The sequence below is a fragment of the Oncorhynchus keta genome, chromosome 5, assembly GCF_023373465.1.
Source record: "Oncorhynchus keta strain PuntledgeMale-10-30-2019 chromosome 5, Oket_V2, whole genome shotgun sequence".
Lineage (NCBI taxonomy): Eukaryota > Metazoa > Chordata > Actinopteri > Salmoniformes > Salmonidae > Oncorhynchus > Oncorhynchus keta.
The window spans coordinates 15582416-15726594 of NC_068425.1; the positions used below are offsets into that span (position 1 = coordinate 15582416).

At 44.3% G+C, this 144179-nt stretch overlaps 2 protein-coding genes across 3 annotated transcripts; one reads left to right on the forward strand and one right to left on the reverse strand.

Moving 5' to 3' along the window:
• Positions 1–16306: 16306 nt before the first annotated feature.
• LOC118384163 (collagen alpha-1(XI) chain) lies at positions 16307–111072 on the reverse strand. Of its 2 annotated transcripts, XM_052518825.1 has the most exons (64): positions 110771–111072; positions 94196–94363; positions 91114–91327; positions 90407–90569; positions 81968–82090; positions 79469–80008; positions 78357–78476; positions 78094–78213; positions 77864–77917; positions 77611–77652; positions 76797–76859; positions 73615–73689; positions 72715–72798; positions 72543–72599; positions 72263–72316; positions 71143–71196; positions 70826–70879; positions 69754–69807; positions 69526–69579; positions 53443–53487; positions 49034–49087; positions 48898–48942; positions 48557–48610; positions 48224–48268; positions 47210–47263; positions 46686–46730; positions 46160–46213; positions 45320–45364; positions 45025–45078; positions 44654–44761; positions 44304–44357; positions 43916–43969; positions 43374–43418; positions 41940–41993; positions 41603–41647; positions 41282–41335; positions 39826–39879; positions 39399–39452; positions 39160–39267; positions 38021–38110; positions 37618–37671; positions 37282–37389; positions 36892–36999; positions 36444–36497; positions 34727–34780; positions 34532–34639; positions 34342–34395; positions 32522–32575; positions 30914–31021; positions 27642–27749; positions 27416–27469; positions 27245–27298; positions 26930–26983; positions 26609–26662; positions 26359–26466; positions 26036–26089; positions 25643–25858; positions 25495–25530; positions 24990–25043; positions 24445–24763; positions 22517–22629; positions 22001–22069; positions 19131–19364; positions 16307–18523 (listed from the first exon to the last, which is right to left on the reverse strand). In XM_052518825.1, exons 1-64 carry the CDS (start codon positions 110853–110855, stop codon positions 18377–18379), a joined length of 5769 nt encoding a protein of 1922 aa, XP_052374785.1. In that variant the 5' UTR covers positions 110856–111072; the 3' UTR covers positions 16307–18376. The 2 variants fall into 2 exon arrangements, with proteins under 2 accessions (XP_052374785.1, XP_052374786.1); XM_052518826.1 differs by lacking the exon at positions 79469–80008 and having other exon boundaries at positions 110771–111071.
• Positions 111073–131231: 20159 nt separating this feature from the next.
• rdh8a (retinol dehydrogenase 8a) lies at positions 131232–140919 on the forward strand. Its single transcript, XM_052518827.1, has 6 exons — positions 131232–131645; positions 135655–135816; positions 138910–139089; positions 139231–139324; positions 139511–139694; positions 139981–140919. Exons 1-6 carry the CDS (start codon positions 131540–131542, stop codon positions 140206–140208), a joined length of 954 nt encoding a protein of 317 aa, XP_052374787.1. The 5' UTR covers positions 131232–131539; the 3' UTR covers positions 140209–140919.
• Positions 140920–144179: the final 3260 nt, after the last annotated feature.

Sequence of the window (144179 nt, forward strand, 5' to 3'; positions counted from 1 at the left end):
CAGACACATGGAGAAATGAGGAGAGACACAGACTGGCAGACACAGAGAGATGGATTGCCAAACAGTCCATCATCTCAAGTTCAAACATCACACACACACACACACACACACACACACACACACACACACACACACACACACACACACACACACACACACACACACACACACACACACACACACACACACACACACACACACACACACACACACACACACACACACACACACACACACACACACACACACACACACACACACACACAATTTCTTGTAGATTATGCAGAGCTGGGAGATGCTCCCTGCGTTGTGCTCTGTAGCCTGTGTTTGTGTTTAATTGGATGAAAAGATGATGCATAATGCAGTAGGAGAGAAACATGTAGGAACCAAAGTCCATGTCGCCCACGGCAACAGAAACCAGCAGCTATTTGTTGTTGACATTTTTCTCCCCTGTTTTTTTTCTGCTCCATTGAAACAGCAGTAGCTTCATGGTTTGTCATGTATCTGAAGCTTTTTCTTCTCCCAGCTCAGGGCAGAGTTCCTGCGCATGACAGTGTGTTTCTCACGTGTGTGTGTGTGTGTGTGTGTGTGTGTGTGTGTGTGTGTGTGTGTGTGTGTGTGTGTGTGTGTGTGTGTGTGTGTGTGTGTGTGTGTGTGTGTGTGTGTGTGTGTGTGTGTGTGTGTGTGTGTGTGTGTATGATAAGGGTTAAGGAGCTGGTCCATATAATGTATGTCACCCACACACACACAGCCCATACATAGGTAAGAACATGAACCATTAGAGCACACAGTACCAAGAACACTGAGTTCCTGCTTCTAACGTACTCCGTCTCTCAGGATTCTCCCTCTCTCAGCCATTTGGACTGAAACCCTCTAGCAGCAGCTGCCTTTCAGGTTGGTTCCTCCCAGCATGTCTCCTCTTCTCATTCTCTCATTCTACACTGCAGTTCCATGCACCGTGCCGGTTACATTGCAGGGGGCCTATAGAGAGAGAGCGGAGAGGGGAGGGAGTAGAGAGAGGGAGCGACAGACTGGGAGGATAAGGAATGTTTTTTACATAATGAAGCAGATAGAAGCGATTACAGCAGCTTAGCTGCGGAGCAGTGAACTGCTGCACATTCAGCCTCATTATGAAGTTAAATACTCCAAACTGTCACTGACGGCTTACTTACGCTCCTCGCGGAACAATCGATTAACAGCTTTACATCGCCACCAACCACAAACCTGCTCCTAAACACACAGACATTACTGAATAAGAAGAGAACACACTGCCTTTGCTCCATCTACCCCTCTCCAGTCCTGGAGCTAAAATGCTGGTGATTAAAGTAACAACATGTCCCTCCTCTCCAGCCCTGGAGCTAAAACGCTGGTGATTACAGTAACAAAATGTCCCTCCTCTCCAGCCCTGGAGCTAAAACGCTGGTGATTACAGTAACAAAATGTCCCTCCTCTCCAGCCCTGGAGCTAAAACGCTGGTGATTACAGTAACAAAATGTCCATCCTCTCCAGCCCTGGAGCTAAAACACTGGTGATTACAGTAACAACATGTCCCTCCTCTCCGGCCCTGGAACTAAAACGCTGGTGATTACAGTAACAAAATGTCCCTCCTCTCCAGCCCTGGAGCTAATACGCTGGTGATTACAGTAACAAAATGTCCCCTCTCTCCAGCCCTGGAGCTAAAACGCTGGTGATTACAGTAACAAAATGTCCTCTCCAGTCCTGGAGCTAAAACGTTGGTGATTACAGTAACAAAATGTCCCTCCTCTCCAGCCCTGGAGCTACAACACTGGTGATTACAGTAACAAAATGTCCCTCGTCTCCAGCCCTGGAGCTAAAACGCTGGTGATTACAGTAACAAAATGTCCCTCCTCTCCAGCACTGGAGCTAAAACGTTGGTTATTACAGTATCAAAATTTCCCTCGTCTCCAGCCCTGGAGATAAAACGTTGGTGATTACAGTAACAAAATCCTTCTCGTCTCCAGCCCTGGAGCTAAAACACTGGTGATTACAGTAACAAAATGTCCCTCGTCTCCAGCCTGGAGCTAAAACGTTGTGAATACAGCAACAAAATGTCCCTCCTCTCCAGCCCTGGAGCTAAAACACTGGTGATTACAGTAACAAAATGTCCCTCCTCTCCAGCCCTGGAGCTAAAACACTGGTGATTACAGTAACAAAATGTCCCTCCTCTCCAGCCCTGGAGCTAAAACACTGGTGATTACAGTAACAAAATGTCCCTCGTCTCCAGCCTGGAGCTAAAACGTTGTGATTACAGCAACAAAATGTCCCTCCTCTCCAGCACTGGAGCTAAAACGTTGGTTATTACAGTATCAAAATTTCCCTCGTCTCCAGCCCTGGAGCTAAAACACTGGTGATTACAGTAACAAAATCCTTCTCGTCTCCAGCCCTGGAGCTAAAACACTGGTGATTACAGTAACAAAATCCTTCTCGTCTCCAGCACTGGAGCTAAAACGTTGGTGATTACAGTAACAAAATCCTTCTCCTCTCCAGCACTGGAGCTAAAACTTTGGTTATTACAGTATCAAAATTTCCCTCGTCTCCAGCCCTGGAGATAAAACGTTGGTTATTACAGTAACAAAATCCTTCTCGTCTCCAGCCCTAGAGCTAAAACTTTGGTGATTACAGTAACAAAATGTGCCTCCCCTGTTGGAAGCCAGGAGAGGAACACTGGCCACACAACTGAGAGTGACCCAGAGTCTTAAAGTGTCTTTAACCTCTCCCTTCAGCCCCTCGTGGGTGTGTGCCCTCTGAGGGTCTCCTATCTCTGCCCTGGCCTCTGAAGTGTTGTCCCAGTCTGCAGGTGCTCCAGAGCCTGCCTGGCTGGCTGCCTGGCTGGCTGTCTGGCTGCCTCCACACAGAGAGCAGCTAGACCACAGAGTGTGGAGTGTGGACTCAGCACTTCTCAGGAGTTACTGTCTGAGGCCATGCACCAGGGCTTTTATTCTTCTGCCTACTTTTGCATTATTGAATCAGGGCCCTTCTCCAAACCTACGACTGGACAGCACTGGCCCAGAGGCTACATGCAGATTTGATGAATCAATATATTGCAATGCAACCATGTGGAGAGGAGAGGGTGCAGCAAGGGACATTGTTGTGATTGGAACAGATACAATGGAGCTGCTTCACTCGCTTCCTTATCTGCCTCTCTCTTGATTATGTTCACACACACACACACATTATATGGACCAGCTCCTTAACCCTTATCCTACACACACCCACACCCACACAGACACACACACACACACACATTATATGGACCAGCTCCTTAACCCTTATCCTACACACACCCACACCCACACAGACACACACACACACACACACACACACACATTATATGGACCAGCTCCTTAACCCTTATCCTACACACACCCACACCCACACAGACACACACACACACACACATTATATGGACCAGCTCCTTAACCCTTATCCTACACACACCCACACCCACACAGACACACACACACACACACACGCCATTCTCAAATACAAACACACAAATCATAATTAAGTGAGTGCTTATATTTGTCCTATTTCACACATGTAAAAGAGTGAATTATACACATGAAATGGAAATGTGTTTTTTGCATATCCCAACTCCCCCTGAGACAGAGAGTGGGGTCATGGCCAGGGTCAGCCATTATCGAAGTCGACCCTGGAGCAATTCGAGTTACAGTTTTTTCCAACTGCTTACAAAAGTTTTCAAAACTGTCTCCTTTTTTACAAAACTCTACACACAATTCCCAAAACTGCACACACAAAATGCAAAATGCCCCACATCTCCTTCAAAATGTAACACTGCATTCAAAATGCCATAAACACATGTCAGAATGAAGCATTTGCATCAAATGGCAAACACTGCTTTCATTAGAGTACATTTTTGGATATACCATGTAAACACTGTTGTTCTAAATCTAAAGCTCTTTGGTCTTTCATAGGCTTATCTACATTTCAATACAATGTTCTACAGTGAAAGTAATCTGCTGAGAGGGGTAACAAGTACACTGTAAACACCAATGCAATGTAGAAACAGAAAATATTTATTAGGCCAAACATTACTGTTGTATACAGTAGCATACAACAAAACCATAAACATATGTAAACCAAAAGTATATTCTTTAGAATACAGTAAAGAACACAATTGTGTGTGTGGCGTCCCAAGGGGGCAGTACAGGAATTGGTGGGGGGGGGGTCTGGCCACGATACTTCGTCCACATCACAAGATAGGTTTTCTCTTGCCAAACATCGAGGGAAGAATCTCCTAGCATGGCGTATCCAACCTTGGACAGAGGCAACCTCTATGTCCCCACATAGACCATAATTATAATTGCAGTCTCTTGTACATCTGTAAACAAGCGACCTCGTCTTTGCCTTTCCACTCTGTATAGAATTCAAACACAGTATGTGTTCAGCATAGGAACTGTAAACAATGTATAAAAAAATGTAGTACAGCATGATAACCAACCTCATTCATTCAATGCAGTGCAGTAAATGGATGGCTTGGAGTTACAAATGTTTATGCAATACTATGCAGTCATACGTATTTTACAGTACATTACTGTAATGCTAAAATAGTCTTTAGATAGTTGCATACCTGTTCTCATTTCTGAAGGTTCAAATTATGGACGCCACTGTAAATCGACTCAAGTTGGGCTGGACTCTCAGTCCAGCATCTCTCATGGTCAAACCGGGGTTGATCACATGATCAACTAGTGTTGCCCTAATCTCATCAGAGATGGCTCTCCTTCCTTCTCTTCTTTGCCCTCGTCCTCTTCTTCCTCTTCCTCTCCCTCTCCCTCCTACTCCTCTTGCTCTCTGTCCATTGTTGGCATCCATTGGTCAAAACAGGTAATCTGACCTTTGACCTGTTTATAGGCCAATACTACAGTAAAGCAGTGATTGGTTAGTGATCAGTTAAGCTATTAGTGTTTGCACATGTGAGTAGTGTGTGTGTGACCTGGTGAATAAGTGTAGCATTTTGATTGGTTGTGTTTGGAAAAGGAAAGCAAGTCACTTCCTGTTAGATTTTTGTGTTTTAGGTAGAGAATTGTGTGTAGTGTTTTGAAAAAAAGTGTTTTATGCAATTGACAACTGAGTCAAAAGGCTGAGAAATAGCTTATGGTTTTGGATATTTGGTGTGTAGTTTTGCACTTTGAGTGAGAGGTTTCAAAAATCGTGTGACATGAAAAGATTTTGTGTGTAAGCAGTTGGAAAAAACTGTAAGCACCTTGATCAAGGGCACATGGACAGATTTTTCTCCTTGTCGGCTCAGGGATTCGAACCAGCAACCTTTCGGCAACCCTTGAGCAAGGAATTTAACCCCCAACAACAACTGCTCCCCAGTCGCCAATCACATGGATGCTGATTAAGGCAGCCCCCACATCTCTCTGATTCAGAGGGACGGGTTGGATTAAATGTGGAAGACACATTTCGGTTGCATGCATTCAGTTGTGCAACTGACTAGGCATCTCCCTTTATTACTGGTCCAACATGCTAACCGCTAGGCTACCTGCCGTCGCTGTAAATGCAGGCCCACGCTGGTATACACACAAACTTGCACCAATGCATGCACACACACACACACACACACACACACACACACACACACACACACACACACACACACACACACACACACACACACACACACACACACACACACACACACACACACACACACACACACACACACACACACACACACACACACACACACACACACTCCCCTTGAGGCCTTCATTAGATTAAAGGAGATCTGCTCTTTCCAGAGCTACAGCGCAATTATTCAGTGTAGTCAGGCATGTCTCTGTGTGACAAAGCAAATTGCTTTTTCAGTTTGCTGTTCCTGATACAGATACGGCTTTCAGAATCGGAGAGGAAGAGCCGCGCCAGTGCTCCTAACGCCGCAAGAGATACCAGCAGCCCTCATTTAGCCCCAGTGTGTGTGCTCAACTGTTTGTTGAGTGATGGTGGCCATGCATGTGTGCCTGTGAATGTGGATTGGCAGGCAAATGTGTCTTTGTGTTTGCATTTATATTCTGTATGGTGTGAATGTTGACGTGCTACAGTACATTATGGCTCGTGATTCTCCATCTGAGGGCATCCATCTGAGGGCACAGTACAGCACTTGTTTAAGCACATTATCACTGTATACCAGGATGTGTAGACACCAAACATAATGGGTTAGTGACAGGACAAGACTGGCTTAATTCAGAAATAATAGTCACGTTGAAGAACATATGCAATATGTAGGTCAGGGGGTTTAGACTGGTTGCAGATCTGTTTATACTTCAGCCGACTCCTCCCCATTCAACATTCATTGCTCCAATTGCTATGGGCTCTTTCTCATGGCTGGCAGATGATTATCCTTCCCTTCATGTCAGGGTGACAGAGAGCTGTTCATGGCCACTGACTCAGTATTTATCTTATCTCCCTGCTCCGTACACTCAGAGACCAATCAATACACTGGGACCAAGAGAGACAGGGGGACGAGAGAGGGGAAGAGAGAGAGCGAGAGAGGAAGACGCAGGAGAAATCATCTATGGCGACTGAGCAGAGCACAAGGACAGAGAGGAACATGGGATTTATTTGTGCTCTCCTGTCAGGCTGCGTCGGCCACACATGGCACGGGGGAGAGTAATGGACATGCTATGGTAATGGGAAAGGAAGGCTGGGGAATCTGAAGGGTTTAAATGGACCACATGGAGGAATTTTGTAATGATTATTGGTTTTGTAAGGCATTGATTTAGTCACATGGATTAGTCAGGGATAATGTTTTTTGTTGAGGATTGGGTTTTGGTTAAATGATGGTCTGCGAAAGAGTAGGAAATGTTTACCATTGGGATTGCACATGGGTTTTCTCCACACTCAAATTGTCATTTATTTTCTATGTTTGAAATGTCTTTGGGACTTTGCAATCATGCATTTACACTAATGGTTGTTTGCAATATGGGTTATATGGGTTGGGTTCTTTAAAAAGCAGAGCCATACAGGAGTGATGTATGAATTATTCTGGCCTTGAGTGAGTTCCTTGAGTGAGTGATTGATTTGGAGCGGCTAGCCCACCAGGCAGAGGATCCGGGGGAGGCCTGGAGCACTGGTATATAACCAGCAGCACAGGAATCGCCTGGGCACCCCGTTGCCATGGAGACCTGTTGTTGTCATGCCGACACGCTTGATAGAATGCAGCGAGAGAGAAAGAAAGAACGAGAGATAGAGAGAGAGAGCGAGGGAGGGAGAGAGAGCGAAAGAGGGAGATTCAGTCAGAAAACTTTTTTCCATTGTTTACTCAATGGAGTGCCTGCGGGTTCAAGTCCCATTTCAAAACCTGTTGCCACAGAGACAGATGGTGGAAGGGTCAGGAGAAGTGCTACTTTTCACGCATTGGGCCGTATCAGGATGAACGTGGTAGAACGACCGAGTGAAATCCTGTGTGCGACGAGGGAGATGGAGGTCTGGGTTGACATTGGAGCGAGGACCGGCTGTGCATGTGTAGAGCGTGTGTGGGAAAGTAAGAGGGGGAGAGAGAGAGAGAGAGACAGACATAGAGGGAGACACAGAGAGAGAGATTGAGAAACAGAAGGAGAGAAATTGGAAATAGGAAAAGATAGGGGGAGAGAGGGGGAAAGATGGAAAATAGAAAGAGAGAAAAAGGTAGATAGAGAAAAAGAGAGAGATTGAGTGTTGTGTTGTCCTGGCCTGTGGAAGGCAGTGACCACTTTAATTATCCTCTATTTTCTTCAAACATGCCGGAGCCTTTGTGAGTCTGTCTCCTGGGACACACCTCCCTCCTCATTTCCTCTGGGATTCAATTCCACTTCATCCCTTTCTGTCTTTTACATATAAAACACTTTCTTCAATTATTCCTCTGATGTTCGTATCTGTATTATTTGACTGCCGGGCCTATTCAGAGTGACTGCTCATCTCGCCCCAGCTCTGTGTGACTAGAATCAATCCCAGCCTCATTGCAGGAGAGCCACTTTCTCTCTTTCTCTTTCATAGTGTGTGTTCACATGTGAATGTGTATGTGTATCTGTATGTGTGTGTGTGTGTGTGTGTGTGTGTGTGTATGTGTGTGTGTACGATTGGAGAAGATGTGAGATATGGAGATCTGTTGATTCACAGTGTGTGCCGCATGTACTGTATCTGTTCATGGTCATGAGTATGTGTGTTTGTGAGTGTTTGTAGGAGGCAGACATCAAGGCAGAGCATGCTGTGTAATAATGAAGGTATGCCTGTCCCTGGTTCTGCTCTCCCCTGGGTGGGAGAGGGACAGACAGCATGCTTTATTAGAGATCAAATGGACCTTTAATTACATGGTGGATGCCTCTGCTTCAACATCAATTACAACCAAAAGGTGCATTCCATCAGAGTCTGTTAACCAGAGAAGAGACACTACTCTCTGAAGGCATGGTCCCCTAGCAGCCAGCTCACTAACTTGGTATTCTTAGCAGGGGAATGTGGAATGGTTTTCAGGCATACCCTTACCTATTGCAATGAGAGTTGTATTAAGAATTTACAGCTGGCATGATAGGCCATTCCATATTCAATGAAGGGGCTGCCCTGGTGTGTGAGGGGGGGCACACAGGTGTGGTTCTACCTGGGATGTGGAGCAGGCACAGGGGATGGAGATGAAGGGACTATGGACAGGTGTGTGTGTCTGTGTGCTCCTTCAGTCTGCTAGCTGGCAGTCTCGCAGTTAATGAGCAGCTGTTGAGCATCACTATTAATGAGACCTGTCAGTCACCCCTCCTCTCCTCTTCTCACTTCTCTTTTCCTCTCCTCTACTCTCCTCACTTCTCTTTTCCTCTCCTCTCCTCACTTCTCTTTTCTTCTCCTCTAGTCTCCTCTCCTCACTTCTCCTCTCCTCTCCTCTCCTCTCCTCTCCTCTCCTCTCCTCTCCTCTCCTCTCCTCTCCTCTCCTCTCCTCTCCTCACTTCTCTTTTCCTCTCCTCATGTCTCCTCTCCTCTCCTCTCCTCTCCTCTCCTCACTTCTCTTTTCCTCTCCTCTCCTCACTTCTCTTTTCCTCTCCTCATGTCTCCTCTCCTCTCCTCACTTCTCCTCTTCTATCTCTCCTCTCTCACAGGGCCAGCCAGCACCTGAAATGCCCGGTTTCTCATTAACTCTCCAGCATCTCACCAAGCAGCTCAAACACTACGGACAACAACCAGAAAACACACCCAACACACCCAACACACCCTTCAGCCAAGTACTTACTCAACACCCCAGTAGGCCAGACCCAGGTTGTAGTTTATTCAGCTAGCAGAGCCATTCCACATGAACATCCTCACAGCACTTTCATCTGTTGAAGGAACAGACACATGGGAGTAAAAGGTGTCTGACATCCCTGTGGGATTAATGGACCACTGTTTCTGACAGTGTGTGTGTGTGTGTGTGTGTGTGTGTGTGTGTGTGTGTGTGTGTGTGTGTGTGTGTGTGTGTGTGTGTGTGTGTGTGTGTGTGTGTGTGTGTGTGTGTGTGTGTGTGTGTGTGTGTGTGTGTGTGTGTGTGTGTGTGTGTGTGTGTGTGTGTGTGTGCGTGTACACTACCTCTTCATATGTATGTATATATTTTTTTAGAATATATGTATAGTGTGTCTGTGTCTAATGTCTTTACTGCTACTATGTACATACATGTAGTGTATGTGAAACATGGATCTGGGTAATAAGACGAGAGTTCGTGGTGCAGAGTATATTCCTACAGCAGATTCAGATAAACTACACCGCTCTATTTCTTAGGTTGGAGCTGAATTATTGAAAGGCAGCTGAGGGAAACAAATGAACACATCAATTCACAACCAGTCCCTATCTAGTACACAAACAAACCAGATATGCAATACAGACAGGAAACTGGAGTTTTTCTATTTATCAGAATAAACATTTTGATTAAACCACTGCGGCACTTACTGCACTGTTCAAATGACAAACAGCCCAGGGCTGTCTGACTGACAGCATTCATTATTACCTTCAGCTCCCTGCTATCTCTAGCTATGCATTTCATCTATAGCAGTAAAACACCAGCCAGGCTCTCAGCAGCCCAGTGTCTTTTAACCCAGCTCCGTACCCCCCACCGGAGGCTAGGGCTGCATCCCAAATAGCATCCTATTTCCTATTTAGCATACTATTTTTGACCCGGGCTCTCATCAAAAGTAGTGCACTTTAAAGGGCATAGGGTGACATTTTGTACTCAGCCTAGGTGAGGCTCACAGCAGTCAGACAGAGAGAAAGGCAGTCCTGTTCTGCTCACACAATGGTCCTGCTTCCTCTGCAGTTCACATCTAGTCAGCAGCGATGCCAGCTAAGATGTATGAAATGTGTCCAGGGCGTTCATGAAATGCTGCCATGTTGGATTCATCCTGACAGAATAACAACCATGTCAGAGTTTGTCGAGCAGCCGATACTACAGGACAGGGTAAGTTGATCATCCTGAGAGAGAGTTGGGAGAGAAGGAGGGGAAAGAGAGAGCGAGGAGAGAGGGAGAGAGACAGGTGGGTAGAGGAGGGTAAGGCGGAGAGGGGGGAAGGAGAGGGGGAGAGAGAGGGATGATGGAAAGAGAAGGGTGAAGAATGAAGAGAGGGGGCAGAGGAGAGAGAGAGGTAGAAAGGAGGATCCTACTACATTCCGTTCCACAGAGGAAAGGAGTCACGCAGAGGCTCATATACTGTAGGAGCCGAATGGAAAGGATTCCTTCCCGACTCAACACTCAAGTGGACTACGACCCCACTATACACTCGTCATTATAACATTCAATCTGCCCTTCTCTCCTTCCCTGCCGCCAATGATTTATGTGCAAATCATATTTATTGAACAGTGGAGTCCTTCATGGACAATGGAGTCTCTCTAACACACACACACACACACTCTCACACGCCAATCCCCCGTGACCGATTCTGACAATTTGTTCCAGCTCCTGATACGAGTGTGGTTTGTTCATTACAGTGTATTAATATGTTTCTCCTTTATGAACAGGCTGTGTCCACACTTAAATTGGCCTGAGTGATTCTCCCATCACTCTCCCTGGTTAGTAGTAATATGAGTCTGCTGATTACCTCGGCTGTGCGTGGAGGGAGCGAAGCGCTGCTGGGACGACTGACGCTGTCCTACGCACTGAGGACTAAACTAAGTGAGAATGACACAGTGGAGACGGGCGGTGAGAGCTGAAACAGGAGACAGGGGGGCATGAGGGGGGCGGTAGAAGGAGTGATGCAGCAAGGAGGACAAAGGGCGGGAGGGGGTTGGGGGGGATAGTGGAGGGATCCAAGGCTATGTCTGGTCTCTCTTCTGTCTCCCAGATAATCATCTGACACCCTTTCAGACAGCCACAGGACCCGGGCCTCTCTCTCCCCGCTACTCACCGCTCTACAGACGCCTCCGCCTAGGGAATAATTATATTTCCCTCCCTCCTTCTCCTCCCACCTTCCCTTCAATTCTTTACTAATGTTAGCTTTGTCGATAACCACTTTTGATGGGAAAAGAGAATCTGCGGAAATAATCTCCCCTCTTCCGAAGACAAAGAAGCTGTGGAAGGGTGTCGGTAGGAGGAGAAACGCTCCCATGCACACTAATGAGTGCACGTTTGTTCACTCAGTCACATTCGCACATGCATACATACACACGTGTTGGATACCTACATTTACATTTTAGCAGACTCTGAGCGACTGACAGTTATTGCGTTCATCTGAAGATAACTAGGTGGGACAACCACGTTATTGCAGTCATAGTAAGTAGATTCAGTCATAGTAAGTACATTTCCTCTAAGCCAAGTCAGAAAAAGTCAAGTGCGAGTGTTAGTTCATAAAGGGGGGGGGCAAGAGACCAGAGGTGGCAGAACAGAGTTATGGGGTGGGGTGTAGGATTTGAGCAAAGCCTGAAGATAGGGAGGGCCAGTTCCTCTTGCTGCTCTGTAGACAAGTACCATGGTCTTGTAGTGGATGCGAAGCCAGTGGAGTGTGCGGAGGAGTGGGGTGACATGAGAGTAAAAAAACAGGCGGGCTGCAGCGTTCTGGATAAATTGCAGGGGTTTGATGGCACAAGCGGGGAGATCAACCAAGAACAAGTTGCAGTAGTCCAGACGGGAGAGGACAAGTGCCTGGATTAGGACCTGCGCCGCTTCCTGTGTGAGGTAGGGTCGTACTCTACGGATGTTGTAGAGAATGAACCTGCAGGAGTGGGTCACTGCTTTGATGTTTGCAGAAAATGATAGGGTGTTGTCCAGGGTCACGCCAAGGTTCTTTGCACCCTGGGAGGGGATCACCGTAGAGTTGTCAACCATGATGGAGAGGTCTTTGAGCGGGCAGGCCTTCCCCGGGAGGAAGAGCAGCTCCATCTTGTCGAGGTTGAGCTTGAGGTGGTGTGCTGACATCCAAGTTGAGATATCTGCCAGGCACGCAGAGATGGGTGTCTCCACCTGGGTGTAAGAAGGGGGGGGCAGTAGTCGAGTTTCATCCGCGTAGCAATTATAGGAGAGACCATGTGAGGATATGATGGAGCCAAAGGTACAGAGAGAAGAAGAGAGGGCCTAGAACCGAGCCCTAGGGGACACCAGTAGTGAGAGTACATGGTGCAGACACAGTGACAACATAGAATTCAAATGAGGAGGTGGACAGGTGAGTGAGGGAGAAAATATAAAATCTCCACTTAGGAGCCCTGTGCCACCCCCCGTGATGACCAGATGCTCTCGGACTATGAGAAAACACGTACTCAGATTAAAAGAGAGCAGCTGTAGTAGCAGTGTTCTCTGGGGTGATCCATGTCTCTCTATCAGGGCCAAAAAGTCTACCGACTGAAGGGCAGCATAGGCTGAGATTAACTTGGTGATCTTGGCCGCAGATCAGCAGTTCCAGACGCTGCTGGAGACCAGGAATTCCACATGGGTTGTGCGCTCAGGGTACAAAAAATTAGAAGGGTTTCACTATATTAGAAGGGTTGCAGCCAAGGGGTGGTGAGTGTCTGTAAAGCATATAAAAAATGTAAAATAAAAAGCCTACAGGGAGAGGAGTGAATAGATATACAAACAAACACATAGTTGCCAAATGAGATCATATGGAAACAACTAGGTGAGATATTCAAGTCAGAGATTGTTGTGGAGCCTTCCACTCGTTTCTTCCTTGAATAACTCCACAAAACAACTCGTCAGAACCATCTTAGTTTTGATGACGAGACCACCGCTGACACGACCGCTGTTTTCAGCTGCCACTGAGAAAACAGGGGAGACTGAAGTACTAACACTAATTGCTAATTGCCTAGGAGAGGAGAAACCACTCCCCCTCCAATACAGCCACTGATTACAAAAACAACAACAATCACAAATTGCCCTGCCCCTTAATCCTGATCGATGTGTCAACAATCAGCTGCAAGTTATGAGCAGTCAGCAGTTCACACACCAAGTAGGGCACTGGGAAGACAGGCAGCCCTTAAAGTACATGGCCCTAGCCAGCAAAAAGACAGTACTAGACACCAGATAAAGACAACTCCTGGAGATGTCATTAGTCCTCTATATATTGACATACAGCTTGCATATAAATATACAGGAAGAGTCATACATAGGTAAATATGTATCGCAAAACGTAGTGCTTTCACAAGAAACCAATCAATCCATATATTCACACAACGCTGATGCGGCTAAATAATGTTTCCAGTTATGGATTGTGACACAACAGAAAGATGTAGTGGCATCGGTAGAGCTGTTACAGCCAGGAGTCTACGGGAGATGTAGATATCCCTGTGTTCACTCTCTCATGAATCTAAATGCCTGTTTAATATGTTCATCTCTCACACTGACTTGGTGACATGTTCAGCCCAGTTACAATCAACGTCACTGAGACGCATAGGAGAGGAAACCTGGGGGCTGGGAAAGAGAGGAGAGAGAGAGAGGAAAGAGCGGGAGAAAGAAAGATGGTTAAAGGGAGTGAGGGAGAAAGAGAAGTCGAGCTCCAGCTACAGAGTTCTGAGACTAGTGAGAGATGGAGGGAAAGAGAGATGGAGAGAGAATGAAAGAGATGAATGAAAGAATATGTTGTTACTGTAGCACTGAAACTAATTCTCTGTGTGCTATAGGGACTGGAGAATTAGTCTACTCCAGAACCTAAATACAAGAGGAGAAACATGGCTCATCAACCCTGCACTAAACTCTCTTCCACAGGCCCAGAGATGGGCTGATTTAAAATGTTGAACAAATCCAGATTAATACCCTAAAGATCACAGCACATCAGATCTATACGTAGATATAGGTCAGTATCGCACGTACAGATCGCAGGACAGCAAAGCGAGCCCAGAGATCAGAGGGTATCAGACCAAAATAGTCCTACATAGATACAGGGGATAAAGAGATAGAGTACAGGAGATACTATCTTACTATCTTCTCTGCTTAACAAAGCAACATGGACAATGGGTTGGGGAGAATAGAGGACCTCAGAGATACAAAGACCCAACTGCAGCACCAGATTCAACAACATAGTGATTAATTATACTCAGATTCAACAGCATAGTGATTCATTCTACCCAGATCCTACAGAATAGTGATTCATTCTACCCATATCATACAGCATAGTGATTCATTGTACCCAGATTCAACAGCATAGTGATTCATTCTACCCAGATCCTACAGCATTGTGATTCATTCTACCCAGATTCTACAGCATTGTGATTAATTATACCCAGATCCTACAGCATAGTGATTCATTCTTCCCAGATTCAACAGCATAGTGATTCATTCTACCCAGATCCTACAGCATAGTGATTCATTCTACCCAGATTCAACAGCATAGTGATTCATTCTACCCAGATCCTACAGCATAGTGATTCATTCTACCCAGATTCAACAGCATAGTGATTCATTCTACCCAGATCCTACAGCATAGTGATTCATTCTACCCAGATTCAACAGCATAGTGATTCATTCTACCCAGATCCTACAGCATAGTGATTCATTCTACCCAGATTCAACAGCATAGTGATTCATTCTACCCAGATCCTACAGCATTGTGATTCATTCTACCCAGATGCTACAGCATTGTGATTAATTATACCCAGATCCTACAGCATAGTGATTCATTCTTCCCAGATTCAACAACATAGTGATTTATTCTACCCAGATCCTACAGCATAGTGATTCATTCTACCCAGATTCAACAGCATAGTGATTCATTCTTCCCAGATCCTACAGCATTGTGATTCATTCTACCCAGATTCAACAGCATAGTGATTCATTCTACACAGATTCAACAGCATAGTGATTCATTGTACCCAGATCCTACAGCATAGTGATTCATTCTACCCAGATTCAACAGCATAGTGATTCATTGTACCCAGATCCTACAGCATTGTGATTAATTATACCCAGATCCTACAGCATAGTGATTCATTCTACCCAGATTCAACAGCATAGTGATTCATTATACCCAGATCCTACAGCATAGTGATTCATTCTAGAGAGAGAGAGAGAGAGAGAGAGAGAGAGAGAGAGAGAGAGAGAGAGAGAGAGAGAGAGAGAGAGAGAGCATTGGCATGATGGGCATGATGTACTTTGCTTGATCATAATTCTGAGGAAGCAGCTTGGCCTGACCTTTCCCAGCCAGGAACTTACACTGTGGTTAAAATTCAATTGAGTTGAAGAGAGCATAAAGGAGAGAAATGTACTGTAACCTTTATTCTGCATTGACGTTAACCTTGAGGACTAGTCCCCATAGGGGACTGGTGGACTTGCTCTTTGGTTATGTGATAGAACGTGTGTGTGTGTGTGTGTGTGTGTGTGTGTGTGTGAGAGAAGAGAGAGAGAGAGAGAGAGAGAGAGAGAGAGAGAGAGAGAGAGAGAGAGAGAGAGAGAGAGAGAGAGAGAGAGAGAGAGAGAGAGAGAACGAGAGACAGCATGTATTATGTCTGTGTCTGTTCTGTGTATCCTCCTTTCTGCCCCCTCTCTCCCTCTCTCTCTCTCTCTCTCACACACACACACACACACTGGACAGTTCTGGGCAAATCTCAATAGCTGTGGTCCTTATCCAGAACTGTTTCATTAACGCTCTCCTCCTTCCCTCCCTCCCTGGCTAGCGTCTCTCCTCTGTTTCCCTCTGGAGGAATGAAACACCAGCTAATTGAAATAAATGAACTGGGAATCCAATCAGAGTTGATTACATCTGCTGTGGTGGGATGTTGATTGCGGGCTCATTGAGTGAATGTTGCAGAACTAGGCGGTAATGAAGAGACTTGTTTGTCTATTACACTGAGTGGTGAGAGGCCGATACAAACAACTCTCTCTCTCTCTCTCTCTCTCCCTCTCCCAGATACAGCCCAGTCTTTTTAAAATAGTTTTTTTTTATTCGCTTATCACTTTTCACAAACACATTTTCATTCAGGCAACAGATTATTAATCATACTCAAGTCCTTTGAATAACTGTACAGTATATAAAACGAGTAGGACAGATACTATACACAGGGTGTGGCAGGACGGGGCGGGGGATTTTATTGTACTGAATTGTTTAAATACTAAAAGACAGTGTGAGGAGGAGTACGCTGATAAACTGCCTGTACTTTTTATGGATACAGGCTGGGAGACCAGCCTGCAGGTTGTTGGAGAGATGTAAGGCACTACGTTGTAACAACAGCTGTCTTGGGAGTTTTAACGCTTAAAGCGAAAACGTGGAACATACCCCTAACCTACCTCTGGTACTGTAACCTGCCTACCATACAGCAGGTTAGAGTGTGTGTACTGTAGTGTCCAGTCCTACAGTACGATATGATACTCCCTGGCTCAGAGAGCATTCCTTACCCATCATGCACGGCTTTTGCAGCACCAATAACTTGCACCCTTTCTCTCTCCTCCTGCCTCAAGACACACAACAACACAAACGTAGTTGACACAAAACAAAAACATTTTCTTTAGCACCACACAGCATAACAAAATACATCATAAAAATGAATTCGCATAGAAAACAAATAAACAAATACATGACTGAGGTGGAGAACAGGACAGTGGATAATAATGGTACTTTTTAAAAGATGCTTGAAAACAACAACATGTGAAATGCTCCTTGATGTAACAGACAAACGGAGGACTGGAGAAAACACTGTTAATATCCTCTTTAAGAACAACATGCTCTGAAACTCATTCTCGGGCTGAAACAGCTCCAGCTCAACCATTAAGGCCTGGAATACAAAACGTTTGTTTTCCGTAACAAAATGGACGCCAAACTGACACAAATAGAAAATGAAAACATGGAAGGCCGGAAAGTCATATTATCAACAGGCGTGCAGAGTAAACCAGTCCAATAAGGAAAGCAACCTTCTCCATTCAAGTAACCATTGGGCTCAATAGACTACTAGTAACATGGTATTGTGTGCACTTCTCAAGGTCATTCAGTGAGTCATCTGCAGTTGAAGGGTAAGCACTGAGCAAATATATCATTTCCATTATACAGTATATTCAACCTTCTAACTAACACAGGGAATGTTGACAGATGAAATAGACTAGTAGGGAATTGACATGCTACCGATGTAGGATCTTTAATTTGAAATGTAATTCTTGTAGTGTATTTGTCATTTTTACTTTGAAATTTCAGACTTGATTTTCCCTTATGAAAAATGTAGCAACTCCAACAAAAATGTCCATTCATTATAATCCACATAATAATTCACATTTCCTGTTGCTGCAGGATTATTTTCCTGCTGTAGCAAACTGGCTCAAATTAAGATCCTACAACCGTCGATACTGCGGTACACCACCAGTTAACAAGTAATGATGTCCTTATACTGCAATATGATATTATCCTACTGCAATACAGGCATGCTAATGAGTATGCCAGATAGTGTCTCCTGCCAATTCCACTCCACTTTCATCATAATCCCTCAGGTAGCAACTCGTCTCATCTGCATCCCTGGCCTGACAAAGACAGTGCCACTCAACTGACCCATACCACAGATGACAGGCTAACCCCGTGCCTCAACATGGGAGGGATCTGCCTGTCTTTTTAAATTGGTTGTTGTCAAGTGGAACAAGAGACTACTTCTAGCGGATCTAATTACAGCACACTCAAAAGGTGAGCGATGAAAAGAATGACGATAAAGAAAAACACTACACATTAAATATATCTAATTGGATGAATTCCCTTTGATACATGTGCTTTGTTCCTCCTTGCCTTTGCTCATCTACTCGCCATTGGTTGTTATTGTCGCAGAAACAAGGAAACCTCATGTCCCATTGGTTGTTGAGAGTCATATAACATATGCCAGAAACCCACCACATATACGGACATGTAATAATAAATATTGTGTGTGGAAACAACAGTGTGAAGTCCAGTTTCTTTCATTGGTAAGTTGTTGTGCAGGTCAGTTCCGGTCATTCCTTGGTTGGTTGAGACAACGTTAGTTAACCGTTGTAACATACTGGTCCCACGTGGAAGCCAAACTTTTGGTTGCTGCTTCCAAAGTCTGAGGGGGCCACGTCTATGACTGGCAGCAGCTCTGCTCTGGGGGAGTCGATCTCCAGGACTGTCCGCTCCTGTCCCTTACGGAACTACACCAGAGACAAAGACAAAGACAGCAGAGTTGAGGATACACTGTGCCTGCTAACTTGCTAGATTTCATTCCAACTCCAATCCTATCTATGCCATACTCAGATATAATATGATGAACTGATCGTGACCAGCTGCATGGCCTTATCGAATCAAACAGCAGCTGACAAAACATTGGTCAAAACGTTAGCATTGGTCAAAACATTAGCATTGGTCAAAACATTAGCATTGGTCAAAAAATTAGCATTGGTCAAAACATTAGCATTGGTCAAAACATTAGCATTTGTCATAACATTGGCATTGGTCAAAAAATTAGCATTGGTCAAAACATTAGCATTGGTCAAAAAATTAGCATTGGTCAAAAAATTAGCATTGGTCAAAAAATTAGCATTGGTCAAAACATTAGCATTGGTCAAAACATTAGTATTGGTCAAAACATTAGCATTGGTCAAAACATTAGCATTGGTCAAAAAATTAGCATTGGTCAAAACATTAGCATTGGTCAAAACATTAGCATTTGTCATAACATTGGCATTGGTCAAAACATTAGCACCAATTACATTAATTCAGTCATTCATTCATTTTCCTTCGTCTCTGCATGGCACCTACCTGGCAGCCGTCGTGTGTTGCCTGGATGAATGGGTTCTTGGCCTGGCTCATCTCCTCGTCGTTGCTGCCCCGGAAGCGTATGGCGTGTTGGTGGCTGCGGGTGGTGCTGTCGAACCAGCCGGCAGAGTTCTGGCAGGAGTAGGTGAAGGTCTGTCTGGCCGTGGCACTCAGCAGTTTCAGGAAGGTCAGTTGGACCACGTGGACCGGGTTCCCATCAGAGTCACTGTACAGTAACTGGACCAGAGACACACAGCATATCAGTCATTGTACTGGAACTGGACCAGAGACACACAGCATATCAGAGTCATTGTACTGGAACTGGACCAGAGACACACAGCATATCAGAGTCATTGTACTGGAACTGGACCAGAGACACACAGCATATCAGAGTCATTGTACTGGAACTGGACCAGAGAAACACAGCATATCAGAGTCATTGTACTGGAACTGGACCAGAGACACACAACATATCAGAGTCATTGTACTGGAACTGGACCAGAGACACACAACATATCAGAGTCATTGTACTGGAACTGGACCAGAGAAACACAACATATCAGAGTCATTGTACTGGAACTGGACCAGAGACACACAACATATCAGAGTCACTGTACTGGAACTGGACCAGAGACACACAACATATCAAAGTCATTGTACTGGAACTGGACCAGAGACACACAACTTATCAGAGTCACTGTACTGGAACTGGACCAGAGACACACAGTATATCAGAGGTATTGTACTGGAACTGGACCAGAGACACACAGCATGTCAGAGGTATTGTACTGGAAGTATCACTAGCCACTTTAAACAATGCCACTTAATATAATGTTTACATTACTCATCTCATATGTATATACTGTACTCTATACCACCTACTGCATATTGCCATCTTATGTAATACATGTATCACTAGCCACTTTAAACAATGCCACTTGTATATGTTTACATACCCTACATTACTCATCTCATATGTATATACTGTACTCGATACCATCTACTGCATCTTGCCATCTTATGTAATACATGTATCACTAGCCACTTTAAACAATGCCACTTGTATATATTTACATACCCTACATTACTCATCTCATATGTATATACTGTACTCAATACCATCTACTGCATCTTGCCTATGCCGTTCTGTACCATCACTCATTCATATATCTTTATGTACATAGTATTCATCCCTTTACACTTGTGTGTATAATGTAGCTGTTGTGAAATTGTTAGGTTAGATTACCCAGAGACACACAGCATATCAGAGTCATTGTACTGGAACTGGACCAGAGACACACAACATATCAGAGTCACTGTACTGGAACTGGACCAGAGACACACAGCATATCAGAGTCATTGTACTGGAACTGGACCAGAGACACACAGTATATCAGAGTCATTGTACTGGAACTGGACCAGAGACACACAGCATATCAGAGTCACTGAATGAGAACTAGACCAGATATGAACCACATATTAATATGGACCACTTGAAGCAACCGGGCTCCCATCAGAGTCACTGCATGAGAACTGGACCAGAGGAAAGAAACAACTCTCAATGACCATTTCAGTCACATATCGAATGTCCAAACCAAATAGCAGTACCAATGCATTTGTAGTAGAGCATCTGGTAAAGCACTATATACATCCAATCTATAATGGCTAGGCCCAGGAGTTTTTCATGACCAAATAACCTGGGCAGGAAAACCAAGCTGACAGAGTTAATGCTGGCACAAAACCAAGCTGACAGAGTTAATGCTGGCACAAAACCAAGCTGACAGAGTTAATGCTGGCACAAAACCAAGCTGACAGAGTTAATGCTGGCACAAAACCAAGCTGACAGAGTTAATGCTGGCACAAAACCAAGCTGACAGAGTTAATGCTGGCACAAAACCAAGCTGACAGAGTTAATGCTGGCACAAAACCAAGCTGACAGAGTTAATGCTGGCACAAAACCAAGCTGACAGAGTTAATGCTGGCACAAAACCAAACTGACAGAGTTAATGCTGGCACAAAACCAAGCTGACAGAGTTAATGCTGGCACAAAACCAAGCTGACAGAGTTAATGCTGGCACAAAACCAAGCTGACAAAGTTAATGCTGGCACAAAAACAAACTGACAGAGTTAATGCTGGCACAAAACCAAGCTGATAGAGTTCATGCTGGCACAAAACCAAACTGACAGAGTTAATGCTGGTGACAAAGCACTGTATCCACCCTGGTGAACAGAGGAACGCTAGGACCAATTGTGTTACCATGAACCTGCTCTCTCTCTTAGAAATCTCACAACCCGTGTTTCATTAATAATGTAACAGGAGAGGAGGGGACAAAGGTCACAGTAATTCACCTAGAGAGTCAGAATAAGAGAGTTGGAGAGAAATAGAGAGTTAGTGGGAGAGAAAGAAAGAGATAGAAAGAACGAGAGAGAGAGAGAGAGAGAGAGAGAGAGAGAGAGAGAGAGAGAGAGAGAGAGAGAGAAAAGGACACAATGGCGTGGGTGTGAAAGAGTCAGTGAAAGGGATTGGACTGGGAGAGAAGTGATTATCTTTCTGTGTTAAGAGATGTCTGGTCAGGTGCACATGAAAGACCAGTGCTCAAAGCTCTGAATGCTCTTCAATGAGAGCCCACTGCTGCCAGAGGCTCTGCATGACTCACTCACTACTGCAGGCAGAAGACACAGGTATCATACATGGGCACATACATCAACACTCTATTGGACAGTGGGTTCAATCACGCACATGCTCACACACATGCACATCTACTCAATTATACACATGATTATTATTCAAATGCACTCCCTTTAAATGAATATAATCTACCTGGTGTTTGGAAACATTAAAATGAACGGCTGCAGTTGAAATTGGTCAGTACCTGTTTGCCTTTCCTGTATTGGCTGAACCAGCTCCCTGGTTTCTCTTTGTTCCAGGCTGCTAGCTTCACCTGTTCACAGGAATACAGAAGGAAACAAGGAGCCTCTGTAACACAGGCTTCTGAGGATGTGCAGATTCTGTATCTTAATTTGATCACTCTGTTGTTGCGGAGAATGTTCCTGCACAGCGGGAAATATCAATTGTAGTGTATTAAAGGTTTTAAAAGGCTTCTAAGGTTTGTGATTTCCACTTTAAAATTGATTTGCCATTATGGAAAATGTAACAGACAATATATCATTGATATATGAATTATAATCCACATAATGAAATATGAATTATAATCCACATAATAATTCACATATCCTATTGATGCTGGATTATTTTCCTGCTGTGAAAAACAGGGTCAAATCAAGATAGGGCATATATGAATATGTGAATATGTGAATATGTACTGTACACTGCTACAATGTTCTAGTTAAGTTGATGAGAGCAGACATCAAGGTAGTTTGAGACTCACAGTTTCAATCCTCTTGTCAGGGTAGAGGCAGGTCTCTCCCTCAGCGGTGAAGTTACAGAAGACCTTGATGGAGTCCCTGTGACATCCCTGGTTGGGGTCGATCCAGTAGTCACCTGGGACAGGTACGGAGACAGAGACAGCGGTGTCATTTCATATGGGACAGCAGATCAGGCAAGAGAAAGGGGAAGACATGAAATCGTAGAGTATGTATGATGTAATAGGTAATTATACTGGCTATTGGAGGATTTGGTGGCTCATTTGCTCAATCAAACACAGTGCCTATAGAAAGTCTACATCCTCCTTTGGATTTCTTCACATTCATTTGTGTTAAAAAGTGGGATTCAAATGGATTTTGAAATACTCTGTAATGTCAAAGTGAAATAATAATTATTTATATATATTTTTAAGAATAATGAAAAAGAAAACACTAATATAACTTGATTAGATAAATATTCACCCCTCAGAATCAATACATGTTATAAACACATTTGGCAGCGATTACAGCTCTTAGTCTTATTGGGTAAGTCTCAGAAAAGCTTTACACACCTGGATTGTGCAATATTTGCCCATTATTCTTTTCAAACTGCTTCAAGCTCTGTCAACTCTGTTGGGGATCATGGCTAGAAAGCCATTTTCAAGTGTTGCCATAGATTTTCAAGCAGACTTAACTCAAAACTGTAACTTGACCACTGTCTTCTTAGTAAGCAACTCCAGTGTAGATTTGGCCTTGTGTTGTAGGTTATTGTTCTGCTGAATGGTGAGTTACTCTCCCAGTGTCTGGTGGAAAGCAGCCTGAAGCAGGTTTTCCTCTAGGCATTTCCCTGTGCTTCATCCTGTTTCTTTTCATCCTGAAAAACTCCCAAGTCTTTGCCAGGTTTTCTCTAGGCATGTCCCTGTGCTTCATCCTGTTTCTTTTCATCCTGAAAAACTCCCAAGTCTTTGCCAATGTCAAGCATACCCATACCATGATGCAGCCACCACCATGCTTGAAAATACGGAGGCAGTGACTCAGTAATGTGTTGTGTTGGATTTTCCCCAAACATAAGGCTTTGCATTTAGGCCAAAAAAAAGTGTATTCCTTTGCTGTGTTTTTTGCAGTATTACTTTAGTGCTTTGTTGCATACGTATGTATGTTTTGGAATATTTGTATTCTTCTTTTCACTCTGTCATTTAGGTCAGTATTGTGAAGTTACTACAATGTTGTTGATCCATCTTCAGTCCATCTTCACAGCCATTGAACTCTGTAACTCTTTTAAAATCTCCAATGGCCTAATGGTGACATCCCTAAGCAGTTTCCTTCCTGTCTTGCAGCTCAGTTCAGAAGACAGAATGTATTTTTTCATGTGTCTGAGTGGTTTAATACATAATCCACAGCATAATTATTAACTTGATCATGCTTAAAGAGATATTCAATGTCTGATTTGTTATTGTTACCCATCTACCAATCACTGCCCTTCTTTATGAGGCGTTCAAAAAGCTCCCTGGTCTTTGTAGTTAAATCTGTGGCTGAAATTCAATACCTGACTGAGGGACCTTACAGATGTTGTTTGTATGGGGGACAGAGGAAGGGTTAGACATTATTTCACACAGAGTGAGTCCATATAACTAATTATGTGATTTGTTAAGTCAAATATGACTTCTGAGCTCATTTAGGCTTGCCTGAACAAAGGAGCTGAATACTTACGCGACTATATTTTAGTTATAAAAAAATGATCAATTATCAACAAAAAATAGTATATTTAGTATTTTGTGTAGATCAATGACAAAAAATACAATTAAATCTATTTCAATCCCACTTTGTGGAACAAAATGTGGAACAAATTCAGATTTTCTATAGGCACTGTACATGTTCACGTCAATAATAGTGCCAATGCAAGGTGATGAAGGAAGATCTGTGTGATACGAGGGTGATGAGGAGATGTGCTGACCGTCTCTGTAGCCATGCTGGATCATCATGAGCTCCTTGCAGGTGCGGGCGGGGCTCTCAAAGGTCCCCAGGGGCTTCCTCATCAGCTCTACCTCTGTCTTCATGGAGGTGAGGGAGGCAAACACCTCCTCCATGCCCTCTGCCTCCTCCAGCATGGGCTGGTCTGCCTGCAGGAACACCTTCTGCTCCAGATCCATCTTCATCTCTGCCTCCTCGTAGGGAGCTGCGCCTCCTTGCACCATCCTAGAGTGCCTCTTCCTCTTCCTCCGGCCCTCGTGGTCTCTGATAGGCAGCGGCTGGACCATGGTGGCAGGCGGACCCTGGAGGGAAGGAACACAAGTGGAAGACAGATGACAAGAAATAACAGTGACTGGGAGAGGCAGAACAAAAGAGCCAAAGATGGGGGGAAGGAGAGGCGTGGAGGTGTGTGTGGTTGAACAACAACATGCGATGGGACGGAACAGAGGGGACGGAGAGAAACAGAAAGAGACAGGTGGGGTGGATGAGAAGTGTGGAGGTGGGGAGGTGTGTGTGTGGAGGACTTACAGGGGGTCCGGGGGATCCGGCGGGGCCAGTGTCTCCTTGGGGTCCGATTGCGCCCTGAAGAAAAGAGTGGAACAAAATCCTGCATCAATCCTCTGGTCACCTGGAGCGATTCTCACACTGGTTTGCCAAATCCCTCTTTGATCCTGGCAGATATGGTTCAAGGGTTTATAGGATTATCCAGCTCTGTGCATCAGCAGTCTGTGGCCAAAGCCCCTGCTCTCTACATGACACACTGTGGTACTTTTCACAACATCACACCGCACCACTATATCCTATTAAAATACACTCTACCCACAGGAACAACACATCACTGTATGGGCTCACTTTTAAGGCCAAAATACATTTAAAAAGCACAATGTATAAAATTAAACTGTACGATGGTTCATTTGGCAAGGCGAGATAACGGCTTGTCTGGCAGCATATGCTCCTGGCAGCTGCTAGCTATAGGCTGGTGAGTACGGAGAGGAATGACAATGTGGAGCTACAGTCAGATGACTGGACTCACCAGTTCTCCTTTGGATCCTCTCTCACCAACTGCACCCTAACAGGGGAAGAGAGATCATTTTGAAATAGGAAAAGTCATATCAGAGTAAAACAAAGCCAACTATGAAGAGTTGAGTGGGGTGGGGGGACTGAGGAGGAGGGGGACTTACAGAAAGTCCCGGGGGTCCTGGGGGGCCGGTGGGGCCAGGGAGGCCACCCTTACCCCCGTCTCCTTTGGTTCCTTGTGTGCCCTGATTTCCGGGCAGGCCTCTGTCTCCCTTCTCTCCCAGCTCTCCTGGAGGTCCGATCAGACCGATCAGACCATCGTGACCTTTATCTCCCTTCCTGCCCAGGTCTCCTTTCAAACCTGGCAGTCCTGGGGGTCCCTGGGAACAACACAGGATCACATTTACACTACATGGTTACACATGGGTTAAAAAATAAAATGGACATATCACTGGAATTGACCCTATCAAGGCTACCTACCATATGTTATGTGGAAGAGAGGCAATAACAGTACAGTAGGTTGACATATGAACATGTAATATGCATGGGGATCTTACCATGGGTCCAGGGGGTCCTGTCTGGCCTGGGGGGCCGTTTAACCCTTGCTCACCCTGCAAATGAAAACACAAATAGGGGTTAATCAATTAGTGAAGGGCTCCAGCATTGACTGGGGTTACTGAAGGTCATACGACAACATGTCCCCAAGCCTTGTTGCTTGTTGTACTGAGATGCACCATGCATGTTGATTGTAAACCAATGACAGTTTATACTAAACTAATTAGGGCGACATGATGAGGGGAGCAGCAGACTCACAGGCTACAGTAGAGGGAGATGTCTGTTTAAAATTAGAGTAAGGAGAGGAGAGGAGAGGGGGACTCACCCCGGGGCCTGGGATCCCTCGGAGGCCCTCTGGGCCAGGCTTCCCTGAATGTCCCTGGGGCCCCACTGGCCCTTTCTTCCCCACCAGACCCTCAACCCCATTGGTCCCCTAAAGGAATGGGAGAGAGGAACAGAGTGACAGGGTGGTGAGGAAAACAAAACGGAGTAAAACTGACATGTACAATGCAGTAGCCTTTTCTTTTGTTTTCTTCATATTTCATTAATGAGTTGAATCTTCCAAACATGCTTACCTTTGCTCCCTTCATTCCTTGTTTCCCTTCTTTTCCAGCAGCTCCCAAGTGGCCCTGGAGAGAGAGTGAGAGAGAGAGAGAGTGAGAGAGAGAGAGAGAGAGAGAGAGAGAGGTGGGGGAACATGAGGACAGAGTTTCAGCTGCTGGGGACAATACCCGAGTGAGTGCTTAAAAGCCTTACACTGCTTTTGTTCCCCTAAAACAGATAGAGGCCAATCAAATCCCTGAAGATATGAGTCTGTAGAAATATACAACAATAAAGGCTTGCACGCAAGCCCCACAAACATACTCTCTCTCTCTCTCACACACATCAACACTCACCCTTCTCCCGGGGGGCCCTGAAGGGCCCGGTTCTCCAGAGGCTCCTGGGGGTCCCTGAGGACAGCAGAAAAAAGGGTCAGAGTTGAAACACAACCACACACAGTCTAAAAGACACAGGGAATAAACCACAGCATATCCATGAATAAGTCAAGCCTCTCTGTATGTGACAAAGCAAAAAGGTGATACTATATCTTTGGTATGCATACACTTTATGTATGTGATACTGTTGAATGAGCGCAGAGAACATACACAGTTACACATGTGTATGCTGTTCGTATGAATTCCTGTGTGATGTAAATGCTGTACTGTACTTACGGCTTTCCCAGGATCACCGTTGTCTCCCTTTGCTCCCGGTCCACCGTCAACTCCCTGTTCCAAACAGAAACACACATTTAGAGGAGGAACAGAAGAATCAGTCATCTACTGCTGTCAACATTTTAAATGTACAAGTTTTGTATTACTTGGTTCTACAGGTACTGTACTCACATTGATCCCTGCTTCTCCAGGGGGTCCAGAATCTCCTGGGAATCCAATGGGCCCCTACAGAGGACCGGGAGTGGTCATTTACCAATGAATGTTAGTTTCAGCAGCATCGCTTGAGATTAATCTAATGCATTGGTCTGCCACCAACTCAAGAACCAATTGGTAGAGGATGAGTGGCCTAAAAGACTAGTGACTAGCAGATAAGTGGCCTAAATAGAGATCTACTCACAGGGTTTCCTTTAGGTCCGTCCTCCCCTGGCGTGCCTCTGACTCCTGCAGGTCCTGCTGCTCCGGAGGGGCCAGAGTCACCCTTCTCCCCCAGCTCCCCTTTACCACCCTGGGGACACCATACAATCATACAGTTCGTGGTTGAGACAGAGAGAGAGAGAGACAGGGAGAGAGACAGAAAGAGACAGAGAGAGACAGAGAGAGAGAGAGAGAGAGAGAGAGAGAGAGAGAGAGAGAGAGAGAGAGAGAGAGAGAGAGAGAGAGAGAGAGAGAGAGAGAGAGAGAGAGATATCCTATATCCTATATCCCCCCACTAGAATCCCATTACTTTGATGAAGACAGCTTCTCCATCCTGGAGGGGGAAATCAATCATTTCCAGGCCCAGGGACATGTACTAGTCTGTGGCGACCTAAATGCCAGAACCGGATAAGAACCTGACACCCTCAGCACACAGGGGGACAAACACCTGCCTTCAGGTGACAGCATTCCCTCCCACATATGCCCCCCAGGCACAACTATGACAACATAATCAACAAAAACGGGTCACAACTCCTGCAGCTCTGTCGCACGCTGGGTATGTACATAGTCAATGGAAGGCTTCAAGGAGACTCCTATGGTAGGTACACCTATAGCTCATCTCTTGGCAGTAGTACTGTAGACTACTTAATCACTGACCTCAACCTAGAGTCTCTCAGAGCGTTCACAGTCAGCCCCCTGACACCCCTATCAGACCACAGCAAAATCACAGTCTACTTGAACAGAGCAATACTCAATCAGGGACCTGAGTAATATTAAGAAATGCTATAGATGGAAGGAATGCAGTTTGGAAACCTACCAAAAAACAATTAGGCAACAACAAATTCAATCCCTTTAAGACAATTTCCTGGGTAAAACGTTCCACTGTAATAGTGAAGGTGTAAACTTGGCAGTTGAAAATCTTAACAGTATATTTGACCTCTCTGCTTCCCTATCAATACCAATTAGGATCTGGCTAAAAATACTTGAATCAGTCATAGAGCCCATTGCCCTTTATGATTGTGAGGTCTGGGGTCCGCTCACCAACCAAGACTTCACAAAATGGGACAAACACCAAATTGAGACTCTGCATGCAGAATTCTGCAAAAATATCCTCTGTGTACAACGTAGAACACCAAATAATGCACGCAGAGCAGAATTAGGCCGATACCCACTAATTATCAAAATCCAGAAAAGAGCCATTAAATTCTACAACCACCTAAAAGGAAGCGATTCCCAAACCTTCCATAACAAAGCCATCACCTACAGAGAGATGAACCTGGAGAAGAGTTCCCTAAGCAAGCTGGTCCTGGGGCTCTGTTCACAAATACAAACACATCCCACAGAGCCCCAGGACAGCAGCGCAATTAGACCCAATCAAATCATGAGAAAACAAAAAGATAATTACTTGACACATTGGAAAGAATTAACAAAAAAACAGAGCAAACTAGAATGCCATTTGGCCCTAAACAGAGAGTACACTGTGGCAGAATACCTGACCTAAACTTAAGGAAAGCTTTGACTATGTACAGACTCAGTGAGCATAGCCTTGCCATTGAGAAAGGCCGCCGTAGGCAGACATGGCTCTCAAGAGAAGACAGGCTATATGCTCACTGCTCACAAAATGAGGTAGAAACTGAGCTGCACTTCCTAACTTCCTGTCCAATGTATGACCATATTAGAGACACATATTTTCCCCAGATTACACAGATCCACAAAGAATTCGAAAACAAACCCAATTTTGATAAACTCCCATATCTACTGGGTGAAATACCACAGTGTGCCATCACAGCAGCAATATTTGTGACCTGTTGCCACAAGAAAAGGGCAACCAGTGAAGAACAAACACCATTGTATATACAACCCATATTTATGCTTATTTATTTTCCCTTGTGTACCCTTAAAACCATTTGTACATCGTTACAACACTGTATATATATGTAATATGACATTTGTAATGTCTTTATTGTTTTGAAACTTCTGTCTGTGTAATGTTTACTGATAATTTTGATTGTTTATTTCACTTTTGTATATTATCTACCTCACTTGCTTTGGCAATGTTAACCTCTTGAACCTCTTTCATTTTTGGATGAAAAACGTTCCCGTTTTAAACAAGATATTTTGTCACGAAAAGATGCTTGACTATGCATATAATTGACAGATTTGGAAAGAAAACACTCTGACGTTTCCACAACTGCAAAGATATTGTCTGTGAGTGCCACAGAACTAATGCTACAGGCGAAACCGAGACTAAATTTCATACAGGAAGTGAGCCAGATTTTTGAGGCGCTGTGTTCCAATGTCTCCTTATATGGCTGTGAATGCGCAAGGAATGAGCCTACACTTTCTGTCGTTTCCCCAAGGTGTTTGCAGCATTGTGACGTATTTGTAGGCATATCATTGGAAAATTGACCATAAGAGACTACATTTACCAGGTGTCCGCTCGGTGTCCTCCGTCGAAACTATTGCGTAATCTCCAGGTGCGTGCATTTTTCCATTTTGAACAGAGGAGAAACCAAACTGCCACGAGTGACTTATCATCGAATAGATATGTGAAAAACACCTTTAGGATTGATTCTAAACAACGTTTGCCATGTTTCTGTCGATATTATGGAGATAATTTGGAAAAAAGTTTGCGTTGTAATGACTGAATTTTCTGGGGTTTTTCTTAGCCAAACGTGATGAACAAAACGGAGCGATTTCTCCTACACAAATAATATTTTTGGAAAAACTGAACATTTGCTATCTAACTGAGAGTCTCCTCATTGAAAACATCCGAAGTTCTTCAAAGGTAAATGATTTTATTTGAATGCTTTTCTTGTTTTTGTGAAAATGTTGTCTGCTGAATGCTAGGCTTAATGCTATGCTAGCTATAAATACTCTTACACAAATGCTTGTGTAGGTATGGTTGAAAAGCATTTTTTGAAAATCTGAGATGACAGTGTTGTTAACGAAAGGCTAAGCTTGTGAGCCAATATATTTATTTCATTTCATTTGCGACTTTCATGAATAGTTAACGTTGCGTTATGGTAATGAGCTTGAGGCTATAATTACGCTCCCGGATACGGGATTGCTCGTCGCAACAGGTTTACCATGCCAATAAAGCCCATTGAATTGAATTGAATTGAATTGAGATCGAGAGAGAGAGAGAGAGAGAGAGAGAGAGAGAGAGAGAGAGAGAGAGAGAGAGAGAGAGAGAGAGAGAGAGAGAGAGAGAGAGAGAGAGAGAGAGAGAGAGAGAGAGAGAGAATGACTTACAGCGGCACCAGTGTCTCCAACTGGTCCCGGGTCCCCAGCCTCTCCATCCTCCCCCTTCTCTCCAACGATCCCAGGCTGGCCCACCCCACCAGGCTGGCCAGCATTGCCCTGTTACAACACAACACAACAGAACCACTTGAACCAACACACTGACAGGAGGACTGAAATAATAAATATTTCATCTACAGGTTTCTTGTGTTGAGGTTGTTTTGCGTGTCTGCTGTTCTCTGTCAGGGTGCTGAGACAGCAGCTTGGAGAAAATATTGACTGTTCTCTGTCAGGGAGCTGAGACAGCAGCTTGGAGAAAATATTGACTGTTCTCTGTCAGGGAGCTGAGACAGCAGCTTGGAGAAAATATTGACTGTTCTCTGTCAGGGAGCTGAGACAGCAGCTTGGAGAAAATATTGACTGTTCTCTGTCAGGGAGCTGAGACAGCAGCTTGGAGAAAATATTGACTGTTCTCTGTCAGGGAGCTGAGACAGCAGCTTGGAGAAAATATTGACTGTTCTCTGTCAGGGTGCTGAGACAGCAGCTTGGAGAGAATATTGACTGTTGTCTGTGTGTGTGAGTTTCCTCTGTTGATGCCATCTGAGTAACAGAGTGTGAAGTCAGTCTCTCTGTATCTCTCTGTCGGTGTGTGTCATTGTGGAAGTGTGTGCTGGCAGTCTCGACGGAAAAACAGTGAAGCCATCTCTCACTTTGGTAGAGTGCACAAATTGGAATGTGTGAGTGAGTGGAAGACTCTCCTGCCTGCAGTGCAAGCCAGCACTTGTATTTCCCACAGACTCAAAGCTTCTCTTTATCCATTTCTCTCTCACAACATCACCTGCATCAATCCATTTATGGATCGCTCCATCTCTACACCCTTCTATTTCCATGGCACCATATGAATCCGACCTGGGTTCAAATGGTATTCAACATCTTTCAAATGGTGCCTGATTGAGCTTGCATAGGAAACTAGAACCAATGGGATAGTCCCAAAAGTACAAACCATCTAGCACCCCAGGCAAATGCTCAAATAAAGTATGTGGCCTATCAAATGATAATTTGTACCCAGGTCTGATGTTCGGATCTGAATCCGTACCACTGAATCCATACAAGCATTTCACTACACCCACAATAACATCTGCTAAATACGTCTATGTGACCAATACAATTTGATTTGACTTGATTTTTGACTATGTGTGTGTGTGGCTTCTTCCCATCTCTCTCTCTCTCGTGAATAATTGATTGGTGTGAGATGTTGAGAGGTTGGCCATTACTAGAGGTAAATATAACTCCCTCTCAGGGATGATTGTCTAATGCTCCTTAATGATTTATAGAGCGGTAAATATAACTCCCTCTGAGGGATTACATTCTAATACCACTTAATAATTCACAGCTCCAAACCGGCAGAGGGTCTGGGAGAGGGAGAGGGGTAGAGGGTAGAGGAGTGTGTGTGCCGTGTGTGAAGTAACAACCCTATTGGTGGGTGTGTTCTGATAGTCGGTAGTGTAGATTTGAGTAGAAGTGAGAGCTGCGCACAATAGTATACCGTCTTGCAACATAAACCAATCCAATACTGAAGCAAACCCAGTGCATAGAAAGATGGTCAGACATATACTGTACCTCTCCACCGATGGACCCCTGGGGGCCTCTGGGGCCATGTTGTCCTGGAGGGCCCTGAGGAGAAAATAAATCATTAGCCATTGGCTTGAGACAGCACATACATGCACAAGTACACGCAGACGCACACGCAGACACACACACACACACACACACACACACACACACACACACACACACACACACACACACACACACACACACACACACACACACACACACACACACACACACACACACACACACACACACACAGACACAGACACAGACACAGACACAGACACAGACACAGACACAGACACAGACACGCACACGCACACGCACACGCACACACACACACCTCTATCCCAAAGGAAGTAGACTGTGTGACCCACCAGGCAGCTCCTCCCTGGGTACAGTGACTGTGCATGCTAGTCATTCAGTCTACTGAGGGCCTGGTGGCTGAGGGCCTGGTGGCTGGTGCAACATATCCCCAGAATAGAACCAGCCTCTATGATCATTACCTCACTGACATGATGCAGACACCACGAGGACAAGCCATTACCCTCAATGACACACGGAAAGGTACTCTCTCTCTCTTTCTCCCTCTCTCTCTTCCTGTCTTTCACCCCCTCTTTCTGTACAGTATCTCCCTCTCTTTCTCTCCCTTTATCTCTCTCTCCCTCCCTCTATCCACTCCTTCTCTCTCTCTATAATGAGGAATCTCTAGTTCTCTACAAGAACACATTATCAGGCTACAGGGGAAATGAGAGCGCTCTAGTCAGTGTGATGGGATTCCACCCCTCTGTGCACCTCAACATGGACAACAAGCTATTCATCCTAACTGCACTGACTGCTCCCTTCCAGCCCAGAGTTAATGGTTAGCTGTGCTTCACAAACGCTGAAATCCCAACACAGTGAGAGACTGTACACACAGCACTAAGACAGACAGACATACTCCAGACACTACTGCATCCACTACAGTAAGCACATATCCTATAATCCTGCTACTGGGGAGCTACGCGGGCATTAGAAGCTGCAATCCTGTGAACCACAGCATTCACATGGATGAGGCTTTCCCAGTGAGATCTCTTTCCTCCTTGCCCTGTCTCTCTCACATCCCTCTCTCCATCCCCCCATATATTTCATTCCCTCTCATACTCTCTCTCTTCTCCCTCTTTTGTTTTTTGTTCCGTTTTGACGCTTCCTTCCCCTCTCCCTAATCAGGCTGAGTGTGCTGTGGCGCTAGCTGTGTGTGTAGAATCTTATTTAGCATGTGTTCACGGTCTGTGGCATTCTGAAATGACTGTCACAATAGAAGGAAGATTCTCATTAGACAGGCCCGGCTCAGGCTAATCTGATTAGAAGCTGTTACGCTGCCGTCTTCCTCCTCAAACCACCGCCCTCTCTTTCTCTGACTCTCTCTCCCTCCTTCACTCAACTGACTGACTGATTCTCTCCCTCCTTCACTCGACTGACTCTCTCTCTCCCTCCTTCACTCGACTGACTGACTGACTCTCCCTCCTTCACTCGACTGACTGACTGATTCTCTCCCTCCTTCACTCGACTGACTGACTCTCTCCCTCCTTCACTCGACTGACTGACTCTCTCTCGCCCTCCTTCACTCGACTGACTGACTCTCTCTCGCCCTCCTTCACTCGACTGACTGACTGTCAGACACTGCCTCCAAGAAGGGTTTTACTTTAGTTAGGCTTTATACCACAATGAAGATGAGAGACATGCTTAAGGAATGACCTTTGGTGGGAGAGTACAGTGAGGCTGCCAGGTCAACAATAGGATATAGGGAAAATATGTCATTGTCCAATGGTATGTCCAGTACTCACCATCGTGCCCACGTGTCCACTGTCTCCCTTCTCTCCTGGGAGTCCTGGCATGCCCTGTAAAGACAGCGTATGGTTAGAGGTGCAGTAGTAGGTGCTGTTGATGATAGATGGTACAGTCCACCTGTCAGCTATATGCTGGAGTAGAGAGATGGATGGTACAGACCAACAGAGGGGTGTCTCATCTCCTCACCTGTAGTCCAGTGGGTCCTGTGCCCCCCTTGTGGCCTCTCGTCCCCTCGTCTCCCTTTGGGCCGTACATCCCCTGCTGGCCCCTCGGCCCCGGCTCCCCGTCCACACCCTGAAACACACACAGAGGTCAGTGTGCTGTACACACATACAGTACACACAAACGCACAATAAAGACAGATATATTGAATAGACGTACCGGTAACCCCGGATGGCCGACAGGTCCCTGGATTCCAATAGGTCCTGAAGGGCCCTGGAGAAGAGACCGAGAAACAGAGATGCTGTTGAAAGTATACTGCATATCAATCATACACTGCAGGAAAATACTGCTGTGTCGGGAGCTCAAAAAACACAACTACTGTGAAATTGCAGCTGTTGATGGTAGCTGTTTGTGATTGCTTGGCTTCTGAAAGTGTTAGACAGTATTTTGAATAGTTTGATAGAGCTGCCAGGGCTAGGATAAGATGTAGTGCATGAAGATGCACAGTGCATGCTAACTAGACCATGAAGAAAGGCTTATAATGCCTAAAGCTGAGTATAAAAGCTCACATACATTAATATACTGTACAGTTAATTATAACTGCACATAATTACCTCAACGCTCAATTATAAACCCTTTCTCATTTATTGAGTCATTCATTTGAATTATCCTAGTGATAGCAGCTGGTGACGGGAGGATAGTGGTCGGTGCTTAATACTTTGACTGGTGATGTCATATCCTGTCAGGTGTGTATGTCGCATTCAAAACAACTGGGAACTGGGAAACCTCTGATTTCAGTGCGTTCAAGACAACTGGGAACTCTGGGAAAAAACTAGCTCTGACTGGGAGAAATCATTTTGAACAGTCATCCAAGTCGGATTTCCAAGTCTGAAACTTTCCGACCTGTGAGGCTTATTTGATCGAATAGAAGTTTCGTAATGTTTAGGCTGTTACAAATGTACTGATATAAGTGGTTGCATTTGGCATTTCGGCAACTTTGAGAAAAACAACTTAGTTGTGGCTGTTGTTCACACTCGTATTTGCCCTCTCATTGAGTAGAATGGTCCCACTTGATATCGCATTCCTTCAATCATTGAGGACGTATTGTTAGAGTGGTCACTCGGTTATATTGTTAATTTTGGTAGTACTGTGGCTGGTGATGTCATATCCTGTCAGGTGAGTAGTACCAGAGATACTGGATATAACGATGAGATGCTTGTGTCTCCACTCTAACAATGGGATTCGTTGTCCCCAGAGCGGAACGACGGGCTGTCAAGCTCCCACCTATTCCTCTCTTTGGATTGGTGGATACATCTTGTTAACTGAATACTTGTTTGAAACTGAGGTTTGGAATGTGGAACTGGAGACAAGTGGGAGTGGAGTTGCTGGGCGGGGGATAGAATGATGGTCAAAGATAAAAGTCCAAAATAAAGCTAGTTTGATCCCCATTTTGACTTGGTGGGAGATCTGCCGACGTGCCCTTGGGCGGGGCCCTGGTTTCTCCTGTGGGTCACTCTAGACGGGAGATGGTTAGATGACTGAATGTAATGTAAATGTTGAGCGGCTTCACTGCAGGTAGATTGTATGATTTAATATTCAATGAATATTACATTTTCAAAAGTGCATCACACTTATAACAACACACTTGTAACAACCTAAGCATTATGAAACTTCTATTAGATCAAATAAGCCTCATGTATCAAAATAGCCATTTATATTTATCTTTCATTTGCCCCCCACACAAAAACTCTTCACCTACTTAATAATTAAGGATCTGCTGAACATGGGCATATTTGTGTCAGAAATAGGATCTTCCCCTCCCTCTCTCTGGTAGTACTGTGTCTGGTGATGTCATAACCTGTCAGGTGTGTAATACTGTGGCTTGTAAGGCTGAAAGACAGTGTTGTGGTTGAAATCTCTCCAGATGAAGACTCACAGATTCTCCTTTGTCTCCTTTACTGCCCTTCTGGCCTGGTCCTCCTGTCTCGCCCTGTAGACAACACACACACACACACACACGCACACACACGCACACGCACACACACACGCACACACACACACGCACACGCACACACGCACACACACACACACACACACACGCACACGCACACGCACACGCACACACACACACACACACACACAAACACACACGTTTCAGAGATATAGAGACACACACAGCAACCCAGACACCTCCCACCCACACAACATCAATGCCAGTAGGTGAGTGGACTCCATGGCTAATAAGGACTATAGATCAATTGACTAGCAATAAAACACCCCAGCAGTGCTTCAGGCCTTGAGGGCCAGTAGTTGGATTCTCCTAAGTTGTCCCTCTACAGTGGTATGGTACCTACTGTGCTGTAACTGTGTACAGGTGTAAGTACCTTGTCTCCGTCCTCTCCTGGAGGCCCAGCGGGGCCAGCAGCCCCGGGCAGCCCCACAGGCCCCTGCGCCCCGTCCTGTCCAGCCGGCCCGATGGGCCCCTTCTCTCCCTGGGGAACAAATGGATGATGAACCTCCGCCACTATTCTAGTCTCATATTGCACCATGACATATTGATTAATAGATAACACAGAGAGAGTGGAACATGCACACACACACACACACACACACCTGCGCGTAAACATTGATTATTACACATATAGTACAGAGGAACCCACACATGCTGTTTATTTCTCAGTAATGAGCAGTGATGTACATATGTCCATTTAGAAATAGACACTAGCGTTGCGTAAGAAAAAAAAACGAATAAGGAAATGATCAAAGGTTCTTACTGGCTCGCCCTTTTCTCCCATTGGTCCTCCAGGGCCGACCCCACCAGAGCGTCCGGGCTGACCAATAGCACCAGCCGCTCCAGAAGGCCCTTTCTCCCCAGTGGCACCCTGGGTAATGACATGACGGGGGAACAGAGAGGTAAGAGGACAACGTCACATGATTCACTCTTTCATTTAGTACACTGGTAATGATCTCCATGGTAACAGCCTCCCACTCTACATGTCCTTGGCTATAGACCACATACGGACCAGGATGGGGGATGGAGGTGGAGATTAGGGGTGTAGCATGGGGAAAATGGGAATTAAACAATTGCTACATGATGAAATCCAATTTACCACTGCTCCTGACAGACCGGTGGGTCCTTCTCCTCCTTTCAGTCCAGCAGAGCCCTAGAAAGAGGCAAGCATACAGAGGTGAACCAATCAGAGCCTTCATCACAGGAATTCTAATCAATCAGTTTCCATCCCACTGTCAGAGTATACAGTTATCAGATGGTCCACCATCAGTTAATTAAAGTAAAAGACTTAGGGTCAGTTTCCCAGACCCAGATGAAGCCCACTCTTGGACTAAAAAGCAGCATGGTCAATGGAGAATCTCCATTAAAAAGCCAGGAAACTGGCCTTCAGTGATTTTCACATAAAACACTGGGTGCTATACAACACAGTAGTACTTTACATCAGTGTAGAATGTAAAATGTCAGTAGGGTGAAGGTCAAGAGATGTGAGGTGGGTGTGTTACCATGGCTCCAGGGCTGCCCCTGCTCCCTCTGAAGCCTCGGAGCCCAGCGGGGCCACTCTTTCCTGGAGCTCCAGACGGACCCGCGTCTCCCTGGAAACCAGAACAGTCAGACAGACAGACAGACAGACAGACAGACAGACAGACAGACAGACAGACAGACAGACAGACATGGAGGATTAGGTCTGAGTCTACCAGTGAGCTGACAACAGGCCTCTTTTTATTTTTTTAAGGGGTTGATCAGCTTTAATATTGCGGACAGATTGTTGCTTCCATCAATGTAATTGTCTGCATCATTTCCAATTCCCCATATATTTTGGGGGTAAATATATATATCCCTATACAAACATACATACACAAACATACCCATATATATACACTATCGTTCAAAGGTTTGAGGTCACTTAGAAATGTCCTTGTTTTTGAAAAAAATAATAATAATGTCCATTAATATAACATCAAATTGATCAGAAATACCGTTTAGACATGGTTAATGTTGTAAATGACTATTGTAGCTGGAATCGGCAGATTCATATATGCACAAAAATACACATACATACTGTATATGCATACATACATATACACACTTTTTTTTAGAATATACCTATACCTATTTTCCCCCACAAACCCTACCACTCCTCCCCCAATTGGAGTAAAGTAATAAACAATAACACTTAGGCTTCTACCTTCAGTTTATACATATTATACACATTTTACAGACACAATCTATTTTACAATAGTTATATTTAGTTTGTTTTTAGTACTTCCTCTATTTCTGATCCAGTTTGATTTCTATTTGTAACCTGCTATTTCACAGCAGGCCTCTTATGAGGTGATAAATCACAGAGACCAGTGCAACAGCCACATCAACAGAGAGGAACATCCATATTTTATGAGCGGTAATGTACGGAGCACAGTGAGGTATGGAATGAGGAATTTTTTTCTCCCCTTTATCAGTTTGGAAATTTTTGGGAAGGATAAATCCCTTGAGGTGAGGTGACCTACCTCGTTTCTGAGAGGGTCCTGGAGGAGACATGTATGATCTTCTATAGATTGCTTTTATGATGATAATAATGACAGTGTTGAAGATGATGATGGTGGTGGTGAAGTTAATTCACTGAAGATGAACACGACGGACTCACCTTGGGTCCCTCCTTGCCTGCCGCTCCGGGTAAACCCGTCTCTCCAGGGGGTCCTGGTGACCCAGGGTGTCCTCTGTCGCCATTAGGCCCAGTCTCACCAGATTTACCCTAACGACAACCACAGAGACAAAACAAGACAGGAGTTCTCATTAACTCACAGCTCTCATTTATTGGTTTGATTCTCATTGTGTCACAAAATAACTACAAATGTAGTTCTAATCACTTATTGGATAACTCACCTGTGGTCCGATCACACCCGTTGGCCCATGTGGACCAGTCTTGCCTTGGAAGCCCTAAGAGAGGAGAGATGACAAGTGAGAAAATAGCAAGTGAAGCCGTGACCCAAAGCTAAGAGCTGAGAGAGAAAGAGCCAGCCTGACAGAGAGAGAGAGAGAGAGAGAGAGAGAGAGAGAGAGAGAGAGAGAAAAGGACACAATGAGAAAGAGAAAGAGAAAGAGAAAGAGAAAGAAAAAGAAAAAGAGAAAGAGAGTTATGGATAGGATTAGTAGTCTTCAGTATGTAGTCCACTCTAACACTTCAGTAATTCAGCATCCAAGCCATAGCTTTTGTCTTGCTTGTTGTTGTGGTGTTATTAGGGGTCTTGGCGAAAAAGTAACTAACAACCACGTAATTCCTGGGTCATCATAGAATCCCAGTTTAACTCACTGGCTCCCCTCGCTGTCCTGGATGACCTGGTAGTCCGTCTTTTCCTGCCGCTCCCTGAAAAATAATTTCACTTTTATTAGCATAGACACACATACACACTAGATAGAGATAAAACAGTACATACAGACACAACATAAGACTGGAAAGAAAAACTGAGACATGTTAAACAATGCAGGGGCTCCCAAGTGGCTCCTGTCACTACAGACCCTGGTTCGTTTCTAGCCTGTATCACAACCGGCCGTGATTGGGATTCCCATAGGGCTGCGCACAATTGGCCCAGCGTCGTCCAGGTTAGGGATTGGCCGGAGTAGACCATCAGTGTAAAGAAGAATTTGTTGTTAAAACCTCTTGAAACTAGGGGGCACTATTTTCATTTTTGGAAAAATAATGTTCCCAAAGTAAACGGGCTATTTTGTCAGGACAAGATGCTAGAATATGCATATAATTGACAGCTTAGGATAGAAAACACTGTAACATTTTGGTCTGTGAGTATAACAGAACTTATATTGCAGGCGAAAGTCTGATAAAAATCCAATCAGGAAGTGATTCATGTTTTGTAAGCTCTGCGTTCCGATGCGTCCCTATTGAGCAGTGAATGGGATATCAACCAGATTCCTTTTTCTACGTATTCCCCAAGGTGTCTACAGCATTTTGACGTAGTTTCACGCCTTTATGTTGAAGAATGAGCGTAAACGACTACATTGCGTAAGTGGCCGGCTGAGTGCTCTCAAAGTAATTTTTGCGTAATAGACAGAGGTAGCTATTTTTCCTCCCGGTCTTACTGAAAATACAGCAGTCCCGGTTGATATATTATCGAAAAGATATTTGAAAAACACCTTGAGGATTGATTATAACAACGTTTGCCATGTTTCTGTCGATATTATGGAGCTAATTTGTAATATTTTTCGGCGTTGTCGTGACCGCAATTTCCGGTCAAATTCTCAGCCAAACGTGAAGAACTTACGGAGCTATTTCTGCTACAAAAATAATCTTTATGGAATAAAGGAACATTTGCTATCTAACTGGGAGTATTGTGAGTGAAAACATTCGAAGCTCATCAAAGGTAAACGATTTAATTTAATTGCTTTTCTGATTTTCGTGACCAGGTTGCCTGCTGCGAGCTAGGCATAATGCTATGCTAGGCTATCGATAAACTTACACAAATGCTTGTCTTGCTTTGGCTGTAAAGCATAATTTCTAAATCTGAGATGACAGGGTGATTAACAAAAGGCTGTGTTTCAATATATTTCACTTGTGATTTCATGAATATGAATATTTTCTTGTCATATTTTTTGTCCGTTGCGTTATACTAATTAGTGTCAGTTGATGACAAGTCTCCTGGATCCGGGAGCGGTAGTTTCAAGAGTTAACTGACTTGCTAGTTAAATAAAGGTTAAATAACATTTTTTTAATAAAATACATAAAAGCTGCTTGTCATTTGACACATCACACTTACATTAGGTCCCTTAGGTCCTGCCTCGCCGTTCCTTCCCTGTGGTCCTTGGGGTCCCTGTACGATCAACCAGACAACACAAAGACTCAATCCAGTTGACTGTCTTTACCAGTAGGTATCGTACACTGTTATGTATCTGTGAAGCATAATGATGCTTTTTCCTAGCAGGGTGTATCATTGAAATATTATCACCCTATGCCAGCTATTATTGGATATGGTATTATTTGATATGGTATTATTAGATATGTTATTATATATGCTATTATTAGCTGTGTTATATTATAGCTCAACTCTGGTGTTGTTGTGTGTCAGACTGGAGCTTACCTGGTCTCCTGTGGATCCTGGTGGGCCTTCGTGTCCAGAGGTGCCCTGATTGGTGGATCATGTAGAAGGTGGAGGATTGGGATAGAGATAAACAGTTATTGAGTCTGTTGGTCTATTCATTCATTTGATGAAAATATATATTTGTAATCATTGTTAATCATTTCATTGGTGGTCTTTTGAAAGGACTCCTGAAATAACTGATTTCAGTTTCAAACATGTAGCTGCAGATTGTAAGTATTATCTCTTTGCACCAGATGGCATTCTGTGCTGAACAGTAACACAACAGCGCCTGTTCCTTCTCTCGTTATGAGACAGCTGTGCACTGGCCTAAACCCACCTTGTCTCCTGACTTTCCTGTTGGTCCTCTTGCTCCTCTCCCCCCTCTGGCACCCTATGAAAAAAAACATCAACATAATCCTTCTTATGACAACACAACTCATCCTTAGGAGAAGGATAAATGACAAGGGGTGAATGAGAGTTCCTATGACGTAAATCAGTGGTCGCCAACTGGTCTGATTTTATGTAAAAAAAAAAAACAACGATAAAGCCTCGCGTTTTGTCATGAGAATTTTCTATCCCAATGATAATAACTGACAACATGAACATGGGTTTAATAATAATTAATCAAAGGCTCAGCTTATGCAAAAAGATAGTACAGTTTATTCACGAGAACGCTCTGAAGTCCATTATACAAAGACATCCATTTTATAGCTGCACACATACTTCCACACAAACAGTAGGTATCCTACGCACATACACAAACAGTAGGTGAGTTTTATCCTTCTCCATAGTTCTCACCACTGTGTATCACTACCTAGCCGACAGTTCCATTCCCCCGAGATTAGGGAAACCTTGAGAAGTCTCAGAGGCCAGTTCGGTCCAAACACAGTTCAATTGATCATGTTTTTTTTCTTCGGCACACACATACAAGTTCAAACCCTAAACTACGCCTTGCTCAGACAGTCTGTGTTTTTCCACTATACAGATACATTGTTTCATCTAATTCTGACTAAACCTACACACATCATCAGATTATAATTTTATGATTCTAATCCATTTCATACTATTATAAGGTTTCAGAGTGGAACTATTTAATCATTATCTTTCAACATTTAAATGATTTTATCACGTTCCTATTTCTTAAAATTAGTTTAGTGCTGGTGGTAGGTGCACTTGATTCAGCAGCCCTGGTGCAGGAAAGGCAAAGTGTTTCCATTTTGAACCATGTCTGAAGGTAGAACTCCAGGACTTTCAACAATTTTATAAGCCATTAAAAAGCTACCCATCAGATGCAGGCCATGAGTCCAGTAAAATAAATGATTATAAATTATGAAATGATTATGCTCACTCAGCTGTGCCTCACAAGTAATATGACAAATGATCTACTGCCAATGTGATCATATACCTACAATTTATAAAAATCATTTCTAAATAGTCTGAGAAGAACAACATTGGCAGGGCAATTCAAGCATAGTGATAAGATATTGGGCCTATAGCCTACTGCACAAACCTCATTGCTCCAGAACTGTTTAATTGGTTAATGTTATGTTGCATAGGCTTTTTTTAAGTCATGTTTATTTTGTTATCTGAGCGGTAGATCTCGGCTTGCATTTTGACTAAGATGCAAGCCGAGATGATGACGGCTGATTGTAAATGAATGGTGTGCAATGTCAGTTGGTGAGAAACCGTGACTCACACCTCACCATAGGCCCAATGCAATAGAGATCAACAGATGTAGATGCTGTAAGACCAGAGGAGAAATCTAACTCACATTAGGACCTCTCTGACCCCCAGTTCCTGCTTCACCAGATGGACCCTGCAGAAGACAAATCCAGCATTATTATGATCACTTCAGTTGTCTATCAGTGAAAACAGTACAGGCAGTTCACCAATCTTTGGATGGTTAGAGGAGAATTACAGTAGAGGGTAAAATGCGGTTCAATATGGTTCAATACAGTTCAGCATGGTTCAATACAGTTCAGTATGGTTCAATACAGTTCAGTATGGTTCAATACAGTTCAGTATGGTTCAATACAGTTCAGTATGGTTCAATACAGTTCAGTATGGTTCAATACAGTTCAGTATGGTTCAAAACAGTTCAATATGGTTCAATACAGTTCAGCATGGTTCAATACAGTTCAGTATGGTTCAATACAGTTCAGTATGGTTCAATACAGTTCAGTATGGTTCAATACAGTTCAGTATGGTTCAATACAGTTCAGTATGGTTCAAAACAGTTCAATATGGTTCAATACAGTTCAGCATGGTTCAATTCAGTTCAGTATGGTTCAATACAGGTCCCATGGTTCTCACCCGTCTTCCTTTATCTCCCAGAACCCCGGCAGAACCAGGGAACCCCACGGATCCCTGTAGAACACACACAGAGGTTAACCATCTACAGCCTTACATTAATCATGCATCAACCACAACATTTAATCAACTAATAATTAACCACAGTATCGAATTAAGCAAAATCTAATCCATAAGTCAAACACACTGCCTTAAATACGCCATTAATCAACCTGCTAATGAATTGTTGTCACTAATGAACTATTAATAAAATACCTATTTTTAAATCAGCCATTTATCATGCTTTATGTTTTATTTGACAGGAATGAGCTGTGCCAAAGAAATACACATTTCTTTGTGTTTCTAAGTTTTAACATAAAACAAAGTTTTAAAGCTCTTAATTGGATTTCACCTTGGGCCCCTGTCTTCCTGGGTATCCTGGCAACCCTGGGACACCCAGTTTACCCTGAGGAAGGAGAGACAGAGCGAAAGAGAGACAGAGAGAGAGAGAGAGATTAACAGAAAAAGAGCAGTGGAATCATTATGGTCGAATAGGCAACATTGCCAAAAACAAAGTGCATAATGTATGCAAATACTGTATGACATGGTTTAGCAGGGTGTTCATGTGATTACATGTACTGTAGCCGACACAGTGAACACGCATATATCCATACATCTGCATAATCCCAATAACTCATACATATTGCATAACCTGACACATACAGTACTGTATATGTTACTAGTGAAATAATGTTCCTGTACCTTCTCTCCAGCTATGCCAGCACCTCCAAACTCTCCTAGGGGTCCCGACTGGCCCTTAGGCCCCTCTGGCCCATCCTCTCCATGACCTCCGGTGACCCCGTTCTCACCCTACACACGCACACACACACACACACACACACAGATAGAGAGAGAGAAAGAGACAGAGAAAGAGAGAGAGAAAGAGAGAGAGAGAGAGAGGGAGAGGGAGAGGGAGAGGGAGAAGGAGAGGGAGAAAGAGAAGACAGAAGACAGAAAAGCAGGTCAGACTAACTGAGATCTCATCTCATTCTACATAAAATACCTTATTTGTTCATAATGAGAGACAGCTCTGATCTGAAGCGTGTGTTAGTCTGGCGTGGGTACACTCTCACCCCGTCTCCCTTGAGGCCCATGTCCCCTTTGAACCCGGGGAAGCCATCTTCACCCTGCAATGTGAAGAGGAGAAGAAGACAGTGATTTCTAATGATTCATGAATCACAGTACCGAGATCTGTCAGGTGTCTGATCTATTAGATCTCTATGGGGGATGTCATAATAAACCATGAAGTAGAAACGAGATGCCTTTACAGTATCTGACAGTGAGACAACTGGTACTTTGACTGTGAGTAATCACGTCTATTCTTCTAGTTTTACAGCACATTTACTGTGAAAATGACTCTTTTCTCACCTTTTCTCCTTTACTCCCCTTCAGACCTCTCACTCCATCAGCTCCCTGTGAAACAGACATTCAAATACAAATAGAATCATAACAGACCACAATATCACTGATAATCACCATTCAAGACGATACTGTCCTACATTACTGTATTCAGAAGTAAATAAAAGTACCGTACTATCAAGAGCATGCATGGGCTGTCACTAAACCATGTTTTTATTGTATTTTACTGCCACAACTATTGTAAGAAACACCGTGATTTGACAATGGAGAAGGACTTATGAATGACTATTGATTTGCTCTTAACCTGTCATTGCCCTGCTATTGACCAGTTATTGGCCATCTATTAACGATTGCAGACGAGGTCAGCTTGCGCCTTAACAACAGTGACCTAGAGGTGGAATACTGGTGGTGTGAATATTACTTTGAGTGAGCAAGCAGCCATGATGCAACACCCCAACCTATCCTCGCAAGATACAATTTGAATTCCATGTGCATACGCTAAATTCACACACACGCATATACACGAGTACACACACACCCACACGCTCACACACACAAAACACCCATACCCACAATCCCACCCCCCACACACATAAACACCTTCCTCTCTTATCCAACATTGTAATTTCTACTGTCCATCAAACGTTATTCCCACTGTCATTAGATCTCCTTCGGAGAATACACCTGCTCTCTCTGAACCTGTCAACTGTCAATCACACACTCACACACACTCCACAACATGTCCATCACAGGTAGAGAGATTGAAATGTCTGAGGGAATGGCTATCTCTCTCACCATTGTACCTTTGAGGACATTTCAACCGTGACCATTACATAGCATCTGACTCACCTTGACACCGCGAGTCCCTGGATAACCAACAGGCCCTTGGGTTCCAGGCAAACCCTGTATGACAAAACAACATCAGGATTCATCTGTCTGAAGAGCACTATCCATTATACAGATGCTAGTGAGCAATTGTGTTGGGCGAATGGAGTCAAATCACACAATGGCAATGAGTGCTTTTGACTGGACAATGAGGACGAGTGTATTTTATGATCAATACCATACCGCTGATGAGCGGAGTGGATTGATGTGACTGGACAATGACGATGACATTGTGAAAATACAATGTTGAAAAGGATGAGTCAACGGGAGTGAGCGTACAATGATGATGATGATGATGATGATGATGATGACAGTGAGCTAACGTGGACAAACATGATTGGAGTGGAAGGGAGTGTCCGGTGGCAACGCATTAAACGAATGTGAGGTGAGAATTGTGATGAGTGAACGTGATTGGATAATATGGACGTTTATATGACAGCACAGTGGTATGATGACCCAGGCAGGTCTAACGGGCTGTACTGTAACTCACATTGAGCCCCTTCTCTCCTGTAGGGCCTTCTCTTCCTGGATGGCCCTGCACACATTGAACAGACATAGCATATTAGAAGTCTTATTGTAAGACATTATAAAGGCTCACACATGTTTATAACAAGTAATAAAGCATTGTACCAGCCGGCGGTACCTTACTATTATAACTATCCACAGATCTCCAAGTCTGTTTTTAGAACCAATCAATGGAGCTTGATGGACAGTGCAAAGCAAAGGGAATACAGCACAACGTATAGGGGGACTTGGAGGGTGCTGTGTCTGCAGAACACGACACTACACACGAAACATAAACCCTGTTTCCTGTTACGTAAAGCCATGTGGATGGACGTTTAGCTAAGCCCTTTTGTAAACACATCCTTCATTCGACAGAGCTAATTGAAATGCTGCGTTGGAGAACTTTCCTAATGCCTTCTATTCTCCCCTGCTGGTGGAGAAGAGGTATTGCACCCTGGTAAGGTCAGCGTTATCGGTGCTGCTGAGGAAGAATCAGATGGATGTACTTACAGTTGGGCCATCGATACCAGAGAGTCCCTGCAGCCCACCGTACCCCTGGGGACCCTGTGGGGGACAGAGACAGATCCTCAGTGGTGAAACTTACTGTATATACAAATCAATCTGAAGGGTAACAACCAGACTACAACAATGTGATACAGGGTACATGTGTTTTTGACTATTATTAGCCTCTAGTGCAGCCATACTCAACCGGCGGCTACCGACTTTAAAAATAAATCATTTAAAAAACTTGGGCTTTCAATGTATTAATGTGGTTGAGAGTTGTAACAGTAGAATGCACAAGGTGCATGTTTTACATGTGGTAGTGTATGGGAAGTTTTCCTCTTGTTATGTCATTCAGTGACAGGCATTAGAGATCTATTTCTAACATGTCAGTTATGTATAGTTGATCAACTAACCCATGTTAGCTAGGTAGGTATGTTAGGCTAATCGGCTATCTAAATCTTGTAGTTATCATGGACAGATTATATGCCCATGGGGGCCCCCATTGATTTTGTTGACTCGAGGATTTTGTTGACACAAATTTGAAGGAAATGAGCTTAAAACTGCAAGATTTTCTCTCCGCTCCATGACAAAATGTGTAGAAGAATTGTAGGGAAATTGAGTTAAAAAATGGCTAAATGTTATTTCTGCCAACAAGAGGAGAGTGAACAGTCTGGGGTCATATGGGTCACGACTCACAAGGTTTATTACTAGGCCGATGAAGACAATATCCATCCGGACCTTTACCACCTAGGAAATAGTAGTTGAGTAGCCCTGCTATAGTGTGAGGAGGCTCTGGTGTGTGATAGCACAGAACTGACTCCCTGCCTGCCTCTGTGTGTGTGTTCCAGTTTGTGTTTCCTGGATATTAATTTCCTGTCATGTGTCCTCTGTAATCTGAAATGGAGTCAGGAGTGGCTGATACTGGGACACAACGTTCAAGGCCAGCCTCCCCTGAGGGCGGAGCTGATAGTGGTCAGAAGATCAGGTCTTTTGATAGGAAGAGAGATGCACAGTGCCTACCTTCTCTCCTGGCAGGCCGATGGGACCCTGAGAACCGGGAAGGCCCTGGACCAGAACAAAGCATTAATCGGGTTAATATGTGTGTGCATGTGTGTGTATGTGAGGGAGAGAGAGAGAGAGAGAGAGAGAGAGAGAGAGAGAGAGAGAGAGAGAGAGAGAGAGAGAGAGAGAGAGAGAGAGAGTGAGAGAGAGAGAGAGAGAGAGAGAAGGAAGGAAGATAAAGAGAGAGTAGAAAGAGAGAGACATAAGGGAGTGTTGAGACTGTGTTTTTTATGGATGATGTTTTTGACAACATGTTGTTGTGTGTTGACATTGTGTGAGGTTGTGGGTTACCTGTAATCCAGGATTTCCTTGTTGACCGCTGGGCCCTGTCTCTCCAGGTGGCCCCTGAGACAAAACAACAAGAAGTGTCACACACACTTTGTCTTCACACAACCCTGGTCACATGGTCAGAGCCCCACATGCTAGGAATCCTAAACAGGGTCATGGGACTGCTACTCCACTGTGGTCAATGCTTTTTTAGCTGTTTACTTTAATTAATACAAGACACTTTCATTCCACAGGTCTGATTGTGTTTCTAAACACCATCTTTAGGAAGCTTTTATTCACACATTATAGTCATCATGGATCAACTGTTGTCATTTTGAGTCCAAAGTTAAGTTTAAAATACTGACCAGGTTGCCCTTTGACCCTTGAACTCCATCCACACCCGTAATACCCTGAAAGAGAAAGACTTCTAATCAGATTTAACTGTATTTAACTGTATTGCCCATTGAACAGCATTAAGTTGAAGGTTGGATGTTGACTTACTGGCTGCCCAGGTGGCCCAGGTGACCCTCTGGGTCCGACAAGTCCTCTGGCACCCTAGAGTCAAACACAGCACACTGATCAATACTCTATCAGGTTCATATAAGCTCATGTATATTTATATACATCCTCAAATTATGACAAATACAGGTACAGTATACAGTACCAGTCAAAAGCTTGGGCACACCTACACATTCAAGGGGTTTTCCTTGTTTTGACTATATTCTACATTGTAGAAGGAGTTCCCAAGTATTCTACATTGTAGAATAATAGTGAAGACATCAACACTATGAAATAGCACAGATGGAATCAATGTAGTAACCAAAAAAGTGTTAAACAAATAAAAATAAGTTTGATATTTGAGATTCTTCAAAGTAGCCACCCTTTGCCTTGATGACAGCTTTGCACACTCTTGGTATTCTCTCAACCAGCTTCACCTGGAATGCTTTTCCAACAGTCTTGAAGGAGTTCCCAAATATTCTATGCACTTCTTGGCTGCTTTTCCTTCACTCACTTTTTCTTCACTTCACCCAAACCATCTCAATTGGGTTGAGGTCAGGTGACTGCTACCCCATCCCCACAGCAGGTGGTGACTGCTACCCCATCCCCACAGCAGGAATTTTGCCTTTTGGTCTTCCGTCATTGTAAATAAGAATTTGTTCTTAATTAACTGACTTGCCTAGTTCAATAGAGGTTAAATAAAATCCAATAGATAAATCAATTGTGGAGGCCAGGTCATCTGATGAAGCACTCCATCACTCTCCTTCTTCGTCAAATAGCCTTTATCAAATAAAATAAAAATGTATTTGTCACATGTGCCGAATACAACAGGTGTACTGTAGACCTTACAGTGAAATGCTTACTTACAAGCCCTTAATTACCAAAAATGCAGTTTTAAGAAAAAAATAAATGTTTAAGTAAGAGATAAGAATAACAAATAATTAAAGAGCAGCAGTATATAACGATAGCGGGGCTATATACAGGGGGTACCAGTACAGAGTCAATGTGCGGGGGCACCGGTGTCGAGGTAACTGAGGTAATATGCACATGTAGGCAGAGTTATTAAAGTGCATAGATAATAACAGAGAGTAGCAGCAGCATAAAATAGGGGGGTAGACATATGATTAGCTGTTCAGGAGTCTTATGGCTTGGGGATAGAAGCTGTTTAGAAGCCTCTTGGATCTAGACTTGGCGCTCAGGTACCACTTGTCATGCGGTAGCAGAGAGAACAGTCTATGACTAGGTTGGCTGGTGTCTTTGACAATTCATAGGCCTTCCTCTGATATCGCCTGGTATAGAAGTCCTGGAAGGCAGGAAGCTTGGCCCCAGTGATGTACTGGGCCGTACGCACTACCCTCTGTAGTGTCTTGCGGTCAGAGGCCGAGAAGTTACCATACCAGGCAGTGATGCAACCCGTCAGGAAGCTCTCGATGGTGCAGCTGTAAAACATTTTGAGGATCTGAGGATCTCAGTCTCCTGAGAGGGAATAGGTTTTGTCATGCCCTCTTCACGACTGCCTTGGTGTGCTTGGCCCATGTTAGTTTGTTGGGAATTTGGACGCAAACGAACTTGAAGCTTTCAACCTGCTCCACTACAGCCCCGTTGATGAGAATGGGGGCGTGCTCGGTCCTGCTTTTCCTGAAGTCCACAATAATCTCCTTTGTCTTGATTACGTTGAGGGAGAGGTTGTTGTCCTTGCACCACATGGTCAGGTCTCTGACCTCCTTCCTATAGGTTGTCTCATCGTTGTCTGTGACCAGGCCAACCACTGGTGTGTCATCAGCAAACTTAATGATGGTGTTGGAGTTGTGCCTGGATGTGCAGTTATGAATGAACAGGGAGCACAGGAGGGGACTGAGCATGTTGAGGATTGAGGATCAGCGTGTTGAGGATCAGCGTGGCGGATGTGTTGTTACCTACACTTACCACCTGGGGGCGCCCCGTCAGGAAGTCCAGGATCCAGTTGCAGAGGGAGGTGTTTACTCCCAGGGCCCTTAGCTTATTGATGAACATTGAGGGCGCTATGGTGTTGAACGCAGAGCTGTAGTCAATGAATAGCATTCTCACGTAGGTGTTCCTTTAGTCCAGGTGTGAAAGGGCAGTGTGGAGTGCAATAGAGACTGCATCATCTGTGGATCTGTTGGTGCGGTATGCAAATTGGAGTGAGTCTAGGGTTTCTGGGATAATGGTGTTGATGTGAGCCATGACCAGCCTTTCAAAGCATTTCATGCCTACAGACGTGAGTGCTACGGGTTGGAAGTCATTTAGGCAGGTGACAAGGAAGGTGTGTTGGATCATTGTCCTGTTGAAAAACAAATGATAGTCCCACAAAGCGCAAACCAGATGGGAAGTAGTGTCACTGCAGAATGCTATGGTAGCCATGTTGGTTGTGTGCCTTGAGTTCTAAATACATCACAAACAGTGTCACCAGCAAAGCACTCCCACACCACCACACTTCCTCCTCCATGCTTCATGGTGGGAACCATACATGCGGAGAGAATCTGTTCACCTACTTTGCATCTCACAAAGACACAGCGGTTGCAACCAAAAATCTCAAATTTGGGCTCATCAGACCAAAGGACAGATTTTCACCGGCCTTGTTCGTTGCTCGTGTTTCTTGGCCCAAGCAAGTCTCTTCTTATTATTGGTGTCCTTTAGTAGTGGTTTATTTGCAGCAATTCAACCATGGAGGTCTCCTCTGAACAGTTGATGCTGAGATGTGTTTGTTACTTGAACTTTGTGAAGCATTTATTTGGGCTGCAATTTCTGAGGTGCAGTAAACTCTAATGAACGTATCCTCTGCAGCAGAGGTAACTTTGGCTCTTCCTTTCCTGTGTCGGTCCTCATGAGAGCCAGTTTCATCATAGCGCTTGATGGTTTTTGTGACTACACTTGAAGAAACTTTCAATGTTGTTGAAATGTTCAGGATTGACTGACCTTCATGTCTTAAAGTAATGATGGACTGTCATTTCTCTTTGCTTATTTAAGCTGTTCTTGACAGAATATGGACTTGGCATTTTACCAAATAGGGATATATTCTGTATACCAACCCTACCTTGTCACAACACAACTGATTGGCTCAAGTGCATTAAGAAGGAAAGAAATTCCACAAACAGGTGACTACTTCATAAAGCTGGTTGAGAGAATACCAAGAGTGTGCAAAGCTGTCATCAAGGCAAAGGGTGGCTACTTTAAAGAATCTCAAATATCAAATACATTTTGATTTGTTCAACACTTTTTTGGTGACTTTTTTGGTTACTACCTGGTTATTTCATAGTTTTGATGTCTTCACTATTATTCTACAATGTAAAACATTTGAAAAATAAAGAAAAACCCTTGAATGAGTAGCTGTGTCCAAACTTTTGACTGGTACTGTATATACAGTATATATGTGTGTGTGTCTGTGTGCGTGTTGGTGTGTGTTTCTGTGTGCTCATCATGCATTTGTGTGTGTGTGTTTGAGAAATATTGTAAGTATGTTTGAGTGTGTGTGTCTGTGTGTGTATGTGTGTGTGAGTGTCTGAGGAAGAGCGAGTTAATGAGCCTGTGCGCATATGGGCAAGTGTGTATTTGTGTGAGAGTGAGTGTGAGTGTGTGTGTCTGTAAAGAGAGATGAAGCGGGTTGGGGGGTGTCTCTGTGTGTGTTGTTTTTGTCAGCATCACTCTTTGTACCTCGGCCAAGCCACCTGTTCCAAAGCCACATCTGTGATCTCCCTTGAAGTGATTGATATGGAAATATAATCATTCAGGCCAGGATTTCATCTCTACCATCTCGCTCTCCCTTTCCCTCACTCTCTAACTCGCTCTTATCTCATTCACCACCCACTGAATTCCTCTCTCACATTTATCTCCCTCCCTCTCTCCCCCTTCCCCCCTCACTTCCCCTCTCTCTCTCATCCAAACCCCCAGCTCCTCTATTTCCCTGAGTCTCTGTAGTTAAGGGCTCGGATACACCAATAGCGTTTGCCTGCAGGGTGTACTGTAGTTGCGAACCGATTGCAAACCGATTTTACATGTAGAATCACGGAAAATGACATTTTCGCACGATTCTGACTCAGACGGCCTCAACAGCATGATCCACATCCACATAGATCCACATTCAGCGTGAGCCTTAACATAGCCCTCCTAACATGTCTAATGCAGTCCTCTATCTCTTTGGTTGCTGGGTGATCCATTTAGAGAGGCAGAGCCCCACTGGGCCTCCTCCTCACCTGCTGGGATGAAGATGGAATGTGAATCAGCCTGGGCATACTGCGGTCATAGAGCCTGTGGGGTGGAGGAACGTGTGTGTGTGTGTGTGTGTGTGTGTGTGTGTGTGTGTGTGTGTGTGTGTGTGTGTGTGTGTGTGTGTGTGTGTGTGTGTGTGTGTGTGTGTGTGTGTGTGTGTGTGTGTGTGTGACGTGGTTACTCACAGGTTCACCGGGCTGTCCACTCGGCCCTACGGGTCCATCTAAACCCTGAAAAATGACATGAGAAAGAGTCAACAGAGAGAGAATACTGTCCTCTCTTCATGTGCCTCTCTGTCCTATTAATGAAATCAGTTGACTGACAGATATGTCTACGTAATACATCACACCCGTCCTCTATCCCCCCTTTCACATAACTAACATGCCTTGCCCTGACCACAATTCATCATCAATAGCCGAAAATGTGTCTGAAATTCATTTATAATCTTCACTGGATTTTAATCATTGATATTTGCATTGCTTGTTGTTGAGTGAACAAAAGCCAGAACGACAGAGATGTCTCAAAAATTCAACGTTTTTCATTTTCATCTCAATGGTGAGTGTGTAAGCGATGTGAAATGGCTAGCTAGTAGGCGGTGGTGCGCGCTAATAGCGTTTCAATCGGTGACGTCACTCGCATTGAGACCTTGAAATAGTGGTTCCCCTTGCTCTGCAAGGGCCGCGGCTTTTGTGGAGCGATGGGTAACGATGCTTCGTGGGTGTCAGTTGTTGATGTGTGCAGAGGGTCCCTGGTTCGGGGACGGACTAAAGTTATACTGTTACAAGTGCTTTGATCTGGGTGCTTTGCTCAACGGTGGTACTGTCGGAAAATGTCCTCTACCGATCATGGTGATGGCGTCCTTCACTTTTACCTTGCCTCGTGGAAAAGGGGATGCTGGGTATGGTTAATTTGCTGAAGGGGATGTTGGGTATGGTTACTTTGCTGAAGGGGATGTTGGGTATGGTTACTTTGGTTAAAGGGTTGTTGGGTATGGTTACTTTGCTGAAGGGGTTGTTGGGTATGGTTACTTTGCTGAAGGGGATGTTGGGTATGGTTACTTTGCTGAAGGGGATGTTGGGTATGGTTACTTTGCTGAAGGGGATGTTGAGTATGGTTACTTTGCTGAAGGGGTTGTTGGGTATGGTTACTTTGCTGAAGGGGATGTTGGGTATGGTTACTTTGCTGAAGGGGTTGTTGGGTATGGTTACGTTGCTGAAGGGGATGCTGGGTATGGTTACTTTGCTGAAGGGGATGCTGGGTATGGTTACTTTGCTGAAGGGGATGTTGGGTATGGTTACTTTGCTGAAGGGGATGTTGGGTATGGTTACTTTGCTGAAGGGGATACTGGGTATGGTTACTTTGCTGAAGGGGTTGTTGGGTATGGTTACTTTGCTGAAGGGGTTGTTGGGTATGGTTACTTTGCTGAAGGGGTTGTTGGGTATGGTTACTTTGGTTAAAGGGTTGTTGAGTATGGTTACTTTGCTGAAGGGGATGTTGAGTATGGTTACTTTGCTGAAGGGGTTGTTGGGTATGGTTACTTTGCTGAAGGGGTTGTTGGGTATGGTTACTTTGCTGAAGGGGTTGTTGGGTATGGTTACTTTGGTTAAAGGGGTGTTGAGTATGGTTACTTTGCTGAAGGGGATGTTGAGTATGGTTACTTTGCTGAAGGGGTTGTTGGGTATGGTTACTTTGCTGAAGGGGTTGTTGGGTATGGTTACTTTGCTGAAGGGGATGTTGGGTATGGTTACTTTGCTGAAGGGGTTGTTGGGTATGGTTACTTTGCTGAAGGGGATGTTGGGTATGGTTACTTTGCTGAAGGGGTTGTTGGGTATGGTTACTTTGCTGAAGAGGATGTTGGGTATGGTTACTTTGCTGAAGGAGATGCTGGGTATGGTTACTTTGCTGAAGGGGATGTTGAGTATGGTTACTTTGCTGAAGAGGATGTTGGGTATGGTTACTTTGCTGAAGGGGTTGTTGGGTATGGTTACTTTGCTGAAGAGGTTGTTGGGTATGGTTACTTTGCTGAAGGGGTTGTTGGGTATGGTTACTTTGCTGAAGGGGATGTTGGGTATGGTTACTTTGCTGAAGCGGATGCTGGGTATGGCTACTTTGCTGAAGGGGATGCTGGGTATGGTTACTTTGCTGAAGGGGATGTTGGGTATGGTTACTTTGCTGAAGGGGATGTTGGGTATGGTTACTTTGCTGAAGGGGTTGTTGGGTATGGTTACTTTGCTGAAGAGGTTGTTGGGTATGGTTACTTTGCTGAAGGGGTTGTTGGGTATGGTTACTTTGCTGAAGAGGTTGTTGGGTATGGTTACTTTGCTGAAGGGGATGTTGGGTATGGTTACTTTGCTGAAGCGGATGCTGGGTATGGTTACTTTGCTGAAGGGGATGTTGGGTATGGTTACTTTGCTGAAGGGGATACTGGGTATGGTTACTTTGCTGAAGGGGATACTGGGTATGGTTAATTTGCTGAAGGGGATACTGGGTATGGTTAATTTGCTGAAGGGGTTGTTGGGTATGGTTACTTTGCTGAAGGGGATGTTGGGTATGGTTACTTTGCTGAAGGGGATACTGGGTATGGTTAATTTGCTGAAGGGGATACTGGGTATGGTTAATTTGCTGAAGGGGTTGTTGTGTATGGTTACTTTGCTGAAGGGGTTGTTGGGTATGGTTACTTTGCTGAAGGGGTTGTTGGGTATGGTTACTTTGCTGAAGGGGATGTTGAGTATGGTTACTTTGCTGAAGGGGTTGTTGGGTATGGTTACTTTGCTGAAGGGGATGTTGAGTATGGTTACTTTGCTGAAGGGGTTGTTGGGTATGGTTACTTTGCTGAAGGGGATGTTGAGTATGGTTACTTTGCTGAAGGGGTTGTTGGGTATGGTTAATTTGCTGAAGGGGTTGTTGGGTATGGTTACTTTGCTGAAGGGGATGTTGGGTATGGTTACTTTGCTGAAGGGGATGCTGGGTATGGCTACTTTGCTGAAGGGGATGCTGGGTATGGTTACTTTGCTGAAGGGGATGTTTGGTATGGTTACTTTGCTGAAGGAGATGCTGGGTATGGTTACTTTGCTGAAGGGGATGCTGGGTATGGTTACTTTGCTGAAGAGGTTGTTGGGTATGGTTACTTTGCTGAAGGGGTTGTTGGGTATGGTTACTTTGCTGAAGGGGTTGTTGGGTATGGTTACTTTGCTGAAGGGGATGTTGGGTATGGTTACTTTGCTGAAGGGGTTGTTGGGTATGGTTACTTTGCTGAAGAGGTTGTTGGGTATGGTTACTTTGCTGAAGGGGATGTTGGGTATGGTTACTTTGCTGAAGGGGATGCTGGGTATGGTTACTTTGCTGAAGGGGATGTTGGGTATGGTTACTTTGCTGAAGGGGATACTGGGTATGGTTACTTTGCTGAAGGGGATACTGGGTATGGTTAATTTGCTGAAGGGGATACTGGGTATGGTTAATTTGCTGAAGGGGTTGTTGGGTATGGTTACTTTGCTGAAGGGGATGTTGGGTATGGTTACTTTGCTGAAGGGGATGTTGGGTATGGTTAATTTGCTGAAGGGGATGTTGGGTATGGTTACTTTGCTGAAGGGGATGCTGGGTATGGTTACTTTGCTGAAGGGGATGTTGGGTATGGTTACTTTGCTGAAGGGGATACTGGGTATGGTTAATTTGCTGAAGGGATACTGGGTATGGTTAATTTGCTGAAGGGGTTGTTGGGTATGGTTACTTTGCTGAAGGGGATGTTGGGTATGGTTACTTTGCTGAAGGGGATACTGGGTATGGTTAATTTGCTGAAGGGGATACTGGGTATGGTTAATTTGCTGAAGGGGTTGTTGTGTATGGTTACTTTGCTGAAGGGGTTGTTGGGTATGGTTACTTTGCTGAAGGGGTTGTTGGGTATGGTTACTTTGCTGAAGGGGATGTTGAGTATGGTTACTTTGCTGAAGGGGTTGTTGGGTATGGTTACTTTGCTGAAGGGGATGTTGAGTATGGTTACTTTGCTGAAGGGGTTGTTGGGTATGGTTACTTTGCTGAAGGGGATGTTGAGTATGGTTACTTTGCTGAAGGGGATGTTGGGTATGGTTACTTTGCTGAAGGGGTTGTTGGGTATGGTTACTTTGCTGAAGAGGATGTTGGGTATGGTTACTTTGCTGAAGGAGATGCTGGGTATGGTTACTTTGCTGAAGGGGATGTTGAGTATGGTTACTTTGCTGAAGAGGATGTTGGGTATGGTTACTTTGCTGAAGGGGTTGTTGGGTATGGTTACTTTGCTGAAGAGGTTGTTGGGTATGGTTACTTTGCTGAAGGGGTTGTTGGGTATGGTTACTTTGCTGAAGGGGATGTTGGGTATGGTTACTTTGCTGAAGCGGATGCTGGGTATGGCTACTTTGCTGAAGGGGATGCTGGGTATGGTTACTTTGCTGAAGGGGATGTTGGGTATGGTTACTTTGCTGAAGGGGATGTTGGGTATGGTTACTTTGCTGAAGGGGTTGTTGGGTATGGTTACTTTGCTGAAGAGGTTGTTGGGTATGGTTACTTTGCTGAAGGGGTTGTTGGGTATGGTTACTTTGCTGAAGAGGTTGTTGGGTATGGTTACTTTGCTGAAGGGGATGTTGGGTATGGTTACTTTGCTGAAGGGGATGCTGGGTATGGTTACTTTGCTGAAGGGGATGTTGGGTATGGTTACTTTGCTGAAGGGGATACTGGGTATGGTTACTTTGCTGAAGGGGATACTGGGTATGGTTAATTTGCTGAAGGGGATACTGGGTATGGTTAATTTGCTGAAGGGGTTGTTGGGTATGGTTACTTTGCTGAAGGGGATGTTGGGTATGGTTACTTTGCTGAAGGGGATGCTGGGTATGGTTAATTTGCTGAAGGGGATGTTGGGTATGGTTAATTTGCTGAAGGGGTTGTTGGGTATGGTTACTTTGCTGAAGGGGTTGTTGGGTATGGTTACTTTGCTGAAGGGGTTGTTGGGTATGGTTACTTTGCTGAAGGGATGTTGAGTATGGTTACTTTGCTGAAGGGGTTGTTGGGTATGGTTACTTTGCTGAAGGGATGTTGAGTATGGTTACTTTGCTGAAGGGGTTGTTGGGTATGGTTACTTTGCTGAAGGGGATGTTGAGTATGGTTACTTTGCTGAAGGGGTTGTTGGGTATGGTTAATTTGCTGAAGGGGTTGTTGGGTATGGTTACTTTGCTGAAGGGGATGTTGGGTATGGTTACTTTGCTGAAGGGGATGCTGGGTATGGCTACTTTGCTGAAGGGGATGCTGGGTATGGTTACTTTGCTGAAGGGGATGTTTGGTATGGTTACTTTGCTGAAGGAGATGCTGGGTATGGTTACTTTGCTGAAGGGGATGCTGGGTATGGTTACTTTGCTGAAGAGGTTGTTGGGTATGGTTACTTTGCTGAAGGGGTTGTTGGGTATGGTTACTTTGCTGAAGGGGTTGTTGGGTATGGTTACTTTGCTGAAGGGGATGTTGGGTATGGTTACTTTGCTGAAGGGGTTGTTGGGTATGGTTACTTTGCTGAAGAGGTTGTTGGGTATGGTTACTTTGCTGAAGGGGATGTTGGGTATGGTTACTTTGCTGAAGCGGATGCTGGGTATGGTTACTTTGCTGAAGGGGATGTTGGGTATGGTTACTTTGCTGAAGGGGATACTGGGTATGGTTACTTTGCTGAAGGGGATACTGGGTATGGTTAATTTGCTGAAGGGGATACTGGGTATGGTTAATTTGCTGAAGGGGTTGTTGGGTATGGTTACTTTGCTGAAGGGGATGTTGGGTATGGTTACTTTGCTGAAGGGGATACTGGGTATGGTTAATTTGCTGAAGGGGATGTTGGGTATGGTTACTTTGCTGAAGGGGATACTGGGTATGGTTACTTTGCTGAAGGGGATACTGGGTATGGTTACTTTGCTGAAGGGGATACTGGGTATGGTTAATTTGCTGAAGGGGATACTGGGTATGGTTAATTTGCTGAAGGGGTTGTTGGGTATGGTTACTTTGCTGAAGGGGATGTTGGGTATGGTTACTTTGCTGAAGGGGATACTGGGTATGGTTAATTTGCTGAAGGGGATACTGGGTATGGTTAATTTGCTGAAGGGGTTGTTGTGTATGGTTACTTTGCTGAAGGGGTTGTTGGGTATGGTTACTTTGCTGAAGGGGTTGTTGGGTATGGTTACTTTGCTGAAGGGGATGTTGAGTATGGTTACTTTGCTGAAGGGGTTGTTGGGTATGGTTACTTTGCTGAAGGGGATGTTGAGTATGGTTACTTTGCTGAAGGGGTTGTTGGGTATGGTTACTTTGCTGAAGGGGATGTTGAGTATGGTTACTTTGCTGAAGGGGATGTTGGGTATGGTTAATTTGCTGAAGGGGTTGTTGGGTATGGTTACTTTGCTGAAGGGGATGTTGGGTATGGTTACTTTGCTGAAGGGGATGCTGGGTATGGTTACTTTGCTGAAGGGGATGCTGGGTATGGTTACTTTGCTGAAGGGGATGTTTGGTATGGTTACTTTGCTGAAGGAGATGCTGGGTATGGTTACTTTGCTGAAGGGGATGCTGGGTATGGTTACTTTGCTGAAGAGGTTGTTGGGTATGGTTACTTTGCTGAAGGGGTTGTTGGGTATGGTTACTTTGCTGAAGGGGTTGTTGGGTATGGTTACTTTGCTGAAGGGGATGTTGGGTATGGTTACTTTGCTGAAGGGGTTGTTGGGTATGGTTACTTTGCTGAAGAGGTTGTTGGGTATGGTTACTTTGCTGAAGGGGATGTTGGGTATGGTTACTTTGCTGAAGCGGATGCTGGGTATGGTTACTTTGCTGAAGGGGATGTTGGGTATGGTTACTTTGCTGAAGGGGTTGGGTATGGTTACTTTGCTGAAGGGATGTTGGGTATGGTTAATTTGCTGAAGGGGATACTGGGTATGGTTAATTTGCTGAAGGGGTTGTTGGGTATGGTTACTTTGCTGAAGGGGATGTTGGGTATGGTTACTTTGCTGAAGGGGATGCTGGGTATGGTTACTTTGCTGAAGGGGATACTGGGTATGGTTACTTTGCTGAAGGGGTTGTTGGGTATGGTTACTTTGCTGAAGGGGTTGTTGGGTATGGTTACTTTACTGAAGGGGTTGTTGGGTATGGTTACTTTGCTGAAGGGGATGTTGAGTATGGTTACTTTGCTGAAGGGGTTGTTGGGTATGGTTACTTTGCTGAAGGGGATGTTGAGTATGGTTACTTTGCTGAAGGGGTTGTTGGGTATGGTTACTTTGCTGAAGGGGATGTTGAGTATGGTTACTTTGCTGAAGGGGTTGTTGGGTATGGTTAATTTGCTGAAGGGGTTGTTGGGTATGGTTACTTTGCTGAAGGGGATGTTGGGTATGGTTACTTTGCTGAAGGGGATGCTGGGTATGGTTACTTTGCTGAAGGGGATGCTGGGTATGGTTACTTTGCTGAAGGGGATGTTGGGTATGGTTACTTTGCTGAAGGGGATGTTTGGTATGGTTACTTTGCTGAAGGGGATGCTGGGTATGGTTACTTTGCTGAAGGGGATGCTGGGTATGGCTACTTTGCTGAAGGGGATGCTGGGTATGGTTACTTTGCTGAAGGGGATGTTGGGTATGGTTACTTCGCTGAAGGGGATGTTGGGTATGGTTACTTCGCTGAAGGTGTTGTTGGGTATGGTTACTTTGCTGAAGGGGATGCGGGGTATGGCTACTTTGCTGAAGGGGATGTTGGGTATGGTTAATTTGCTGAAGGGGATGCTGGGTATGGTTAATTTGCTGAAGGGGATGCTGGGTATGGTTACTTTACTGAAGGGGATGCTGGGTATGGTTAATTTGCTGAAGGGGATGTTGGGTATGGTTACTTTGCTGAAGGGGATGTTGGGTATATGGTTACTTTGCTGAAAGGGTTGTTGGGTATGGTTACTTTGCTGAAGGGGTTGTTGGGTATGGTTAATTTGCTGAAGGGGATGTTGGGTATGGTTACTTTGCTGAAGGGGTTGTTGGGTATGGTTACTTTGCTGAAGGGGATGCTGGGTATGGTTACTTTGCTGAAGGGGTTGTTGGGTATGGTTACTTTGCTGAAGGGGTTGTTGGGTATGGTTACTTTGCTGAAGGGGTTGTTGGGTATGGTTACTTTGCTGAAGGGGATGTTGGGTATGGTTACTTTGCTGAAGGGGATGTTGGGTATGGTTACTTTGCTGAAGGGGATGTTGGGTATGGTTACTTTGCTGAAGGGGATGCTGGGTATGGTTACTTTGCTGAAGGGGTTGTTGGGTATGGTTACTTTGCTGAAGGGGATGTTGAGTATGGTTACTTTGCTGAAGGGGTTGTTGGGTATGGTTACTTTGCTGAAGGGGTTGTTGGGTATGGTTACTTTGCTGAAGGGATGCTGGTATGGTTACTTTGCTGAAGGGGTTGTTGGGTATGGTTACTTTGCTGAAGGGGATGTTGGGTATGGTTACTTTGCTGAAGGGGTTGTTGGGTATGGTTACTTTGCTGAAGGGGTTGTTGGGTATGGTTACTTTGCTGAAGGGGATGCTGGGTATGGTTACTTTGCTGAAGGGGTTGTTGGGTATGGTTACTTTGCTGAAGGGGATGTTGGGTATGGTTACTTTGCTGAAGGGGTTGTTGGGTATGGTTACTTTGCTGAAGAGGTTGTTGGGTATGGTTACTTTGCTGAAGGGGATGTTGAGTATGGTTACTTTGCTGAAGGGGTTGTTGGGTATGGTTACTTTGCTGAAGGGGATGTTGGGTATGGTTACTTTGCTGAAGGGGATGTTGAGTATGGTTACTTTGCTGAAGGGGTTGTTGGGTATGGTTACTTTGCTGAAGGGGTTGTTGGGTATGGTTACTTTGCTGAAGGGGATGTTGGGTATGGTTACTTTGCTGAAGGGGTTGTTGGGTATGGTTACTTTGCTGAAGGGGATGTTGAGTATGGTTACTTTGCTGAAGGGGATGCTGGGTATGGTTACTTTGCTGAAGGGGTTGTTGGGTATGGTTACTTTGCTGAAGGGGTTGTTGGGTATGGTTACTTTGCTGAAGGGGATGTTGAGTATGGTTACTTTGCTGAAGGGGATGCTGGGTATGGTTACTTTGCTGAAGGGGTTGTTGGGTATGGTTACTTTGCTGAAGGGGTTGTTGGGTATGGTTACTTTGCTGAAGGGGATGTTGAGTATGGTTACTTTGCTGAAGGGGATGTTGAGTATGGTTACTTTGCTGAAGGGGTTGTTGGGTATGGTTACTTTGCTGAAGGGGTTGTTGGGTATGGTTACTTTGCTGAAGGGGATGTTGAGTATGGTTACTTTGCTGAAGGGGTTGTTGGGTATGGTTAATTTGCTGAAGGGGTTGTTGGGTATGGTTACTTTGCTGAAGGGGATGTTGGGTATGGTTACTTTGCTGAAGGGGATGCTGGGTATGGCTTACTTTGCTGAAGGGGATGCTTGGGTATGGTTACTTTGCTGAAGGGGATGTTTGGTATGGTTACTTTGCTGAAGGAGATGCTGGGTATGGTTACTTTGCTGAAGGGGATGTTGGGTATGGTTACTTTGCTGAAGAGGTTGTTGGGTATGGTTACTTTGCTGAAGGGGATGTTGGGTATGGTTACTTTGCTGAAGGGGTTGTTGGGTATGGTTACTTTGCTGAAGGGGATGTTGGGTATGGTTACTTTGCTGAAGGGGTGTTGGGTATGGTTACTTTGCTGAAGGGTTGTTGGGTATGGTTACTTTGCTGAAGGGGATGTTGGGTATGGTTACTTTGCTGAAGGGATGCTGGGTATGGTTACTTTGCTGAAGGGGATGTTGGGTATGGTTACTTTGCTGAAGGGGATGTTGGGTATGGTTACTTTGCTGAAGGGGATGTTGGGTATGGTTACTTTGCTGAAGGGGATGTTGGGTATGGTTACTTTGCTGAAGGGGTTGTTGGGTATGGTTACTTTGCTGAAGGGGATGTTGGGTATGGTTACTTTGCTGAAGGGGATGTGGGTATGGTTAATTTGCTGAAGGGGATACTGGGTATGGTTACTTTGCTGAAGGGGTTGTTGGGTATGGTTACTTTGCTGAAGGGGTTGTTGGGTATGGTTACTTTGCTGAAGGGGTTGTTGGGTATGGTTACTTTGCTGAAGGGGATGTTGAGTATGGTTACTTTGCTGAAGGGGTTGTTGGGTATGGTTACTTTGCTGAAGGGGTTGTTGGGTATGGTTACTTTGCTGAAGGGGATGTTGAGTATGGTTACTTTGCTGAAGGGGTTGTTGGGTATGGTTACTTTGCTGAAGGGGTTGTTGGGTATGGTTACTTTGCTGAAGGGATGTTGGGTATGGTTACTTTGCTGAAGGGGATGCTGGGTATGGCTACTTTGCTGAAGGGGATGCTGGGTATGGTTACTTTGCTGAAGGGGATGTTGGGTATGGTTACTTTGCTGAAGGGGATGTTTGGTATGGTTACTTTGCTGAAGGGGATGCTGGGTATGGTTACTTTGCTGAAGGGGATGCTGGGTATGGCTACTTTGCTGAAGGGGATGCTGGGTATGGTTACTTTGCTGAAGGGGATGTTGGGTATGGTTACTTCGCTGAAGGGGATGTTGGGTATGGTTACTTCGCTGAAGGTGTTGTTGGGTATGGTTACTTTGCTGAAGGGGATGCTGGGTATGGCTACTTTGCTGAAGGGGATGTTGGGTATGGTTAATTTGCTGAAGGGGATGCTGGGTATGGTTAATTTGCTGAAGGGGATGCTGGGTATGGTTACTTTGCTGAAGGGGATGCTGGGTATGGCTACTTTGCTGAAGGGGATGTTGGGTATGGTTACTTTGCTGAAGGGGATGTTGGGTATATGGTTACTTTGCTGAAAGGGTTGTTGGGTATGGTTACTTTGCTGAAGGGGTTGTTGGGTATGGTTACTTTGCTGAAGGGGATGTTGGGTATGGTTACTTTGCTGAAGGGGTTGTTGGGTATGGTTACTTTGCTGAAGGGGATGCTGGGTATGGTTACTTTGCTGAAGGGGTTGTTGGGTATGGTTACTTTGCTGAAGGGGTTGTTGGGTATGGTTACTTTGCTGAAGGGGTTGTTGGGTATGGTTACTTTGCTGAAGGGGATGTTGGGTATGGTTACTTTGCTGAAGGGGATGTTGGGTATGGTTACTTTGCTGAAGGGGATGTTGGGTATGGTTACTTTGCTGAAGGGATGTTGGGTATGGTTACTTTGCTGAAGGGGTTGTTGGGTATGGTTACTTTGCTGAAGGGGATGTTGGGTATGGTTACTTTGCTGAAGGGGATGTTGGGTATGGTTACTTTGCTGAAGGGGTTGTTGGGTATGGTTACTTTGCTGAAGGGGATGCTGGGTATGGTTACTTTGCTGAAGGGGTTGTTGGGTATGGTTACTTTGCTGAAGGGGATGTTGGGTATGGTTACTTTGCTGAAGGGGTTGTTGGGTATGGTTACTTTGCTGAAGGGGTTGTTGGGTATGGTTACTTTGCTGAAGGGGATGCTGGGTATGGTTACTTTGCTGAAGGGGTTGTTGGGTATGGTTACTTTGCTGAAGGGGATGTTGGGTATGGTTACTTTGCTGAAGGGGTTGTTGGGTATGGTTACTTTGCTGAAGGGGTTGTTGGGTATGGTTACTTTGCTGAAGGGGATGTTGAGTATGGTTACTTTGCTGAAGGGGTTGTTGGGTATGGTTACTTTGCTGAAGGGGATGTTGGGTATGGTTACTTTGCTGAAGGGGATGTTGAGTATGGTTACTTTGCTGAAGGGGTTGTTGGGTATGGTTACTTTGCTGAAGGGGTTGTTGGGTATGGTTACTTTGCTGAAGGGGATGCTGGGTATGGTTACTTTGCTGAAGGGGTTGTTGGGTATGGTTACTTTGCTGAAGGATGTTGAGTATGGTTACTTTGCTGAAGGGGATGTTGGGTATGGTTACTTTGCTGAAGGGGTTGTTGGGTATGGTTACTTTGCTGAAGGGGTTGTTGGGTATGGTTACTTTGCTGAAGGGGATGTTGAGTATGGTTACTTTGCTGAAGGGGATGTTGGGTATGGTTACTTTGCTGAAGGGGTTGTTGGGTATGGTTACTTTGCTGAAGGGGTTGTTGGGTATGGTTACTTTGCTGAAGGGGATGTTGAGTATGGTTACTTTGCTGAAGGGGATGTTGAGTATGGTTACTTTGCTGAAGGGGTTGTTGGGTATGGTTACTTTGCTGAAGGGGTTGTTGGGTATGGTTACTTTGCTGAAGGGGTTGTTGGGTATGGTTACTTTGCTGAAGGGGATGTTGGGTATGGTTACTTTGCTGAAGGGGATGTTGGGTATGGTTACTTTGCTGAAGGGGATGTTGGGTATCGTTACTTTGCTGAAGGGGATGTTGGGTATGGTTACTTTGCTGAAGGGGTTGTTGGGTATGGTTACTTTGCTGAAGGGGATGTTGGGTATGGTTACTTTACTGAAGGGGATGTTGAGTGTGGTTACTTTGCTGAAGGGGTTGTTGGGTATGGTTACTTTGCTGAAGGGGATGTTGAGTATGGTTACTTTGCTGAAGGGGATGCTGGGTATGGTTACTTTGCTGAAGGGGTTGTTGGGTATGGTTACTTTGCTGAAGGGGATGTTGAGTATGGTTACTTTGCTGAAGGGGATGCTGGGTATGGTTACTTTGCTGAAGGGGTTGTTGGGTATGGTTACTTTGCTGAAGGGGTTGTTGGGTATGGTTACTTTGCTGAAGGGGATGTTGGGTATGGTTACTTTGCTGAAGGGGATGTTGAGTATGGTTACTTTGCTGAAGGGGTTGTTGGGTATGGTTACTTTGCTGAAGGGGTTGTTGGGTATGGTTACTTTGCTGAAGGGGTTGTTGGGTATGGTTACTTTGCTGAAGGGGATGTTGGGTATGGTTACTTTGCTGAAGGGGTTGTTGGGTATGGTTACTTTGCTGAAGGGGATGTTGGGTATGGTTACTTTGCTGAAGGGGATGTTGGGTATGGTTACTTTGCTGAAGGGGTTGTTGGGTATGGTTACTTTGCTGAAGGGGATGTTGGGTATGGTTACTTTGCTGAAGGGGATGTTGAGTATGGTTACTTTGCTGAAGGGGTTGTTGGGTATGGTTACTTTGCTGAAGGGGATGTTGAGTATCGTTACTTTGCTTAAGGGGATGTTGTGTATGGTTACTTTGCTGAAGGGGTTGTTGGGTGTGGTTACTTTGCTGAGGGGATGTTGGGTATCGTTACTTTGCTGAAGGGGATGTTGGGTATGGTTACTTTGCTGAAGGGTTTGTTGGGTATGGTTACTTTGCTGAAGGGGATGTTGAGTATGGTTACTTTGCTGAAGGGGTTGTTGGGTATGGTTACTTTGCTGAAGGGGATGTTGAGTATGGTTACTTTGCTGAAGGGATGCTGGGTATGGTTACTTTGCTGAAGTGGTTGTTGGGTATGGTTACTTTGCTGAAGGGGATGTTGAGTATGGTTACTTTGCTGAAGGGGATGCTGGGTATGGTTACTTTGCTGAAGGGGTTGTTGGGTATGGTTACTTTGCTGAAGGGGATGTTGAGTATGGTTACTTTGCTGAAGGGGATGCTGGGTATGGTTACTTTGCTGAAGGGGTTGTTGGGTATGGTTACTTTGCTGAAGGGGTTGTTGGGTATGGTTACTTTGCTGAAGGGGATGTTGAGTATGGTTACTTTGCTGAAGGGGATGTTGAGTATGGTTACTTTGCTGAAGGGGTTGTTGGGTATGGTTACTTTGCTGAAGGGGTTGTTGGGTATGGTTACTTTGCTGAAGGGGTTGTTGGGTATGGTTACTTTGCTGAAGGGGTTGTTGGGTATGGTTACTTTGCTGAAGGGGATGTTGGGTATGGTTACTTTGCTGAAGGGGTTGTTGGGTATGGTTACTTTGCTGAAGGGGATGTTGGGTATGGTTACTTTGCTGAAGGGGTTGTTGGGTATGGTTACTTTGTTGAAGGGGATGTTGGGTATGGTTATTTTGCTGAAGGGGTTGTTGGGTATGGTTACTTTGCTGAAGGGGATGTTGGGTATGGTTACTTTGCTGAAGGGGATGTTGAGTATGGTTACTTTGCTGAATGGGTTGTTGGGTATGGTTACTTTGTTGAAGGGGTTGTTGGGTATGGTTACTTTGCTGAAGGGGTTGTTGGGTATGGTTACTTTGCTGAAGGGGATGTTGGGTATGGTTACTTTGCTGAAGGGGTTGTTGGGTATGGTTACTTTGCTGAAGGGATGTTGGGTATGGTTACTTTGCTGAAGGGGATGTTGAGTATGGTTACTTTGCTGAAGGGGTTGTTGGGTATGGTTACTTTGCTGAAGGGGATGTTGGGTATGGTTACTTTGCTGAAGGGGTTGTTGGGTATGGTTACTTTGCTGAAGGGGATGTTGGGTATGGTTACTTTGCTGAAGGGGATGTTGAGTATGGTTACTTTGCTGAATGGGTTGTTGGGTATGGTTACTTTGCTGAGGGGGATGTTGGGTATCGTTACTTTGCTGAAGGGGATGTTGGGTATGGTTACTTTGCTGAAGGGGTTGTTGGGTATGGTTACTTTGCTGAGGGGGATGTTGGGTATCGTTACTTTGCTGAAGGGGATGTTGGGTATGGTTACTTTGCTGAAGGGTTTGTTGGGTATGGTTACTTTGCTGAAGGGGATGTTGAGTATGGTTACTTTGCTTAAGGGGATGTTGTGTATGGTTACTTTGCTGAAGGGGTTGTTGGGTGTGGTTACTTTGCTGAGGGGGATGTTGGGTATCGTTACTTTGCTGAAGGGGATGTTGGGTATGGTTACTTTGCTGAAGGGTTTGTTGGGTATGGTTACTTTGCTGAAGGGGATGTTGAGTATGGTTACTTTGCTGAAGGGGTTGTTGGGTATGGTTACTTTGCTGAAGGGGATGTTGAGTATGGTTACTTTGCTGAAGGGGATGCTGGGTATGGTTACTTTGCTGAAGTGGTTGTTGGGTATGGTTACTTTGCTGAAGGGGATGTTGAGTATGGTTACTTTGCTGAAGGGGATGCTGGGTATGGTTACTTTGCTGAAGGGGTTGTTGGGTATGGTTACTTTGCTGAAGGGGATGTTGAGGTATGGTTACTTTGCTGAAGGGATGCTGGGTATGGTTACTTTGCTGAAGGGGTTGTTGGGTATGGTTACTTTGCTGAAGGGGTTGTTGGGTATGGTTACTTTGCTGAAGGGGATGTTGAGGTATGGTTACTTTGCTGAAGGGGATGTTGAGTATGGTTACTTTGCTGAAGGGGTTGTTGGGTATGGTTACTTTGCTGAAGGGGTTGTTGGGTATGGTTACTTTGCTGAAGGGGATGTTGGGTATGGTTATTTTGCTGAAGGGGTTGTTGGGTATGGTTACTTTGCTGAAGGGGATGTTGAGTATGGTTACTTTGCTGAAGGGGTTGTTGGGTATGGTTACTTTGTTGAAGGGGATGTTGGGTATGGTTATTTTGCTGAAGGGGTTGTTGGGTATGGTTACTTTGCTGAAGGGGATGTTGGGTATCGTTACTTTGCTGAAGGGGATGTTGAGTATGGTTACTTTGCTGAATGGGTTGTTGGGTATGGTTACTTTGTTGAAGGGGTTGTTGGGTATGGTTACTTTGCTGAAGGGGTTGTTGGGTATGGTTACTTTGCTGAAGGGGATGTTGGGTATGGTTATTTTGCTGAAGGGGTTGTTGGGTATGGTTACTTTGCTGAAGGGGATGTTGGGTATCGTTACTTTGCTGAAGGGGATGTTGAGTATGGTTACTTTGCTGAAGGGGTTGTTGGGTATGGTTACTTTGTTGAAGGGGATGTTGGGTATGGTTACTTTGCTGAAGGGGTTGTTGGGTATGGTTACTTTGCTGAAGGGGATGTTGGGTATGGTTACTTTGCTGAAGGGGATGTTGAGTATGGTTACTTTGCTGAATGGGTTGTTGGGTATGGTTACTTTGCTGAGGGGATGTTGGGTATCGTTACTTTGCTGAAGGGGATGTTGGGTATGGTTACTTTGCTGAAGGGGTTGTTGGGTATGGTTACTTTGCTGAGGGGGATGTTGGGTATCGTTACTTTGCTGAAGGGGATGTTGGGTATGGTTACTTTGCTGAAGGGTTTGTTGGGTATGGTTACTTTGCTGAAGGGGATGTTGAGTATGGTTACTTTGCTGAAGGGGATGCTGGGTATGGTTACTTTGCTGAAGGGGATGTTGAGTATGGTTACTTTGCTGAAGGGGATGTTGGGTATCGTTACTTTGCTGAAGGGGTTGTTGGGTATGGTTACTCCGCAGGACCCTATAGTACATTTATGGTTGTTTTTGTCCTCACCTTTTCTCCTGACTCTCCATCAGGCCCATGTGGTCCAGGCTTCCCTCTCTCCCCCTAGGAGAAAATACATGATATACTGTGTAAGGAATCTGTAGACTTGATGTTCAATGCCATTAAACACGTCAGCAGTCACAAATGCTTCCCACACATAAATGTCAAAACACGCACACAGTCTCAGGAGGAGAGAAAGACAGACAGTAGAGACTTGGGTTGCTAGTCCTCACTCACTCTGTGGCCCTGGTTTCCTGGGAGACCTGGCAGTCCGTCGAAGCCTCTGTCCCCCTGAGGATAAATAGACCCAAGAGCATGAGATCGAAACATAGTTACAACACACACACACACACACAATAAATTGAGATACCTTCCCTATGGACTCTCCCATCTGGCAGTGTGTTATTAGCTCTGACTGGGAACAGCGTGTGAGCGTGTGTGTGTGTGTGTGTGTGTGTGTGTGTGTGTGTGTGTGTGTGTGTGTGTGTGTGTGTGTGTGTGTGTGTGTGTGTGTGTGTGTGTGTGTGTGTGTGTGTGTGTGTGTGTGTGCGTGTGTGTGTGAACAGCAGTGTCTTTATCTGTCAGAACAGTGTTTTAGCACAGAACAGGACAGAACAGCTAATACTCTGGCTTCCGTGTGTGTGTGTGTGTGTGTGTGTGTGTGTGTGTGTGTGTGTGTGTGTGTGTGTGTGTGTGTGTGTGTGTGTGTGTGTGTGTGTGTGTGTGTGTGTGTGTGTGTGTGTGTGTGTGTGTGTGTGTGTGTGTGTGGTGTCTCTGGCTGGGACTGCGAGCCCAGAGTGTTAGCTGTTCTGGAACACTGTTCTGACCGATAGAGACACTGCTGTCCTATTTACCAAGCTCTTCCTGCAGCTGTAGACTATTGAATCGCTGGCGTGGTCAATATGACTAATAAACTCCGTATTAAAACCTCTGATGGCTCTATGGTTATTTAGCAAGTGAAAATGAAGACTTCTTTCGACAATTCCCGTGGAAACATTAATTAGTTTATAATCCTGTTGCTATCTCGATAGAACACATAGTTAATTGGATCAGTCAGATTAACTGCCCGACACAAAAATAGTTCTGATCATTCCAAAACAAACTATCCACCGTGCAGGTACAGTACACTACACACAAACAAACTATCCACCGTGCAGGTACAGTACACTACACACAAACAAACTATCCACCGTGCAGGTACAGTACACTACACACAAACAAACTTGAGCAGCTGAGGTTCTGCCTTAACACAATCTACTCTGATTTTCACCCACTGCACTGTGATGAGATGTGATTTTAGGGAGCTTACTTTTCCCCCTGTCTCCCCCGGTGCTCCACGCCCTCCATCCGTTCCGGCCCGGCCCTAAGAGAGGACACACATACAGAGTAACACAGCTATGTGCCAGGGACACAGCACACCCTAACACTCATAACCTACACACTACCACTGACACTACTGTCAATGAATGGACAGGCCAGGCGAGAGAGAAAATATATGTTGTAGTAACAGTTGGTTGTATCTGATCAAAGAGCACAACAACAGTTCAGAACATCTGTATAGAGTTACAGTCCACGGTTGGGTATCTGGAGCATGACGACAATGTCACACAGCTCTCTAAGTCTTACCCTCTTTCCTAACTTCCCGTTGAGTCCTGCAGGACCTGGGGTACCACGGGGACCCTGAGAAAGAATAAACAGAGAGAGAGGGGGAGGAGGAGGAGAGAGAGAATAAACAGAGAGGGGGGAGAATAGAGAGAGGGGGGAGAAGGAGGAGGAGGAGGTGGAGAGAGAGAATAAACAGAGAGGGGGGAGAGAGAATAGAGAGAGAGGGGGAGGAGGAGGAGGAGGAGGAGGAGGAGGAGCAGGGAGAGAGATAAGAGAGAGAGGGGGAGGAGGAGGACAGAGAGATAATAGACAGAGAGTGGGAGGAAGAGGAGAGAGAGAATAGACAGAGAGGGGGGGAGAGAATAGAGAGAGAGGGGGGAGGAGGAGGAGGAGGAGGAGGAGGAGGAGGAGGAGGAGGAGGAGGAGGAGGAGGAGGAGGAGAGAGAGATAAGAGAGAGAGGGGAGGAGGAGGACAGAGAGATAATAGACAGAGAGTGGGAGGAAGAGGAGAGAGAGAATAGACAGAGAGAGAGGGGGAGGAGGACGAGGAGGAGAGAGAAAATAAACAGAGAGAGGGGGGCAGGAGGAGGAGAGAGAGAGAATAGACAGAGAGGGGGAGAAAGAGGAGAGAGAATAGACAGAGGGGGGAGGAGAGAGAGAGAATAGACAGAGAGATGGGAGGAGGAGAGAGAGAGAGAATAGACAGAGAGAGGGGAGGAGGAGAAGGAGAAGGAGGAGGAGGTAGGAGGAGGAGGAGGAGGTAGAATAGACAGTGAAAGGGGGAGGAGGAGGAGGAGGGAGGAGGAGGAGGGAGAATAGACAGAAAGATGGGGAGGAGAGAGAGAGAATAGACAGAGGGGAGGAGGAGGAGAGAGAGAATAGACAGAGAGAGGGGAGGAGGAGGAGGAGGAGGAGAGAGAATAGACAGAGAGGGGAGGAGGAGGAGGAGAGGGAGGAAATAGACATAGAGAGGGGGAGGAGGAGGAGAGAGAAAGAATAGACAGAGGGGGAGAGAAGGAGGGGAGAGATGAAGAGAGAGCGGGGCAGACAGAGAGAGAGAGTGAGACCAGCAGGATACATCAAAATCCAAATGGACCTTGACTGCTCTGTGGTAGCAAGTCAAAATAGAATATCCTCTTACCCTGGGGCCATGATCTCCAGCGTCACCTTTAAGTCCAGAGGGACCAGTAAGACCCTAAACACAGAGAGGAAAGACAGTCAAACCAAACAAGGACATAAAGAATAGCCACCACATTACCACATCAGATTTCTGATTGCTTGTATGTGCATGGAGACAAAAGGGGCTTTGGTCAATGTGGTTGTGGTGGACTGTAGACAGGGGAGTAACTGCCAGGTGTGGATTGAGAATAAGGTAGAATTTAAGATTGTGGCCTTTGGTTTGAACTAGGTGGGTATCCTACCAGTGGGCCAGGTCGCCCTGTAAGACCCAGTGGACCTGGGGGTCCCTTCAACGACATCTGGAATAAACAAGGTTAATAAGAAGGACATTGTTAGATAAGTTAAGGCTCATTTGTAATGTAAAAGGAGTAATGATGTTCCAGGTTATAGTTGTAATGGACAGGTGGACGTTACCTTGGTCTGTTGCAGGATGGCCTGAGCTTGAGCCTCCTGGGCCGACACCACAGGCCCCTTCTGAGAATCACCACCATGTTGGAACTACACGAGAAAGGGGTAGAGTGATCAACCTAAATACACGCAGTATAAGTCTATGGGTATACATGATGGAGATTTAATCTGGCCTCATCATTATTCAATCTCACAGCTCCACCTAGTGGCTGAGAGCAGTTATTGCCCTCCCTCAGGACAGCTTCACATATGGGGAATCCCAAACCACCCCCTCACCCCTACCAACTCGCTCTGAGGGCTCTCCGTTGTCACGTGTTGCTGATGAAACTCTGAGGGTGACTTCCAGAGAGTGGCGAGGAGATCAATAAACCCATCAACTTCTGGACACACTCCTGACTTGAATGATGCAGTTCATGTTCTACTTTTAAATAATAAAACAAGAATGACATTCAAATGAACAAATCCCTCCTGTCGTTTTACAAGATATAAACCTCAGTAAGAGTTCAATATTTAGTTTGGAGGAATTTGTGTCAAGTCTCAAAATCAGACATAAACGAATGCACGTGGCATATAATCAGGTACGCCTCTCCATTCTTTTGTGTGAAATTGCACATACTCTAAACATATTGCAGTGCATGTCAGGATAGTAAAGCCTACAGCCCAGCAGCCCTGAAGTCTGCAGCCCTGCTATCTGAGGGTCTAATTAGCCCCTACACCTTCAATACTGTTCTCTCCCTCAGCTTTTGGACACTTGTGCAAATGGGGGAGGCGCTCGTGAATGCTCAAATTGAAAGGGCAGAGGGGAAGGGAGGGATTTGGGATTCAGCCATAGTCAATGGGAACTGAACATGAGTGTGTGTTCAGCTGAGGGAAATTTAAATACAGAGAGTTTTATCTAATTCTTACTGGTAACATCAGCATGGTTCCTGGAGGACCAGGTATCCCATCAACCCCAGCTAAACCAGGACGTCCTGGAGGACCCTGAGAGAGACAGAGGGAGAGAGAGAGCGAGATAGAGAGAGAGAGGGAGGGAGGAGGATTTTAGTCATGACTATATGAGGGTTTATACAGTGAACAACACAAGTATGTACATTATAGGCCTGAAAACACAAGTATGTACATTATAGGCCTGTAAGCACAAGTATGTACAGTACAAGCCTGTAAGCACAAGTATGTACATTATAGGCCTGTAAGCACAAGTATGTACATTATAGGCCTGTAAGCACAAGTATGTACAGTACAAGCCTGTAAGCACAAGTATGTACATTATAGGCCTGTAAGCACAAGTATGTAGAGTACAAGCCTGTAAGCACAAGTATGTACATTATAGGCCTGTAAGCACAAGTATGTACATTATAGGCCTGTAAGCACAAGTTTGTACAGTACAAGCCTGTAAGCACAAGTATGTACATTATAGGCCTGTAAGCACAAGTATGTACATTATAGGCCTGTAAACACAAGTATGTACATTATAGGCCTGTAAGCACAAGTATGTACAGTTGTAAGCACAAGTATGTATATTATTGGCCTGTAAGCACAAGTATGTACAGTACAAGCCGGTAAGCACAAGTATGTACATTATAGGCCTGTAAACACAAGTATGTACATTACAGGCCTGTAAACACAAGTATGTACATTATAGGCCTGTAAACACAAGTATGTACATTATAGGCCTATAAACACAAGTATGTACATTATAGGCCTGTAAACACAAGTATGTACATTATAGGCCTGTAAGCACAAGTATGTACATTATAGGCCTGTAAGCACAAGTATGTACAGTACAAGCCTGTAAGCACAAGTATGTATATTATTGGCCTGTAAGCACAAGTATGTACAGTACAAGCCGGTAAGCACAAGTATGTACATTATAGGCCTGTAAACACAAGTATGTACAGTACAAGCCTGTAAGCACAAGTATGTACATTATAGGCCTGTAAGCACAAGTATGTAGAGTACAAGCCTGTAAGCACAAGTATGTACATTATAGGCCTGTAAGCACAAGTATGTACATTATAGGCCTGTAAGCACAAGTTTGTACAGTACAAGCCTGTAAGCACAAGTATGTACATTATAGGCCTGTAAGCACAAGTATGTACATTATAGGCCTGTAAACACAAGTATGTACATTATAGGCCTGTAAGCACAAGTATGTACAGTACAAGCCTGTAAGCACAAGTATGTATATTATTGGCCTGTAAGCACAAGTATGTACAGTACAAGCCGGTAAGCACAAGTATGTACATTATAGGCCTGTAAACACAAGTATGTACATTACAGGCCTGTAAACACAAGTATGTACATTATAGGCCTGTAAACACAAGTATGTACATTATAGGCCTATAAACACAAGTATGTACATTATAGGCCTGTAAACACAAGTATGTACATTATAGGCCTGTAAGCACAAGTATGTACATTATAGGCCTGTAAGCACAAGTATGTACAGTACAAGGCTGTAAGCACAAGTATGTATATTATTGGCCTGTAAGCACAAGTATGTACAGTACAAGCCGGTAAGCACAAGTATGTACATTATAGGCCTGTAAACACAAGTATGTACATTACAGGCCTGTAAACACAAGTATGTACATTATAGGCCTGTAAACACAAGTATGTACATTATAGGCCTATAAACACAAGTATGTACATTATAGGCCTGTAAACACAAGTATGTACATTATAGGCCTGTAAACACAAGTATGTACATTATAGGCCTGTAAGTGGGAGTGTTCCAATGTTCCAATAGGACGTAAGGCTAAACACATGAGAATGATCCCTGAAATCCAATCTCCGTTAAAACAACCTCTGCTTCAGTTCCAGAGGGCATGTCACTCACTCTTAGGTTCATATCAATTAGCTTGGTCTCTAGAGAGGAGGGGAAACAGCTTATGATTTTCTGCTTGATGCCCCTATCAGAAGCCTAATGTACCCATAAGCACCTCATAAAGAATTAGAGGTATGAGCTAATCCCAAACTGTCAATCACCGAGTCTCTCTGCAGCAGAGACAAAGGCCTCTGTCTCAATAGGAACCTTTATTGCCGTATCTGTCACACTGAGAATACTGTTGTATACTGTAAGGCATAACAAACAATGAAGATGAAATACTGTAGACAGGCAGGATTATGGGCACTGTTTATACATTTGTTTCTGATCTGCTTTGAAAGAAGAAAGAGTTTGTTTGATGATCTGATTTGATGTGTTTGATTTGAGGTGAAACCTAGAAGACCTCCATGTTTTTCATGGTTAAAGATCCTTTAGATCACTAGAGACGACTGAGCATCTGTTGGTTTGTGTCTGTGGGACTGAGGCGGTTTTCAAGGAGGGAACACAAAAACACAAAAGGCACGCACATACACACACACACAGTCCAACAGAGAGAAGTAGGTCAAACCCACACATGAGTCATCACCAGTCCTTTAGTCCCTTAAGGCTCGTAAGGTTACGGTCAAGACCACAGTGAGGTCACAGCATCCCTGACCTGTTATGTAGGCTGTGGTCAACCTTTGGTTTCGGTGAAACCCAGAGGACAGTCCCTGTGGACCCTGACTATAGTCATACTGTCCCAGAGGACAGTCCCTGTGGACCCTGACAATAGTCACACTGTCCCAGAGGACAGTCCCTGTGGACCCTGACTATAGTCATACTGTCCCAGAGGACAGTCCCTGTGGACCCTGACAATAGTCACACTGTCCCAGAGGACAGTCCCTGTGGACCCTGACTGTGGTCACACTGTCCTAGAGGACAGTCCCTGTGGACCCTGACTATAGTCACACTGTCCCAGAGGACAGTCCCTGTGGACCCTGACTGTGGTCACACTGTCCCAGAGGACAGTCCCTGTGGACCCTGACTATAATCATACTGTCCCAGAGGACAGTCCTTGTGGACCCTGACTGTGGTCACACTGTCCCAGAGGACAGTCCCTGTGGACCCTGACTATAGTCATACTGTCTCAGAGGACAGTCCTTGTGGACCCTGACTATGGTCACACTGTCCCAGAGGACAGTCCCTGTGGACCCTGACTATAGTCATACTGTCCCAGAGGACAGTCCACTATGAGTCAATACTCCACCGGGAGGATACTCACCAAATCACCTGGGTCTCCACTGGGTCCTCGGGGGCCCATTGGTCCTTGTCCACCTGGAATACCCTGGAAAATAAACACACAGTCAATCAGCACTGGTCCATAGTATCAATATGGGCAAAACAATGGAGTAAAAGAGCAATGTAGTATCAACGTAGCATCAATGTAGTATCAATGTAGTTCAAATGTAGTTTCAATGTAGTATCAATGTAGTTCCAATGTAGTATCAATGTAGTTTCAATGTAGTATCAATGTAGTTCAAATGTAGTTTCAATGTAGTATCAATGTAGTTCCAATGTAGTATCAATGAAGTTTCAATGTAGTATCAATGTAGTTCCAATGTAGTATCAATGTAGTTTCAATGTAGTATCAATGTAGTTCCAATGTAGTATCAATGTAGTTTCAATGTAGTATCAATGTAGTGTCAATGTAGTTTCAATGTAGTATCAATGTAGTTTCAACGTAGTTTCAATGTAGTTTCAATGTAGTATCAATGTAGTTTCAATGTAGTATCAATGTAGTTTCAATGTAGTATCAATGTAGTATCAATGTAGTTCAAATGTAGTTTCAATGTAGTATCAATGAAGTATCAATGTAGTATCAATGTAGTTTCAATGTAGTATCAATGTAGTTTCAATGTAGTTTCAATGTAGTATCAATGTAGTATCAATGTAGTATTAATGTAGTTTCAATGTAGTATCAATGTAGTTTCAATGTAGTTTCAATGTAGTATCAATGTAGTTTCAATGCAGTATCAATGTAGTATCAATGTAGTATCAATGTAATGTGATGTAGTGGTAATGAGCAGGGGTCCTACCTCTGGTCCTGGGGGGCCGACTGCTCCCTCCACCAGTGTACTCTGCACAACATCACAGAGATATGACAATGACAAAAAAACACATTCAGTACATACCAGAGATATTTCAACATAAATACTCCATATCGTCTTTATATAGTCATAATGATTACATGAACAAAACACAGACTTGACAGAAAAATCCTAAAATAGAATCTTATGGGCCTAAAATTGATTTCCATGAGCAATATTCTGTCTGAATACTCAAGCCCACCGGTTCAAAGATGGCAGGCTCTCCCTTCTCTCCTTTCAGTGGTCTGCCACTGGCCTGAAGGAGGAGACAGACACAGACGGACACAGACAGACACAGACAGACACAGACACATGAACAGACGTGTTAGGTGATTGATGACCTACTGTGTGTACAGCAGCTGTAGGTCATGTACAGCAGTCTCAGCAGTCTCTGAGTGAATATAGTTGAACTGAATGATTGATGAGGCCTACCTCTCCATCCCAGGTATCAGCCCCCTCTCTCTCTGCAAAGCCATATCCGTCCTCGTACGTCTCATACTCTTCATACTCCTGGTTCTCTGTCTCGTTACTTATGTCCTCGTACTCTACAGCCTACGAGTCCACACAACATGCCAGTAAATCACATGATCCAATGACCACATTAATAACTGAGCTGCTACTGAACATGACGGTGGGACTAAAACCCAGCTTCCCCGTATGAACATTCAGTGTATAAAAATCTCAATTCAACTGACCTCGTACTCGCTGATATTGGGACCCACTGTTACCATGGAGACAGCAAGGTCATCGTACAGGTCGCCATAGAAGTTGTCGTCGAGCTCCTCCACCTGGGGCTTTTTGTCCAGCCTCTCCTCCTGCACAACGCCAGTGTGTTTAAGGTCAGAACCATGGTAACAGAAACCATGGAAACACTAGGCAACATTATGGTCTGTCTTTCTGTCTGTCTGTCTTCCCATTCCACTGAGTTTGCCCAGCGCTTCCATTTTACACAGCCTATCACAGCATACAGTTTGCTAAGCTAGTTAGCAGCACAGGTGTTGGTTATGGGAATAGGCAGGTCATACATGTAGCAAGCCTCAGTGTGTGTTATTAATCATTCTATGGTGATGGAATATTTCACAACCAGGTAGTGATGACAGCATGACATGGGTTATGACAGCCATAACAGCCAGAGTATGAAAATAAGCAAATTCAGCAAATTAGCAAAAGTAGCAAACGCTAACCTTTAGAGATTTCAATCATGGGGACTTTTGTTTACCTACAAATTTGTTGACAAAACAACTTTTGAAAGACAGTGCAACACAGGAGGCATACCGTTGTGGATACATGTATAGCTTTAAAACCAACGGTTTGGACTGGGTTTGTGTAAGGACATAAACTCTCAGGTCAAGGAGACGTCATAGAAAAACTACAACACACAACACCTCATACATACCACTTACTCAGATATGTATGTTCAACTACAGGCTCTACTAAGGACAGAACTAGTGTTATCCACACAACTAGATTCAATTAAATGTCTTGCAACCCATAAACAACTCTTGTGACAATTGAGTCACAGTTGTCTATGTGTTAAAACACAGTGTAAAACATAGTCTAAATTCTAGATTGTCTGCATACTCTACTTAATCTAGATCTAGAGGGATGCAGGGATTCTCTGTGTTCCATTGTGAGTCCTGGAAGAGGAGGAGGTGATTAGGGTAGTGCTGGTTAGGTTAGAGGTCATAGTGAGGAGAGGAGCAGGTTGACAGAGGGTGTAGATGAGGCATTCTGGGAGAGTGGGTCAGTGCTCTGTTAGGGATGGGATGGATGGGGATGGGAGCTGCATTGTAACTTTTCAGTCTACCTCCTCAGTGACCTTTGACTCAGGCAGTGCACTGGGCACCACGGAGGTGTCCTCAAGGTCAGAGTCAGGCCTGTGTGTGGGCCTCTCTGGGATCATGGTGGTCTGGTCAGGGGCTGCAGATGGGGTGACAGAGTCAGGCCTGTGTGTGGGCCTCTCTGGGATAATGGTGGTCTGGTCAGGGGCTTCAGATGGGGTGACAGAGTCAGGCCTGTGTGTGGGCCTCTCTGGGATCATGGTGGTCTGGTCAGGGGCTGCAGATGGGGTGACAGCTTCAGGAGTGAACAGTTCCATCGGCTTTTCAGTGGGATAGTAGGTTTCTTGGGATTGGTTTTCAGGCAAAACAGTGGACACCTGGATGAAACCCTCCTCCTCTGGACCCGCCTCTCCTTCTTTTCTCTTCTTCCTCGACTCCTTCTTGCCCCTCCCCTTCTTGCCACGTTTCTTTTTGTCCTTTTTGCCTTTCCTGTCTTTCTTGGAGTGTTTCTTTGGCTCCTCCGGCTCGTTGCTTGGTATTATAGGATCAGGTTTGAGTTGAGAGATCTTTTATGAAAGGGGGGGCAAGGGAGGAGGTGGGGCACGAACAAGAGAAACAACAACATGGTGAAATACCTGAAACATAACAAGCCAGGAGAAGAGAGACACTATGCACACATCCAGTAGGGCCAGGCATAGATCATGACACCCACACACACACACACACACACACACACACACACACACACACACACACACACACACACACACACACACACACACACACCCCACACCCACACACACACCCACACACACACCCACACACACACACACACACACACACACGAGACTACTGTTTATTGATCACTGTTTACCACTGGCCTGTCAACAGAGAGGACATACTTTCTCATGAGGTCAGGGGTCAGTGTGTTTATGACCCTGTTGGGCTGTTAAAATATTTAAACATAAATTTAATTGATGTCCTTTTTTAACTCATATCCATATCTGTCACTATTAATGAAGACCTTTATATGAGAACGTTGTTGAAGATCTGGTCTGTAAAATACGTTGATGAGAATATTGTGATGGTTTGTAAACAGGGTCAGTGTGAGGAGGATATAAAGTGAGTAGATTGAGTGATGCTGACAAGGTCTTGCACACAGAGCAGGTTTCTCAGCTGTAGATCTAGAATAGCCAACACGCTCTACGTCTGATAGACACTGATGGACAGTCCCAGGAGCAGCGCCAGGAATTGGACACACCCAGACACAGACACACAGCCAGGCGTAGGAGGCTACACACAGAACACTGTTCTCACACAGACCCTGACAGCATCTCCCTGCGGGCAGCATGAATCAATATCTCTTACTTTTCCTCTCTCCCTCTCCCCAAAACACTTTTCTCCAACATAAAGACACACACATACATCATAATATAACTCATCTCTCCCAAGTGTATCCCATTGCCCAAGCAGGCCCGGTGAAGATCGAAGAGCCAGAGTGAGATTTACGGGGCTCCTGGCTGTGTGTGTGTTCAAGCTGAAGCAGCTCAACACTGCCAAGGGAGAGATGCACCACTCTGCTGCTGGCTCACTATCAAAGACAAGGAGAGGAGCTTCTTCTGATGCTGACTGACTGATGTCTCATTCTTCTCTGGCCTGGCCTCCCTGTGTTTAAGTGGTATTTTCCGGGCCCCTAGGCCGAGAAGACTGGGTAGTGATAAATCATGTGATTCAGTACATGGCCAAGGCTGGGGTTGGCTGGGCTACAGAGGGCGGGGCTGGGCAGGTCTCTGGCAGACACTATTGATATGCATGCTGCTTGTTCATCGTTTCATCTGTTGGCTGAGAAACAAGGAGCTGAGGAAGCAGCTGTAGCAGCCAGCACTGTCCTGTGTAGTCAGGACCTGCACAAAGCCTCAACATGAAACTGTATCTCTGAAATGTTGAGCCCTGACTGAGCCAGCATCGAGAGAATTCAAACTGGAAATATCGCTATGTAAGTTCTAAAGCACCCTGAAGCAGTCCAGACAAATACACACTCTGTTCCATAATCAAATTATGATCAGGGACCATCTGGGTTTTATTGAAGGTGTGGAATGCAATCCATGTCTTCGTGTTCATTTGTAGTTTACTGAGGTTGTAAGGTTGTGTGTGTCATGTTAGCGTCCCTGTTCACTAACTACAGATGGAATTCCAACCTGGTTTCTTTGCTAGCAGCCAGAAACCCACATCATCAACTACTGTAGAACAGATGATTTCATTGCATACATATATGAAAGGAGAGAGAGAGAAGTAGAGAGAGAGAGAGAGAGAGAGAGAAGTAGAGAGAGAGAGGAGAGAGAGAGAGACAGAGAGAGAGAGACGAAATAAAGAAATACTGTTACAGTTTGAAGAGGATATTTTGGGTGGATGAATCACTGATAATAAAACAAGACAGGTGAAGGGGGAGTGGAATAGTGTGTGTGTACTGTGTGAGTATGTGTGTATGTCAGAGGGTGTCTCCCCCTGGTGGCTGGAGAACTGACCTGCTCAGGGTCCTGGGCCTGTCTGTTGTAGGACAGGGGAGAGTCACAGTCAGGGATGTAGTGCAGGCAGTAGTCAGCCGCCGCCTGGGCGTCCTCCAGAATCAACAACTGCTGGATATCTCCCTGGAAAACACACACACACACACACACACACACACACACACACACACACACACACACACACACACACACACACACACACACACACACACACACACACACACACACACACACACACACACACACACACACACACACATACATACACCAGAAAGGCAGGCAGACAAGCATACAGAAAAACATATAAGCATCATGTTAACCTCACAGACAAACATACAGGGACAGAAAGGATCAGCACATCACTCTGACAGTCTATGAGAAGCACTGCGACAGCCTCGGAGGACCAGGCTGAAAATGTCTGGGAAACAGAATGCTCTGTAGGATGTTGCCATACCGTTAAGAGAATGTGTTTAATAGAGCTGAAGCCGTTTCACATGTGAATATCCTGTGTGTATAAAATGGCCAGTACTACTGTGATTGTTGCTCCCAAAACCCCTCTGTTCCCAGGCTTCTAGCAGGGTGCTGAGTGTACACATAACAGTCAAATACTTCTGTCACACTCCCATTTCAAACACCCCTTTACATCCCTAGCCTGCCCCGGAGGGCCACAGTGTGTGTACACATAAACACACAGACAGACCTCGCCAACCCCCCCCACGCACACTTTTCATTAGTGCTTCACTCAGATCTCACCGAACACAGATCTCAGGCCAGTATTTAGCCAACATAAACTACTAGGTTACAGTTAATGCTCCAGAGATGAAAACCCAATCAACATCAAATTCTACCACACCTTTTCAGAGAGAGAGAGAGATTCTCAGCCAAAGATCAAAGGCCCTGTTCCACCTTTGGTACTGTCTCCCTCCCCGCTCCCCCCTAGCTGGCGCCGGCCGGCTGGTCAGCTTCGTAACTACTTTGTCCCTGTGCAGCAGATGTACAGCATTACAGTACAGGGCCACAGAGCCACAGAGCACATCTCTAGACATGGAGTCATCCTTATCCCTCTATCAGCACATTACAGTGGCTGAAATATCTCAGGAGAATATGTGTGTAGATGACTTAGACCACAGTCTGGGAGCGAGGCGGCAGGTAGCCTAGTGGTTAGAGCGTTGGGCCAGTAACTGAAAGGTTGCTGTATGGAATCCCCGAGCTGACAAGGTAAAGATCTGTCATTCTGCCCCTGAACAAGGCAGCTAACCGACTGTTCCCCAGTAGGCTGTCATTGTAAATAAGAATTGGTTCTTAACTGACTTACCTAGTTAAATAAAGGTTCAATAAAAAATAAAGTTCCTCCTCTGAAGTGCTGATGACAAAAACCAACAAACAGCATCAGGTCACAGTCACACAGTGCTGTCTAGTTCCCATAGCGACACACAGGCTGGCTCAGCTCCACTGAAGAAAGAAGAATCTCCAGCAGGCTCGTACTATTGGATACTCTGTATACAATGTAATGGAACTTTGATACCAACGTTTTAGCCAATAGAGCTGCTCCATTGACTAACATAGGACTAGAGTGGTTGGAAGTGTGGGCTTGCTTTATGGTTTCCAGGCCAGCACTGTGGTGCTAGTTAGCTGGTATTGATTCAGAGGGGTTAGGTTAAATGCGGAAGGTACATTTCAGTTGAATACATTCAGTTGTGGTATTCTCTTTTCCCTTTTCCCTTTCATAGCAGCCAATTAAGGCCTTATTAAGACCTTGTTAAAGCCACAGTGAACGGGCTTCATCTCTTCTCCACTAATGAGCTCTCACTCCATAAACACTGTCTAGAACTGGCCTGAACTAGGACTCATCAAACACTCCTTTGTAGCACTGTTATACAGTCTTTATCTCTCTGGGCTAATAGGACCAACAGGTTTATACACAACAACAACAATGAATATAGCTGCAAGCAGCAATGCCGGGGTTCAAGCTGTGGGCCCACTGTGCCACCATCAAGACAAATTGGACACATTGCCCAAGGATTGAGCTGTACTCTACTCCTTACCACGCTTCGTAAATATCCGAACGAAAAATCAATCGGATCTCATGCTATATGAGTTGAATGTATTTTGAACTATTTTTTATGATATTGACCACTTTAAGTGGCTTCTTCTATTTTGCAGGACTCTTGCTCAAACAATATGGCTGCTATGAGCCAATGAGCTTGCATTAATGATTTTTTTCTGTACAACAGTGCCAAAATGAACCATACTTTACATGTTAGCTAGACTAATATCCCTGAGCATGTGTGCCAAATTTCATCACTCTGAGTCAAACAGATCAAGAAATATAAATATGTGCCCGTTATAGCGCCACCATGTGGTTGATCTAAATGTGCTTTCATATGTTGAGTCTAAACCATGTTTGGAACATATGTACCAAGTTGTATTACAATACGATTATCTGTGTCTGATTTATATGTATTTATGTGCCAGACCAGGTCCATGTGAATGTTTATTGGTCAGTAGTTGCCATGTTGTTTAACATACTAGATTGAAAAATAGTGCATTGATAGAGCTTGTTCCATAGATGCCATATATCCATTTTTGTGCAGATCGGTCATTCGGTGACAGAGGAGTAGTGTTTTAAGTATTCTTCACATTATTCTAAATGTCGGAAAATGCATCATGGCGGACCTTATAGGTTCATGAGGCAAATTTGTTCCTTGTGAGGAGTGGGACCTATGTACCAAATTTCATGACCCTCCGTCATACAGGGTGAGTAGCATGAGCTTTAAAATGTAGCATTTTCAATCGCTTGTTACAATGTGGCAAATTTGCATGGGATTGACCCACGAGCCGTTACCATCATGCCAAGTTGTGTCCTCCTAGACTTACCATCTCAGGTGAATTTGCATGTTATTTTCCTTGGGGGAAGAATCCAGTATAATAATAACGAACCAGAAGAAATACAATAGGGTATTACCAGCTTCGCTGCTTGAACCCCTAACAACAACATCAACAACATCAACAACAACACATACTGCACTGAATATGACTACACCTCACCTCACTACAGTAAACCAGAAGAAATACTTAGCTCCTTACTAGCCTGCAGGGCAACAGATGTCAAAACATCTGAAAACAATCATTAGAAAGGAAGAAATGCATATACAACAGACAGACCTCGACTAATTAATGCAGCATTTCCAATCTCTCCAGCTATTCATGAGATTCCTCTATCAATATCAAATCTGCCCTTTTAAGACACGCTTGATAACAACCCAACATCGAGCCAAGCCAACACCAACACTCTGAATGTTTTCTAAAGAGGCCTGATTACTCACAGCAATAATACAATGACTAATACAGACAGACACAGTCAGATGTTGTTCACACATAAACACTGGGCTGGATCATATCTAAGCGTTAGACGTGGCAAAAACACACAAACAGCCCACAGAGAGCCCAGATAATACCTTCAGACTTGTGGACAGTGAAATGATTGCTTTAGTATGTGTGTGTGTGTGTGTGTGTGTGTGTGTGTGTGTGTGTGTGTGTGTGTGTGTGTGTGTGTGTGTGTGTGTGTGTGTGTGTGTGTGTGTGTGTGTGTGTGTGTGTGTGTGTGTGTGTGTGTGTGTGTGTGTGTGTGTGTACAGTATTTACGTGTACATTCTTGTGTCTGTGGCTCTGCACGTGTCTAAACAACACCAACAGTCATTTGAAGGCAATCTGGAAGCAATAGAGGCATTAGGGGCTGACCACCGTCCCCAAGCTCCCACGCTATGTTCTCCCACGCTGGGGGAACTGGGCCGGAACACTGGCCCTCTGGATCCCTCCTGGAACAGAACCAGGTCCTGGGAACAGAACGGGCCTGCGAACAAGGCCAACTACTAACCTCTCCCCCAGCACCAGCCTCATCCAGGTCAACACAACCCTGACCCACAGCCATTCAACATGGGACACATGAGCCGGCCTCTCACTCACTTAGGCTATTCAGAGAGAGCAGAGCAGAGAGAATGCTAAAGAGAATGTTGATCATTGACGGGTATTAGTCATAAGGACGTCAAAGGGATGGTTTTTTTTGCAGCCCGAGGAATGATAAATGGGATGTTTTGAAAGATGGGGTTGGGGTGAGAATGGATCTGTTTGGGGTAAGGAATGTTCAGGGTAAGCATTGCTTAATTGGAGAAATAAGTTTTATTTGGGAGATAGAGGGGTGTCTGTTAAAGTAAGAGGGGGAGGAGGAACCTAATTGCATTGGAGGCTATTAAGTTTTACTTATAGAGTAGGAGAAGGAGTTGAGGTAAAGTTAAGCCATCAGCGGGAGGGGAGGTTATTGTGTGGGGGAATGGCTAGAGGGAGATTGTATAGTTATTGTCTACGTGAGAACATCAGGGGAAACCTGGTTCTGAGAGGGTGGAAGATTGAAGAAGCCTGAAGTTTGTGCACATTAACCCATTAGGGCCTGATAATAACCCTTCCTCTGTACTTTTCCAATGTCTCAAGTATGCAAAGTCTGTGTTGGGATGGTACCCTGAGGGACCTGAGAGATGGGAGGGTGTGTGCTCTGTGACCCCATTCCTACTCTCCCCCTCTGTGTCTCAGGGTCTGCGGACATGAGCAGAGATCTTACGCTGCTCTACTCAGCTCTCTTTATGCTGGAGGCTACTGAATTAAGAGTGGAGCTGCATTGGCTTTACAATGGACTAGGCCTGCACACTATCCTGGGAGAGACATTGGGAATGACTTATGGAACAGGGTTAGGGAAATGAAAATAAAAGAATATGAGCTTCACTTGGAATTCATTTATCTTTTTATTGTTTGATTTGAAAGCACATATGTATGGCACACACACACACACACATATTATATTATTCACATATTTAACTACACATCATAACTCACTGTTCAGTGTCCATTTCAATTTTAAGGTTCCATAATGACGCGGTCATTTCCCCAAACACTTTCACCTAGCTCAAACAACCCAAGCCATCATTAAATATGTGACCTTTGCCCTCCACAGCTACTCAGGGATAATGATGAGGACAGCAGCCCTGACGAGTGTCGCTGTAGGGATAAACACTGACGACTGGGAAATTCTTCTTCCCACAAGATCAATCCTCCCAATCAGCAGGCATGAACAACACTCATACATTCATTGACACATGTTCACTCTCACACACACTCTGAAACGTCAAAATATAGAGCTGTCTGTTCAAATGTCAACACATCTAACACCACACACTCTCCAAAACGTCCAAACTCACTCATACAAATACAAATGTTGAGTTTCATGTCCAGGTATTTGATCACAGTAGAAAAGATGTGGCCAGAGCAGATCATGTCTGAACAGTACCTGCCCCCACCCCCCACTGCCCCACTCTCAACCGTTCTCCGCCCCTCCCATTCACACCCCATTAAAGATTACAGCAACAATACATACTGCTCCAGCCTGCATGTTCAAAACTGAACACAATTAGTGAAGTATGTGATGGAATGTGCCATCTCTTTCATTTGCATGGGCCGGGACAGAAATGGAGTTATGAGAAGAGAAAGTCATCCGAGTTAAAACAAGGTCAGTGGGATCGGGATCCCCTGCGGGTTCATGTCAGAATATTCAGCTAATATATGAAGCAAGTAAATATCTCCACTGGCCTAACAGGCATATTTGATGAATTAAGCTCACATGGAAATAATGGTTATTTTAATCTCGTCCGTTGTGGCTTTAGAGGATCTCATTCATGCCTCAATAAAATAATTTCTTCAGGGCGACAAGTAGAATTTATAGTAGGGATATTGTATCAGGGTTTAAGTCAGAGTGCTAACCTACTCCCGGTATTGTCCAGGCAACGGCTCATATACGCTGAGTGTACAAAACATAAGGAAGACCTCCCTAATATTGAGTTGCACCCCCCTTTGCCCTCAGAACAGCCTCAATTCGTCGGGCCATGGACTCTACAAGGTATCAAAAGTGTTCCACAGGGATGTCGGCCCATGTTGACTCCAATGTTTCCCACAGTTGTGTCAAGTTGGCTGGATGTCCATTGGGTGATAGACCATTCTTGATACACACAAGAAACTGTTGAGAGTGAAAAACCCAGCTGCGTTGAAGTTCTTGACACACTGACACCGGTGTGCCTGGCACCTACTACCACATTCCGAGTTCAAAAGCGTGCTTAAATATTTTGTCTTGCCTATTCACCCTCTGAATGGCACACATACACATAACCTGTCTCCTCCGTTTTATCTACACTGATTGAAGTGGATTTAACAAGTGACATCAATAAGTGATCATAGCTTTCACCTGGATTCACCTGGTCAGTCAATGTCATGAAAAGAGCATGTGTTCCTAATGTTTTGTTCACTCAGTGTAGATGATCCCAGTATTTGATACCACATCCGGAGCAAGCTACCGGAGAGCTACTGCCGCGAAACCTCAACAAAAATTATACTCTACTCAGACGGACCAGGTTGACTTGACCCTGGACCATCTTGAAAACTACGAGATAAGAATAAGGGACAAACAGAAGTGGCATGACACCCTTGCTAATGAAGCCAAGGCTGCCTCTAAGGTAAGCAACCTCTAAGGTGGACTATCACTGGGGAAGACTACACCCCCCAACAGCGTGAGGACCCTCATCCTGGACCTCACACGTCATGGACCCTCACCCTGGACCTCGCACGTCATGGACACTCACCCTGGACCTCGCACGTCATGGACACTCACCCTGGACCTCGCACGTCATGGACACTCACCCTGGACCTCACATGTTGCCTGGACGCCTTTGACTCTGAGTGCCTCTGCCGCTTACTAGGCATCTCATGGCGCGACCACATCCGCACTTCTTCCATGGCTTCCAACTGCTCTTAAATTCTTAAATGCTAGTAAAACTACATGCATGCTCTTCAACCGATCGCTGCCCGCACCTGCCCGCCCGACTAGCATCACTACTCTGGACGGTTCTGACTTAGAATATGTGGTCAACTACAAATACCTATGTGTCTGGTTAGACTGTAAACTCTCCGTCCAGACTCACATTAAGCATCTCCAATCCAAAATTACATCTAGAATCGTCTTCCTATTTGGCAACAAAGCATCCTTCACTCATGCTGCCAAACATACCCTCGTAAAACTGACTATCCTACCCATCCTTGACTTGGGCGAAATAGCCTCCTAAACACTCTACTTGGCAAATTGGATGTAGTCTATCACAGTGCCATCCGTTTTGTCACCAAAGCCCCATATACTACACACCACTGTGTCCTGTATGCTCTCGTTGGCTGGCCCTCGCTACATATTTGTCGCCAAAACCACTGGCTCCATCTATAAGTCTTTGCTAGGTAAAGCCCCGCCTTATCTCAGCTCACTGGTTGCCATAGCAACACCCATCCGTAGCACACGCTCCAGCAGGTATATTTCACTGGTCACCCCGAAAGCCAACATCTCATTTGGCTGCCTTTCCTTCCAGTTCTCTGCTGCCAATGACTGGAACGAATTGCAAAAATCACTGAAGCTGGAGACTTATATCTCCCTCACTAACTTTAAGCATCAGCTGTCAGAGCAGCTTACCGATCACTGTAACTGTACACAGCCCATCTGTAAATAGCCCACTCAACTACCTCATCCCCATATTGTTATTGTTTTTGCTCTTTTGCACCCCAGTATCTCTACTTGCAATTCATCATCTGTACATCTATCACTCAGGGGGTTAATGATCCATTTGTATTATTTTGCCACTATGGCCTATTTATTCCCTTACCTCCCTAATCTTACTACATTTGCACACACTGTATATGGATTTTTCTGTTGTGTTATTGACTGTACTTTTGTTTATCCCATGTGCAACTCTGTGTAGTTGTTTGTGTCGCACTGCTTTGCTTTATCTTGGCTTTGCTTTATCAACTGGCTTACCTGATTAAATAAAGGTTAAATAAAAAATATATATTTAAAAAATCCAGAACTCCACAATACGTCAAAAGATGGACCAACCCCGTCTCCTCCCTGGTCAAAGTCTCGTGACTCCGACTGTTCGGCCACCTGGTCAGATCAATCCCACCTCTGGAGCCTCCCCTTATCCTGAAGGAATCATCCCCCAACTGGCCAGGCCCAAGAGGAAGACCGAGAACCAGGTCGTCCAACCAGTTGGACAACGACATACACAACCTGGGACTCAACACCACATCAGCCTGGGACCTGGCCTAGAATAAGACGGCATGGAGATCCATTTGTCGAGGCGCTATGCTCCGAGGAGTGAGTGAATATTACATTATGCCAAGAATCCAGTTAAAACAAGTTGCAACAAATAATATTGATGTTTCTCAGATCCAATGCCAGAATGAACCAGTTTGTGTTCTGCTACTGATGGGACTACAGTACATACATACCAAATCCTACATACAGTCCATGACACTACTTCATTCACACCCAACCCTGACTCCCTCGCCCTGGTGTCCTACCTCAAACACCTCCTCGTCCAGTAGTCGTGTTCCAAACACGATCACCCCCTCCGTGCTGACCAGGGGATTGTCCCCTCTCAGTAACTCCAGAGTCTGCACCTTCTCACAGTCCAGGTACAGGGTGACTGACTTGCCCTCCACACTGTAGGCTATTCTGTGCCACCTGGACAGACAGAGGTAGAGATGGTACAGTGTATAGTACAGTGTAGTGATATCTTTATAATGCAGAAGTAGCAATATGAAGTGTCAGGTTGAATGTAGGTTACTTGGGTTCAGTTAGAAGTAGGCATCACCTGTATGCAGTATTCTGAGGAAGGGTTTTCTAAGGTCAAATGCATTGAATCACATTGTAGTATTTTACAGGGTCAAGTCAAGCTATTGACCTTGTATTGTGAGCCAAGAACTCTATGGTACTAGCGTGATCTATGTGTGTCCTCAATGGCTCCAGGACACTTAGGGTCAAGCACATTGTGTGAGATATGTGTGCCACGTTCAAGTATGGCCAAGTGAAATCACATACTGAGGAAACTGCATATTTTGGGTCAGGTAACGGTGATACCCAATGGCCAACCAAATGACACGATGCAGGTGAATCTCACCCAATCGTGACAATATGTGTCAATCATAAATCAGGGGCTACAGAGTTCGGGTTTTGAGAAGAAGTCCCAGTCAAGAGCCAAGGACATCAGGCCAGGGGTAGTACCCACTTTCCATCAGCCAAGTTGATCTTCTTGAAGATGGGGTAGAGCTCCGGGGAGGGCTGTCCCTGGTGGTCTTCGTATAGGAAGACAGGCGAGCGGCCCACCTCCAGCCCTAGCTGCTGTACACCCTGCTCATCATACACAGACAGCAGGAAGAACTGGGTGTCCTTCTTTGCCCTCACTGTTGTCATCAGGGAGAAGTCCACAGGGAACAATGAGTCTGGGGGGGAAGGAGGAACAATTGTTGTGGATGATATGGTTGACCTTTTCTACTCTGTTGTTCTCTGATATGTTAAAATAATGTTGCCCCCGACACAGTTTTTTTTTTAAATACATAACTTCTTCAGGCTAGGGTCTATTTTTCTCCACTTCCTGTCTGACTGACGTGTCCAAAGTAAACTGCCTGTTACTCAGGCCCAGAAGCCAGGAAATGCATATAATTGGTACCATTGGATGGAAAACACTTTGAAGTTTTTAGAAACTTTAAAATATTGTATGAGACTATAACACAATTGATATGGTAGGAAAAAATCCAAAGAAAAACCAACCAGAATTTATTTTTGAGAGCCCATGCTCTTACAATGGAAAGCATCGGGGCATATGCAATTCCAGTTCCCAGATTGCAATTCCTATGGCTTCTACTAGATTTCAAAAGTATTTGTTCAAGGTCTCAGGCTTGTTTCTTCCCAATCGAGGAAGAACTTTTTAGTACTAGCAGCCAGAGTTGGAAATCAGTCTGTACGCGTGCGATGAAGAGGATGCGCACCTGATAATTTTGCTTTCCTAGTGAACATACTTCTTTCCGTATGAAATATGATAGTTTAATTACCTTTTAGGGTACCTGAGGATTAAATAGAAACGTATTTTGACTTGTTTTAACAAAGTTTAGTGGTAGCTTTTTGTATTCCTTTCTCTGCATGTTAAACAAGTAGATTACTCAAATCGACGGCGCCGACTTGGAATATAAAGAAGGGTTTTATCTAACAAAATGACCATACATGTTGTAGCTGGGACCCTTTGGATTGCAAATCAGAGGTAGATTTTCAAAAAGTAAGTGATCATTTAATGGCTATGAAGCCTGTGCCGGTGGAAAATATGTTGATGTGGGGAGCCGTCCTCAAACAATTGCACGGCATGCTTTCGCTGTAAAGCTTATTGTAAATCGGAAAATGCAGTTAGATGAACAAGACTTTAAGCTTTTAACCGATATAAGACACTTGTATGTACCTAAATGTTTAATATCCATAATTGTTATGATTATTTATTTGAATTGCGCGTCCTCCAATTTCACAGGAAGTTGTCGACAGGTGTCCTGCTGGCAGGATGCAATTTCTGTATCCAATTAAATAATATTCAAGTCAGTCATACAGTCATACAGTCAGTCATACAGTCAGTAATACAGTCATACAGCCATACAGTCAGCCATACAGCCATACAGTCATACAGTCAGTCATACAGTCATTTAGTCAGTCATTCGGTCAGCCATACAGTCAGCCATACAGTCATACAGTCAGTCATACAGCCAGTCATAGTCATTTAGTCAGTCATACAGTCAGTCATACAGTCAGCCATACAGTCAGTCATACAGTCATTTAGTCAGTCATACAGTCAGCCATACAGCGATTTATACAGTTAGTCATACAGTCAGTAATACAGACCGTCATACAGTCATTAAGTCAGTCATACAGTCAGCCATACAGTCAGGCATACAGTCAGTCATACAGCCAGTCATACAGTCATTTAGTCAGTCATACAGTCAGTCATACAGTCAGACATACAGCCAGCCATACAGCCAGTCATACAGTCATTTAGTCAGTCATACAGTCAGTCATACAGTCAGTCATACAGCCAGCCATACAGTCAGCCATGCAGACATTTCTACAGTTAGTCATATAGTCATTTAGTCAGTCATACAGTCAGTCATACAGTCAGTCATACAGTCAGTCATACAATAAGCCATACAGTCAGTCATACAGTCAGTCATACAGTTAGTAATTTAGTCAGTCATACAGCCAGCCAGACAGTCAGCCATACAGTCAGTCATACAGTCAGTCATACAGTCCATCATACAGTTAGTCATACAGTCAGCCGTACAGTCAGTCATACAGTCAGTCATACAGTTAGTCATATAGTCATTTAGTCAGTCATACAGTTAGCCATACAGTCAGCCATACAGTCAGTCATACAGCTAGTCATACAGTCAGTAATTTAGTCAGTCATACAGTTAGTCATATAGTCAGCCATACAGACATACAGTCAGTCATTTAGTCAGTCATACAGTCATTTAGTCAGTCATACAGTCAGACATACAGTCAGCCATACAGTCAGTCATACAGTTAGTCATTTAGTCAGTCATACAGCCAGCCATACAGTTAGTCATACAGTCATTTAGTCAGTCATACAGTCAGTCATATAGTCAGCCATACAGTCATACAGTCATTTAGTCAGTCATACAGTTAGTCATATAGTCAGCCATACAGTCATACAGTCAGTCATTTAGTCAGTCATACAGTCATTTAGTCAGTCATACAGTCATTTAGTCAGTCATACAGTCATTTAGTCAGTCATACAGTCATTTAGTCAGTCATACAGTCAGACATACAGTCAGTCATACAGTTAGTAATTTAGTCAGTCATACAGCCAGCCATACAGTTAGTCATACAGTCATTTAGTCAGTCATACAGTCAGACATACAGTCAGCCATACAGTCAGTCATACAGTTAGTCATTTAGTCAGTCATACAGCCAGCCATACAGTTAGTCATACAGTCATTTAGTCAGTCATACAGTCAGTCATACAGTGGAGAACACAGTAGGTGTTGACTGACTGTATGGCTGACACACTACCCTGTGGACTCCCACACTGGCAAGACCCACTGCCCCTCCCAAAATAACAATATCACACATCTGAACTTCAATGAATAATAATAATGGCCTGTGCTACTACACCCTAAGAACTACGCCCATGGAGAAGAGGGAGAACAAAGTCAGGTCCGTTGTGTTACAGTGAAGCTTAGGATTCACTGCAATTACCACACATACACCATGACTCATTGGATGTGTACTACATCTCTACAGATTATTGTTACCTGGGAAGAGCTGTTTGGTGGGTGCACTGAGCTGGATCTTCTTGTCTATTCTATAGGCCATGTCTGTCTCCTCCATGTCCTTCCTGCTGGTGCAGAGGCCAGCCTCCATGGACACCCCCTCCATGTGGTCCGACAGCTCCAGCACCCGCAGCACATCGATGGGATCAGCTGCATACGAGAGAGAAGGAGACACGTCAGTACACAGTGATACAATAACACATACTTCATGTGATAAATATGATGTCTTCACACCTTGTACTGAAACTAAAGCCAAGCCAACAGATTTTTATAAGCTATCTGTCCAAATTTCTGTTCAGTTCCGCTTATGATATTCAGACATTTGAGGGAAAAACTAAATCATCATAATTTTGGACCTTAGGATTCTCACAGCAGCTGTAAGCATGTTGTTTTCAACCAGTACAGTCACCGATATGATATTTGGCTGTCTGGCTACACTTAGTAGTAGAAGGCTGTGTTCTTTACAGCAGAGAGAACTGCCAGTTCGGAGGAGCTGGTGGGAACCTGTGTGTGTGTGTGTGTGTGTGTGTGTGTGTGTGTGTGTGTGTGTGTGTGTGTGTGTGTGTGTGTGTGTGTGTGTGTGTGTGTGTGTGTGTGTGTGTGTGTGTGTGTGTGTGTGTGTGTGTGTGTGTGTGTGTGGCGGGGGGGATTAGAGGAGACAGAGACAGGCCCACTCAGTGCTGAAAGCAGCAGTCCTGCAGGTGGCCTTCTGTTCCGGAGCTATTATTATGGGATCCAGCCATGACTCCGCCTACTGTATAATCCTGCTGTACACTACACCCTGGAACACACATGACAGCTGACACCTGGCTAGAGCCAGCATCCCACAGCAAGACACCTCTCTCACCATCTCTCCCATTCACAACGTTTCACTGGCATGTGCAATACACATTTATCCAGTTACAATGTGTTTATCAGGAATAAACACAAAGATAACTCTTTCAGAAGTAACATGGGAATAAAAGTTGTAGGAGTATGTACTAGTTCACACTGCTGTGTGTTCACCCCTTCGATGATAATTAAAACATGCCTGTAGTTTATTTACAGTTGGCAGTCAATTAGTCATTTATTTTGGTTTTGCTTGGTAGCCTTAGCTTCTTGTCATCTGGCTGTACCTGTGCCAAAACTCCAGTATTTCTCTTCCTACAGCTTGTTCTTTTTAAACAGTGAGCCAACATGTTTTCAACACTTTACTTCCCTAACTGATCAAAACTCATTTTCTCATGCTCTCTCTCGTTCCTCTGCAGCAGACATATAAAAAGCAATATGTTGGAACATCGAATCGCAATACATATAGAGTTGTGAAAATCGCAAATCATTTGAATCGATACCTAAGTATTGTTATAATATTGTCTTGTGAGGTCCCTGGCCATTTCCAGCCCTAACACAGACACACACACACACAGCTTATGGGGAGACTGGCAACGCTGGCAACGCACAATTGAGCATTCCAGCCATTTAAAAGGAGGATCCTAAATTGAAGTTGCCCCCTGTAGCTCTTTCTCTCCCCTCCTCTCTCCATGCTACACTTTCTACTTTTCTTCTCTCTGTTAATTAAACATGTGGTGAGAATTTAACCAGTGCCCACTCGCTGCTTGCAGAAAAACACCCTGTTAGCTTTTATGGCATTATTTATTTGCATAGCAGAGACCTTTTATTCCCAGCAGCTCAGATCTCACCCACAGAGCACCCATAGAATGGTAACAGGCTGCACTGTAAATAAGTTAAGCTGTGAATTAAATCCAGACTGAGTCTGAAACACAATGGAAAACATCAGGTACTGATTTAAAGGTCCGTAAGACAGAGCAGCTTAAATTCTACTTTGATATGGGAGTCATAAACAATCCCTATAAATGATTTAATTACAGGAGTTGCTGCTTGCTCCTAACAAACACAACTGTCTGAGCGTACGCACAGAGTGACAGCCTTACAGCCTTACTCATGCTGATGCTCATTCCCACAGTCCTCGCCTGCCCTCGCCCACACATAGACATTTATGATGTCTTTTCAAATCCAGCCTAATTGCCCTGCCATGAACCAAGAAGTAAATACCAGTGAATAATTTATCAGGTCAAGCTGGTCACACACATACAGTGTGCACACACACACACACACACACACACACACACACACACACACACACACACACACACACACACACACACACACACACACACACACACACACACACACACACACACACACACACACACACACACACACACACACACACACACACACACACAGGTCATAAGGCAATGATGTTTGGAACAGCCAAAACAGCATTTTAATCTGCAGCATGGGTCTAATTATGACAGGCCTTTGGAGACAGACAGACTCAAAACACCTGACAACTGGACTCAAAACAACAATAACTCAATCACTCAGTCTTGTCTAAACTATCCAATCCCAAAGGCTCTTTAGTCCAAATTCTTCAATCCTATGGGCTGTCTTGTCCAAACTATCCAATCCCAAAGGCTCTCTAGTCCAAATTCTTCAATCCCCTGGGCTCTCTTGTCCAAACTATCCAATCCCAAAGGCTCTCTAGATCAAATTCTTCAATCACATGGTCTCTCTTGTCCAAACTATCCAATCCAAAAGGCTTTCTAGTTCAAATTCTTCAATCGCAAGGTCTCTCTTCTCCAAACTATCCAATCCTCAAGGCTCTTCTCCAAACTATCCAATCCTCAAGGCTCTTCTCCAAACTATCCAATCCTCAAGGCTCTTCTCCAAACTATCCAATCCTCAAGGCTCTTCTCCAAACTATCCAATCCTCAAGGCTCTTGTCCAAACTATCCAATCCTCAAGGCTCTTCTCCAAACTATCCAATCCTCAAGGCTCTTCTCCAAACTATCCAATCCTCAAGGCTCTTCTCCAAACTATCCAATCCTCAAGGCTCTTCTCCAAACTATCCAATCCTCAAGGCTCTTCTCCAAACTATCCAATCCTCAAGGCTCTTGTCCAAACTATCCAATCCTCAAGGCTCTTCTCCAAACTATCCAATCCTCAAGGCTCTTGTCCAAACTATCCAATCCTCAAGGCTCTTCTCCAAACTATCCAATCCTCAAGGCTCTTCTCCAAACTATCCAATCCTCAAGGCTCTTGTCCAAACTATCCAATTCTCAAGGCTCTTCTCCAAACTATCCAATCCTCAAGGCTCTTCTCCAAACTATCCAATCCTCAAGGCTCTTCTCCAAACTATCCAATCCTCAAGGCTCTTGTCCAAACGGAGAATGTCCATGTAAAAGGACCCGTGAGCAGCAACATGAAGTTCATAGGAGCATATATCAAATTGGGTGTCAAATGAAAGCTAAGAGTCTATATTTTGGGGAAATGAAGGCATAGATACATTTTTCAATCGTTTTCATCCTAAAAATGAGGCATAAGTAAAGACTTCTTGTCAAACAGATGGAAAAGATGTCTTCGGAAACATCTAGGGAAAAAGTCTTAAAATGTATTAGAAATACATTAAAATGCAATAAAGTTGACGTAAAGACCACTTCCAACTAATATCAATATTTTGTCTTGTAATTCCATGACCAACAACACAAATATCTTTAAGATAGCACAGTACAGTACATTACAGTACAGTGAGTAGAGCACAGTAGAGTACACTACAATACAATACAGTAGTATAGTACAATACAGTACAGTAAAGAAAAGTAGAGTATAGCACAGTAGAGTACAGTATATTGTACTGTATGCTACTGTACTGAACTATACTCTACTGTACTCTACTCTACTGCACTGTACTGAACTCTACTCTTCTGTGCTGTGCTGCGCTGTGATGTCCAAGAGAATGTAAGGAGAATGACATTCACATTCATAATTCTCCATTTCTGTGTAGTATAGATCAGGGACCCATGATGTCACCGTATTTACATCCACTTCACGAACTGTAGTTCAATAACCAAAATAGACGTTTTCAAACTCAAGGTGCCATGTCATAGTTGACATCCCATTCTTTCTGCAAACATCTTTGAATCTTCATTTGGAGCAGATATTTTTTGAAAACGTGGTCGCATTAAAATAGATCTGTACAGTTCTTCCACTAAATGGGTCTTTTTCGCTGGAAATTGTTAAATGCAGTCCTTGTGCATAGAGTTGTTTGGCATAATAAAAATATTATGTAAAGTATAACTAATGTATAACACAACACAGCATACATTACCAAACATAACATCCACATGAATAATGTACAGAGAGCCTCCTATCTGACCTTTGACCTCGGACAGTAGTCCAAATGTGCAATGCCATGTGGGAAAACAATGAGAAGAGCAGGAGAAATTCCTCTTCTGAAAGAAACAATCTTCACAATGAGGTGCCACACACACACACACACACACACACACACACACACACACACACACACACACACACACACACACACACACACACACACACACACACACACACACACACACACACACACACAATGATACTCCACAGAACTTTGTTACACAAAGAACAATACTATATATTTTTAACATTTTTAAATTGAACCTTTATTTAACTAGCCAAGTCAGTTAATAACAAATTATTATTTACAATGACGGCCTACACCGGACAAACTATAGCCAAAGACTCAGAAATATTCAAATGAATATGAAACATCCAACTATTTTGGACGGCAATCAATACAAATGCAAGAGATGGAATCTTTTAGACCAGATAATCTCTAGCATTCTGGGAGCAAGAAGGAAGGAATTCACCAGTGAGGGGATAAAAGGGATAGAACATCCCAACGACCACAAACAGACAGACGCTAATCAAACACAGCAGTGACACAGATGGACGGCTGAGCGCTAACCTCTCACCCCCACTACCCTACCCCTCCCTACCTCCTACCCTACTGTCCCAGAGCCCCCATTGTTCCCACAGTATAGCAGCTACAGTTGCTCCATGGGGGAATTTACACAGGCCTGGGGAATGTTCCTTCTCCTCCTCTCCTTTCCCCTGGCCTGGTGTCGTAAAGCATCCCTGGACGAGCAGAGCTGTTGGCAGGAGGCCTTGTGAGGTCTGGAGCCGCCCCAACATCAACAGTGATTTACTCCTCAGGACTGGTGCTGTCTGTCATCTACCTGTCTTTCCTGCAGCGATGCTTCCTCCGCCAGCATCACCTGTCTGAATCTCATTAGACATCCTAATAATCCTTACCTCACTTTACCTGTTGGAGTCATTATGTGTATGTAGAGTGTGTTTGATCTCCCTAGCTTGGACTGAGTCAGTGATATACATACCACATCTACCTACATTACACTGGAGTGATGTGAATTCTACTGTATGTGTGGTTGTGGCCATGCACAAATAGAGATAAAGGAGTGCTTTGTTAGAACAATATGTTTTCCAGTGCCGCATAAGGTCAGAGTTCAGCCATACTGTACATATTTTCCACTCTCACCAAATTCCAGCACTCATCTAGCGAGCATGGCACTGAGTGTACAGCACACATCCCACGTGTGACATTTAGGTCTTCTTCCTCCCGTCTGTGTGTCTCCTCTTCTGGTCCTCCCTGCTGTTCCCCTCCTCTCAAAGACCATGAATCACTCAGCCTGTGTGTGTCTGAGAACAACATGTCTTCCCTACGGCAGTTAGTACTGTCCTCTCTAGTCCTCCTCTCCTCGGCCCTGGCTGACAGACAGAACAGGCCTCGGTAGGCCCCACTTAACACAGCCTCGCTCACGGAGCTCCCTCTGTCCACTGCTAATGTTACACAACAATAGTGTGATAGTGTGATGCTACATGTACTGAACATCCTTCACATACGTCCTGCAGGCAGGAAGATTGGCCACTATCTCCACATATCTATCACACATTGGCATCATTTGTTCTCTGTACCTCGACGGCTCTTCTGAAGACACTCCCAGCAGCTTCATAGTGTGCTACTAAACCTCTCTCTTTCTCTGCATACAACTGAGCACCACAACCTCTACCATGCATCATGCATGAACATACATGTAATCAGAGTGGTCTCTATTCAACCTCTTCTCTGAAGACAGTCCTTTCCCTCTGATATGAGTCACACACCACTTCCACTCCTGAAAAAAAAGGCAACAATTCCAACATTGTTCAAACACAATCACGCCTATGAACGAGGGATTTCTCCATCTGAGCATCAGGGCCGTACTGTATAAAAGCCCATTTAACCAATTGTATTATCAGCGTTATTCTGTGAGTTGAGTGGACTTTGAGCTCATGTGTTAAAGTTTGTTTACTCAACAAATTCTGCTCGAAGTGAGCTGAACTTAAACAAGCTTGTTGAGTAAAATTACTATTATTACTAACTATTATCATATTTGTTGGTTGATTTTCAGAATGATTTGTTTCAATACCTGTTTTTGCATGTACATTGATTTGTTGATTAATATTATGCTACACAAACATAAATAACATACATATTTTTCTAATCAAATCTAATCTGTTAGTAGTTGGATTTCTTGCATCTGAGATGACTGAGATTGTCATTAGGCCTGAACTTGTGGCCTGAATTGGGTCCACTGTTGTCCACGCGCATCGCGGTATTGGTCACCCATCTCCTCCACAACACAATTTGGAGCTTATACCCCCGGGTTTCAAGTCAATTCTCTCATTTTTCATGTGGCTGACATTTGGTAATGTTAAATAATGGTGTAATGGTCTATATTTTCTTGGCATTTTGTGATAATTATTGTGTAGGTTCACGTTCTACCAGTACTATTTATTTATCCGGGACGCTGTTCCGGAACGTACCAGCTTACTTTCACCCCTGGGTGGTTTTCTTTCTTTCTATTGTGTTATTGACTGTACGTTTGTTTATTCCATGTGTAACTCTGTGCTGTTGTTTGTGTCGCACTGCTTTGCTTTATCTTGGCCAGGACGCAGTTGTAAATGAGAACGTGTTCTCAACTGGCCTACCAAGTTAAATAAAGGTGATTTTTTATTTTATTTTTTTACTTTTTTTTACTGTGCATTAACAAACTTGTCTGAGAATATTTCCCAGAGCATCACACCCTGCGCTGAGGAAACCGTTCCAGTTGCACTGGGTGTAATGTGGGATCGTTTGGGATATGCATTAGAGTTTTTGTTTGTTTCAACTACTTTGAGAGTTTGATTGTGCCTGCCTGGAGTGCCAGACAGAGGGGCCAGGGTCTATCCAACTGATTCAATTGCACCAACTATTTGACAGAAGAAAAAAAATGAATCCAGATTTGATTTGGTGTTCTGTGTGATGTTTTGAGATATGCAGATCGCTCTGCCTTTATCTGCATATTACCCAGGTGTTACCAGATGTTTAAAGATCGGCCATATGGAAGTCAAGCCTTTGTATATGGACACAGGCCTTCATATTCCTACATAATCCTTTGCTACATCCTTTTAACATGTCATGCTGCATTAAAAGTCCTCAGTGATGTTTCTCCATAACAGTCGGTGATTGGTAATAAGTGAGAACAGATTAATGGGCAGTAAAAGTGAGGAAACGAGGGTCAGGAGAAAATGTCTAGAACAGCACAGACAGCATCGCTCAGAACCTCCAAGAGGGGCTAGAATTAAAAATCTAATTACCCTAAGACTAACCTCTGACCTCTATAGGTCATGGGTCACTGTGGTGTGGACAGCAAAGGTGTTGAGGCGAGGGGAGGGGGAACAAAAGAACAAGGGCACGCCAGAAACATGCTCCCACACCACCACACACACTCATGTCCACATCCATCAACTTTAAACCACATTCTAAATATAGTTTGAATAAGCACTCATAGTCCTACTCACACTCATAGTCCTACTCACACTCATAGTCCTACTCACACTCATAGTCCTACTCACACTCATAGTCCTACTCACACTCATAGTCCTTCTCACACACGTAGTCCTACTCACACTCATAGTCCTTCTCACACACATAGTCCTACTCACACTCATAGTCCTACTCACACACATAGTCCTACTCACACTCATAGTCCTACTCACACTCATAGTCCTACTCACACACATAGTCCTACTCACACACATAGTCCTTCTCACACTCATAGTCCTACTCACACTCATAGTCCTACTCACACTCATAGTCCTTCTCACACACATAGTCCTACTCACACTCATAGTCCTTCTCACACACATAGTCCTACTCACACACATAGTCCTTCTCACACACATAGTCCTACTCACACTCATAGTCCTTCTCACACTCATAGTCCTTCTCACACTCATAGTCCTTCTCACACTCATAGTCCTTCTCACACTCATAGTCCTTCTCACACTCATAGTCCTTCTCACACACATAGTCCTTCTCACACTCATAGTCCTTCTCACACACATAGTCCTACTCACACTCATAGTCCTTCTCACACTCATAGTCCTTCTCACACTCATAGTCCTTCTCACACACATAGTCCTACTCACACACTCATAGTCCTCCCTACCACTGAGGAAGTAGTTCCCGCTCAGCCCAGTCAAAACTGTTCGTCCTGGCCCCCAATGGTGGAACAAACTCCTCACGACGCCAGGACAGCGGAGTCAATCACCACCACCTTCCGGAGACACCTGAAACCCCACCTCTTCAAGGAATACCTAGGATAGGGTAAGTCCTTCTCACCTCCCCCTAAAAAGATTTAGATGCACTATTGTAGTGGCTGTTCCACTGGATGTCATAAGGTGTATGCACCAATTTGTAAGTCGCTCTGGATAAGAGCGTCTGCTAAATGACTTAAATGTAAATGTAAATGATAGTCCTTCTCACACACATAGTCCTACTCACACTCATAGTCCTACTCACACTCATAGTCCTACTCACAAACACATAGTCCTACTCACACTCATAGTCCTTCTCACACACATAGTCCTTCTCACACTCATAGTCCTTCTCACACACATAGTCCTACTCACACTCATAGTCCTACTCACACTCATAGTCCTACTCACACTCATAGTCCTTCTCACACTCATAGTCCTTCTCACACACATAGTCCTTCTCACACTCATAGTCCTTCTCACACACATAGTCCTACTCACACTCATAGTCCTTCTCACACACATAGTCCTTCTCACACACATAGTCCTACTCACACTCATAGTCCTTCTCACACTCATAGTCCTACTCACACACATAGTCCTTCTCACACTCATAGTCCTTCTCACACACATAGTCCTTCTCACACACATAGTCCTTCTCACACACATAGTCCTTCTCACACTCATAGTCCTTCTCACACTCATAGTCCTACTCACACACATAGTCCTTCTCACACACATAGTCCTACTCACACACATAGTCCTTCTCACACACATAGTCCTACTCACACACATAGTCCTACTCACACACATAGTCCTACTCACACACATAGTCCTTCTCACACACATAGTCCTTCTCACACACATAGTCCTACTCACACTCATAGTCCTACTCACACACATAGTCCTTCTCACACACATAGTCCTACTCACACTCATAGTCCTACTCACACACTCATAGTCCTTCTCACACACATAGTCCTACTCACACTCATAGTCCTACTCACACTCATAGTCCTACTCACAAACACATAGTCCTACTCACACTCATAGTCCTTCTCACACACATAGTCCTTCTCACACACATAGTCCTTCTCACAGTCCTTCTCACACTCATAGTCCTTCTCACACTCATAGTCCTTCTCACACTCATAGTCCTTCTCACTCACTCACACTCATAGTCCTTCTCACACACATAGTCCTTCTCACACACATAGTCCTACTCACACACATAGTCCTTCTCACACACATAGTCCTTCTCACACTCATAGTCCTACTCACACTCATAGTCCTTCTCACACACATAGTCCTTCTCACACACATAGTCCTACTCACACTCATAGTCCTTCTCACACACATAGTCCTACTCACACACATAGTCCTACTCACACACATAGTCCTACTCACACTCATAGTCCTTCTCACACACATAGTCCTACTCACACACATAGTCCTTCTCACACACATAGTCCTTCTCACACACATAGTCCTACTCACACACATAGTCCTTCTCACACACATAGTCCTTCTCACACACATAGTCCTACTCACACACATAGTCCTACTCACACACATAGTCCTACTCACACTCATAGTCCTACTCACACACATAGTCCTACTCACACACATAGTCCTACTCACACACATAGTCCTACTCACACACATAGTCCTACTCACACACATAGTCCTACTCACACACATACTGTAGTTCTACTCACACACACAGGCCTACTCACACACATAGTCCTTCTCACACACAAGTCCTTCTCACACACATAGTCCTACTCACACTCATAGTCCTTCTCACACTCATAGTCCTTCTCACACACATAGTCCTACTCACACACATAGTCCTACTCACACTCATAGTCCTTCTCACACACATAGTCCTACTCACACTCATAGTCCTTCTCACACACATAGTCCTTCTCACACACATAGTCCTACTCACACACATACACACACAGTACACACAAAACACACTTTGTAACAATACAAAAACATAATAGCAAACAACCCACGCTATAAAATCAGTTCAATAAACATTGTGGTTTGTTTTCTGCCTCTCAGTCTGTGTTGACTACTCAATCTGCTGCTCCGTCCTTGTCTGTCCGTTTGTCTGTCTATCATCGGTCTGTCTGGGAAACCCACTCTTCACTCACTTTCAAACAGAGAAGGAGAGATAGGCTAGAGGAACGGAGGAACGGAGAATACGATATGTCCGCTATCAAGCGAACGGGGTTTGTTAAAAGGTTTACATGGAGAGACAGAGAAATGTGTTGTGTTCGAAGAATTCTTCCAACACAACTGTGGGACAGGGGCTAGCTAGCACTGGGTCTGCTTTGAGTTATCACTGGGGAGCTTGGGAGCCATTCAAACCGTTGGTTGTGTGGGAGACCGACGTGGAATCCTCCGCCTGCTGCTATGTGCCGAATCCTAGCTCTCCTCTCTCCTACATGCTCCAACACACACACACAATACACACACACACTCATCCATGCTCCAACAGCTCAGGAACACGGACAGAACATGTGTGAGCCTGACGGATCTGAGCATGTGGGTTCTTTCACTGATATGCTATCAGTCCATTCTGTTCTGTAGAGTACAAGCTCACTCATAATAACAGTCTCATTCAGGTCGATTTTGTCTCTACATTGCCACCTCTTTGCATATTTGTAACAGTGATTACTCTGTGAGTTGTGAATGTGGGTCAGTAGCTAATCTCAGTGGCAAGGCTAAGGGTCAATATGTGCGTGGAGGAGTGTGTGAGTGGAGAGTGTGTGTTGTCTGGACAGATTTGAGTTTGGTTCCACATCTCCCTTCCTCGCACGTCACCCTGACATTCTTCTAGCTCCACAGTTTGTTCTGCTGATGTTTACTCACTGCATGAGATGAGGGCCAGACTGGCCTACTGCCCGCTGGCCCCATAGAGGAAACACCTGCCCCGGGGCTCTCTGTCCACTATACACTCACCGCACACACACACGGACACACACACACACACACGGACATACATACACACACACGGACACACACACACACACGGAGAGAGAGAGACACTTGCACGCACGCACGGGGACACACAGAGACACTTGCACGCACACACACACACACACAAATACAACAAATTCCAGTCAATTCTTACAATCAATCACTCTCTCAAACATCTTAACATTGAGTTAGCATGGTGTGCAATACCAGAGCTCCCGCAACCAAAACATGCCACTCCCACCCTTCACAAACATGCTACATGGATTGCACATGTGTACTTGTACAGCACAGGAGGTTGGTGGCAACTTAATTGGGGAGGATGGGCTCGTGGTAATGGCTGCAGGGGAGTAGGTGGAAAGAATCAAATACATCAAATGCATGGTTTCCATGTGTTTGATACCATTCCTTTTACTCCGTTCCAACCTTTATTATGAGCCGTCCTCCAATCAGCAGCCTCCACTGTTGTACAGGCAGTTTCTCTTTGTTCACTCCACTCAGTTGTTGACGATAACTTGATGCATTTCTTGCTATTGTAAAGCTGGTTTACTGTGGTTCACGTTGCACTATACCCTGTTAAAGTTTACTACCTGGTGTCAGTGCTTACAGTAATGGACACTGACTGGGCCGTATGAAGAGGACGTTGTATCCAAGTAAAAACAGCCAGGCCATCCGTATAATTTGACTTGTATATTGTTAAGATAAGACTGCAGATGGTTCTGGTCAGATAGCTAACTAACTGTAAAGATTCCCTAGGAGGTTAAGATATGATGTATGGCTCTGATAAGGCTCGACCTGGAATAAAGGCCTGTATGACAGGCTGGAGGACACCACAGAGAAAGGGGACTGTTCCGTATGGGTCTCTTTGTGCAGAAAGGGCCTCAATCCCCATTCTTCTAAGAGAGGAATGAGCCGTCTACAGCTCTGAAACATAGAGACCCGTAGCTGGGCTGGGGGAGGAGTGCTTCTTCTTCTTCTGTTTCTGGAAGCCAGATGTTTATTGCTTTGCAAAGATTTTTGACAGAGATGTTTGATATTGTTTACACATATTGGATGTCAGGAGATTCCTATTTCTAACAGTTTTGCAGAAAAAAGGCAAAATGCCAGCCAAGATCCACAACAACAGAACAGGGGACACATGTCTTTGTTTCAGGTGGAGATAATAACAAGCACTTCAGCATCTTTTCATGTTTCACATCTTTCCATTAGGAACACGATTCCTGTGACAGCGGATGCTGATAGCACTAACAGGCATCAAACTTTCCTCTCCTCTTTTTAGTTTCTTTCTAAAACGGTCCTCTTTTTTCATTGGTTTCTATTTTTCCAGGCTCATTTGTAGCGTGATCAAAGAGGAACATGACTTGTCCTCTCCTCTGGGAGTCTGGTGCAGGATCAGCAAGGCGGCAGGATCAAATGGGATTCAGAGAGGGGACTGCACGCGTGAATTCCCCTCTGTCATACTGCCAGGATGGGGAAGGTGGGGGGAGGCAGGGGGGGACACAGGGAGGGAGGAGAATGTAGATGAGGAGGAGATGCAGCATATGAAATCTAAACAAACCCCCTCTTTCCTGTGTCTTTCAACAGCAAAAGAAAAAGAAGAGAAAAGAAAGGAGAGATTGAAAAAATGTGAAGGGGCCGAGGAACAGAGGAGTCACAAACTGTGGACGTGTGCAAGAATGTCTCTCTTCCTGTCGTCAAACATGACGACAAAGCACAGTCTTGATGCTCTCCCAGGCACATGTGAAAACATTCTCCCACTCACACTGGCCCAGTCCACACATTATCAAACACCATCACTTATCCTGTACTGTCATATCAGCACAGTAGAGCAAGACCATACAATTCCCCACAGCTCCAACATGTTCAAGCCATCATACTATTCTCTGACTCACAATATCATCCCTCATTACAGACAACCCAACCACACCAACACAAACAACAGGGTCTCAAATAAGTAAGCATTTGGCGGTAAAGTCTAGCCTCTATAATGGAGCACCTGCAAGGAAACAGTCAAATGCTGCGGGTCTAAGACACTGAAAAAAACACTACCTAAGGGCGTAGCTTTATTGCTGCTCATGGCAGGCCTAATAGCCCAAGTGTGGCAGACGTCTAGTTGAGTTCAGACTCTCAGTTCAAACTGTCATCTGAAGTTTTTATTGGTAGTATTATACAGTGCCTTCAGAAAGTATTCAGATCCCTTGACTTTTTCCACATTTTGTTACGTTACAGCCTTATTCTAAAGTTGATTAACTTGTTTTTTTCCCCCTCATCAATCTACACACAATACCTCATAATGACAAAGCAAAAACAGGTTTTTAGAAATGTTGGCAAATTTGTTAAAAATAAAAAACTGAAATATTAAATTTACATAAGTATTCAGACCCTTTACTCAGTACTTTGTTGAAGCACCTTTGGCAGCGATTACAGTCTCGAGTTTCTCCCATTCTTCTCTGCAGATCCTCTCAAGCTCTGTAAGGTTGGACGGGGAGAGTTGCTTCACAGCTATTTTCAGGTCTCTCCAGAGATGTTCAATCGGGTTTAAATCCGGGCTCTGGCTGGGCCACTCAAGGACATTCAGACACTTGTCCCGAAGCCACTCCTGTGTTGTCTTGGCTGTGTGCTTAGGGTCATTGTCCTGTTGGAAGCTGAACCTTCTCCCCATTCTGAGGTGCTGAGCGCTCTAGAGCAGGTTTTCATCAAGGATCTCTCTGTACTTTGCTCCGTTCATCTTTCCCTCGATCCTGACTAGTCTCCCAGTCCCAGCTGCTGAAAAACATACCCACAGCATGATTCTGCCACCAGCATATTTCCTCCAGATGTAATGCTTGGCATTCAGGCCAAAGATTTCAATCTTGGTTTCATCAGACCAGAGAATCTTGTTTCTCATGGTCTGAGAGTCTTTCGGTAACCTTTGGCAAACTCTAAGTGGACTGTCATGTGCCTTTTACTGAGGAGTGGCTTCCGTCTGGCCATTCTACCATAAAGCCCTGATTGGCAGAGTGCTGCAGAGATGGTTGTCCTTCTGGAAGGTTCTCCCATCTCCACATAGGAACTCTGTTAGAGTGACCATCGGGTTCTTGGTTACCTCTCTGACCAAGGCCCTTCTCCTCCGATTGCTCAGTTTGGCTGGGCGGCCAGCTCTAGGAAGAGTCTTGGTGGTTCCAAACTTCTTCAATTTAATAATGATGGAGGCCACTGTGTTCTTGGGGACCTTCAATGCTGCAGAAATGTTTTGGTACCCTTCCCCAGATCTGTGCCTTGACACAACCCTGTCGCTGAGCTCTACGGACAATTCCTTCAACTTTATGGCTTGGTTTTTACCCTGACATGCACTGTCAACTGTGGGACCTTGTATACACAAGTGTGTGCCTTTTCAAATCATGTCTATACAATTGAATTTACCACAGGTGGACTCCAATGAAGTTGTAGAAACATCTCAAGGATGATCAATGGAAACAGGATGCACCTGAGCTCAATTTCGAGTCTTATAGCAAAGGGTCTGAATAGTTATTTAAATAAGGTATTTCTGTTTTTTATTTTTAATAAATTAGCAAACATTTCGAAAAACCTGTTTTCGTGTTTGTCATTATGGGGTATTGTGTGTAGATTGTTGTGGATTTTTTTATTTTTTTAATCCAATATTAGAATCAGGCTGTAACTTAATAAAATGTGGGAAAAGTCTAGGGGTCTGAATACTTTCCGAAGGCAATGTATAATGGCTTCATACCTGCAGTGGCAGCTGAGCATGCCCATAAGCCTGTGATCAGGCCACAAACATAAACAGGCCTCACCATATCTTTGTTATGTAGGTAGAACATGGAGGCATGTTGTCATGGCTCCAGAACTAAAAGCAACAGAAATCGGCTCCTTCCAATCAGGGTGTGCATACACTAATTTCGCAGCTGGTCTAAACCCAAAACCCAAATTCTCGATAATACCTTATTTCCTCCATAGTATCTAATCCTATTAAAATCTGTTATATTAATGAGCTGGATCTAGAATATCAAAGGAATAAAGTTAGGCATAAAGGTTTATAAGGAAACTGAAATGCTCCATCTCCATCATACCATACCAATTACACAAGAACAACACTGTGACAAACAACAACATGTGTTATGAATTAATACATGTTTAGCAAATGGCTCGAAGACCGTTTTTTAAATTATGAATAGTCACACCAAGCTCCTTTTCGTGAAGCCCATGTGAGCACCTTTTAAAACAGCTCCATGACAAGAATTTGAATCTACTCAGGTCGGTCAGTGTTCTGTCATTCACCTCCTTCTAAAACCAACATTAAACCGTTTCACAGTAAACCGACACCGGTCACGAGCAAACGCAAACATGACAGAGTGTTCCAGGGGTAATCGCTTCGCTCCTCACTCACAGAGAAAACTGAGCCCAACATCCAAATGGATGAAGCATACAAGAATGGACATGGGTTAGAGGACACATTAATATGCAAAAACAAAACGATGCTAAATTATTATAATTAACTTGCAATGAGAGGAATTTGACAAACTGAGGTAACCATCCATCACACACCGCCAATGCGTAGTGACGCACAGAATAGGCTATACATTATGAATAATGCTTGATTTATAAAACGTAGACTTCTTGATTTATACATGTTTTGCTTTACATTAAAAAAATACTTTAAAATGCCCAAATTACAGCGAGGGGAAGAGTTGCCATTTGTATTATTTTAAGGGGTTTAACAAATCATTAAATACTGCTTTCGAAATTTATCCCGAGCCGGAGCAACCCAGTGGACAAATTCAAACCAGAATCGTCAAATATCCAATGAGATCAGACGGAGCCTTTTACAATTACATTATTACGCGGCTAACAAAATATTAACGAGTGCGAAGTTGCGACCAAATTCACACCTTATATACTTTTGTTTGGTTTCTGTTGAAGCGTCCAGAACTTTCTATAAAGAAATGGGGTAGCAAGTTTACCGAACATGACATTTTGTAGCCTATTATCAACAAAGAAAATGAATCAAATGGTCCACTACCCTTGTCAATCCATACAATGAAACGATCACTTTGTTTATTAGCAGGTGCATTCCAACATATACTTTACCAGCTTGTGCCGTAGTTGCGTGGAACATTATGATAAGAAATAGCTGTATTCTCCTGCACGCCGCCGTCCTCTTTAAATGGTCCATATTTCACAGCAGAGACCCCCTTGCCTCCGCCACAGAACTTTATGAAACAAAACTAGATGAGAAAGGAGCTACGCAGCCATGCGTAGTGAATGGAAAGAACCCAGTGCGGCACTCGAACAGTGCACATTCGCTCTGCAGTTTCGCTTGCTTTGTTTTTTTGGAGGATCCTCTCCTCTCTTCACTCTCTGTCCCTCATTCAATTTCTCCCTCTCATCCTCCCTCTTTCTCGCTCCCCTCCCTCCTCCTGCTCCCCCCTCCCTCCCTTCTCCTCCTTTACCCATATAGGACGGTGTCTCGCGACTCTAACGGGAAGGGATGAAAAATGATGCTTTCAAAGGTCTGGCGGACGCACGTTTATGAGGCTACTGCTGGTAATTTGCTATGTCGCACCTGTATTACTGATGATCAGTGATCCAGTCAGACTCAGCACTTCCTTTCACCACTACTGTTCTGTGTTACTTGTCATGCTGCAAGATGTTAAAAACGTTCTGTCTGTTACTGCAGGGTATTCAAAGGGTCCGCAGAGTTACTGCAGGGTGTCCGCGGTAATATACAATAGATATATTTTCCAAAAGTGGTAAAATACATTTTATTTTATTTTTATAAACCACCCGCAAGTGGCAAGTACCACTGGCTGCTGATAAACTTTCTTGACTTGGTCATTCATTTTTGCCAACACATACCTAACCTTTGTTTAAACAGCTAAACAGCTGCTATCTACAGTTGAAGTCGGGAAGTTTACATACACCTTGGCCAAATCATTTTAACCTCAGTTTTTCACAATTCCGGACATTTAATCCGAGCAAACATTCCCTGTCTTAGGTCAGTTAGGATAACCACTTCATTTTAAGAATGTGAAATGTCAGAATAATAGCAGAGATAATGATTTATTTCAGCTTTTATTTATTTCATCACATTCCCAGTGGGTCAGAAGTTTACATACACTCAACTACTATTTGATAGCATTGCCCTTAAATTGTTTATCTTGCATCAAACGTTTCATGTAACCTTCCACAAGCTTCCCCCAATAAGTGAATTTTGTCCCATTCCTCCTGACAGAACTGGTGTAACTGAGTCAGGTTTGTAGGCCTCCTTGCTCGCACACGCTTTTTCAGTTCTGCCCACAAATTTTCTATGGGATTGAGTCAAGGTTTGTGATGGTCACTCCAATACCTTGACTTTGTTGTCCTTAAGCCATTTTGCCACAACTTTGGAAGTATGCTTGGGGTCATTGTCCATTTGGAAGACCCATTTGTGACCAAGCTTTAACTTCCTGACTGATGTCTTGACATGTTGCTTCAATATATCCACCTAATTTCCCTGCCTCATGATGCCATCTATTTTGTGAAGTGCACCACTCCCTCCTGCAGAAAGCACCCCTACAACATGATGCTGTCACCCCCGTGCTTCACGGTTGGGATGGTGTTCTTCGGCTTGCAAGCCTCCCCTTTTTCCTCCAAACATAACGATGGTCATTATGGCCGAACAGTTCTATTTTCGTTTCATCAGACCAGAGGACATTTCTCCAAAAAGTACGATCTTTGTTCCCATGTGCAGTTGCAAACCGTAGTCTGGCTTTTTTATGGCAGTTTTGGAGCAGTTGCTTCTTCCTTGCTGAGTGGCCTTTCCGGTTATGTCGAAATCAAACTTGTTTTACAGTGGATATAGATACTTTTGTACCTGTTTCCTCCAGCATCTTCACAAGGTCCTTTGCTGTTGTTCTGGGATTAATTTGCAATATTCGCACCAAAGTACGTTCATCTCTAGGAGACAGAAGTTATCTCCTTCCTGAGTGGTATGACGGCTGCATGGTCCCATGGTGTTTATACTTGCATACTATTGTTTGTACAGATGAACATGGTACCTTCAGGCATTTGGAAATTTCCCCCAAAAATGAACCAGACTTGTGAAGGTCTACAATTGTTTTCTGAGGTCTTGGCTGATTCTTTTTTATTTTCCCATGATGTCAAGCAAAGAGGCACTGAGTTTGAAGGTAGGCCTTGAAATACATTTACAGGTACACCATCAATTGACTCAAATGATGTCAATTAGCCTATCAGAAGCTTCTAAAGCCATGACATAATTTTCTGGAATTTTCCAAGCTGTTTAAAGGCACAGTCAACTTAGTGTATGTAAACTTCTGACCCACTGGGATTGTGATACAGTTAATTATAAGTGAAATAAGCTGTCTGTAAACAATTATTTGAATAATTACTTGAGTCATGCACAAAGTAGATGTCCTAACCAACTTGCCAAAACTATAGTTTGTTAACAAGAATGTTGTTGAGTGGTAGAAAAACAAGTTTTAATGACCCCAACTGAAGTGTATGTAAACTTCCAACTTCCACTGTACTATTCTTTTTAAATGTAGATTTCTCCTCGCCATTATCATTCACCTGATGATTTAAAAAAAAATAATGATACGGGTCCCTGGGTCACCGGTTTGCCTGGGCGGCAGTCCCTGGGGTCCCTGGGGTCCCTGGGTCACCGGTTTGCCTGGGCGGCAGTCCCTGGGGTCCCTGGGTCGCCAGGGGTCCCTGGGTCACCGGTTTGCCTGGGCGGCAGTCCCTGGGGTCCCTGGGTCGCCAGGGGTCCCTGGGTCGCCGGTTTGCCTGGGCGGCAGTCCCTGGGGTCCCTGGGTCGCCAGGGGTCCCTGGGTCGCCGGTTTGCCTGGGCGGCAGTCCCTGGGGTCCCTGGGGTCCCTGGGTCACCGGTTTGCCTGGGCGGCAGTCCCTGGGGTCCCTGGGTCGCCAGGGGTCCCTGGTTCGCCGGTTTGCCTGGGCGGCAGTCCCTGGGGTCCCTGGGGTCCCTGGGTCGCCGATTTGCCAGGGCGGCAGTCCCTGGGCAAGAAAAGTTTGAAGATTCCTGTTACTGGGTATCGATTTGCTCAATTGTCAAACCTGCAGATCTTTGAACAGGCTGAAGCCAGGTTTTAGTGTAGGCCTATAACAAAACTGTTGTAATTTGATGATGATTGTGATTCATTTTGATGTTCGTCAGAAAAAGAGACAAATCCACTTTGATTATGATGTTGAAATGAACTTTGACGAGGGTGGGTATGTGTGTTTTTGTCCTTGCTTGGGTTTTTGTATATCTATCGTTTTTTTGTATGTCTAGGTAATGTAGGTCTATGGTTGCCTGAATTGGTTCCCAATCAGAGGCAGCTGTTTATCGTTGTCTCTGATTGGGGATCCTATTTAGTTTGCCATTTTGGTTTTGTGGGTTATTGTCTGTGTAGTTGCATGTCAGCACTCGTTCTATATAGCGTCATGTTTGTTTTGTTTTGTTAGTTTGTTTAGTGTTCTTTCTTTATTAAAAGAGGAATGTATTCATATCATGCTGTGCCTTGGTCCCCTCTATACGACGACCATGACACACATTTACATAGGTTTTCCGACCCTTTACTTAGTACTTTGTTGAAGCACCTTTGGCAGCGATTACAGCCTCGAGTCTTCTTGGGTATGACGCTGCAAGCTTGGCACACCTGTATTTGGAGAGTTTCTCCCATTCTTCTGTGCAGATCTACTCAAGCTCTGTCAAGTTGAATGGGGAGCGTCGCTGCACAGCTATCTCTTCAGAGATGTTCAATTGAATTCACGTCTGGGCTCTGGCTGGGCCACTCAAGGACATTCAGAGACTTGTCCCGAAGCCATTCTTGTGTTGTCTTGGCTGTGTGCTTAGGGTCGTTATCCTATTGGAAGGTGAACCTTCGCCCCAGTCTGAGGTCCTGAGCGCTCTGGAACAGGTTTTCATTAAGGATCTCTCTGTACTTTGCTCCGTTCATCTTTCCCTCGATCCTGACTAGTCTCCAAGTCCTTGCCGCTGAAAAACATCCCCACAGCATGATTCTGCCACCACCATGCTTCACCGTAGGGATGGTGCCAGGTTTCCTCCAGACGTGATGCTTGGCATTCAGGCCAAAGAGCTCAATCTTGGTTTCATCAAACCAGAGAATCTTGTTTCTCATGATTCTCATGAGATGGTTGTCCTTCTGGAAGGTTCTTCCATCTCCACAGAGGAACTCTAGAGTTCTGTCAGAGTGACCATAGGGTTATTGGTCACTTCCCTGACCAAGGCCCTTCTCCCCCAATTGCTCAGTTTGGCTGGGCGGCCAGCACTAGGAAGAGTCTTGGTGGATCAAACCTCTTCCATTTAAGAATGTTGGAGGCCACTGTGTTCATGGGGACCTACAATGCTGCAGAAATGTTTTGATACTCTTCCCCAGATCTGTGTCTCGACACAATCCTGTCTCGGAGCTCTACGGACAATTCCTTCGACCTCATGGCTTGGTTTTTGCTCTGACATTCACTGTCAACTGTGGGACCTTATATAGACAGGTGTGTGCCTTTCCCAATCATGTCCAATCAATTAAATTTACCACAGGTGAACTCCAACCAAGTTGTAGAAACATCTCAAGGATGCTTAATTTAAACAGGATGCAATTTCGAGTCTCATAGCAAAGGGTCTCAATACCAATGTGTAAAAACCTGTTTTCGGGTTTGTTATTATGGGGTATTGTTTGTAGATTGCTGATTTATTTAATACATTTTAGAATAAGGCTGTAACGTAACGAAATGTGGAAAAAGTCAATGGGTCTGAATACTTTCCGAAGGCACTGCCATAAACGTCCTCATACACCAGAAAGTGTTTCTGGAAGCAGGTTAGAGCGTTGGCTCACACAACACAGCCAGAGGACGCATCCGTCCAAGCTTTGAACTTCACAGAAATAAATCAAAGAAGGGGAGTGAGTCACAGCTCGACACCCCTGGCCAGTTCAAGAAGTACGATCCCAGGTAGACTCTAGAACAGGGGAGGTCATCTCTCCCATCAGCAATCTCATTCCTGCATTGTTGCAATCTCTCCAACGCTCCTTCAAGCAGCAGCCTGACTGTGCTACGTCTGGGGGCCATGGGGGCCATCTCACCTATATGCTTCAGCTCTAGGAGGTGAGAGGCCATGGAGGCTGACTTGTCAGAAATGTCTGGGCCCAGTGCTACTTGTTCATACCCAGATACCCTGCCGACTCCTAAGGTCTGACGATTGATCATGGCGTGGTCCTCTAATTGTGGTCTCCATGTGTTTGCTCATGTTGGTCTCGTCACCTTGAAAGAAAAGGTCTCCCTATTTGTGAAAAGATTCAGATTCCACAAAGCAGGAAAAAAGCAGTCTTATATACGACTTGTCAACTCTTCGTGGAATATTGAAGATACTTATTTTTATGTTGGAACATGTTTTTACAGGGATATCCCGATATGCTTTGTCCTCACAGACCGTGGTATGATAACAATGGGGACCCTGTTGTGAGTATTTATACAGTGCAAAGCGTCATGCCAAATGCCCAGAAACCCATGTCTGGAGGGTTTGGCTTAGACATGCTGCTCTTCAGAATAAGCCTTATGAAGAGCTTGTCTAATTGGAGAATGAACAGAATTGACAGCACCATAGGCCCAGGCCACAACAGGCCCTCTGTATGGGGGCCAGGAGTAAAGAAGACAGTTCCAGCTCTTCATATTTAAAACCAGAATGTGGATGAGCCGAGTACAACCCTGCTTTCCTTCAAAGCCGCCTCTCAAGGGGAGCCGAGAGAAGACAAGTCTCTAACCACAATGAGAGTGAAAGGGGAGATATCCCATCCAATTTCACAATCCCCCGTTTTATTCAGTAATGCTGCTTTTCATTTAGGACCCTAGCTAAATATGAAACTGTTTCAAATACTACAGCCTCACTTTAGAGGAAATAGCTTGGTGAAAACAAGCCACCTGTTGCATCCTTGTTGTTCCATTTATAAAACACAAGTCAACTTTTAGCAACATTTGTTAACACTCCATAAGGTTTGCATGCCAGACAATAGGTAGGTAGCCTAGTGGTTAGAGCGTTGGGCCAGTAACCGAAAGGTTGCTAGATTGAATCCCCAAACTGCCAAGATAAAAACCTGTTGTTCTGACGCTGAACAAGGCAGTTAACCCCACTGTTCAGCGGCTGTCATTGTAAATAAGAATTTGTTCTGAACTGACTTGCCTATAAAAGGATAAAAGTGGGTATCCAGTCAATGAGGGCATGACAGTGCATTTCAGTGATAATATCTTGTAAAGCCATGAAGAATGGCAAAAACACATGAGGGAGAGTGATATCTAGATGTACTACAGAACGGGGCATGGTAGTGAAGGGTGGAATAACGAGGCCCAGAAACATGCAGATAACTCCTGCACACCATGCCCTAGCACAAGGCTTAGCTCCCCTGAGTCAGAACCACATTCCTGGCAGGTTTTAGCAGATAGTTACTAAGAGTGTAGTGGTTAGCCTGAGCACTGTGAGAAATACTTCCAGAGCCATGTGCTGTGTACCAACAGTACTGCACTCTGCACTGCTAGAGACCAAAACAGATCAGACCAAGTCCTGACCTCTCCTCAGTCCACTAGAGTCCAGAATAGCTCAGTCCCCCTCTAAAGTCCAACATCAATAAACACCAAGTAGTTGAATGGTTCCTCTCTTTGTCTTTCTCTCCTTCTTTCTCAGCCCACTGTGGTATTGACCATTAAGAGGAAGGAATCAACACATAGTTGGCTTCCTTCCCCCAATGTGATTTACTGTAACCACACTTCTATCAAATACTTCCTGTATAACCTCATTCATGGGGAAATCAATATGAATCTAGAAAGGAAATCTCTGTTACGGGAGTCTGCGGGAGAAAAGCTTCACGAATGACTAGTGATTCAAAACACTGGTGTAACTCTCCAAAAATACCAAAAATGTACATGTGTTTTATTTATTGTATTTGCAAGAAGATAAGGTCCAATTGAAGAAGACTTCTCTTCAAATCCCTTGAACCCCTCTTGAACTCATGAACAATCTAGTTATATTTCTGAACACCAAAATAGCATGGATGACATAGATTTACAGATGGGAGGAAATGGATACTTAGGGATAAGCGTTTCTTTGACCTTCTGTCTACTGTACATTCCAGTTTCAACTGTTCTGCCTGCGGCTATGGAACCCTGACCTGTTCAATTTGTAAGTCGCTCTGGATAAGAGCGTCTGCTAAATGACTTAAATGTAATGTAAATGTACATGCTACCTGTCCCAGACCTGCTGTGTCCAACTCTCTAGAGACAGCAGGAGCGGTAGAGATACTCTGAATGATCGGCTATGAAAAGCCAACTGACATTTACTCCTGAGGTGCTAACCTGTTGCACCCTCTACAACCACTGTGATTATTATTATTTGACCCTGCTGGTCATCTATGAACATTTGAACATCTTGGCCATGTTCTGTTATAATCTCCACCCGGCACAGCCAGAAGAGGACTGGCCACCCCTCATACCCTGGTTCCTCTCTAGGTTTCTTCCTAGGTTCTGGACTTTCATGGGAGTTTTTCCTAACCACCGTGCTTCTACACCTGCTTTGCTTGCTGTTTGGGGTTTTAGGCTGGGTTTCTGTACAGCACTTTGTGACTTCAGCTGATGTAAGAAGGGCTTTATAAATAAATTTGATTGAAATTTGATTGATCAGAGCCACTGGCTTAATCCCATCTCCATCTCAACCAAAAATCTAAGTAAAAGAATAGGACTAAATCAAATCCAATTTTAAATGCAATTTAAATAAAGGTTTGATTTGACTTAGTCCTATTCTATAACCTGGATTTTTGGTTGAGATGGAGACGGGAATCCAACATATAAATTATTATTTGTAGACAAACTGGAATTAAAGCCAGACTAAGTCAGTGGCACAGATGGAACTATCTAAGCAGAAGATACATCTCCTTCAAATGTTGATATTTGGTTGTGTTGACAACCAAACACAATTCAATATCACTAAATATAGTTACATTTTAAATCAACCAGAGCTTGAAACCCAAATATATTGTCTATTTTAGTTTAATTCTGAGTTAAATTGAAACAATAGGAGTTGATGACTTTGTAGATGATACATAAGCCTAAATAGCATCCTTGATGATATGAGCGATAAAGCATTATTGCATTAATTTGCTCTGTTAAACTACCCTTTGGAGTGACTTTTATAGCAGCAGTTAATCTATTTAGTTATTAAGTGGAGATCTCATGATAGCACATGAGTAATAGTCAGTGACAAATGTTGTAGCTAAACTGGGATTGGGTCAAAACCTTGGTTGAAACCCAGTTCTCCAGTAGGCCAATGTATTTCTTTATTGTGGATATAACATTGAAGATGTGACTTTGTTTTAAAGGTACAAATTCAACATGTTTTTTACAAGGTTGGTCTGTATTGCAATTTGTTAACATGATGAAATAATCCTGTGGTTGAAATTTCAGCCTCAAAACAACAGTTTACTTTCGATTTTTTTCAAATCCAATGTATTTTCTACGTAAATTTCACGTCAAAATACTTTGACAAATTACGTTTAAACAATGTTGATTCAACCAGTTTGTGCTCAGTGGGAATACACTTCTACATACCAACTCTCAAAGGGACTATAACACATACTTATAGTTATAATTCATGCCGCATACTGTATACTGTATATGGTGGGAAAATGTATTATGTATTAAGAGGAGCGTCTACCCTGTTACCGTAGGCCAGTGGTGTGACAACAGTCATTCATTCAATAGTGCTACAAAAATAGGCGGATAATGCTTTAATAATAAAAAATCACATTTTCATTTTTAATTGTTGTAAAGAGAACACAAACTCTGGCGTAAGAACATTGTTCGACAACAAACCTTAATTATTGCAGATATCCATTTTTCTGGTTGAACTGTTAACAAATCACCAGAATGTGACAGCGTAACCTTTCTGTTCTCAACACTCTGGCAGCCTTTACTAAACAAGTGGAGCACCAAGATACTACATTAAAGCCTATATATATATATACTGTATATATATGTGTGTTTTGACACAGTTTTTATTGTTTGGTGAGGAGAGAAAAGAACCACCAGAGATCAAGCCTGGTATGGGATGAATCTATCCCAGACTTTACTGAATATTAAAGGAAACAAAATATCTGTCCCACGTACAGAGAGATGGGTAATGGATCTACCTGGCCTTTTTCTCTATCATAAATCTAACAGGAGCTATATACTGTACTTTGTGATTTTTTGTTGTTGCTGTAACTCATATCATTTGGAAGATTTTCGTTGATACAATATGAAAGCGGTACTTAAGTGGTATATAAGCTAATTGGTATGAATCATCTCTCTTGCTCCCTCCCTCTCACTCCTGTAAGTCAGTGATGATGGAGGTATCTTGTCATTTAATCATTGAGGCGGTGGAAGGTGTAAGAGGAGAATGTGAGAAGAGCTTTATTCTGTCATCATCCCATAGCAGAGATAACAGAAACGTGGTGACAGTTTACCTTTACATTCATCGTAAAGTCTGAATTTCTTTGAGAGTTTGGAACTACAGATGTAGGATCTTAATTTGATCACTCTTTTGTTGCTGAGAATTTCCCAGCAGAGGAGGAAATGCAAACGTGTTGTGTATTTGAGTTTTAAAAAGTATTCTAAAGTTATTCATTTCCACTTTGAAATGTCAGACTTGATTTGCCCTAATGAAAAATGTATCAAACCCTACAGAAATGTCCATTAATTATAATCTACATAATAATTCACATTTCCTATTGCTGCAGGATTATTTTCCTGCTGTAGCAAACCAGATCAAATTAAGATCCTACATCTGTATAAACCCTAGAAAGGGCTTTTAAACTGACTGCCTCCATTTCCTTTCTCTCCATTCAGTAGCAGAACATGTCAGGACAGGACAGCCATCCAGTTGAAGGAATTATGCATGTGAAATCTCAGAGTTAGGATGCAACTGAGTCTCTGCTTGCCAGACTCTTGATTTATTGACATTTGAAAGGGAATATGCATTTTGAATGATATATTTGACATTTTGTCTTCTTATATAACACTTATATTATCTCACCAGTGATATACCTATGATGTCATCGGTTTGCATTTCATCATTAGATACTTCGACAGTATGATACACTAAAGCTAAGGGATCCAGACCCTGTTATCATCTGCTTACACTGAAGGTCCATTGAGAGGTACAGTAATGTGGAAGATGTGTAGTAATGATGATGATGAAGATTACGTGGTTCATGATGAAGTTTATTATTGTATATTTGAAAGATGTTGAAAGTGTGACAGATTGGTTGATATTTGAAAATTGGTTGCTATATGATGGTCCATTTAAAGTGGGGTATACATGGAGATGTCAGGAACAGCTAAGAGAACCTTCCCCCCATGAGGAGAGCATTACTAACATCTGTAGACAATACATAAGACGGATGAGACCAGAGCTAATATGTGGTCCAACCTCAAATATCAAATTCCCCAAAACGTACAGTTCTAAAAATGCCTTTAGTCAGTACAGAACAGAGAGAAAACTGACGTTCATAACTAACTGAGCGAAAGGTATTTGAAAAAAAAGAAATGTTCGGAGTGAGATCAGATTGTTTGGCTCTGGAGAGAAAATGTAGGTTCATCTGTCAGACTCTGGTACCCTTGGCCTGATGGATGTATGAAGGTAACTGCCCACACACATATACACACACACCGTCCTACATATGTCAAGCCCCTCACACACATGTCCACACACACCATCCTACATATGTCAAGCCCCCCACACACACAGCGATCTACTACTATATATGTGAACCCCCCCACTACCAAACACTCAACGTTGCTTCTACACTCAGAAAGTATTCAGATCCCTTGACCTTTTCCACATTTTGTTAAGTTACAGCCTTATTCTAAAATTGATTATAAAAAACAAATCCTTAGCAATCTACACACAATACACCATAATGACAAAGAGAAAACAGGTTTTTAGAATTTTTTGCAAATGTATAAAATATAAAACCTTACTTACATAAGTATTCAGACCCTTGCATGGAGATTGAAATTGAGCTCCTGTGCATCCTGTATCCATTGATCATCCTTACAAAAATTGTGTTACCCTTCATTTAAATGGCAAATCAGTTAAGAACAAATTTTTGTTTACAATGACGTGCCTACACCGGCCAAACCCGATGATGCTGGGCCAATTGTGTGCTGCCCTATGGGACTCCCAATCACAGCCGATTGTGATACAGCCTGGAATCAAACTAGGGTGTCTGTAGTGACACCTCAAGCACTGAGATGCAGTGCCTTAGACAGCTGCGCCACTCGGGAGCCCTTGAGATGTTTCTACAACTTGATTGGAGTCCACTTGTGATATATTCAATTGATTGGACATGATTTGGAAAGGCACACACCTGTGTATATAAGGTCCCACAGTTGACAGTGTATGTCAGAGCAAAAACCAAGCCATGAGGTCGAAGGAATTGTCCGTAGAGCTCTGAGATAGGGTCGAGACACAAATCTGGGGAAAGGTACCAAAATATTTCTGTAGCATTGAAGGTCCCCAAGAACACAGTGGCTTCCATCATTATTTAATGGAAGAAGTTTGGAACCACCAAGTGTCTTCCTAGAACTGTCCGCCCGGCCAAACTGAGCAATCGGGGGAGAAGGGTCTTGGTCAGGGAGGTAACCAATAACCCGATGGTCACTCTGACAGAGCTCCAGAGTTCCTCTGTGGAGATGGGAGAACCTTCCAGAAGGACAACAATCTCTACAGCACTCCACCAATCAGACTTTTATGGTAGAATGGCTTGGGGGAAGTCACTCCTCAGTAAAAGGCACATGACAGCCTGCTTGGAGTTTGCCAAATGGCACTTAAAGACTCTCAGACCATGAGAAACAAGATTCTCTTGTCTGATGAAACCAAGATTGAACTCTTTGGCCTGAATGCCAAGCGTCACGTCTGGAAGAAAACCGAGCAACATCCCTACAGTGAAGCATGGTGGTGGCAGCATCATGCTGTGGGAATGTTTTTCAGCAGCATGGACTGGGAGTCAGGATCGAGGTGAACGGAGAAAGGTACAGAGAGATCCTTGATGAAAACCTGCTCCAGGGCGCACAGGACCTCAGACTGGGGCGAATGTTCACCTTCCAACAGGACGACAACCCAATCAAACATCTCTGGAGAGACCTGAAAATACAGTTGGAGTCGGAAGTTTACATAAACTTAGGTTGGAGTCATTAAAACTCATTTTTCAACCACTCCACAAATTTCTTATAAACAAACAGTAGTTTTGGCAAGTCAGTTAAGGACATCTACTTTGTGCATGACACAAGTAATTCTTCCAACTGTATCACTGTACCACTTATAATTAACTGTATCACAATTCCAGTGGGTCAGAAGTTTACATACACTAAGTTGACTGTGCCTTAAAACAGCTTGGAAAATTCCAGAAAATTATGTCATGGCTTTAGAAGCTTCTGATAGGCTAATTGACATCATTTGAGTCAATTGGAGGTGTACCTGTGGATGTATTTCAAGGCCTACCTTCAAACTCAGTGCCTCTTTTGCTTGACATCATGGGAAAATCAAAAGATATCAGCCAAGACCTCAGAAAACAATTGTAGACCTCCACAAGTCTGGTTCATCCTTGGGAGAAATTTCCAAACGCCTGAAGGTACCACGTTCATTTGTACAAACAATAGTACGCAAGTATAAACACCATGGGACCACGCAGCCGTCATACCGCTCAGGAAGGAGACACTTTCTGTCTCCGAGAGATAAACGTGCTTTGGTGCGAAAATTGCAAATCAATCCCAGAACAACAGCAAAGGACCTTGTGAAGATGCTGAAGGAAACAGGTACAAAAGTATCTATATCCACAGTAAAACAAGTCCTATATCGACATAACCTGAAATGCTACTCAGCAAGGAAGAAGCCACTGCTCCAAAACCGCCATAAAAATGCCACACTATGGTTTGCAACTAAACGTGGTGTTGTGATGTTGTATTAGTTAATGTGACGACTGTTGCTCATCGAATGATTAAATGTTTCTAATTGCGTGATTAACTGAATCAAGCAATTATTAACTCATTAACCTGGGGCACCATGGGAAAATTAGTTTTTATTGAGTTTCTATTTCCCAAATGAACTCAAAGAATATCAGAATATCGATTTTACAACAGCCGCCAATTGACCAGTTACCTCTACAATCTCGTTCTGTACGTCGTATAGTCCTTGAATCTGTACGGACCCGGGTCTCACCAATGAGTTTGTATCACACCAATCTTAGTTGGATATTTATTTACTAGAAAGCTAAAATGATGATAAAAGATACACATAGACAAAACATTTTATAGGCTATTGATTAGAACTTAGTATAACAGGCCAACACACTATGGCGCGTGTTACCCAAAATGGGGATTTCAAAGAGAGAGAGAAAAAAAAGTACACAAGAGAAATATACATTTGAGTGAACTTGTCAGCTATGATATTCTAACTCTAGCCTTGCCCCAAACTGCCGCTCTTATGGGTCAGAATATAATGTTGTAATTACGTGGGGAAGGTCTCCGAGGATTCTCTACGTGGACCGTTCAGGCTGCCGCACTTCTCCGGCACACCTTTCTGGTCGTCCTCATGATGTCAGTGTCCTTTTCGCTTAGGAGTCTGTTCCCTCACCATTGCTCTGGAAGGTGTCTTCTGAGGACAGACAGCTCTGCAGCTCAGAGCTCACAGCATAGGAATGAAACCGTTTAGATACCACGATTCGCTGGGATTGGATGCTAGATGGTCCGGCTTGAATTCACCCGCTTAGACACAGCTACTCATCCGTAGCTTGGGTAGAAAAGGATTTCTTTGTCTTCAAACTTGTGTTGCGTTTTGGGTTCGTTGACTTTTTAGACCTCGGCTGCAGCTTGGGTCACGTAGTCTCCTCTGTAAATTCTTTACTCACAGGTTTTATAGCCTCGTGTCAAAAGTGGGCGTAACCGCTTTTAGGGCCCTTCTCTGGGCGTACCAAGTTATGGGCAAGGTCTAGATTTGATTAAAATCCAATTTTAGACAACTAACTTCACATTTCATCTTTACCAAAACATTCTCTTTGATTTTTACATTTTCCATACAACGTACAATGTATAAACATTAAACATAAACTAGGTAAACTGTTGACGTTACAATGTTTTCGTAATAACGTCATCTATTAACCTTTAATAACAAAACAAGAATGACATACATTTTCATATTCCATCTATTTTCATGACCACCAATGTGGCTGACGGAAACCATTGTTCGAAAGTCCCTTTATTTAATGTTTAATGTTCTGAGGTCTCCTGTAACCTGACCTGATCAGGACAGTCATGACAGTGGGGACAAAGATCATACTTTTTGAAGAAATATCCTCTGGTCTGATGAAACGAAAATAGAACTGTTTGGCCATAATGACCATCGTTATGTTTGGAGGAAAAAGGGGAGGCTTGCAAGCCGAAGAACACCATCCCAACCGTGAAGCACAGGGGTGGCAGCATCATGTTGTGGGGGTGCTTTGCTGCAGGAGGGACTGGTGCACTTCACAAAACAGATGGCATCATGAGGCAGGGAAATTAGGTGGATATATTGAAGCAACATCTCAAGACAGCAGTCAAGAAGTTAAAGCTTGGTCGCAAATGGGTCTTCCAAATGGACAATGACCCCAAACATACTTCCGAAGTTGTGGCAAAATGGCTTAAGGACAACAAAGTCAAGGTATTGAAGTGACCATCACAAAGCCCTGACCTCAATCCCATACAAAATTTGTGGGCAGAACTGAAAAAGCGCGTGCGAGCAAGGAGGCCTACAAACCTGACTCAGTTACACCAGCTCTGTCAGGAGGAATGGGACAAAATGAACTTATTGTGGGAAGCTTCTGGAAGGCTATCCGAAACGTTTGACCCAAGTTAAACAATTTAAGGGCAATGCTACCAAATAGTAATTGAGTGCATGTAAACTTCTGACCCACTGGGAATGTGATGAAAGAAATAAAAGCTTAAATAAATCATTCTCTCTACTGTTATTCTGACATTTCACATTCTTAAAATTAAGTGGTGATCCTAACTGACCTATAACAGGGAATTTTTACTAGGATTAAATGTCAGGAATTGTGAAAAACTGAGTTTAAATGTATTTGGCTGAAGTGTATGTAAACTTCCGACTTCAACTGTTGCTGTGCAGCAACACTCCCCATCCAATCTGACAGAGCTTGAGAGGATCTGCAGAGAAGAATGGGAGAAACTTTGCAGCATCATGCCCAAGAAGAATTGACGCTGTAAACTCTGCTAAAGGTGAAAGTACCAAAGTACTGAGTAAAGTGTCTGAATACTTATTTCAATGTAATATTTCAGTTTTACATGTTCATACATTTGCAAACATTTCTAAAAACCTGTTTTTGCTTTGTCATTGTGGGGAATTGTGTATAGATTAGAATAAGGCTGTAACGTAACAAAATGTGGAAAAAGTCAATAGGTCTGAAATACTTTCCGAAGGCACTGTATGTCTCCATCTTGGTACAGAACTCTCTGACTGCTGGATATACAGACCAGATTAAGTAGGTATACTTCTACATTTAGTTCCATATGTCACAGTGGAAGCTGAGGTTTATATATGATCACAGTGCTACACAATCTTCACACCACACCTGCTGAAATAAATCAAAGCACTTCGTATCTAAAGTAGCTGGCCGGGGGCACAGTGAACGAACTCATCACGTTCCACCACTTATATCATAATATATCATTGCCTCGTTCCATTTTAGGCACCGACACACATCTGGGTGGTTCTGTCATGTTCGAAGTTGGTCAAAGTGTGTACGCTTGGTCATGTGGTCAATGGGGATATTTCACTGACCAATTCCCTTCCAACAAGAATCCTCTATAAAACCCTTGTCATCTGAGACTATAGATCAGATCTGTTGGCAGTTTTAGGCTTTGCATCCATCCTGTTCACATCCATATAACATGTCATTAGAAAGTCCCCGCCTGGTGAACTCATGACTGCGTAAACCACACTGTGGAGGATGGAGGTCTGTGTTACTCAGGACTAAATGTTCACAGGGGTTAGTGGGACCAGTGACTGGATACTGTATTTATATCATGGGAAAAAACACAAGACTTCTGTGCCTCCCTAAATGAGATCAGGTCAGGAAGTGACTCACATACTGTCTCAACAGGAGAGTGACTAATTGTGACTTGTTCCTAGTTCACTTTAGGTCCATTGTAATAGAGCTAGGCTGCCCTACCAAGCAAAAAGGCAGTAACTGCCCATTAGGTCGAAAATAAGTTAATGTAATTTTTGCTACATTAAATATATGCTTAATCGTGTGGACAATTATCCTGCCTCTATTGTATTGTATTGTGTTTTGGGTAAAATGAGGGTCATGTTAGCAGTAACTGCATAAAGTCACTGTGAAACCAAGGTAAACAGCGGCAGGTAGCCTAGTGGTTAGAGCGTTGGGCCAGTAACCGAAAGATTGCTAGATTGAATCCCTGAGCTGACAAGGTATAAATCTGTTGTTCTGCCTCTGAACAAGGCAGTTAACCCACTGTTCTTAGGCTGTCATTGTAAATAAGAAATAGTTTGTTTTTCTTAGTTCAACAGGAAATGACACAGTGCACATGAGCAGGAGAGAAATGAGAGAAAGAGAGGAGTTACTGGACTATTAAACCCATTCTGATAGCTCATATAAAACACCAGGTCAGATTGGGGTTTGTAGGGGGTGTTAATGAAAATAATTACTGATGGGGGATGATTCAGCTAATTAACATTAAGGATTAAGTCTCATTAATAATCTGCTCAAACAATCGCCCCCACTCTCATTCTCCGCTCTCTCACTCTCTGTCCCTACTCTCTATCTTTCTCTCTGTTCCTCCTCCTCTCTCTGTCCCTCTCTCTCTCTTTCTCTTTGGTTCTGTCAGCCTCAGAACCCTCTCAAATGTCTCATCCCTGTCTCTCTCTCCCTTCTCACTCTCTGGGTCCACTCTGTTACTTAAAGCTTTTGTTCTCTCTCCCTCTCCCCCTACCACTCTCTTTCCCTTTTTTCCTTTCATTTACTTTTCCCCTCCTCTGTTCTCCTCTGGGAAGTTTGCATTCCACACCTCCTCAGCAGACTGCACACAAAAGAGCAGAAAGCACCACTCCTGACCTGTAGCAAACATTCCAGTCCACTGGGCTCTTTCACACAGCCACTGTTTGTGCTTTCAGAGCCAGTCCCATTTGTCCCCTCCAAATTCATTCAGCTCAGCCAGTCTGGTGGCCAGGCCACTGTTACAGGCAAGGGGGATAGAGCAGGCTGGACTAACACATTTAGACATGGACCAGCAATGCTAAGTTTCATTGCAAAGTTAAGGTTACACGGAGAAGTATTTTTCTCACGTGCATTATCACAATTTGTGCACTAAAATAGTGTGAGTATTCAGTCAAACATTGAAACTTGATGTTTGGATTTATTCCCTGAACTAAATCATTATAACCAAGAAAAACTAAAAGTAACTCAATCATATATTGATTCCACTTCAAAGACCAAATCATCTCTCATTTTCAGTGAAATGAGTAGAAACAGCATTGACAGTGAGTCAGAACTGAGGGATAAATAGAACTGATGGTTCCATCCAAAAGGCATACGTTCAAGTATCCTTCAACTCAGCAAACAGGAAATGGACTATTAGCCTCTTATGGAAAAGAGAGAACATGTGTTGCCTCTCTCTAGTCTCCGGTCAGAACTGTGACTGAACTCCCATGAAGAGGATGAGGGTCTTATGTGGCGCAGGGCCCACCTGGGGTATAATGAGATGTCAGAGAGAAAAGGTCAGAGGTCAGAGAGACGATTGGGGAGCGATCTTTTGGCAACACGTTTCCTTATGGAGCTTTATCTCATCGGAAGAGAAGAAAGTTACAGGGGAGAAGTGGTAGGAAGGTAAAGGAGACGAAAAGATGGAGGCAACTTGGAGGATGAACGAGGTGTAGTTGGAGAAAGTGGAGAGCCATAAAAAAGGATAATTTATATATGGTTCTGAGGGAGGAGTACGCGTGGCAGGGGAAAACAACATGTACGAGCCTGCACCATTCCCTCTCCTCCTCTCTCTCTGTCCTTTTCTACCTCCCTCCCTCCCTCCCTCTCTCTATCTCTCTCTCTGTCTCTCTCTCTCTGTCTTCAAATACCAGAGTGATAGCTAGAAGGCTGCTGACAACATTCCCTCCCCTTCAGCTCTTCTAATGTGTCTACCTCCACACACACCTGTCCACAGTCTCCCCAGGCAGGGGGAAAGGCATGTCAAGAACTCCCGCCTGCTCCTGCGTCCCTTCCCTTCTCACCTCAACTGGCTCCCCAGCCTCAGCACACCACCATGGACAGAGTCTCTGGAGCAACACAAACACAAATCACACACCCAAATGTTACAGGATGGCTATAAAGTGTCATTGACGGTTTGTGTTTTCTCATCTTGAGTGAAAAGTAGATCTACAGTACCAGTACAATTCTTAGAAATGTTTGTTCTTTGATCCATTGTGAAGATGGGGAGCACCATGTGGATATTATAAAGAGTGTATCGATAATTTGCAAACAGTTCATTATTATCATATAAACCCTTTAAAACAATTTTTACCGTAACCATTATCAGTCAACATCGAATAAAAGTTGTTCTCTGGTTTACCCCCACGATTTTTCAGAGATTAAAAGTTGAGACATTGGCTTTTTGGGGGGGGTAGGGATTACATTACGTAATGCTCTGTGTCGACAGTAGTAGAAAAACTCTTCCCAACCAACGTTTTTTTTTCATTCTGTTACTCTGCACTGCTTTACCGCCGTCTATGTTCTCCCATGTCTTGTATGTCATGTGCTGTGTGTGTGTGTGTGTGTGTGTGTGTGTGTGTGTGTGTGTGTGTGTGTGTGTGTGTGTGTGTGTGTGTGTGTGTGTGTGTGTGTGTGTGTGTGTGTGTGTGTGTGTGTGTGTGTGTGTGTCCTCTATACCTATCCTGCGGTAAGAATAGTGATCTCTGTAGCCTATCTTACGTTGTGTGGACTGTAAAGATGGAGGGGGGTTCATGAATACCGTACATCACAGGTTTGTTTGAGGTTAAATGCAAAGCACAGGAGATGGATGGATATGCTGAGAGAGAGACAGGAAGAGACAGGAAGAGAGATGGTTTCAGCTCACCTCTCTGGCCATGCAGCTGTGGCAATAACATATTGAGATATTGAGTGTCCAACAAGCCCTAACATGGGTGTGACCTTTGTACTCTGACCCAATCACCATCGCTACGAAAACCAGCCTGGTTTTACAATCTTATCATATGCACCTTTACACCTTGCTACACCCACCTTGAGCAGAATTCCCATGTTCAAACAAGGCAATATCTCTCCGTCTCCAAGCCAAAGCAACACATAACTATAACTCCAAACTGACAGACCGCTATTGCACTGACTACAAACACATTCTGCTTCTTCTACCTATATAGACTTAAAATACTGCCCTTAAAACAGCATGACAGAATTACCATCAATAACTTTTCTTCAGCATTGGATGCGACACAGGAATAGGAATAATAACTGCATTTGGGACTACATGGGAAAAGCCTTGTCTGTTCCAAACCCATTCATTCTGTATTTGTGTAATTGTTCATTCTGCCAGGAGATGGCAGGAGAGCTCCAGCACTGTAGCGCATCTAGATTATACAATGTTACTGAAGGAGAGCTAAAACCACGCCAGTGTGAAATTTGAATATAGTGTCGTGACGTAGGACTAAACGCCACAATATTGAACTTTGCGCTTGACCTTCAATTGTTTTCACACTTTAATCTATAGGGTTCTCATTATTTTAACATTGTGTTGTCAAATTTAATTTGAATGGTCTAATAGCAGCACACAATTCTGATATAGGTTTCGACAATCTTAAACGTTTCTTCATTAATATGTATTTATTTTAGTAAGAATAATACTCTATAAAATATTTGTTTACATAAGCCAAAAGTAGGCTTACATTTCGGGATTTTATGACTAGGCATAAATCAGCCAGGTCTCATAGACTAGACATAACATAGTAAATGTCAATCCAGGTGGTCAAATTAGTATGATATGTTAAATTTGGTATGGTTACATAACGTTAGCTTTAGCCACCTTGACACCTAGCTAACGTTAGCCATAACAAATTGGAATTTGTTACATATCATACATTTAGAAAATGCATAGAATAGTGTACATTATTCCAATTCATAACATATTTTATGAATTCAATTTGTAACATATAATATGAATTGTAATTTGTAACATAGCTTATCATACGAAATGGATGATAGACATCCACAAATTAATACCATACAAAACATAGTATGTACTAAATGAAGTAACTCGGATTTATGTAGTTTACAGAATAATACGAAATACTCTGAGACCAGGTTGCAGCAATAGGCAGGCCTCTATGTCTGACAGATGTGAATGCATCCAAACACAGCAATATTAAACATAGGCACTACTGGGAAATAAATATTTATTGAGGCTGTTGTTCAAAATTACATGAAAAATGCTTATCAATGTAACCCCTACCCATATGTTAGGCTGCCACACACAGTAAAACAGGGATTCATTTAGGTTCTTTAAAAAAAATCAATTCAGGGCAAGCAACATTTATCAGATTAAAAATTCTGCTGGCAGTCGAGTTTGCGAGGTGCCTCGTCTTCTTTAGTAAACGATTTTATAGGACATGTGACTAAATTACCCGCTCACATGGCCGCTGAGTTTGCATGATCCGCTTTAGTTTTTAAAGTCCAGTGCTCGAGCTCGCTCTGCAACAACCATCCGGAGCCGAAGACCACTAAAACGCACGACCTAACCGGACAAGCTATGGCGAGCAGTGGACAAAAAGTAGTTCTGATCACCGGTTGCTCCTCCGGCATCGGGTTACGAATCGCGGTCCTGCTGGCCAAAGATGAAAAGAAGCGTTACCATGGTAAATGCGCTTTCTTTACATTGTTTATCTGCCTTTAACTTCAGAAGCTTGATCCGAGATGCTGCTAAAATCCCTCTGATCTTTGTTTGAACCCTTGTGGAATATGTTCTGTGTACAAATAGGGTCATCATTAAGTCTATCTATCCAAAACAACTTTTACGCGCAGGTTTCACCTTTGCGCCCATACATTGTAGCCTTCGTGTTTTACTTTTAGACTAAATCTCCTATTGCTAGTGTAATCTCCTATTGCTAGTGTAATATATATATATATATATTTCCTATCGTGAGCCCTCTGGTTCTCTATCCTCCTTGATTCATCTATTATCATCTGAAAGCTAAGTTTCCGGGGTACGGCTCCGCGAGGATGCGGCTTGCCTGGCGGGGATCATAAAAGAGACTGCCAGTTCTCTTTCAAGTGACTTCTCTCGTACAAAGCCCTCTTTATCGCACTGAATTGTAGACCGCTGCACCGGTTTAGTGCCGTGTCTAATGCGCTTATAGTCCCCTCTCTGGAGCGAGTGTTGAAAGAGGGACAAAGTTTGAGACCTGTACACGCGAAGGTTCACTAGCGAGGCTTGTTTGAAGTCTTCATCGGGGCTCAGCGGAGCTCGGGGAAGGTCGCGGACCTTGTACGTTTGTCATCCACTTTCCAGCTACAGACATCCCATCATTAATGTCAGTCTAGGGTTACGTAGAATTGTTCTTTCTTTGAGGGTAGTGGGGTCTTGGGATTTATTGCCGTGAAATAGAGGAGCGCAACAGAATCGATTAACAGCTCCCTCAACAGTACTCAGTTGTGAATCATTCTCGTTGAACTGTGACCTGCTTCCAAGAAAGAGAGAGACCACATTGCAGAAAATAACATGATCTGTTCTCTCTGAAGGATCATGAAAATCCAGATTAAATATTGCGCTGTTATTCTGAGTATTAATTGGTAGCAGTGACATTTGCCAACTACAGAGAAACCTCAACAATCCCAGTTCAGGGCAGTGTGGTTCCATTCAAGAATGTTTACTAAGCTGTTGCCCAAGAATAATTCCAACAACAACTGAAAGAACAATGCAACTGTTGTTCTGTTGAAACTCATACATCTCTCTGTTGTTTGACAGACACCCAATTCTCTCATCATGAAGATCTTACTCATAGGTGTACAACACGTGCCCTTCGACAGACAGTATGCAGTCGAAGCTGGCACTGTCTGTCATAGTTCTCCACTAGCACTTCCACACCCTCACTAGTAAAGCAGATATGAGCAGTGCTTATTCTAGTCACACACCATTATTCGATGATCTTCCACTCACTCCATAGACTGGATTGTCATTGGGGGTTTTGGGTCAGAGGTTACAGAACCAGATGAAATAAGAGGATGTCTTCATTCGTCAAGGACAGCAGGTCTTCAGATCAGTGCCTGATTCGAGCTGTTGATTTCCACCATTGATCTCTATTGTGTAATACTGTTGTCTCTCTATTTCCGTGTTAGAGCTCATCAATAAACACAGACGTGGTTGACCTCACTGTAAACTTGGAATGGAGAATGTCAAGTCGCAAGATGCAAACATGTGGAAAACCTTTCTGTACATACTGTAGATGGTAGATACTGTTTGTTACTCTATGTGGGTTCATGTCTCCCAGGTCCAGAGTTCAAAGGGAATCAATAGTGGTGTTACACAAGCGGATGGACGTGGAATAGACCCACTGACCTGTTCCTATGCATTCCATCCTGAGCTGGCTGGCTGCCTGGCTGGCTGGCTGGCTGGCTGGCTGGCTGGCTGTCTGTCTGTCTGTCTGTCTGTCTGTCTGTCTGTCTGTCTGTCTACATATAAACCTGTGTGCAAGTCTACTATATATGCTTATCTATGTGTCAGTGGGTCAGTCATCAGTCTGTTCCATGTAGTCTCACATATCTCAGATCTATTACTCTCTCTCTCTCTAAATGTCTCTCTGTCTCTCTAAATGTCTCTCTCTCTGTCTCTTTCTCTCTCCCTCTCTCTCTCTCTCTGTCTCTCTAAATGTCTCTCTCTCTCTGTGTCTCTCTCTCTGTCTCTCTCTGTCTCTCTAAATGTCTCTCTCTGTCTCTCTAAATGTCTCTCTCTCTCTCTGTCTCTCGAAATGACTCTCTCTGTCTCTGTCTCTCTGTCTCTCTGTCTCTCTCTCTCTCTCTCTCTCCTCTCTCTGCTCTCTCTCTCTCTCTCTCTCTCTCTCTCTCTCTCTCTTTTTTTCTCTCTAAATGTCTTACTCTCTCTCTCTCTCTCCCTCTATCTCTGCCTCACTCTCTGCCTCTCTTTTTTCTGCCTCTCTTTTTCCTGCCTCTCTCTCTCTCTCTCTCTCTCTCTCTCTCTCTCTGTCTCTCTAAATGTCTCTCTCTCTCTCTCTAAATGTCTCTCTCTCTCTCTCTCTCTCTCTCTCTCTCTCTCTCTCTCTCTCTCTCTCTCTCTCTCTCTGTGTCTCTCTAAACGTCTCTCTCTCTCTGAACCTCTCTCTGCCTCACTCTCTGCCTCTCTTTTTCCTGCCTCTCTCTCTTGTCTCTCTCTCGCTCTCTTTCTGCCTCTCTCAATTCAATTCAATTCAAAGGGCTTTATTGGCATGGGAAACATACACTGCATGGCTAAAAGTATGTGGACACCTGCTCGTCAAACATCTCATTCCAACATCATGGGCATTAATATGGAGTTGGTCCCTGCTCCACTAGATGTTGGAACATTGCTGCGGGGACTTGCTTCCATTCAGCCACAAGAGCATTAGTGAGGTCGGGCACTGATGTTGGGCGATTAGGCCTGGCTCACAGTCTGTATGGTCCTCGCTTTGTGCTTTGTGCAGCAAAGGGCCTTCTCCAAACTGTTGCCACAAAGCTGGAAGCACAGAATCATCTAGAATATCATTGTATGGTGTAGCGTTAAGATTTCCCTTCACTGGAACAAAGGGGCCTAGCCCGAACCATGAAAAACAGCCCAGACCATTATTCCTCCTCCAGCAAACTTTCCAGTTTGCACTATGCATTCAGGCAGGGAGCGTTCTTTTAGCATTTGCCAAACCCAGATTTGTCCGTTGGACTGCCAGATGGTGCAGACTTATTCATCACTCCAGAGAACGCATTTCCAGAGTCGAATGGCGGCGAGCTTTACACCTCTCCAGCTGACGCTTGGCATTGTGCATGGTGATCTTAGGCTTGTCTGCGGCTGCTTGGTCATGGAAACCCATTTCATGAAGCTCGCCATGAACAATTCTTGTGCTGACATTGCTTCCAGAGTCAGTTTGGAACTCGGCCGTGAGTGCAACTGAGGACAGTCAATTTTTACTCGCTATGCGCTTCAGCACTCGTCTGTCCTGTTCTGCTTGTCTGGCCTATTATTCTGTGGCTGAGACCTTGTTGCTCCTAGACGTTTCCACTTCACAATAACAGCTCTTACAGTTGACTGGGGCAGCTCTAGCATGGCAGAAATTTGACAAACTGATTTGTTGGAAAGGTGGCATCCTATGACGGTATCACTTTGAAATTCACTGAGCTCTTCAGTAAGGATATTCTACTGCCAATGTTTGTCTATGGGGATTGCATGGCAGCGTGCTTGATTTTAAACACCTGTCATCAACGGGTGTGGCTGAAATAGCCGAATCCACACACTTTTGGCCATGTAGAGTATGTTTACATTGCCAAAGCAAGTAAAATAGACAATAAACAAAAGTGAAATAAACTATCAAAAATGAACAGTAAACATTACAATCACAAGTTTTAAAGCATTAGAGACTATGGCTATGTACAGTGTTGTAAGGATGTACAAATAGTTAAAGTAATATGGGTTTTATTTACAATGGTGTTTGTTCTTCAGTGGTTGCCCTTTTCTTGTGGCAACAGGTCACACGTATGGGAAGACCCTCATGCTGCTTCCTCTGGATGTGTGCAGCGATGAGTCAGTCAAGCAGTGCATCAACAGTGTCTCTCTCTCTGCCTCTCTCTCACCCCCCTCTCTCTCTGCCTCTCTCTCTCTCCATCCCCTCTCTCTCTCTCTCCCAGTCATTGCCACCATGCGGGACCTGAAGAAGAAGGATAAGCTGGTGGAGGCAGCAGGTGATGCGTATGGGAAGACCCTCATGCTGCTGCCTCTGGACGTGTGCAGTGATGAGTCAGTCAAGCAGTGCATCAACAGTGTCAAGGACCGCCATATTGATATCCTCAGTGAGTTAACAGTGCTGGAACTAACGAGCTAAACCTCCTGCCCTGGCCTTTCGTGTGGCAATGACCTGATCTCTAGCCCTGGGACAAATAGCCTCGCCTTTTTAGTGTGTGTGGGTTTGTGAATGTGTGTGTTCCAGGGCATGCGTTCATCCTGCATTCGTCTAGGCCAGGGATATTCAACTCTTACCCTACGAGGTTCAAAGCCTGTTGGTTTTCATTTCTACTTGTTTAATAATTGGTGTCCCAGGTCTAAATCAGTCCCTGGAGGAACAATGAAAAAATGCAGTGGAACTGGCTTCGAGGTTCAGAGTTCAATTAGAAGGGTCTAGGCCTATGTGTATATGTACGCCTTAAAACTATAACCTCTGTTTCAACTGCTGGACTTTTCCAGGAAAACTGTTTCTATTTATAGGTTCACTCCTGACCCTCCACTCCCCGACACTACCCCCTCTACCCTTAATACAACAAAAACAGCTCAGTAGACTGTTACATCACACCTCTCTATTTATTTCATTCATGTACTGACCCCTAGTGGTGACAGTGATTGGTGCAACTGTCTGACCAATGGAGTTCATGTTTTTGAGTTTTTTAATTTAACTAGGCAAGTTAAGAACAAATTCTTATTTACAATGACGGCCTACCCCGGCCAAACCCGGACGATGCTGGGCCAATTGTGCACCTCCCTATGGGACTCTCAATCACAGCTGGATGTGATACAGCTTAGATTCAAATCAGGGACTATAGTGACACCTCTTGCACTGAGATGCAGTGCCTTAGACCACTGTGCCACTAGGGAGCCCACAGAGAAAAAAATCATACATTTTTCCCAAGTATTTCAAGACACAAAACTAGTGTTTATACAATTCAAACCTTTATATAACTAGGCAAGTCAATTAAGAACACATTCTGGCTTTCTTGATGTCTATAGTATTCTCTCTGGTATGAAATCTGGTTTCCACTCAGTTTATGGATGTGTCACTGCAACCTTAAAGGTCCTCAATGATGTCACCATTGCCCTTGATTCTAAGCAATGCTGTGCTGCTATTTTTATTGACTTGGCCAAAGCTTTTTTTATTATTTTTAAATTAAACCATTATTTATTTAATTTTGATACAATAGACCATTCCATTCTTGTGGGCCGGCTCAGGAGTATTGGTGTCTCTGAGGGGTCTTTGGCCTGGTTTTCTAACTACCTCTCACAAAGAGTGCAGTGTATAAAGTCAGAACATCTGCTGTCTCAGCCACTGCCTGTCACCAAGGGAGTACTCTAAGGCTCAATCCTACGCCCCACGCTCTTCTCAATTTACATCAACAACATAGCTCAGGCAGTAGGAAGCTCTCTCATTCATTTATATGCAGATGATACAGTCTCATACTCAGCTGGCCCCTCCCAGCTCCCTTTTGTGTTAAATGCTCTACAACAAAGCGTTCTTAGTGTCCAACAAGCTTTCTCTACCCTTAACCTTGTTCTGAACACCTTCAAAACAAAGGTAATGTGGTTTGATAAGAAGAATGCCCCTCTCCCCACAGGTGTGATTACTACCTCTGAGGGTTTAGAGCTTGAGGTTCTCACCTCATACAAGTACTTGGGAGTACGGCTAGACGGTACACTGTCCTTCTCTCAGCACATATCAAAGCTGCAGGCTACGTCGTCCAGGTTAGGGAGGGATTGGCCAGTAGGGATATCCTTGTCTCATCGTGCACCAGCGACTCCTGTGGCTGGCCGGGCGCAGTGCATGCTAACCAAGGTTGCTAGGTGCACAGTGTTTCCTCCGACACATTGGTGCAGCTGGCTTCCGGGTTGGATGCCCGCTGTGTTAAGAAGCAGTGCTGCTTGGTTGGGTTGTGTATCGGAGGACGCATGACTTTCAACCTTCGTCTCTCCCGAGCCCGTACGGGAGTTGTAGCGATGAGACAAGATAGTAGCTACTGGATCATGGATCCCATGAAATTGGAGAGAAAAAAGGGGGTAAAATTCAACAACAAAAAAGAAAAAAAGGAAATAAAATAAAAGAATATCAAAGCTGCAGGCTAAAGTTAAATCTAGACTTGGTTTCCTCTATCGTAATCTCTTTCAGCCACGCTGCCAAACTAACCCTGAATCAGAGCGGAGACATCATTTATAGATCAGCAGGTAAGGGCGCTCTCGAGCGGCTAGAAGTCCCTTACCATTCGGACATCAGATTTGCCACCAATGCTCCTTATAGGACACATCACTGCACTCTATACTCCTCTGTAAACTGGTCATATCTGTATACCCGTCGCAAGACCCACTGGTTGATGCTTATTTATAAAACCATCTTAGGCTTCACTCCCCCCTATCTGAGATACCTACTGCAGCCCTCATCCTCCACATACAACACCCGTTCTGCCAGTCACATTCTGTTAAAGGTTCCCAAAGCACACGCATCCCTGGGTCGCTCGTCTTTTCAGTTCGCTGCAGCTAGCGACTGGAACGAGCTGCAACAAACACTCAAACTGGACAGTTTTATCTCAATCTCTTCATTCAAAGACTCAATCATGGACACTCTTACTGACAGTTGTGGCTGCTTTGTGTGATGTATTGTTGTCTCTTGCCCTTTGTGTTGTTGTCTGTGCCCAATAATGTTTGTACCCTGTTTTGTGTTGCTACCATGTTGTGCTGCTGCCATGATGTGTTGCTACCATGTTGTTGTCATGTTGTGTTGCTACCATGCTGTGTTGTCATATGTTGCTGCCTTGCTATGTTGTTGTCTTTAGATCTCTCTGTATGTAGTGTTGTGTTTTCTCTCTTGTCGTGATGTGTGTTTTGTCCTATATTTGTATTTCATTTATTTAAATGTTTAATCTCTGCCCCTGTCCCCGCAGGAGGCTTTTTGCCTTCAGGGAGGCCGTCATTGTAAATAAGATTTTTTTCTTAACTGACTTGCCTAGTTAAAAAAGGGTTAAATAAAACAATGACAAAACATCCGTTGTGACTAAAGCTTTAGAGCCTCAGCTCTAATCCTTAACGATAGGTGTCTGTACAGAAGGCTACAGCGTAGTATCGGTATAGTATCGGTAGTGTGACTACAGGTCTATAACCCTTTTCTCTATCTGTGAGTCTCCCCTCAGTCAACAATGCAGGTGTGGGCTTGTTGGGACCCGTGGAAAGCATCAGTATCGAGGACATGAAGAGGGTGTTTGAGACCAACTTCTTTGGCGTGGTGAGGATGATTAAAGAGGTCATGCCTGACATGAAGAAGAGGCGGGCGGGACACATCGTGGTCATGAGCAGTGTTATGGGTCTACAGGGTAAGACTGGCATGCCAATGATTGAGGGGTTGTCTAGCGCACTTACAGATCTGGACCAGCAGGCGAACTGTAAAAGCTGTAGATTCCGGTCCTGCTCTCTGACTACCATTCCTCCTGACCCTGAGTCTGCTCTGCCTGTAGGTGTGGTGTTCAACGATGTCTACACTGCCTCCAAGTTCGCCATGGAGGGCTTCTGTGAGAGTATGGCTGTCCAACTGCTCAAGTTCAACGTCCAGTGAGTTCCTCTCAATCTGTCTTGTACTCCTATTGGGTTTCTGTCATTACATCTCTTGGTATCTTTCACAGTGGACATTCAATTACAGCCAGTGACTCAATACCTGGTTACTGTGTCAGCAAAAATAAAGAATTGCCGTTACTGTGTAATAGATTAATAAAGATCTATTCTGTTCTCTCCGGTCAGTTTGTCTATGATTGAGCCAGGGCCGGTGCACACTGAGTTTGAGACGAAGATGATGGAGGACGTGGCCAAGATGGAGTACCCAGGAGCTGATGCAGACACAGTGCGCTACTTTAAAGATGTTTACCTGCCCTCCTCCAAGGATATCTTTGAGGCCATGGGTCAGACCCCAGAGGACATCGCCAAGGTTAGTGAACACGCTCCGCTCCCTGTGTCACCCTTTGGTTCATGGGATTTTGAGTTTGCCTAGTGTAATGGAACCAATGGAATAGTCCCAGAAGTACAAATCCAATCCAATCTGGGACTCCAGACCAACAAACACAAAGTATTTGAAAGAAACTCAGGTGTGCTATAAACACTCAGATGTTCTCTCTCTCTCTCTCTCTCTCTCTCTCTCTCTCTCTCTCTCTCTCTCTCTCTCTCTCTCTCTCTCTCTCTCTCTCTCTCTCTCTCTCTCTCTCTCTCCCATGTAGTGTACTAAGAAGGTGATCGAGTCAAGGAACCCTCGCTTCAGGAACCTGACCAACAGCCTGTACACGCCCATCGTGGCCATGAAGTATGCCGACGAGACAGGAGGCCTGTCGGTCAACACCTTCTACAACCTGCTGTTCAACTTCGGCCCCCTCATGCACATCACCATGAGCATCCTTAAGTGCCTGACCTGCAGCTGCCTGCGCCGACGCACCATCTCACCGAACTGAGAGAGACCGGTCTTGGTATGAAATGTAACCCTATTCCCCATATTATGCATTACCAGGGTGAAAAGTAGTGCATTATATAGGGATAGGGTGCCATTTTGGACATACCCTGTGAGAAATATACAGTGGTGTAGCTCATTGACACCCAAACCTGGACCACCTGGGGGAAGGAGGGGGCATGTAGTTCTCGGCGAGAGAGGCCGTGAGAGAACCAGGATAAGCTTTGGCCAGGCAACACGCACAATTGCACAAACACAGACAGTACAGTGTGACTTCATGCATGGGGCTAGAAGTTTTTTCTGGTCAGATCATGTGATCGGGAAAAACTCCTGGCCCTCCTCATACATACACATGATTACACACAAACAACTTACCCACAAACACAGCCAGGCATCTCCTCCGTCCTGGTCTTTTAAGGTACTGTTGGGGCAATGACACTGTCTGTCCATCTGTCCGTCTGTCCGTCCGTCTGTCTGTCTGTCTGTCTGTCTGTCTGTCTGTCTGTCTGTCTGTCTGTCTGTCTGTCTGTCCGTCCGTCCGTCCGTCCGTCCGTCCGTCCGTCCGTCCGTCTGTCTGTCCGTCTGTCTGTCTCTGTCTGTCTGTCCGTCTGTCTGTCCGTCTCTGTCTGTCCGTCTCTGTCTGTCCGTCTGTCCGTCTGTCCGTCTGTCCGTCTGTCTGTCTGTCTGTCTGTCTGTCTGTCTGTCTGTCTGTCTGTCTGTCTGTCTGTCTGAAAAACAAAGCACACATAACCAGTTACAAAGAATAACAAAAAACAACAGCATTGCAATCACAGTGAAAGCGTAACGTAGCACCCAATGAACTTAAGACTCAGGCCTTGCTAAACTCTTAGTACAATGCAGTATTTAGCTCTGAGTTACGAAGAATCTACTAGATTCCTTCATTGTACATTTAATTTGATGTATGTCTTTATAGTAGTATTGTTGTTTTGCTGTTTAATCATATTATTTCTGCATCTTTTTACAAGCTGAATGTGTGGTTTTTAAAAGTGTATGAATTGATAGATTGTTAATATCTTATTTTTGAAAGTAATTAATTGATTTAGAAATAAACTTCTTGGTTTACTCTGAAAGAGACAGCCTTTTTCTTAATGACGCTGTAATGATGAGGCATTTAGCTCAATGTCTTTGGTGGCGTTTCCAGAGAGCCTGGTTTCCATTGTGCCTGCAGGACTCTATGTGAACCAGTTGGGGGCACTAGATCACTGTGTGTTCTCTCTAGCTGTACCATCAGCTGGGGTGAGATTCCACTGCAGACGCGATAGCACACACAGCTCAATGAGCAGGAGACCTGTTGAGAGTATTGCTTGTTGTCTAGGGATGGAGATCATTGTAGCCATATGATATTGGTTTGTTTTCGGGGGGGTTGTAAGTCTTGATTAAGGTTATTGTTCTTTGAAGTTACTGATCTCTGTGAGTTGGGACTAGATAATGTTTTTCTAGGGTCTGAGTGGATGTTTCCAACCACTGGTGTTGAAAGTTGTTCTGTGTGTGGTTCGACTGGAGAGCCAGTGAATGATAGTGTGTGAGAGAAAGTTGGTTTGCAAATGACCATGGAAATGTCTCCTGTTAAGTATCCGTGTGTGTGTGTGCGCGCCTGCGTTCTTTTGCATCTGCTTGTGTGCAGTGTGTGTGTGGACCAAGCCGGTGATCTGTTGATGGATATAAAGAGGTCATGGCCTGCTCCCCATCCAGCCCCCCCCCCCCCTCACACACACCCTGCTTTGTGCCATGTGAGAGAATATGACCTGGTTCCCATCCCTGAGGAGGGGTGAGCCCTGTTAATGACAACCTCCTCCTCACAAACGGCCCCACTGCACCCCAGAGCCTCCCTCACCAGCTGCTTCCCCCACACCCTCGGCCTCGGACCCTCAGCCCTGGATCCCCAGTCCACTGAGAGAGAGAGAGAGAGAGAGAGAGAGAGAGAGAGAGAGAGAGAGAGAGAGAGAGAGAGAGAGAGAGAGAGAGAGAGAGAGAGAGAGAGAGAGAGAGAGAGAGAGAGAGAGAGAGAGAGAGAGAGAGAGAGAGAGAGAGAGAGAGAGAGAGAGAGAGAGAGAGAGAGAGAGAGAGACACACACAGACACCAAGAGAGGGAGAAAGAGTGAGAGAAAGTGAAAGAGAGAGAGACAGAGAAACCAACAGAGAGGGAGCCCAGGTATGTCTGTAGAGTCCCTGTCTGTAGAGTCCCTGTCTGTAGAGTCCCTGTCTGTAGAGTCCCTGTCTGTAGAGCTGGTACCCAGAGGATCCTGGCTGTGTAGAGCTACATATTGCAACAGAGGTAGCAGCCAGGTCTTTCTGTGCACTGTGCAGTAAGGGGAGCTACATAGGTCTGTGTGTATGTGTGTGTGTGTGTGTCTTCATCAGAGGCGACAGCTACGCACAATGGAACAAAGACGCTGTCAATCACAATCAAATGGGTGGGGGGTCAGTCCGGGGGGGAGGGGGGTGGAGCCTGTGTTCTGAATGTTGCCGAGGCCCCGATGTGGGACGCTGCAGGGTGGGGGTGGGGGCAGTGAGGGGCGGGGGTGTGTCTGATTTAGGAAAATTAGGGATGGGGTGCCCCAGGCTGAATAGAAGACCTGTTTACTAATTGAATGAACACAGGAGTTACAGCAAGTCTCATTAAACAAAAGGTATTATTCTTATCAAACCATTGTTGGGCACTTTTGTTTCAGAATCAAGAACATAATTGCGATATAATCAGGGGCAACATGATGTGGCTTGGTCTTGACCCTGTCGCAATTACTAAGCCACTAAATACACACAACTCACACTGATGCACAAACACACAGCCTCCACATGCACACTCCAAATGTGTAGACTTATATAACCTTCACTTATGAACGAACACTCAAGCCCGCATGCACACGCACACACAGGCACACACACATACAAATACACACACACACACACACACAGGGAGTAGCTAAAACATTTTCTTTGGCATTCTCATCGTCAGACACATTCCTAAAGTGTTTAGTCTTGGTTGTCGCCGGGTCAATTCTGGTTCAGTTCAGGCCCCTTCTCTGTTCCATCAGGACCAATACGTCTTGCTCGTCCCTATGTCCTCAGAGAGAAGGAGCGAAAGAGAAGGAGAAAGAGGTGAGCGAGACTAAAGGAAGAGGGAGAGAGAGGGTGAGTGGAGTTGAGGTCTAGTCGAGTGCTTCACTATGAACTCAGGGCATGATGACAGATAACCACAATGCCAAGCTGCTGTGTAGGCTACCTCCTCTGCATCCTCATTCTCAATATCACTTAGATGATGCCTGACCAAGGTCTATTTGAAAATGTGCACTATACAAGTAAATGTCCTTTTGGGCGGATACACAGTGTCAGTTTTTGTTACCTACCAACTGTCTTTTATATGTGGGTCCACTCTCCTTAATGCTCCACTGTAAAGCAACCTCTTGTCTTGTTTTTGTGCCCAGCTGAATGAGATAATTTTGAAAACTATTGAAACTTCTACAAAAAATATCAATTGAGCGAAATAATGAAACGGAAACAGCAAGTATAGTAATAAGCAAAATCTTTATCAAAATCTTTCAAGTGCCAAAAAAACAATGGCCCATATTTGCAGCAGGGTGTTCAGTGGTGTCCCCTCTTGGAGAGTCGGCCTCTCTTCTTGTTAGAGCCACTGTTCTTGGAGGTCAACATTGCAGCATCAATACAGGAGTCTGTCTGACCAGCTCCCTTCATCTTGTCCTGGTCAACATCAAGCTCCAAAGCAACCATGGCCTGAGGAAAAAAAGAAACATGGCTCTTAAGTGCAAAACCAGAAGCAGGCGGCGGAGCAAGCAGAGCAAGGCGGGTGGAAAGGACAGGCAAAGCAAAGGGGGGTGGAAAGGACAGGCAGAGCAAGGTGGGTGGAAAGGACAGGCAGAGCAAGGCGGGTGGAAAGGACAGGCAGAGCAAGGTGGGTGGAAAGGACAGGCAGAGCAAGGCGGGTGGAAAGGACAG

What these genes read in the sequence shown, in the direction of transcription:
- rdh8a (XM_052518827.1), top strand. Translation starts at nt 131,540, where the DNA reads ATGGCGAGCAGTGGACAAAAAGTAGTTCTGATCACCGGTTGCTCCTCC. An exon ending in CCGCCATATTGATATCCTCA is followed by an intron (nt 135,817 to 138,909) that starts GTGAGTTAACAG and finishes GTCTCCCCTCAG; the next exon opens with TCAACAATGCAGGTGTGGGC. An exon ending in CAGTGTTATGGGTCTACAGG is followed by an intron (nt 139,090 to 139,230) that starts GTAAGACTGGCA and finishes CTCTGCCTGTAG; the next exon opens with GTGTGGTGTTCAACGATGTC.
- LOC118384163 (XM_052518825.1), bottom strand. Translation starts at nt 110,855, where the DNA reads ATGGACCATTTAAAGAGGACGGCGGCGTGCAGGAGAATACAGCTATTT. An exon ending in AGGGGAGTAAAGGAGAAAAG is followed by an intron (nt 45,079 to 45,319) that starts GTGAGAAAAGAG and finishes TTCACATTGCAG; the next exon opens with GGTGAAGATGGCTTCCCCGG. An exon ending in CTGGCATAGCTGGAGAGAAG is followed by an intron (nt 44,358 to 44,653) that starts GTACAGGAACAT and finishes CTCCTTCCTCAG; the next exon opens with GGTAAACTGGGTGTCCCAGG.